Source organism: Symphalangus syndactylus, chromosome 8 (assembly GCF_028878055.3).
Source record: "Symphalangus syndactylus isolate Jambi chromosome 8, NHGRI_mSymSyn1-v2.1_pri, whole genome shotgun sequence".
Taxonomy (NCBI): domain Eukaryota; kingdom Metazoa; phylum Chordata; class Mammalia; order Primates; family Hylobatidae; genus Symphalangus; species Symphalangus syndactylus.
The window spans coordinates 20,439,109-20,561,004 of record NC_072430.2 but is presented as its reverse complement, the minus strand read 5'-3'; the positions used below and the strand labels follow the sequence as shown (position 1 = coordinate 20,561,004).

At 42.1% G+C, this 121,896-nt stretch overlaps 1 protein-coding gene across 7 annotated transcripts; it reads left to right on the top strand.

Moving 5' to 3' along the window:
- Nucleotides 1–1,004: 1,004 nt before the first annotated feature.
- Nucleotides 1,005–69,293, top strand: PAPOLA (poly(A) polymerase alpha). Of its 7 annotated transcripts, none has more exons than XM_055288240.2 (22): nucleotides 1,005–3,020; nucleotides 20,279–20,452; nucleotides 21,250–21,316; nucleotides 25,959–26,040; nucleotides 28,377–28,486; nucleotides 28,901–28,954; nucleotides 33,064–33,175; nucleotides 33,913–34,002; nucleotides 34,093–34,231; nucleotides 36,073–36,145; nucleotides 37,464–37,584; nucleotides 38,552–38,636; nucleotides 44,097–44,150; nucleotides 44,628–44,747; nucleotides 46,026–46,135; nucleotides 49,659–49,780; nucleotides 54,362–54,504; nucleotides 58,066–58,163; nucleotides 58,391–58,629; nucleotides 62,823–62,885; nucleotides 65,004–65,078; nucleotides 67,141–69,293. In XM_055288240.2, the coding sequence occupies exons 1-22, from the start codon at nucleotides 3,013–3,015 to the stop codon at nucleotides 67,234–67,236; spliced, it is 2,235 nt and encodes a 744-aa protein (XP_055144215.1). In that variant the 5' UTR covers nucleotides 1,005–3,012; the 3' UTR covers nucleotides 67,237–69,293. The 7 variants fall into 7 exon arrangements, with proteins under 7 accessions (XP_055144215.1, XP_055144214.1, XP_055144217.1 ...); XM_055288239.2 differs by having other exon boundaries at nucleotides 58,063–58,163; XM_055288242.2 differs by lacking the exon at nucleotides 62,823–62,885.
- The last annotated feature ends 52,603 nt before the right edge of the window (nucleotides 69,294–121,896 follow it).

Genomic DNA, 121,896 nt, shown 5'->3' with positions numbered 1-121,896 from the left:
GTATTTTTAGTAGAGATAGGGTTTCACCATGTTTGCCAGGCTGATCTCCAACTCCTGACCTCAAGTGATCTTCCCGCCTCAGCCTCCCAAAATGCTGGGATTACAGGCGTGAGCCACCACGCCCAGCCTCATTTTATTTTTAAAAATTGTTCTCCTTACCTGAGATGCCCTTCTACTCCTTCTGTCCACTTACCAAACCCTAACATATCAGGACGTGTCTGAAGTGACCTCTTACATGAAGTCTACCTTGACTCCATCCTCAGTCCTCAATATTGTTCCTTTTAAATGTCTTAGGCAAGTAGCGTGATATCTAGCACATTCTAGGTACTAAATATTCATCAGCTGTGCTATCTAGCTGCCTCATTCTATGGAAGGCTGAAACAAAAATAGTTTGAAGCAATTATAGACCAAAAGCATGGATGTTTAGTGTCCCTCTCTTCACTGCCTTCTGAGATGCCTGGCAGAGGACAACATAAGCTGAAAAAGTCCCCATTCTTTTATTCATAAAGTACATTGTTAGTGCATTTTTTTTTTCTTTGAACAAGGTCTTGCTCTGTTGCCAAGCTAGAGTGCAGTGGCATGATCAGGGCTCACTGCAGTGTCGACTTCCTTGCCTCAGGTGATCCTCCCAACCTCAGCCTCCCAAGTAGCCGGGACTACAGGTGTGTGCCACCAAGCCCAGCTAATTTTTTTGATTTTTTTTTTTAGTAGAGACAACGTCTTGCCATGTTGCCCAGGGTGGCCTAGAACTCCCGAGCTCAAGGAATCCTCTGCCTCCCAAAGTGCTAGGATTACAGGTGTGAGTCAGCCACTGTGCCAGGCCCCAGGGCGTATCTTTATAAGCTGCTTTGAAGTCCACAGCCTTAATACATTATTGAATTATCTGGATCTCAGATTTTCAGTCTTTTAGGGACAACTATGCTACTGGGTCTCCAGCCAAAGCCACCTTGATGACGAGGAAAAGAGACTAAGTGGAAGAAATGAGAATCAAATATAAGTCTGTTTCCAGATCAGCACTATTTAATGGAAATGAAGGCCACATATATAACTTAAAATTTTCTAGTGGTCACATTTAAAAAAACAGGTAAAATTAATTTTAATAGTATATATTTTTTTTGAGACAGGATCTCGTTCTGTCACGCAGGCTGGAGTGCAGTAGTGAGATGACGACTCACGGCAGCCTCCACCTCCCACTCCAGCGATCCTCCTACCTCAGTCTCCGGAGTAATTGGGACCACAGGCAGGAACTACCATGCCCAGCTAATTTTTTTTTTTTTTTTTAACTTTTTGTAGAGACAGGAGTTTCCCTATATTGCCCAGGCTGGTCTCTAACTCCTGCTCAAGCGATCCTCCCACCTCAGCCTCCTAAAGTGCTGGATCACAGGTGTGAGGCACCGTGTCCGGCTTACATTTTCTTTACTGCAATACATTCAAAATATTTCAATGTGCAACCAATATAAAAAGTGATCAGTGAGGTATTTCACATTCCTCGAACTGACACCCGTGCGTATTTTGCACTTCCAGTGCATCCTAAACGAACTAGCCTCATTTCAAGTGCTCAGTGGCCCTAAGTGGCCAAGGGGCTACACGAATGGACAGTTCAGGTTTAAGTCCTGTGCTTTTCCCATTTGGAGTCACCAGTCCTACTAGACATTCTGTGAAAAAAGGGAAAGCCTTTGTGAAACTTCCTGAGGACTCACAAATGCACATTATTACATTTAGAGTTTAGAACTTTGGATAAGGCAGCGTCCTGTATTTGATTCTTTCCGTCCTCCTCTCCACTAACCCCCTATGTGACACCGTAGAACTTATAATTCGTTCTAATTCGCAGATGGAGGGAATATGAGAGAGGAGGCTCTGCCTCAAACACTTTCTCAAACTTTTGCCGAAGGGTGGCGAGAAGGTAGACTTCCAGGTCCCACCCGAGATAGATTAAGGGCTGGAAACACAGTCAAGGGGAAATTATGACCAAGACAACCTTTGCTAAAATGCCAGCGGTGACTGCCATTGATGTTCCTATAAAAGGTCAGCTCTGTCAGGAAGTTCCAGTGCTTCATTTGTTCAAAAGTAAAATCAGCCCGTGTTCCAGAATTCGCAGACTGTCGTCACAGTCCTAACCCACACATTTATTCGTTCAACAAATATTTCAGCGCCTGGGTCAGGCATCAGGAATACACTGGTGGTTAAAACAGACGGAAAGCTCCATCTGGTGGGACGCAGTCTGGGAGGGAAAGGGAGTCCTGGGGACATGATTTCGTCGGCTCTGGGCTAAGCACCTCTCGCCGTATCCCACGGGGCCGGCACCGCTGCCTTTGCAGTCCAGTACGAAGTGGCGGAGTAACCGGTTCCAACCCAAGGCAGCGACTCATGCGAGTCGTTCTAAGCGCCGCGCTGTGGGGTACACACGGTGCACGCGTGGGTGCCTCAGCCCCCTGGCAGCGCCTCCAGGGACGCTGCTCCGGGAAAGAGCAGCCGCCGCGATCTCAGGCGGCGGAAAAGGTGAGACCTCACAATGCGCCGGAAGCGGCGCCTCGTGGCTTGGGATCTCTCCAGGTTCTTCCTTACGCCGTCCACGCCGCACTGCCCAAGAGAGCGTCCCCGCCCGAAGGACAACTCACCGCCCGGAGCCACCCTGACCGTTCCCTTCCACCATCTGACACCCATTGCTAAGTGTGAGAGGACCCGGGTGGTAATTGCCGGGCCGCAGGCGGCCTATGAACTCCGCTTCCCGTGAGGCTTCGCGGCGGACGGCGCTGGTGCGCAGGCGCACGCACGGCGTGCGTGGTGGCGTCAGCAGTTCTAGAACGTTGCTGTGGTAGCGCTCGGGCGCCATGTTAGGACGAAGGGGAAGGAGGAGAAGCGCTTAAAGCGGCGGGAGCGGTGCGGGAGAGGGGTTGGACCCAAGGCTGAGGCAGGCCGCCCCCTCCCTCCCGCCTCAGTGGATCATGCCCAGGGCGGCAGCGGCGGCGGTTGCGGGGGGGAAGTGACTGGGCGGTGCCGGCGCCGGAGACGATGCCGTTGTAAGTAATTTGTATTCTGTTTTCTTTCGCTCGCCGGCTGGGCCTTGGGGGGCGTCCGGGAAGGGGAAGAGGTAGGCGGAGAGGGTGGCACGCGAGCCCGACCCTCCCCGCTGGTAGGAAGCAGGCAGGACTGGGGACCTTCCAGTTTCCTCGCCCGCTCGCCGCCGCACTTCCCCCGTGTGCTGGGTTCCCGCGTCCCCCGACCCTTCCTGGCTGGGTCGGCTGCCGTCGGGCCGGGGGCCTTCCCCTTCTGGAAGAGCTGGTGGAACCTCTAACTAGCCCGGCCACTCCAGCTTCTCCGCCCCGTCCACAAAGAAAACCAAAACAACCCCAAAACAAAACATTGCCCCGCGGTGGGAAACCGAGACCCTGCTCCACGCGGGATCAGCACTTGGGGTTCGGGCTCGCTCTCGGCGCCCCTCGGGCCCATTCGATGTTGCTTTTCTGTTCCTGGTCTGCCTCAGCTTGCTCACTCTCTTCGTCCCATTTCCAGATGCCTGTCTTGTTTGCCCGAGTTAGCCCCTTTCCGCTGACCTTGTCTGAATGTAGGAGCACGAGTTAAAAGCCCAGCTTTGAGCGTTGAGTCCGCCTGCCTCCACCTCCGCCTCCCTAGCATTCACAGTCGGTCGGAGAAGGGGGCTCTTCCCAGGGTGCCCTCCTCCGAAACGACTTATGTATTGCTTTCCCTGTTTTGTTTTGATGGGGTAACCGGGTTTCATTCTGTTTCCTTCATTCTCTATCTCTGGTGATACTTTTTTTTTTCCTGGTTATAAGGCTTAAAGTTAGTCTCTTTATACTTTCTAATGCCACTGCGCCTTTTTCTTTTCTTAGAGGGTTTTTAAAAAGTTTTTTCTCCTCTCCCCCTTTCTGATAATGAGATATAATTTGGCAGCTCATTGCCAGTAGATTACGGATTTTTTTTTTTTCTGCGAATATACGGCATTGTAGAGGCCTAAATAGTGAGACTGCATTTCTTCCATTTTTGAATATTGAAGCCCAAGAGTGCCTCTTTGAGACCAGGGACCGAGTTTTCTTCATCTTAGCCTCAAAACGCAACATGTAATTGACACTCAAAGTTTTGGTTAAATTCAGGATAAAGATTTTTGTGGTTTCTAGACATCGAATGTAGTAACTCAGGTCTTTTTTTAAGTAAGGATAATTTCTTTAGCACATAATCACCGATTGTAGTTTTACAATTATGTATGCGTGCGAATGTGTTTCTTTACAGGTGAGACTCTAACTTTGGCACAGACCTTAATGACTTCTATCCCAATTTATGTATTTTAAAAGGATTTTCCATGGCTCCCACCCACCCCCTTATGTTATTAAGAAGTCTATCATATTACTTCTGTGATGAAAACGTTTGTTAGACTTGATTAACTGTACATGTCTAAAATCTTGGAATCTGCATGGATTCTGTTTATTGATTTTTCCCTTTCATAGAATGATGAGAGACCCTAGGAGAACTGAGTCTAAGCAGATTTTTGTGGTGTTTCTCAGTTCAGCAGGAGGTCAATGTTTGCAGTGATGTCATGTGATGACTGCGTTATTAACAGTTAACATTTTGCTGTCTTTGAAAAGGGACTTCTTTTTTTGATAATCATACGAGCATTAAAAATGATAGATGTACACCTTAAAAGGCTTCAATGAAGAAATAACATTAAGTAATTTGTGTCTTATTTCTAGGAATTAAAAGTACTTTTATACCTACTTTCCCCCAACATTCTTTGAAGAGGGAAGGTATGCATTTCTATGAAAGACCTTAGGTATTTCAAATTCTTTTCGCGAGTTAGTTCAAGTGTGTAAAATGGAAGACGGGGCCAGGCGTGGTGGTTCACGCCTGTAATCCCAGCACTTTGGGAGGCCCAGGCAGGTAAATCGCTTGAGGCCAGGAGTTTGAGATCAGCCTGGGCAACATGGCGAAACTTCATCTCTACAAAAAACACAAGTTAGCTGGGCGTGGTGGCTCATGCCTGTAATTCCAGCTACTTGGGAGATTGAGGTGGGAGGATTGCTTGAGCCCAGGAGGCCAAGGCTGCAGTGAGCCTTGATCATGCCACTGCATTCCAGCCTGGGCGACAGAGCGAGACTCAAAAACGAAGTATACCATAGTTACTATAGTAAACAGTAGAGAGACCAAAGAATGCCTAGTTAAAGAAAAATAGGGCTTCTTCCTCATTAAGTTGCTTTGTTTTTCATGTACTGCTGTCACACTGTCATAAATTTTGTTTTTTTGATGTGTTGGATTGTGATTTCCCAGCTATATTGTGTTTGACTTTCATTTTTGGTATACCTGTCCTAGTGTTAAATTTGGATGGGTGAGTGGCATTGGGGCATGGACCCTAGGCGAGTTGTCAGAATGAATTTAAATCAAAATTATCGAAATTTAGGATATTACAGAACATTTTGATCAAGTGTCCATATTTTGTCTAAATTTCATATGTAGCTACAAACATACTTTTGAAAAGATTATAGTCTGATTTAAGAGCCATGAAAGTTTTGATAGTCTTTGGATCCATTAAACAGAGTTTCTCACCTAGTCATTATTGACGTTTATGCCAGATTCATTCCTTGCAGGTGCCTGTCCTGTGTATTGTAGTTTAACAGCATCCTTAGCTTCCACCTACTGGATTCCAGGAGCTCCACCCCTCCATTTCCCCAGTAATGACAATCAAAAATGTCTCCAGATATTGCCAGATGTGCCCTGGGGTGCAAAATCTGGTTGAGAACCACGGCGTTAACAAAAAGTGTGATGCCCTTATGGAAACTAGATGTATTTCTGCCCTACTCTGTGTTGGTCAGATATTTTTGGCATCAGCTCAGTTCTGAGTATCACACGTATGATAAAAAGGTGTAAAGGAGAGTAACCAGTATCAGTAGCATTTATGCCACATGCATAGAAAGTTGTCGAAGTTACCCAAAAGAGTTACTGCAAGGCTTAAGCGAGATAATAGCAAAAATGTTTGTGGGGGCTGCACAAAAAAGAGGGAATTGTAGTAGTTTTACATCGCCGTAACAAGCAGAACTGGTACCTGCTGGTGGATGGTCTGTGCTTCCCAGAGCGTGATCTGTGGATGCCTGGGGAGGGGGACCACTGAGATCTTTCAGAGGGTACATAATTTTCAAACTATTTTCATGTTATTGAGATGTTTTGTCTTTCAACATTTGTACTTATAGTGCAAAAGCAGTGGTGGGAAATGCTGTATCCATCATAGGAACAATCAAGGCAGAGAACCGGTATTGTATATAGTCATTTCCTTCCTTCCTCCCTTGCTTGCTTCCTTCCTTGCTTCCTTCCATTCTTGACAGAATCTTGCTCTGTCGCCAGGCGGGAATGCAGTGGAGCGATCTCGGCTCACTGCAACCTCCGCCTCCCGGGTTCAAGCGATTCTCCTGCCTCAGCCTTCCAAGTACCTGGGACTACAGGTGTACGCCACCACGCTCAGCTAATTTTTGTATTTTTGGAAGAGACGAGGTTTCACTCGATTTCCTGACCTCGTGATCTGCCCACCACGGCCTCCCAAAGTGCTGGGATTACAGGCGTGAGCCACCGCGCCCGGCCGTCCTTTTATTTCTTAAAGACTGCACACTCAGTCTAAAAAGCTTTTGATGAAACAGTAAAAGGAGGTTAATTTTATTAAATCTTGACACTTTGTCTTTTTAATGTACTGTGACCGCGGAAAGTACTTGTGAAGCTGTATACTGGGGAGTAGAATGGTGGTTTTGAGGAGCACTTGTATGTTGATTTGTGAGCTAAACTAGTGTTTTCATGGAGCTCCATTTTTATCTGAAAGAACAAGTGATGAACTGTGGGTATTCATATTTGAGTATTTAGGAGACTTACATGAGAATAAAGCAAGTCTGTCACTTCAAGGTAAACAACTGACTATTCCTGGCCAGTGAAAAATTTGAGCTTTCTTTTTTTTTTGTCTTTTTTTTTTGAGACGGAGTCTCGCTCTGTCACGCCGGCTGGAGTGCAGTGGCGTGATCTCAGCTCACTGCAACTTCCACCTCCCAGGTTCAAGCAATTATCCTGCCTCAGCCTCCCAAGTAGCTGGGATTACAGGCGCCCACCACCACGCCCAGCTAATTTTGTTTATTTTTAGTAGAGACAGGGTTTTGCCATGTTGGCCAGGCTGGTCTTGAACTCCTGACGCCAGGTGATCCACCCGCCTCGGCCTCCCAAAGTGCTGGGATTACAGGTGTGAGCCACCGCCGCTGGCCAAAATTTGAGCTTTCAAGCAAAATATAGAATTTTAGAAAGCTTGCTTTTCCATCATGAGTTTGACAGTTTTTCCCAATACTTAAAAGATGTTTCTGCTGACATTGGTGGTAATATTAACGCATATAGTTTTAATGCTGTATAATGTGTGCTTAAAAAAAGAATGTTTTTTAATATTTGGTAGACCTGTATAATTCAGTGAACCCGTATTTTCCAAATGACCATTTGTGATGTAATAAAATCATATGTGCATTCAAGGGTACATTCAGAGTGCAAGGTAAACCAGATTTTAATGCAACAGAGTACTGAGGGTTTATTAATAGGGTTTTAACTTCATATTGTAACTAATCTTTGCAAAACTGCCTCTTGTGGAGTTCTGGTGTCGTAACAAAGAAGACTACTCATAATTAATTGAAAAGACTAAATACTCCTCTTTTCCAGTTACAATGTTGCTCCCAGCACTATGGGAGGCTGAGGTGGGAGGATTGTTTGAGCTTATAAGTTCGAGACCAGCCTGGGTGACATAGCCGTCTCCACAAAACAAAAAGAAACAGTTATAATGTTGGTTTGATGCCAGGTTTTCTTCATATGCTTCAACTAGAACAATTTATTGCAACAGATTGAATGCAGAAGCAGCTATGAGAATCCAGCCATCTTTGGTTTAGCCAGAATTAAAGAGATTTACAGAAATGCAAAAGCATGCCATTCTTACTAAATTTTTTGTTTTGGAAAATAGTTTTTTAAAGCTGTGTTAACATGTAATGAGTTTCTTGTTATTTAAATGAATAAATACTTTAAAAGTTCTTCAGTTATAATTTCCAATGCAGTGGATATTGGTAAGCATAATGCATGTCAGTAAGAGCTCTTTGGAGTGCTCAATACATTTTAAGAGTTGTAAAGGGGTCCTGAGACCAAAATGTTTGAAAACTTGAGAAATCCTGCCTGAGAACAGCTGCCCCAAGATGAAGTAGACTTTTCAGTGGTGATATGAGCTGCCCATGCAGCACCTCTGCTGTTTTTTTGTTTTTTGTTTTTGAGATGGAGTCTTGCTCTGTTGCCCAGGCTGGAGTGTAGTGGTGCTAGCTCGGCTCACTGCAACCCCCGCATCCCAGGTTCAAGTGATTCTCCTGCCTCAGCCTACCGAGTAGCTGGGATTACAGGCCCATGCCACCACATCCGGCTAATTTTTGTATTTTTAGTAGAGACAGTTTCCCCGTATTGACCAGGTTGGTCTCGAACTCCTGACTTCAGGTGATCTGCCTGCCTTGGCCTCCCAAAGTGCTGGGATTACAGGCCCACCACGCCTGGCCTCTGGTGGTTTTCTGAACACTGTCTGGTGGTTTTCTGAACACTGCACCCCACCCCACCCCAACTGTCTGTGATTTAAGTAAAATTTTTTTGTTGTTGTCAGTGAAAAACAATGTAGTAGATAACCTTTAGGAAAGATAACAGAACTATGAGAGATTTTGATTCTCAGATTTTAAAATTTGGAGTTTTTGTAGTGAATTGCTGCTTAGTAAACGTTGATTATGGTTTTGAGATGTGGTGTTTTACCTTAAACATGTTTTCAGTCCATATTTTTTGGTAGAGAAGTTGGAAGGCAAGGTATTGGAGTTGAGTAAATTTATGAGCCTACTCAGTTCCTATCCCTGATTGTTTTCCTCACCTTCTTAAGGCAGACGCCAGTTCTGGCTTGATAACAACTTTAAAAAGGTTTTGGCTCATCAGAACATTCTGTTCCTGGATAACTAAGTCAACTTTAGGTTAACATTACAATTAAATTTCATCTTCAGTTTTATCTAGGCAAGTTTATAAAGCTAGCTTCTTTCAAGTAAAGTGAGACTATTTGGCTTCTTAGCTAGTTCTCATTTTGGGAGAGTGTGTGTGTCTCTTTTATTCTGTATGTTCAGGGTTCTAATTACCTAGCAGCTTTTAAATAATTGGACATTGCCAGTTTATGATTTACAAAGCAGCAACATTATAGGAGGTAATTGGTTCCCCTAAAAGTTGGTTAAAGTTGAGGCTCAAAAGAATACCTGACTAAGGTCATAAAGGTACTAAATTGTAGATTGGGGCTTAAATCAGCTCTGGATTCCATGTTCCATTCTCATTCCAGTACACTGTACCGTCTCCTGTGGACACTGTAGGGAACCATGTGTGGTTAGCTCAGTTGGAGTCTTTATTTTTGAGACAGGGTCTCACTGTTGCCCAGGCTGGAATGCAGTGGTGCAATCATGGGTCACTGCAGGCTTGACCTCCCAGGCTCAAGGGATCCTCCCACCTCAGCCTCCCGAGTATCTAGGACTACAGGCACGCACCACCATACGTGGCTAATTTTTGTATTTTTTATTGTGACAGGGTATTGCCACGTTGCCCAGGCTGCTCTCAAACTCCTGGGCTCAAGCAATCCCGCCTTGGCCTCCCAAAATGCTGAGATTACAGGTGGCTCATGCCACCAGGCCTGGCCAGTTGGAATCTCTGTATAGTTTCAAGTAGAATTAATTTTCAGGCTCAATTTTTTTGTGTGTATAATATTTAAATCTCAAAGTATTTACATAAAAAATATATACAAAAGTATATAAACAAAAGTAACATATAGTGTATACTTGTAGTATACACAGAATGTAACATACTATCGAACCTGAGATCTTGTGCATTGCTTAATGATTGGATATATTCTGAAAAAATGTGTTAGGTGATTTTATTGTGGGAACAGTGTACTTAACACAAACCTAAATGGTATAGCCTGCTATGCACCTAGGCTGTATGATATGGCCTATTGCTCCTAGGCTATAAACCTGTGCAGCATGTTACTGTACTGAATACTGTAGGCAGTTGTAACACATTAGGAAGCATTTGTGTATCTAAATGTATGTAAACACAAAAGGAATAGTGAAAATACGGTATCACGCTGTTATGGGACCACTGTTGTATGTGTGGTCTGTCATTGACTGAAAAATGCTGTTATGTGGCACATGACTACTTTCAGTGGCTTTATTTGTGTATATATTCTTATTTAAAGCCATGCACAGATTTGCCACTTACAGACGCCGCTTTGTGGCCAGTACCTTTTGTGGAAGTTGCCTTTTTTTGTTTTTTTGTTTTTTAAATCTTTGGATTGTATGTAGGCCTGCTGAACTGTATAGCAATCTCATTTGTGGAAACTGAAGGATTTGGGAAACAAAAAAATAAAGGCATTCTGTTAGATTTCTTTCTTCCTCTTTTGTTACAGAATTATTTTTCGAATTTGTATTCCCTCTATATTTTGTCCAGAAATTGGCTTCTTGGATTTTACGGCAGTTTTTTGTAATTTTGAGGTTGATCAAGAATAGTGTTTCTGTCATTTTGATCATTAGAAACATTTAAATTGCATTTCCTGAAATTAGTGTCTGTAATACTATGACTTACTATAATTTTGACTATTTTCTGATACATTTTCACACTCTTTCGTACTTTTTCAGGTCCTGTTTCATACTTTATTAAATTTACATTTCTTTCATTTTCAAGTTGTACTTGGCAAGTTGATGTAGGAGTGCACAATTTGGCTTTTTTTTTTTTTTTTTAAGTTTCTCCTAGCCATATGAGAGAGAGGGACACATACACACACACACACACACAAATACATGCGCTTGTGCGCAAAGGGGCAGTTGGAAGTACCCTTAGGAAGTGAGGAAAAATAACTTGGCCATTGTAGTAACTGAATAGCAAGTACCCTTTCTCTGCATAAGCAACCCTGAATTTTCAGTTTGGCCTTGGGCTTTATCATACATGCTTTATTCCCCTTGAGCATAAACAAACTATTACATCATCTTTGAGCCTCTGCTACTGCTTTACTAAATATTGGCTGGATGGCCCACCTGCAGTACGTTTTTAAGAATATAGTGGGATCTAAATATTTTTAGTACCACTTACACAGAACACCTTACGGTAGGCCAGTTAACCGTTGTTTTAATTTCTTAGCAAATACGTTATTTTGGTGATATTCTTGCCTCTAAGCTACTATCATATGCTGTATGCCTTGTGAAAAAGGAGATTGTATTATTTTGGCTAAGAATTAATATTTAATGCACATTGAGATACTTTAGAGAGATCCCTTGTATCTTTTCTGTTCATGTCCTTTGAATGAGCACATTAAGGTTAAGACCTTTAAACAGCAAATTCTACTGTGGTGAATTGTTACTTTAAATAAGTTACTGTAGTTTATCTAATTGATTCCAAAGAAGAAGATTTAGCAAGTTTGGCTTTCAGTTTTAACTCTGTCATGCAGATAATAAAGCGTTTTCTGTTAAGTAGTAGCTATAAATTGGGGCAGTTGACACTGTTAATATCATGGGCCACAACTTGTTCCAAATGCCTAATATCACTAGGTGGGGATTAATCAGTAGTGCCTGATGAGTTTTGTATAAATTGAGACACAGGCGGGCTGTGGTGGCTCATGCCCGTAATCCCAGCACTTTGGGAGGTCAAGGTGGGAGGATTCCTTGAGCCCAGGAGTTCGACACCAGCCTGGGCAACGTAGTGAGACCCTGACTCTATTAAAAAAAATTAAATTAAGATGCAAAGTACTTAAACATTAACTATTTAAGGAAAACACCAATGGAAATATGATTTTCTGTCCTTTTGTGTGTTAGTAGTCATCTGCCTAGATTACGCCTCTCCCTTCTGATCATTTACTGTGTACACCTTAACCTTCTGGCATAATCATGATTTTATCTCTGTTTCTTTAATGGTTTTTTTCCCAAGCTTCTACTTTGCACTTGTTGTTTAAGGATCTGAATCCCAGACTAAATTTGAGATTGTCATTGAATACAGAGACTACCTTAAGCATCTTTATATTTCCGATTTTATTTAGCATTGTCTTTTATGCATATTTAGGAATTTGGTACATTTCAACCTAATAAATACTGTACTTTCTGACAAAAGGTAGATGAGAAAAAAGTGCTTTTAGGAAAATTGAGTTGATGTTTAATAACCTTGGCCGCCCTAGCAGCTTCCTGGAGCAATAAATAAAGCAGTATTTGCTTTGGATTTACTATTTCTAGCCAGAGTATTGCACTAAAAAGCTATTTAAAAAATCTTGGTTTATTTCACAAAATAGTGTTTTAATTAGCATAAACTGAGTTTTTAGCTAATAACCAAAAGCTAATTATTGTTTTAATTTGAGGATTTGTTTGGTGCCCCTTGCTGCCATTTTAGGGGGTGATTTTAGCCTCCTTGCTATAACTATTCTAATTTAATGGTGAACAGTAGAATTAGTTAACTTTCAACTTTTGCAAGATTATTAATATCTACTTCAGTTAATTTAACATATTGAAACAAGTTTATAAAATATAAGGTAAAATTTTACAGTCTCAATTCCACTTGGTCGTGTTTCTATGAATGTGTTAGAGACATACAAATAGTTAAAAAAAAAAAACTGGGTGTCATGGTGCATTCCTGTAATCTGAGCTGTGAGGGAGGATCGCCTGAGCTCAAGAGTTTAGATCAGCCTGAGCAACAGAACAAGACCCCATCTCTAAAATAAATAAAAAAAAACTTTATCTATATGACTACATATTGTAAATGAGGTACAGAGGTGCCTCAGTATAGAGATGATTATTATAGGCTATGAAATCAGCTATGTGGGTTCATATTCTGGTCCAGTAAACTTAGTCAAGCCTTCTTTCTTAGTTTAATAGTAAGAGTTGTTAGAAAAAAATTGGGAATAATGTAAAGTGCTTGACTTAATACGTGGGATATGTTGAAATTTCAGTGGATGGCAGCTATGATCATAATTCTATTCTGCCACTTTTTTTCCTCTTGAGACACATGCTGCTACACGTACTATCTCATTGCTTTATTTTGGCATAGTTTTAAGTTGTAAGCATGTACTGTAATTAACCAGTTCTTTTTTGATGGATATTTAGGTGGTTTCCAGTTTTACTTCATTGCATACTCTGCTCATTGAACAACCTTGAATACCTTTCTGTGTTAGTTCTATGAGAAAGGTTCAAATTCCAGAACCTATGAGATCAAGAGAGTTAATTTACAAGTGAATGAACTAAGTACCAAAGAAGCTCCCTTTTTAGAGGATAGCCGTGGGATAGACGCTGCTCATTTCAAGCTTATTTCTGTTGTGCCGGAATTCGGGTCCCTATTTTGGTCTGTCTTCCAGTCTTTGCACCCATACTCTAGCAGTGGCTGGAAATGTATATATTTTTTATTTGTTTTTTGCTTTTTTTGGGGATGGAGTCTTGCTTGTTGCTCAGGCTGGATTGCAGTGGTGTGATCACGGATCACTACAGCCTCAGCTTCCTGGGCTCAAGAGATCCTCTTGCCTCAGCCTTCTGAGTGGCTGGGACTACAGGTGCATGCCACTACAGCTGGCTAATTTTTAAACTTTTTGTACAGATGGGGTCTTTCTATGTTGCCCAGGCTGGTCTCAAACTCCTGGGCTCAAGGGATCCTCCTACCTCAGCCTCCCAAAGTGATGGGATTACAGGTCTGAGCCGCTGCACCAGGCCTGGGGATTTAGCTTTTTATGTAATATTTTATATTTTAAAAATGTGTGATTAAAGAGAATATGTCTTCCAACTTCAGGGCTTTCAGTTTGACCCTTCTATCCTAGTATTTCTGTAATAAATAGATCGCTGGAGATAAAGTTGCTAGACAAACTTTTAAAATTGGTATGTGCATTTTTAATTTTGATAAATGTCAGATTGCTTTTTAAAATGATGTAACAAGTTTGCTTTCATCGTGATGAAGAAGGGCTCTTTTTTTTTTTTACACCATTGCCAGCGTTGGAGGTTTTCTGTCTTTCATTCTTACCACATATATTAAGTTTTGTTTTTCATTAATCTGGTTGTCTTAATTTGCTTCCCTGATAAGCAGTGAAACTTAAAATTGATTGAAGAGTTCTTTATGTATTCAGACTGTTGCTGTTTTGGCATAAGTTGCATGTATTTTCTCCTTTTATCATTTGCTTTAACTTTCCTTATGTGCTATATTGTTATTATATAAAAGTTGGAATATTTTGATATAAGTAAACCTGTTCTTATGGCTTTTGCGTTCCGTGTCTTGTTTGACTAAGGCTCTGAAAATGTTTTTTTGTTTTCTTTTAGTGCCTTTATGCTTTTTAAATATTTTTGAAATAGCATCTGGGTTTTAGATTTTACTATGGACAGTCAAAGCCATTTGAGTATTTCATAATTGTCTTCACTGACTTAAAATGGTTATCAGTATATGTCCAAAGATGGTCATGCTTTGCCTGTTTGAATGTATGACCATTAAACTCCAGTTAACAAATCATAGGAACTTGCACTATTTGCATTAGATAGCTTTTTTTTTTTTTTTTTTTTTTGAGACTGAGTCCCGCTCTGTCGCCCAGGCTGGAGTGCAGGGATCTCGGCTCACTGCAAGCTCCACCTCCCGGGTTCATGCCATGCCATTCTCCTGCCTCAGCCTCACAAGTAGCTATGACTACAGGCGACTGCCACCACGCCCGGCTAATTTTTTTTTGGTATGTTTAGTAGAGACGGGGTTTCACTGTGTCAGCCAGGATGGTCTTGATCTCCTGACCTTGTGATCTGCCTGCCTTGGCCTCCCAAAGTGCTGGGATTACAGGCATGAGCCACCATGCCCAGCCTATTTGCATTTCATTTCTAACTACTGTACCAAGGTGGTTCCTGATAGTTGAGATTGTATATATTAGTTAAGTTGAATGTCTAACCTTTTGAACAAATATCCGGCCAAAATAAACAGCCAACAGTCAACAAAAATGTCACTATTCTTTCTAAGTTCCTAAATATTTATCCTAATTAGAGTCATCTTGACAGCCCTGCATGGGGAAAGGAAAGACTTGTTTCTCAGCTTTGGTCTAAAAACTTTTGTATTTGGAAACTGCTCTTTAGTGTTATGTGTTGTAGTTGTAAAATTCCTAGTTTGTTATCCAAAGTAATGAAGAGATACAATAAATTCTAAGGTAAATCCACAGAGATGCAACTTACCAAGAATAATATAACTAGTGGCAGAAATGAAACCAGAGTAACACGACGAGTAGCAGAAGTGAAATCAGGCCTGCTTTCTTCCTTTTTTATCAGATTGTTTTTGAGTTGAGACCAGACTTTGTAGTCTGCCTTGAATGCCGTTACCAGAAGTTACAGTTTTTTAGTATAGAGTTATATTTTAGGAAGACATACTTAGTAGTAGTATGCATGGTGGAACCATGTGACAAAGGAGTAGAAGGAAAGGAGTTGGGACCAAGATTGCCAAGAATCAGAACTAGAATAATTGAAAAGGAATTGTTATATAGAATGTTAAAATTAAAGTAATTAAAAGGCACGTGTTCTATGTGAACTTTCCTTGATGAGAATAATTTAAATATTATAAAGAAAACTCCTCGAATGGCGTGAACCCAGGAGGCTGAGCTTGCAGTGAGCTGAGATCGCGCCACTGCACTCCAACCTGGGGGACACAGCGAGACTCCGTCTCAAAAAAAAAAAAAAAAGAAAAAAAAAAAAAAAAGAAAACTCCTCATATTCTAAGGAGAGAAGAGTTCTGAAAATTCTTTATACATTGCCTTGAACCTGTAAGAAAAGGTGTGTTTGTAGGGGAGGAATGTTTGGCTGTCTTTTGTGGTTTTGAGAGGGGGCAGAATTCATATATGTACTATTATACGTAGGTATGTATTTATGTGTAACTCTGATCCAGAAAGGATGAAGACTTTTAAGAATGCTTTAGTCATAATATTAAAAACTGGCAAGATGTTTGCATTAGACGTGGATGAAAAGGAAGAATAAGGATAGATACACAATGGAGCAAAAAAATAGGTTACTAAAAATAGCTCTTAAGGAAATACAGTAATTTTTGTATTTTTATAGAGTAGAGAGCTTGCTAGATCTGGCTGCCAGTTGCACTTTAAGAATTCAGGCAATACCCTGAAGGTAAATATTAATTATGTTGGTGAGATGAAAATGGACCCTTGCTCAAGCAAAGCACAGTGTTCTTGATATTAAAAACCAGGAAGACATTTTAAGGAATCACAAATACTGCAGCTATATGTCTGGTTTGTATTTTTCCTTTCTGTGTTACGTAAATTGTAGGAGTTTATTTTTCAAAGTAGAATAGTGTCTGAAGAAAACTAAATACTGGTAAAAATGTTTCTAGAATGGGCAGATGTCTAGTGCGTTCAAGAATGGGAGGAGGAACTTTGCATTCTTGGGATTGGTAGCTGTCTGGTGTGTGGTTCCAGGAGTGTGTCAGTGCATATGTAAGGCAGAAGAATCCTTAATCTTTGGAGGTTTATGTTCCAGATTGCCCAATATTGGAGTATATAGTTTTGTTTTGCTAGAAAGAGAACAGCAACAAAAAGATTCCTTTAATTGTTTTATCACTCTACTTAATTTCTAATGTTAAATGGAAAATCTTCACTTCCATTTAAAGTGCTGCAATGTTTAATGTTTCTACTTTGGACGTTTTGGACGTTTGAAACATCTGGGAGCCAGGAATTCTTAGTCTAGCTCCTTAAGCTCATGCTGAGCCATTTTTATTGGAGACACAAGTATCTTGTAAATTTCAAGAGTATGCATTTGTTTCTTTTTATTTGGTAGGTCTATCTTAACATAGTTTTTCCTTTTCTTTTTTTCATTCCTTCCCTTTCCTTCCCCTCATTCTCTCCCTGTCTTCCTTCCTCCCTCCCTCCCTCCCTCCTGGGCTCCTATCTCAAACTCCTGGGCTCAAGCCATCCTCCTGCCTCAGCCTCCTGAGTAGCTAGGACTACGGGCATGTGCCACCAAGCCCAGCTAATTTTTATTTTTCGTAGAGATGGGTGTCTCGCTATGTTGCCCAGGCTGGTCTCAAATTCCTGACCTCAAGTGATTTTCCCCTGCTGTGCTTCCCTAAGCATTGGGATTATATGCATGAGCCATGGTGCCTGGCCCATATATGTTCTTTCTTGAATTAGATGGAACACATGTGGTTTTATCTTGACACGAAGTAATACTGAGGCGAGATGATGTGCCTACATTTGGAATAAAGTAAATAAAAATTTCCAGCTTGCATCTGATTTATTTCCCCATCAAAATGTTAGTGTAATCAGTATTTTTTCAAATTAGGCTGAACAAGTCTTGTGCACATTTAGAAATCAGGGCCTGTATTCTAATGTTCTAGTGAGAAAGTTAAAGTAGACAGGAGCTTTCCAAGCATTGTTTATTGTGACAAGGAAAGTCTAAAGATCTGAGTAAGAAAAAAATGGAAAGATTTAGGAATCTTACAGTGGATACTCTGTTTTTTTAATGATCCAAACTGAACTGGTAATGAATTTAATTCCTTGAGAATGGAAAAGAATGCAGAGAAACATACTACTTGCACAAAACAAAAATAGAGGTTTATTGCTTGAAGCTACAAAAGTATAATTTCAGCTTATACTTGACTTAAAAGCTCTCCTTGCTTGAACCAGATCTAGCCTAGACAAAATAAAGTTTTTACACTTTTTCTGGCTTTACTCATGTTAAAATCATTTATAAAAGCATTCATAATCCCAGGATAATTGTGAAGGACTGTAGTTTATTCAGAAAAACTCATGAAGCAATGAATAACACAAGATAATACAGTCACGTTAGGATATGTGGTAAGCATACTTTGTATTGTGCACTTGAAAATTTAAGAGTAGATCTCAAGTTGCGTGCTCTTATGGCAGAAAACCAGAGTGGTACACAGGGAAACTTTTGGAGGTAATGGATGTGTTTATTACCTTGATTATGCTAATGGAACTACAAGTGTATGCATATGTCCAAACTCACCAAATTATATACATTAATTACGTTCAGTATTTTTGGTATGTCAATGATATCTCAATAAAACTGGGGGAAAAAAAACCTGTGTGTAATGACCAAGATATTATGAATTCAGTTACATTTCATGTGTATATTTTAACCTTAGGAGATGCTACATACGATTGGAAAATAGAACATTTTTATTTTGTCTTCAGCGAATGCTTTTTTTTTTTTTTTTGAGATGGAGTTTTGCTCTGTTGCCCAGGCTGGAGTGCAGTGGCACGATCTTGGCTTACCGCAACCTCCACTTCCCAGGTTAGAGCGATGCTCCTGCCTCAGCCTCCCGGTAGCTGAGATTACAGCATGCCACCATGCCTGGCTAATTTTTGTATTTTTATTAGAAATGGGTTTTCACTTTATTGGCTTGGCTGGTCTTTGAACTCCTGGCCTCAAATCATCTGCCCTCCTCGGCCTCCCAAAATTTGCTGGGATTACAAGTGTGAGACACGATGCTTGGGCAAGTCTTCAGCAAATGCTTAATGCTGATGGGGATTAACATTATAGCTTCGAGTAGCTATGCAACTTAGATTAAAGGGGCAGGAGGAAACGATCTAATGTGAATTAATTTCTGCAAGAGATAAGTCTGATTCATATTTATTCAGTAGATGTTATTATAAAATCTGAATTAAAATTAAGACAGTATGTAACTAGACCAGGCAACAGTAAATAGATGACACACAGTCCAGCAGCTAATTAGTAACACGCAGTATGGGCTTCCTGGCATTCTTAGATCTTTGTTGATAACACAAGACAAATTACAGAACCGTCTAGCAGCCGCAGTATAGACCGGAACCCAGTGGATTTGTTCAGTAAATGTATCACAAGCCTTACTTGCATAGCATTCTTAGATTTAGCACTTTATTGCTTATGTAGATTATCACACTTTAACTTAAAGTAGAAATTGTATTTAGAACTTGGTAAAAAAGTAGCTGTGGTTGGGCGTGGTGGCCCGTGCCTGTTATCCCAGCACTTTGGGAGGCCAAAGGGAGCGGATCACTTGAGCTCAGGAGTTTGAGAGCAGGCTGGCCAACATGGTGAAACCCTGTCTCTAGTAAAAATATAAAAATTAGCCGGGCATGGTGGCATGCACCTGTAGTCCCAGCTACTCAGGAGGCTGAGGCAGGAGAATCGGTGGAACCTGGAAGGCAGAGGTTGCAGTGAGCTGAGATCACACCACTGTACTCCAGCCTGGGTGACAGAGCGAGACTCCATCTCAAAAAATAAAAAGTAGTTATGTGTGTGTGTAAAATATACTTGGTTTTTTTTTTTTGGTAGAGACAGGGTTTCAGCATGTTATCCAGGCTGGCCTCAACTCCTGGGCTCAAGCCATTCTCCCACTTCAGCCTCCTGAAGTGCTGGGATTACAGAGGCGAGCCACCACACTTGGCCTATAAACACTTAATTTCTTAAGGAATAGAATTTGGGAGAAATAACTGATCTAGATTTTGGGTCTTTCCTTATCGTGTACTTGGTTTTGTATGTTATTCAACTGTTAGTTTAAAATTATTGTGTTGACTTTTTAAAGTTAATTTAGTGAAAAAAAATTTAAGAAAAAAGATCGAGTCAGATTTATTTCCTAAGCATTTAAAGCATGCTATGCCTTTTTACAAATTTGGAACTTATCTTAAAATGGATAAAATAGCTCTGTGTGTGTGTGTGTGTGTGTGTGTGTGTGTGTAAAATAAACCTTTTAGACTAGCATCATTATCGAAGTGTAAATCTCTTAAAAAGATCATTAACAAGCTTAGGGTGAATATGGTTCTTTCCCTTCAAATTTTGTTTAAGTTTATGCTATTTACTTCATTATCTATGAACTTCATTCATGGTGAGCCAGATGCCAGGTTTCATTTGGGGAATGTCTTATATTGGTAAAGTAGCATTTTTGTAGCGTGTTTATGAATGTTTAAGAAACAGATTTTGGCTTCTTTTCAAGAGGTGAAATTTCTCAGAAGTTTACTATATTCTGGATAGTGTTTTCTCTAGCAATGTATTTGGTCTGGATTTTAACTTAGGTGTTTAGTGGCAGAGTTAAAATCCTTGGGGCGGGATTTTCTCTTTTTGGTCACTTGCTTTTGGTCACTTTTTGACATAAAAATTTTGGGGATATTGCAGGGAACCAATCATGTTTAGAAATGTGTGTTACTAAATTAGTTTTTCTGGTCATACTGATTTGTTTCAAATTGTAGAATTCTTTTGTCAGTAATTTTATCCAATTTTATTTACAGTCCAGTTACAACACAGGGATCACAACAAACACAACCGCCACAGAAGCACTATGGCATTACTTCTCCTATCAGCTTAGCAGCCCCCAAGGAGACTGACTGCGTACTTACACAGAAACTAATTGAGACATTGAAACCCTTTGGGGTTTTTGAAGAGGAAGAGGAACTGCAGCGCAGGTAAATAGATATTCTATATTTTTTTAACTCGGAAATTTTTATTAACGTTGACATAAACTAATTTTGAGGAATTCTCTACTTACTTAGAAGGCCAGGGTTATTTGCCCAGATCTATATATCTGTTTTGGAGAAGAGGGATACTTAAGAGAGAAACCTTTCTCTTTTTTTTGAGACGGAGTCTTCCTCTTGTTGCCCAGGCTGGAGTGCAATGGTGCGATCTTGGCTCACCACAGCCTCCGCCTCCTGGGTTCAAGCGATTCTCCTGCCTCAGCCTCTCGAGTAGCTGGGATTATAGGCACCCACCACCACGCCCGGCTAATTTTTTGTATTTTTAGTAGAGATGGGGTTTCACCATGTTGGCCAGGCTGGTCTCGAACTCCTGACCTCCAGTGATCTGCCTGCCTTTGGCCTCCCAAAGTGTTGGGATTACAGGCGTGAGCCACCGTACCTGGCTGAAAACTTTTATTTTCTACATAGAGTTCTCTTCCCTTAATTTTGATGTTATTTATTTTTTTCTGAAGAATTTTGATTTTTTAATGCTTTTGGTTGTTATAGTACTGAATTGTCTGGAGAAAGAAGAATGCCTTACTCAGTGTAACAGTGCCTATATATAGAGAGAGAGAGAAAGAGCGAGAGAGAGAGAGAGACAGCGAGAGCGAGCGAGCGCACACTAACTACAATATACTGTGCTTCTCATCACTTAAAAACTCATAATTTAGGAAGAACACCTATTTAAAACTAAGAAATTTAATCAGTAATGATCTGGAATACTTGATTGGTAATTGTTTTATCAACAGGATTTTAATTTTGGGAAAACTAAATAACCTGGTAAAAGAGTGGATACGAGAAATCAGTGAAAGTAAGGTAAGGCAACTTTTTTGTATATGAAATAATTCATCGTATATAGCCAACTGAACACAGCAAGTGTCTTATATAACCTGTTCTTATTTGAGTAGATTTAGAGTCTTTAATGTGGAGTCAATTTTAGACTATTGATAACAGATTTTACATTATTTTTCTAGTTAATTTGGAAGCAGGAAAAACTGAACTGAGTTAAGGGATTTTTAAAAATAAGTATAGTACTCTGTTTGGAACATTTGAAAACTGAAACTCAGTAATTGTAAACTACTTACACTCTTCACAGAAATAATGGATGTTTCTCCAAAAAGGTGCTTTAAACATATTTGAGAATCGTCTAACCTTTTAAGAAATTCTGCCACAGTTTTTTAAAAAGATTTTCAGGTATTATTCAAACTGAATATTTATTTAGTTTTTTGTTTTTTTTTTTTGAGACAGAGTCTCGCTCTGTTATTCAAGCGGAGTGCAGTGACGCCATTATAGTGCACTGTAACCTGAAATTCCTGAGTTCAAGCAATCCTCCTGGCCTCAGCCTCCCAAGTAGCTAGGACTATAGGCATGTCCCTTCACACCTGGCCAATGGTATATGTGGGGTCTTGCTGTGTTGCCCAGACTGATCTCAAACTCCTGGCCTCAAGCAGTCCTCTCACCTTGGCCTCCCAAAGTGCTAGCGTTCCAGGCATGAGCCACTGCCTGGCCTATTTAGTTTTCTATAATAACGTTCTTTGGGTTTCCTTTTTTCTTTATTGAGACAGAGTCTCACTCTATCACCCAGGGTAGAGTGCAGTGGTGCCACTGCAACCGCCACCTCCCGGGTTCAAGTGATTCTCATGCCTCAGCCTCCTGAGTAGCTGGAATTACAGGCGGGCGCCACCATGCCCAACTATTGTTTTTATTTTTAGTAGGGACGGGGTTTCTCCATGTTGGCCACGCTGGTCTTGAGCTCCTGACCTCAAGTGATCCACCTTCCTTGGCCTCCCGAAGTGCTTAAGATTACAGGCCTGAGCCAGTGCAGCATCTAGCCTCTTTCTTTCTTCCTTCCTTCCTTCCTTTCTTTCTTATCTTTCTTTCCTTTTTTTTTTTGGAGACAGTCTCGCTCAGTTGCCCAGGCTGAAGTGCAGTGGCACGATCTTGGCTCGCTGCAACCTGTGCCTCCTGCGGCCAACTGATTCTCCTGCCTCAGCCCCTCAAGTAGCTGGGATTACAGGTGTGCGCCACCATACCCAGCTAATTTTGTATTTTAGTGGAGATGGGCTTTTGCCATGTTGACCAGCTGGTCTCAAACTTTTGGCCTCAAGTGATCTGCCCACCTTGGCCTTTCAAAGTGCTGGGATTACAGGCGTGAGGTACTGTTCCTGTCCTCTTTTTTTTTTGAGACAGGGTCTCCCTCTTGCCCAGACTGGAGTACAGTGGCATGATCTTAGATAACTGTATCCTCCATCTCCTGGGCTCAGGTGATCCTCCCACCCCAGCCTCCTGAGTAGCTGGGACTATAGGTGCGCACCACCAAGCCTGGCTAATTTTTTGTAGAGATGGCTTTTCACCATGTTGCCTAGGCTAGTCTCGAACTCCTGGGCTTAAGATATGTGCCTGCCTTGGCTTCCCAAAGTGCCGGGATTACAGGGGTGAGCCACTGCCCCAGCACCTTTGAGTTTCTAACACTTCATTATGAATACTCATACATGCAACTCATAAATACATGGCTGGGCTTCTTCTGGTAGAGAACATGTATTTGTAGAGTTGTGTGTGGAGTTCATTTGACCCATTTAAAAAAAATAACATAAATAGTGGTAATTTTTCCAGGGTAGTACAAAATCCATGTTTAATCTATAATATAACTGAAAGGTTGAAAAGAGAACCAAGGGTAAAGGAAAAATTTCATAGAGCAGGGAGAGAGGGTATCAACTTAAAAGAAAAGTTGTAGTCTTTTGGTTTTAATCAAATTTATAGTACTGTTTACTTAAAGCAATGTATATGTATATTTCAAAATGCAAATTAAACTTAAGCAAATGTAGTATTCTAAATTGTGGACTTTACGTACCATATGTTTCTTATTGATTTTAGTTTCTGATAGAAAATAAGATTTTTTTTGGTTTGTTTGACATCTGATACTCTTGACTTAAAAATGAAAAAAAGATTTTGCAAGTGAAAATGTTTTTCCATGACCTGAATTAAGAAATCTTAATTTCTGGGTTACAATGATGATAATAGGTTTAAACATACTAATATCTAAAAATGTAGTTTATAATATACTAGTCACCAGCCAGGTATTTAAATAGAAATTAAAATTAATCAAAATTAAACATTCAGATTCTTGACTACACTAGCTACATTTCAAGTGCTCAACAGTGATGAGTGACAGTGACAGAATGTTTACATCCTTGCAGAAAGTACCATTGGAGTGTATTCTTCAAAAGATTGTTATTCTTAATAGAGAAGTCTGTGGACCAGTGTTTTAAGATAGTTTCTCCTTCACCTCCTTTGTAGGCTACTTCTGCACACATCTTGCTGGCTAATTTTAAATAACCAGGTCAGCGTTGCCATTGAGGTTTTAAAATATCTAAACATAGGAAGACAAAGGCTTTGCTTACTTTTAAGAAATACAACATTACAGCCGGGCGCAGTGGCTCACGCCTGTAATCCAACACTTTGGGAGGCCGAGGTGGGTTTATCACAAGGTCAGGAGTTTGAGACAAGCCTGACTAACATGGTGAAACCCTGTCTTTACTAAAAATGCAAAAATTAGCCGGGCGTGGTAGTGTGCACCTGTAATCGCAGCTACTCAGGAGGCTGAGGCAGGATAATGGCTTGAACCCAGGAGGCAGAGGTTGCAGTGAGCCGAGATTGCGCCATTGCACTCCAGCCTGGGTGACAGAGCGAGAGTCCGTCTCAGAAAAAAAAAAATTACACACATAACTTGTCTATTTTCTATAGCGATGGTTAAATATGCTCTTAAAAAACAAAAGTCTCTGACTCTTTAGAATTTGTCTTTAGGGTTTTTTTGGAGTATGAAATAACACTTCATTTTATGTCCTTTTTTTTTGAGAGGAGGGGGGTGGTCTTTTACATGTTTTGGTACTGAATAGATACTTTATTATACTGAGGAGTTAGGTAAAAGGAAATATTGACTAAACACTTAATAAAATTGTTTTTGTTTGGACAGACCTTGTCATTCTTATGAGCAGGGCCATTGAATACTAAACTGTAAAGCTTGGGACTTTACACTAGTGCCAGGGCCAGGAAGGCAGTTTTTGAATGCTTTCTCCCTCTTCCTAATGACTCTACTCTTTCTGAGTAAGAAAAGTAAATTTAGTTGTTTCTAAATTACTTCACTAAAGCCTTTTGGAAATCTAAAAAACTAAGCAATTATTTACCAATATTGGCTTTCTCTTCTCTGCTCTGCTGTCCCTTTCCCCTTCCCCTTCCCTTCTTCCCCTCTTCCCCTTCTCTTTTTTTGAGACAGGGTCTGACTGTCACCCAGGCTAGAGTGCAGTGGCGTGATCATGGCTCATGTAGCCTCGACCTGTAGGACTCAAGCAATCCTCCCACCTTAGCCACCTGATTAGCTGGGACTATATGCGCACGCCACCATGCCCAGCTAATTTTTAAAACATTTTTTGTAGAGACGGGGTTTCACATGTTGCCGAAGCTGGTCTCAATCTGGGCTCAAGCAATTGGCCCGTCTCAGCCTCCCAAAGTGTTGGGATTATAGGTGTGAGCCACCACGTGTGGCTATTATTGGCTTTCAAGTCACTTTTGATATGATCAAAAAAAAAAAAACTCTAATATGCTGTGGGATATTTGGTAAAAATCGTTGAATATAATCTTTTTCTTTAAAGCAATCAGAATATGTTTTTATTATAACTCTAAATTGATGGTTCATTTTATATACAGCATCTTTGTCATGAATAAAGTCCCTGATTCTAACGTGCTCCTGTGGGATTACGTGATCTTCTCTTTTTTTTTTTTTTTTTTTTTTTGAGACGGCGTCTCGCTCTGTTGCCCAGGCTGGAGTGCAGTGGCGTGATCTCGGCTCACTGCAAGCTCCGCCTCCCGGGTTCACGCCATTCTCCTGCCTCAGCCTCCCGAGTAGCTGGGACTACAGGCGCCCACCAACACGCCCGGGTAATTTTTTGTATTTTTTTTAGTAGAGACGGGGTTTCACCGTGTTAGCCAGGATGGTCTTGATCTCCTGACCTTGTGATCCGCCCGCCTCGGCCTCCCAAAGTGCTGGGATTACAGGCTTGAGCCACCGCGCCCGGCCATGATCTTCTCAATCACAGTCTTCTTTATAGCAGTTTTGAGAAATATGGCAAGATTCTAACAATAAAGAATAAACTTCTTTAAAAGTTGAAAATTGAATTTCACATATGATTGATCTGAGGGGCTGGTATTTTTTATTACCAAATGTTTGTGTTGTAATTCTTTACAGCAAGCCTAAAATTATAAACTCATTTACAGATTAGGAAATTGAGGCAAACAAAATAAACATGAAATAATCTGGCCACAATTTTATAGACTTTGAATACCCTTTATATAAATTTACACTGTAATCTTTCTTGGATCCACTCCCCCACCCCAGTATAGTATCATTTGAATAGTTTCCCTTGTGCTCCACTGGCAAAATAACCATTTTTTGTTTCCACAGAATCTTCCACAATCTGTAATTGAAAATGTTGGAGGAAAAATTTTTACATTTGGATCTTACAGATTAGGAGTGCATACAAAAGGTAAGTATTATTTCATTTTTCTTAGAAAGGGACCCTTTAGTTCTTAAAAATTATGACTTACCCATCTCAGTTACTTGTGTATCATATAGCTTAGGCTTGCATGGAAGAGAGAGTGCTTTGAGGAGTCTAAATTTTTCAGTAAGAAAGATGTAAAATAATGCTGACTTCTATGTCGCCACTGTCCAAAAGTATTATTAAGATTAAATAAATTTAGCTTAGTGTGGTGACTCATATCTGTAATCCTAGAACTTTGGAGGCCAAGGCAGGAGGATTGCTTGAGCCCAGGGAGGTCAAGGCTGTGATTGCATTGCTACACTTCAGCGTGGGTGACAGAACAAGACCCCGTCTCAAGAAAAAAAATTAAATTAAAAACTCAGAGTTTCAGTAGAGGTAGCCACATTTTATATGTTCAGTAGCCATATATGGCTAGTGGTTACTGCATTGGAAAGTACAGATACAGAGTAGTTTTTCCTTTGGAGAGCTCTTTTGTACAGTGCTGCTATCTACATATATATCATTTTCCCTCACCAGAAGACTATCACTCTGGAAATAAAAATGAATTCTAGCTTTTAAGAAAAGCTCAGCCGGGCGCGGTGGCTCACGCTTGCAATCCCAGCACTTTGGGAGGCCGAGGCGGGCGGATCACGAGGTCAGGAGATCGAGACCACGGTGAAACCCCATCTCTACTAAAAATACAAAAAAAAAAATTAGCCGGGCGTGGTGGTGGGCGCCTGTAGTCCCAGCTACTCGGAGAGGCTGAGGCAGGAGAATGGCGTGAACCCGGGAGGCGGAGCTTGCAGTGAGCCGAGATTGCACCACTGCACTCCAGCCTGGGCGACAGAGCGAGACTCCGTCTCAAAAAAAAAAAGAAAAGCTCGTGGATGGCCCCCGCTATTACCTTTATAGACAAATTATAAAATATAGCTAAGCAAAAGCAAACCCCAAAAATGTGTATTCATAGCCAATGATAATCAGTTAATAGTTTATACTTGTAGTTATTTCCTCTATGCAAATAAATACACAATAAAAATGTTACCATGGCAAAGAACATTTATTGAGCTGCTTTTCTTTCACTGAGTACTGAAATCTTCATTATCTTATTTAGTTCTTCCAGTACTGTTATTCTCACATAACAAACAGGAGCCTGAGTAGTGGGACTAAAAGAGGCAATAAAGCTTGAACAGTTTTTCTCAGCCTTCTACTGGCAGAGTAGGGTACAACTCAAGCATCCTGAGGCTGTACTGTCTTTGGGTCTTGCTGTGTTGCACAGGCTGGATGCAGTGGCACAGTCTTGGCTTACTGCACCTTCCACCTGCTGGGCTCAAGTGATTTTCAGGCCTCAGCCACCTGAGTAGCTGGGACTACAGGCACATGCCACCATGCCTGGCTAATTTTTTTGTTTTATTTTGGTAGAGACAGGGTTTTCCTGTGTTGCCCAGGCTGGTCTCGAACTCCTGGGCTCAAGCCATCCATTTGCCTCAGCCTCCCAGAGTGTTGGGATTACAGGCATGAGCCACCACGCCCAGCTGAGGCTGTATTCTTTAACCATGAACTGTATCTGCCAGGATAGTGTTGTCTGTTTTCTAGTATCCTTCCCTCTCTCCATCTCCCATCACTCTGTCCCATTAGTACTTTACTTTTGATATATCCTGTGTGCTGTACACCCTTCTTCCTGTTCTTGAATATTCTGTTATAATAAATAGCTTTCAGAGTCATACCTCAGCATCTTGTCTTTTAGGAAAATGACTGTTGACCTGATTCCACATTAATCTCTCCATTTTATGACCCCAATTGATTTTAATTCTCCTTTTTAAAATTCTGCCTATGTACTCAGTGCTGGCCTCTTATCAAGCACTGAATTAATGACAAGTATTTTACCGTTGTCTACTTTGGATACTTCTGCTTAAAGTTTATTTTGTAGGTCCCATTTAGGGGCCTGGTAGAGAGCCTGTAAGCACCAAACACGTAGTACATAGAGGAAAACTATTTTTTTGTGTAATCAGTGAGCATGGCTATGACTAATGACATCAAGATGTTGGGTGTATGTTTGAATAATTCCCTCTCTACCATGAAAGTACTTGCTGAGCCATCTTTCTTTGGGCTCCCAGTTTACTTGGGCCACTATAAATAGAGGATGCTGCAGGATCAAAATATACCCCATCAATTAAAATCATGTTTGTCCTCCATTGACTGGGAATTTTTGGTAAGGGGTGGAACATTTTTAGTAGCTCACCAGTATGTTAAACAGATTCTCAACATCAAATACTACCATGATAGGATGCAAAATAATTTTCTTGTAATATTAATTAGTGGTTGATGGGCTTAATTTTTTTTAGGTGCTGATATTGATGCGTTGTGTGTTGCACCAAGACATGTTGATCGAAGTGACTTTTTCACCTCATTCTATGATAAGTTGAAATTACAGGAAGAAGTAAAAGATTTAAGAGTGCGTAAATGTTTGGGGTGAAATGGGATGAGTTATGAACATTCATTTAGTCAGATGAGTGAATTTTACAATATAGCCATCATTTATTGAGTTCTTGCAATTTGCCAAACCCTTCTAAGCACTTGGCATATGTGTTTGTGTTTTAATTCTTTACAGCAAGCCTAAAATTATAAACTCATTTACAGATAAATTGAGGCAAACAAAATAAACATGAAATAATCTGGCCACAATCATACATCTGATGAGTGGGTGAAATCAAATATTTGAATCTTGATTTCTGATCTGATTTGTCTGATTAAACAGCCCAGTTTAAAGCTAGCTATTTTTGTGTGAGGTGTTTTGCTAAAGTACTAAAACTAGTAGAGGCTTAATATGTAGTTTCAGAGACCCTAAACTTGTTTACTTTCCTTATAGGCTGTTGAAGAGGCATTTGTACCAGTTATTAAACTCTGTTTTGATGGAATAGAGGTAAGGTATAGTTCAAATTGACAGTTCTTGCTATGATATGCTGTCACTAATTTTGATTGATATAGGTTAAAAACTTGGTTTATTTTAAAGTTTATAATTAGCGAGTTGGTTGTGATATTAATAACAATTAAGGCTTTTAAATGGAAGTGACTGCCTGTTCTTTGTAGAATATACCATTATAAGTTTTTAAAAAAATACCAAGTGAAATTTGGAGCTAAAACAGAAGTAATGGGCCGGGCGTGGTGGCTCACGCTTGTAATCCCAGCACTTTGGGAGGCCGAGGTGGGCGGATCACGAGGTCAGGAGATCGAGACCACGGTGAAACCCCGTCTCTATTAAAAATACAAAAAAATTAGCCGGGCGTGGTGGCAGGCGCCTGTAGTCCCAGCTACTCGGAGAGGCTGAGGCAGGAGAATGGCGTGAACCCGGGAGGTGGAGCTTGCAGTGAGCCGAGATTGCGCCACTGCACTCCAGCCTGGGTGACAGAGCGAGACTCCGTCTCAAAAAAAAAAAAAAAAAAAAAAACAGAAGTAATGAAACCTTAAGATTGAAATGCTATTACAAAAAAGTTTTTTTGTTAGCCTTTCCATATGCCAGTTTTGTGTGCTTTTAGTCTCATTAAGGCAGTAGCATAATGTGTTTTTGCAAGTAACGCTTTGCTTTGACTTCATTTAAAAATTGGGAGAAAAGTGTGAGTGCTGAAATATTTTCCGATAGGGGAGGATTTATGGACTCAAATTCTTGAGATGATGTTCATTTCTCCTTGCTGCTTTCAGTGTGTGTAATTAAAGTGATGAGAATAAAGTTGACAGTGAAGCAACTTTAGTAATTCATTACTTTTGCTGTACAGAATGGTACTGGAAAGTCACAGATAATAAAGTGAAGATTGTAACATTTTGGAAACTGTAAGAGAAATAATTTATTGAAGCTGGGTACAGTGATGTGCACCTATCAGGAAGCTGCTACAGGAGGATCTATTGAGCCCAGGAGCTTAAATTTAGCCTGGGCAACATAGCGAGACTTAATCTCTTTAAAAAATATAAAAGATAATTCACTGTTGTGCTATTTTGCAAAAAAAATGGCTGCATCTAAGGTTGCTGCATAAGACGCTCAACTCTGTATTTTATGACAAGTCAAGTGACTGACCTTAATAAGTAGACATAAAATGTTAAATTTGGTAAGGGATTATCAAGTTCATGTAGTTTTGATTTACTGTCAGTGTTTTAAGTAAATGTAAAAATTATCTGTAATATAAAGTATAAGTTGATGCCTCATTTTCCTAAAAAGAAAATTACTGACAAAGAGGACATTTTTTTGGAAGGAGACCTGACCTAACTTTGTAAACTTTACAGGATCAAGATGGAAAGTTAGATGGCTACTTAAAGCATTTAATGTGTTAGTTTTCTATTCCACATGCTATATTAAAAAATAATATTTTAGGAACATAATATTTTAGGAAATTTAGTAATCATTTTCACATTTCAATATTTTTTGAAGTAATTCCATCCTTTAAAAAATGTGTCAGTATTATTACTGAGTTGCTTTTTCAGTTACCTAGTTTTATGAGCGTATAATCTTTATTTCTGTCCAAACTGGGGGAGACTTTGAAATCCGTTCTTTTTCATTGAACAGTTTATCCTAGACCACAAGTACTTATTTGTGTAACGGTACAATTTTTTTTTCAGTAGGTGTGTTTAAGTGATATTTTAAAATGTGCTCCTAAAATACTGCTTTTTAAAAAGTAATCTAATAGCCAGGCACGGTGGCTCATGCCTGTAATCCCAGCACTTTGGGAGGCCGAGGTAGGTGGATCACAAGGTCAGGAGATCAAGACCGTCCTGGCCAACATGGTGAAACCCCATCTGTACTAAAAATAGAAAAAATTAGCCGGGCATGGTGGCGTGTGCCTGTAGTCCCAGCTACTTAGGAGGCTGAGGCAGGAGAATCACTTGAACCCGGGAAGTGGAGGTTGCAGTGAGCGAAGATCCTGCCACTGCACTCCAGCCTGGGCGACAGAGCAAGACTCTGTCTAAAAAAAAAAAAAAAGTGATCTTATAACAGACTTGTTTACAGCAACATCCACATTTTTGGAACCATGAAATCATACCCTCAGAGATAACTACCAAAGCTGCGCTGTTTCTTTGCACTCTCACCTTTCCTTTAGAAAAGAAACAATTTTGTGAGTGGAATTCTATGTCTTCAAAATTAGCCTTAACTCTGGTTGTTTTAGGCTGTACTTTCCCCAGTGTTTTTGTTTTACTTAAAACTCAATTGGAAAAATATACTGTAGTATGTTAGACATAAAAGTTCTCAGATATAATGAGATCTCTTTATTGAGAGTTATTTTTGCTAAATATAAGGATGTTTGCCTTATATTTGAGTACTTTTTTTTTTTTTTTTTTTTTTTTGAGACGGAGTCTTGCTCTGTCCCCCAGGCTGGAGTGCAGTGGCGCATCTCGGCTTACTGCAAGCTCCACCTCCCGGGTTCACGCCATTCTCCTGCCTCAGCCTCCCAAGTAGCTGGGACTACAGGCGCCCGCCAACACGCCCGGCTAATTTTTTTGTATTTTTAGTAGAGACAGGGTTTCACCGTGTTAGCCAGGATGGTCTCGATCTCCTGACCTCGTGATCCGCCCGCCTCGGCCTCCCAAAGTGCTGGGATTACAGGCTTGAGCCACCGCACCCAGCCATATTTGAGTACTTTTAAGTTCTCGTGTATAATGAGATCTCCCCTTATTGAGAGGTATTTTTGGCTGAATATAAGGCTATTTGCCTAAATTTGGGTACTTTTTAGTATGTAATCAATTTATAATTCATATAGATGAAGAGCTAAACAGTTAACTTTAATTCAGTATATGTATTTAGTAGACTTACTATATCCAGTAGATGCATTTAACAGACTTAATACATCAAACTTAATTGTGATTAAACTGACAACCAGGTATTTGTACATTTCCATTTCAGTTTTAAAAATAATGCCATGTTTTTGTTGTTTTTTTTTTTTTTTCTTTTTTTTTTTTTCTGAGACAGGGTCTTACTTTACCCAGGCTAGACGCAGTGCTGCAATCACAGTTCACTGTAGCCTTAACCTCCTGGCTCAAGGGATCCTCCTACCTCAGCCCCCCAAGTAGGTGGGACTACAGGCACTTGTCACCATGCCTGGCTAATTTTTAAATTTTTTTTGTAGAGATGGGGTCTCACTATGTTGTCCAGGCTGATCTCGAAGACAGCCTCAAGCAGTCTTCCTGCCTTGGCTCCCAAAGTGCTGGGACTACAGGCGGGAGCCACCACCTCCAGCCTATATTGCCATGTTTTAAAATTATCTAATTAAAATATCTATGATACGAAATAATATAGTTTGGACTTTTGGAGGGACATTGTCATGTTCATAGATAATGAAAAGATCCTGGCTTTAAGGAAAATTAGGTTTTTGTTTTGCTGTTTTGAGTCAGGGTTTTACTCCTGTCACCCAGGCTGGAGTGCAGTGGCACAGTTTTGACTTACTGCAACCTCCGCCTGCCAGGCTCAAATGATTTTTCTGCCTCAGCCTCCCACACGTGCATGGGAGGTCCATAGCTGGGACCACAGGTGCGTGCCACTATGCCTGGCTAATTTTTTTGTATTTTTGTATTTTTTTTTTTTTTCTTGAGACGGAGTCTCGCTCTGTCACCCAGACTGGAGTGCAGTGGTGCAATCTCGGCTCACTGCAGTTCCGCCTCCTGGGTTCACGCCATTCTCCTGCCTCAGCCTCCCCAGTAACTGGGACTACAGGTGCCCGCCACCATGCCCGGCTAATTTTTTTGTATTTTTAGTAGAGACGGGGTTCACCATGTTAGCCAGGATGGTCTCGATCTCCTGACCTTGTGATCTGCCTGCCCAGGCCTCCCAAAGTGTTGGAATGACAGGCATGAGCCACTGTGCCAGGCCTGTATTTTTTTTTTTATAGAGATGGGGTTTCGCCATGTTGCCCAGGCTGGTCTTGCTCAAGTGTTCCACCTGGCTCAGCCTCCCAGAGTGCTGGGATTTTTTTTTTTTTTTTTTTTTTTTCCCATAGAAATGCCTTAAAAGTAGTTTGACAGATATGGAATGTTGTTTTGTTTGTGTTTCAGATTGATATTTTGTTTGCAAGATTAGCACTGCAGACAATTCCAGAAGATTTGGATCTACGAGATGACAGTCTGCTTAAAAATTTAGATATAAGATGTATAAGAAGTCTTAACGGTATGAGAAAGCCTACTTCCTTTTGTGTACTTCAGTTTTTGTCAGATATTAGTTATTTTAATACAAGTTTTGTATTGAAGCTTTTTATAGCTATATTGTTAACACAGTAGTGAGTTAAATAAAATGAACTTTGCCTAATAAACTACAGAAGAGTATATAGTAGTTTATTTAACTCTACAGTATTTTATACTATATTTCTTCTGTCATTAATGGTATACTCAGGACACTTAAAAGACCATCTGACTTTTGTACTCTGTTGCTAGTGATTTAGGTTTCATGGCCTAACCCAAATTAATTTTGATCCTGTTATTCTTTAGTAATGCTTTCAGTATTGCTGAGATCAGGACTACTTTGGTACAATTTTATATTAGCATAGCTTGTTACTGTGCTGTTGAAGAGCAGTTCTTGGAAACTTCAGTGGATGAAATCTTCCTCAGTATGTGTGGGAAGTTTTAATTGTGAATCTGAAGTTCAAAATGAGGCAGGTTACAGTTTACTTTGGTTTCTTTGGTCAGTGCTTATGATAGGAGATAAATGCTTTAGATTCCGCCCCCCCACCCCCCCCCGGCTTTATTGAATTAGCTTTACTGGTTCTACCAAATAAAAATTTATGTTTACTTTTAACTTCAATCTCAGAACATTTGGAAGCATTACCGTTAAACTTTGATGATTTAATGTTCTGTTTTTTTTGTTTTGTTTTGTTTTGTATTTTTTTTTTTTTTACCCCTGTTAATTAGGTTGCAGGGTAACCGATGAAATTTTACATCTAGTACCAAACATTGACAACTTCAGGTTAACTCTGAGAGCTATCAAACTATGGGCCAAACGTGAGTTCAGAATTTGTTGGCTAGCTTATTAAAAATGTTCAAACTTTTGTTCAACACTAACTTATCTTTTTGCTTTTCCCTTATCAACAGGCCACAACATCTATTCCAATATATTAGGTTTCCTCGGTGGTGTTTCCTGGGCTATGCTAGTAGCAAGAACTTGCCAGCTTTATCCAAATGCAATAGCATCAACTCTTGTACATAAATTTTTCTTGGTATTTTCTAAATGGTATGTGTTTAGATTATATTAAAATAAAATTGATTGTAGACACTGAAGTTTAGTCTTATTTCTATGACATTTCTCAGCTTGGTTTCAGATTCAAATTTTAGTTCATGATGTAGTCATGTAGGCAGCCTTGGAGATCACATTGTATATAAAATGGCAAACTGAAACTCTATTTTTTTTCCCTAGTTTGGCCAGGATAGTAAGGCAGATTCTATTTGTACTTCCTTGCATAAACTTACCCTCCGAATAAACTCTGAATTTTAGCAGCTGAGATCCAGTTTATTGATAGGTTGGGAAATCAGTTACTATACTTTTGGATAAAACTTGTACACACCACCTCTTTCACTCTTTGAATTCTCTATCTATAGGCCATTAGTTTCTTGTGATTGTTTTTTTTTCTTTTTGCTTTCAGCATTTATTTGGCCTAATATTAAAGATACGAATTTTCATAAGAAGCTTTTAAAGAATAAATTAACATTAAGTGCTTCAGGACAAAAAAGGAATTTGAGATTAGTCATTAACCCAGATTTTTTTTTTTAAGTTTCTTCATTTCATTTCCACATATGTCAACTATGATTTAAGAAAAAGTAGAATAAAAGATTACTGCCATTTTATATTAATTGCCTTGGCCCAAAAGACGAGGGTTCTTGGTTTTTAATCAAATTAAGATAAATCGTCCATTCCTGTTCTTATGAACTCCTGCTCCTGCCTCTGCAAAAGAGATGTTCTTTTCTAGTAATTTTATAAAAATTAGAGCTATTTGAGACAATTTAGAACTGTTCAACTGAAGGAAAAATAAAAAAAATTTAGAACCATGCCACACTTTCAGCACACGTTCTGGCTGTTTTGGGATTTAGTAGCACTTATAATCAGGTGTGATAAGATAAAAGAATGTCAGAATTTCTTTTTTTTTTTTTTTTTTTTTTTTGAGATGGAGTCTCACTCTGTCGCCCAGGCTGGGATACAGTGGTGCGATCTCGGCTCACTGCAAGCTCCACCTCCTGGGTTCATGCTATTCTCCTGCCTCAGTCTCCCGAGTAGCTGGGACTACAAGCGCCTGCCACCACGCCCGGCTGATTTTTGTATTTTTAGTAGAGACAGGGTTTCACTGTGTTAGCCAGGATGGTCTTGATCTCCTGACCTCATGATCCACCCGCCTCGGCCTCCCAAGTGCTGGGATTACAGGCGTGAGCTACCGCGCCCGGCCGTCAGAATTTCTTTTAATGCTACATATATATAAGCAAATAATGTTTTTAAGAAGCTAACCTTGATGTTAAGAGTGGCAGGTGTTCTCCAATTTTTACCTCTTTCATATGGGACCAAAGTAGCTAGTTTATGGAACACATACGAAAATGTGTTAATGCCACCAAGTTTTACTACTACACTTGTCTTACGACATTTAAGTCATGAATCCTATAATTATTCATACCCTTTGCCTATGATCAGAAGTAACTTTTAAAATTATCAATTGACTTTGGATGGAACTAGTATAAAGGCAGGAATTTTGTCTTTCAGTGGAGATTTATTCTGTTCAAGGTTGAAGTGGACACATCATTATCTTGGGATAGTACTTCTTTATTTAAATAGTCCTTTAAAGTTCTCTGAGTGGCAGAGAACATTTTTGGTTTCAGTCTGAGAAGGCTACCAAATGGTTTAAGTTCATTTCATAGTTAGGAGAAAAAGATTTTGAGTAGTCTAATGTCGTCAGAAAGGAATAAAACGTTGAATGTACCAAGAAGGCAGAATGAAGAAGGATCACGTTCACAAATGCTGTATGTTTAACAAAATACGTTTAGATGGTAATATCCAATAGTCTTATCAAGTGCTACAATCTTTTTAAACAGGGAATGGCCAAATCCAGTGCTATTGAAACAGCCTGAAGAATGCAATCTTAATTTGCCTGTATGGGACCCAAGGGTTAGTGTATTATTTTTTCCCCTACCAATTCACACTGTGCAATAACAAGTAAAAATCATCTGCATAAACTCCAGGGAGACTTCCAGCCTTTTACTTACGAGTGGTCATGTCCGTATTACACTTTCTTTTAGATAACCTCGACTATAATTGTCCTCAACTATAATTGATGTGAGAAGCATAATTATGTACCCTGTAAACCACATTTAATTGTACATAGTTTTTAATACAGATTTTACTAACATTTTAATTTATTCTATATAGAACTACCTTGTAAGTCAAAGTTGTGTGGGCATTTGTGCTTTAAAAAAAATAAAAGGATACTAAAAATCCCTGTATTTTTTATTTTATCTAAGTATTTTGCTAAAGTTGGGTTGTTATAGGAAAGCTGTTACTTAATGTTTACACGTGGCATATAACTTCTAAGCAGTCTCACTTTAATTACCATGATGTAATTGTAAAAAAAAAATTGGTTTAGATATTTTAGAGATTATAAAAACATGGTTGGGCTAAAGAAGACCTTCCATTCAGTTTCTTGGGAAGTTACAACATTTACCACTTACTCATTTTAAATGTTAACAACATGTACTTTATAAACTGATAAAAGAAATTTAGGTTTGAATAAGATTTCCTAAGTTTATGAAATCCTATTTTTCTAAATTATTACAATATCAATAATTTTAAATTCTGTTGAATTACATCAAGCTATGCATTTTCAGGTTTTCCGAACCTCAAGGCATTTACTTTTAGAGGATGTGAATTTACAGCTTTGTGGAAATGTGCCACTTACTGATACACAGATTTAAAATTAACAGTATATCATTTCATTATCTCCTAACATAACAACATGGATAATGTAGTTTCACCGCGTGTTAATAAGCTTGAAGTCCTTAATAGTTTAAGGGTATATTAAGAACTTAAGTTTCTATCTTGTTGAAAATTAGCTTACAAAACTTATTGTAGCATGACATGTCTCTAAAGGTAATTGTATGTGCATCCCCATTTCTGTTGTTGAATAAAGAAAAACTAAACATCAATAGATTCCCAAGCAGAACTTTTTTGTTGTTGTTGTTCAGCAGGCACACTTTCTAGTAAGGTTGCCAAAATCCAAATTGAAGCAGATCGTTAGTTTAGACGAAATCTTTGATTCTATAAAAAATTCCTATAAAAACAATGTCTCTCTACATGGTTTTTCTTTCTCAACTCCAGCTATGAATGAAATAAAAAATATAATCATTGGTTCAGTTTAACAAGGGGTAAAAAGCCCAAGTATCTGTTGCATATGTACTTGAAGAAACTGATTGGCTGTTGTTGTATGTAGGTAAACCCCAGTGATAGGTACCATCTTATGCCTATAATTACACCAGCATACCCACAACAGAACTCCACGTACAATGTGTCCGTTTCAACACGGATGGTCATGGTTGAGGAGTTTAAACAAGGTAAGTGTTTATCCTTATGCTCTGATTTATACACGAAGGATTTACATACCATTGTAGACCCAGTAGTCAGCTGTGCAACTTAAATTGAAGAAGGATTCACTGAAGTGGATTTTGGTGTTCATTTATTTATTACAGTATATATTTGAGAACTGACTTCAAAAAATTAATTCCTTTTAGGCAATTCGTTTTTTATAACAAGTTGGAAGATTAACCAATAGTTAAAACTAGTAGGCTGGTTTAGTTCCATACTATTGCCTTGTAAAATTATAAATGATAACAGTTTGTCTACACTGGTTGAAATGAGAGATGTTTAGCAGGCTGTATACTCCTGGGAAAGAACTTTGAGCAGGAATGGGGCCAAACCACCCAATTACATTCCATCATTTTGGAGAAAGCTTTTAATTTTTGAACCTTAGTTGTTAATTTGAAGGTATGGCTACTACCAAATAATCTTTGAGAGAAATAACTGGAACAAGATTGGTTTGACTGAAAACAGTAAAGGAAATAGAATCAGCTGTCTGACTACTACTAACTTTAGACATTTAAAATTCCTGAATATTTTACGCTTTAGTTTCATCTTTAGTCTAAAGAGGCCCATCAAGGGAAGATGCCTCTATCCCTTTAGAAACAACAGGGAAACTTGTTTTTAGAAAGGCAAGAAAAAAAGTATATTGGAAAGTTTTCCTTCTCGGGTAACTGGAGTGTTTAAGAAAGAAGGTCATTCTATGAGCATGGCATTTTAGAATAATTGTACTTTACCAGAAACCTGGTTCTCAAAAAATCTTCCAGCTTTTTAAAAAAAATGTGTGTGTATATAAGAGTATGCTCTAAAATCATAAGCTAAAACTATATATGTTAAAATTCTGGTTTTAGGATTATAGTGAGTGCATGTAGTATGATTAAGATTATTTAAAATTCTAGATTATAGACTGAAGTATGCAAACATTTTAATATGTTTTTAATTTAGGTCTTGCTATCACAGATGAAATTTTGCTGAGTAAGGCAGAGTGGTCCAAACTTTTTGAAGCTCCAAACTTCTTTCAAAAGTACAAGTATGTATTTTAAGGCATGTCGGACATGTTGCTCTCTTAAGTGATGGTTTAATGGTAGCACATTATGACATTTCTTCTTGCTGGACTAATGTTTTGGAAGAATTTTCTTTCCTGTCACAAGGACATACTGTTTTTTAGTGAACTCTGTAGTTTTTTTTGGTTGAGGTAATGAATGTGAAGCCCCTTTGCTTTTTCTGCCCGATCTAACTGAACTCCTGCTACATTTGTAGCAACGTAAGTTCTGTAGGCATACATCAGTCATGACGAAAACAGTACATCTGTATACAGTGGCAAGTGGATGCACCCTGAAAATCTGTAGTTAATAATTCTCTACTAAGAAACAGTATTTTCATCTAATTCTGGAAACTCGTTAATCGCTAGGAATCTTTAAAACAAAGACAAAGCTAATAAAATGTCAATATATAGCCAATTAAATGTTTTCAATAGTTACAGCACATTATTGGCCTGCCATTTTCCCCCAAGGTTAATAAAGCCCCTTCAAATATTTCTACAGCTAGCTTTCATGAATCTTAAGTGGGTGTTAATCATTTTAATTAATGGTTTAAATACAATGGTTTAATACCTTAGTACAGGTTAAAAGCTTCATTAATTGTGTTAGTTTTGGTGCAAAATGTAAGTTATAATCTTAATTTAAAAAAACAGACAAACCACGGACTTGCACTTTTATTTGCCCTGGGCTGAAAATGTGCCAAAGTCCCACTTAAAATTTTTTTTTTTAATGCTTGAAACTTTTTTGACCATTTGATCTTGTGTTGGATTGTGTTTTGTAATAATCTAAGCAAGATTGCTTTATGCTCTTCCCCAATTAAAAACAAGAATGATGACCTTCATGATGTCTCTGTGTTTTGTTTCTGTATCTTGCATGAAAAAGCAATAACGGAGCCAGTAATTGTGTTCTCGAAGCACTATGTTGTCACTAAAAATTAAAATAGCATAATCATTAAATACTCTTATTTTACTACGAATCCCCCCATAAATTGTGATTTCTGTTTGACAGATAATTTTTCTTTGTTTTTATTTTAACCAATGTAGAGGAAGTACCTTGGAACATTTAAACTAATAAACATGTATATAGATACTTTTAAAACTATGATATAAAAGAGATATAGTTACATGTAAGGAGAATAATAAAGGAATTGGTTTTACAGGAAAGTATTAGTACCCCTTCCTGGAATCAATGATGAAACTAGATTCAAACTTTGTTCTATTCACTTTCTTGTAGGACTGTGACGGGGCTTCTTTCACTTTAAGAAAGATTAATGTTTACATTGAACAAACCTTAATAATGTCATTTTATTTGAACAAATTCACATTATTAGAACTTTGGTGCTTTTTCTAAAGCTTGCTTAATGTATCTTTCAAAAGATTTAAACTATGCTTCAGTCCTTGCTGGATAGTACCTGTAAGTTCTTTGACTGGGTAAAAGATATATTACTAATCTTCACTGAAGTTTTTGTGAAACAATAAAATTTTTTTAGGTTATAAAAAAAGCAACAAATAGAGAAAATTACATCAGGAAAATTTACATTTCAGCTGAGTGTCTTGTGAAAACTTTTAAAATATGACAGTGGGCTAGGTTTATCCATACCAAATTCTATTTATATTTTTAATTGTTCTCCAGAAATTTGCCTCTTTAAGATAAAGTGATGACTATCATTAGGCTTTTGGAGGTGTTCACAGATTTGAATTTTTAAAGACATCCTCATATAAAATACCCCAAAGATTGACTGTACAACCAAATGGAAATGTTTAGTCTTCCCATGAGTCAGAGTTGATTCAATCTTACTTGAGGCGTATCATGAAATACTGCCAGTTGATATGTGTAGGATTTTAAATCATGTGAAATATACCTGACATTCTTAGAAGGAGCCAGAACCATGGAGAAAAATCTCATTTGTTTTAAAATGCAAACTAATTATCTTCCAGAAAGACATATCAGTGTTCCTCAAGAAAAAGGGGTAACATTGTTTTGTGAAATTTTTGGAGTTCTAAGAAAACAGTTTTTTAAATGCCGCTTCTGAGATAATTCAAGTTAACACGTAACTAGCAGTAAATCACCAACATTAGGAAATGTGAATACTTACTTCAGGTGTTAGATTTCACTAGGAATAAAGGAAAAGTATTAGGAAAACGAATGTATTCTCTAAGGTGCAAGATGATTTTACAATTTCATGTGTGTATATAGTAACCTTAAATTTGTTAAAAAAGTTAAAAACAGGAAACTAAATCTTGATCTTGAATTACATAAACATAGAATTGCAAACATTTTTTACTAAGATATGCCAGCTTTTTATTGTATATCTGAGTTACGATCTTCCCAGGTGAGATGAAATGGTCTTCAAGAGATTCACTTAGAGAATTTGTTTTGCAAATGGCAGTTAGGTAATAAAGTAACTAGATTAAGTGTTTTTAGGGCACTTTGCATAAATTCTGATTATTTGGGGATACATTTTTATAGTTAAATTTATTTTTAACTATGTTTTTAACTATTTTTATTGGAAACTATATATTTTTAAATTTGGGGAAAAGGTAATGGCAATTGCATCAGATTTCAAAGTCTCGCATGGAGGCATTTGAGCATCATAAACATGACAGTTTTAAACATGGCACTTGTAAAATAGACCATGTTTTTTCGTACATCTACAAAATGTAGTCTAATTTAGATGTACACTAGGTTTCTGTGATCTGATTGGGACCTTAAGAATTGAGTACCAATCCTGGTTTTAAAAATTAAAAATAGAGATATTTAGAGAATGCAGCTGGAATTTTGTTTTGTAAATGAATTCCTAATGACTCAAAATATTTGCAGGTTATTTTTTATTAAACTTAACCATTGCATTTTATATCTCAACTCAAATTTGTTTAAATGTGGCTGAGTAATGGACATTTAACCTCAGCATAAATACTTGTATACTTAATATTTCTACCTATATGTGAATATGTGCGTTTGTGTGTAAGATCTATACAGAGTAGGTACTCTTTCCCTTTTGGATTTCAGTAAGAAGTTATGTTGAACTCTAGGATTCAAAACTTTGAATTGCCAACAAAACTGTCCAAATGGATTGTATATTTTCCCTTTATAAATAAAGAACATTGTATATCATTTAAGGTTTTGTTGAAGACCAAGGTGGTTATTAAGAATTTCCATTTTAATAATGTGTTGTAAGAGTAATTTAGAGACTGTGGGAGTTTTGTCCCTGCCCTTAGATGGACCCAGACAGCTTTGTGTTTTTGTGTACATGCCTGATTCCTATAGTTCATTGTCTCCTGTTACAAGTCACTGTACTTTTGTGAGAGAGCTTTCTGCATGTTCTTTGCCTTTTTTTTTTTTTAACCAGTTAGCCATTTTTAATGTTTTAGGGACCTAGAAATCAGGTTACTGAGCTTCTTAGGATTTTGTTTGATTTAAGAGCATTTGGAACTCCGAGTATGGGTTTTTCTATACATAAAATACATTATTTTTTTAATGCTTTTGTATGACTTTTGTTGACTTATTTGGGCTATCTGTGCTTGCTCATGTATTTGACATATTCCAAATAATGCTGAGTAAATTAAACTGGTAAAGGAAGTATTGGTTTGTAGGGGTTTGGACTGCATATTGACATATCTCTATATACCTTGTTTTTCATATATCTATCTCTGTTACCTTAACTTTATATAGACTTCAAGTTAACTCCATTGAACTTTACAATACCTCTGCCAGTAAAATGTGTACTATTATCCCATTTCACAGACGATGTACACAAGACTTAGAATTGCCTAGGATTACATAGCTGTGAAGAATTGAAACCATTTTTCTTTTTTTTTTTGAGACAGAGTCTTGCTCTGTTGCCCAGGCTGGAGTGCAGTTGCGCGATCTCGACTCACTGCAAGCTCTGCCTCCCGGGTTCATGCCATTCTCCTGCCTCAGCCTCCTGAATAGGCTGGGACTATAGGCGCCCGCCGCCATGCCCAGCTAATTTTTTCTATTTTTAGTAGAGACGGAGTTTCACTGTGTTAGCCAGATGGTCTAGATCTCCTGACCTCGTGATCCGCCCGCCTCGGCCTCGCAAAGTGCTGGGATTACAGGCGTGAGCCACCCCGCCCGGCTGAAACCATTTTTCAAATACATTTTTTTAAAAATAGATTTGGTAGTTTTTCTCTGGGTCTAGGTCAGATTTGTGCTGTTGGTTAGAAACTACACTTACAAAATGTGTTAGAAAGTATTAGGAAGGTTTTAGACTTTTTTTTTTTTTTTTTTTTTTGAGACAGAGTCTCGATCTGTCACCCAGGCTGGAGTGCAGTGGCATGATCTCGGCTCGCTGCAAGCTGCCTCCCGGGTTCACGCCATTCTCCTGCCTCAGCCTCCCGAGTAGCTGGGACTATAGGCCCCCTGCCACCAGGCCCGGCTAATTTTTTGTATTTTCAGTAGAGACGGGGTTTCACCGTGGTCTCGATCTCCTGACCTCGTGATCCGCTCGCCTCGGCCTCCCAAAGTTCTGGGATTACAGGCGTGAGCCACCACGCCTGGCCTAGACTTTTCAAAGAGTAAAGTAATTTTAAAATTTTGGTTATACTGCTACTTTTGAAACTAGTGTCAGTACTAGATGATGTCAGTTTGCTTTTTGGGGTAGAGATTCTGGTGTGAAATTTGGCTCCCAGCACTTCTAAAATGGGTACTGTAGAAGAGTATATTGGATTGAACTTTTTTAGTCTTAGGAAACTGAATGATAGTAGTTACATTTTAGTTGTAAATAGTTTGTTTTAAAAAGACTTCAATATTTATTTGATCATGATGCTATTTTCTGAAGTGAAAACTTGGCTTTTGTCTAATATGAATGGGATTGAGTTTTGGATAAAAATCAGATTTCTTTGTTGCTGTCATGTTAGTGATTTTTTTTTTCTTTTTTGATTATAGAAATTATACTGTTAATTGGGAAAAAAATCACAGGGCCTAACTGCAGTATTCAGTTTAATTTTTACTACTATTTAATTTGGATTTAAAAGCATGATGTGTTTGATACTGTTTTTGAAGTTACTGTTGTAGTATGTGTATTTAGTGATAAGTTTTTGTGTCTAAAGCAATGGTGTTTTGATTCCATTGAAACATTTTTGTTGTAAGTAGATTATATTTTAGTGAACAGCTCTTTAATTTTATAGGCAGAGCACTCAAATTGGTGTCATTGAGCAAAATTATTAATGCTTATTTATGCTTCTTGAATTAAGCTGCTTTTTGGTAATTATTCATAAAGTCACTGCCTTTTTCAGAAGAATTAAACTCACTAGTAGTTAGAAACGTGGAATTTAGTATATATGATTTTATGTGCATATTGAGATTGTAGTCCCCCTTGCTAAATTGATGTGGATCTATAACTGTAAGGAAGCTTATTACTTTATGGTTTAATATCCAGCACAAAGCATGTAAATAAAATAAATAGCATGTTGTCTTTATCTTCAAAGGCATTATATTGTACTTCTAGCAAGTGCACCAACAGAAAAACAACGCCTGGAATGGTGAGTATAAGAATAGACTTTACAGACAAAGCAAACTTCAAAATGAATCACATAGCCACTGAACACAGTAGGAGATGGGAGGAAGTCCTTAAAACTTCTAGTTTGGTTTGATTTGTTCACAAGTGGAGCTTTACTGTGTGTAGTGGAAGTATAGAAATCAGGGGATCCATATGCAACTTATTTTTTTGTTTGCTTTATAGAGATCCATGCATCATTTCTTAATTGTGTATTTAAAGTGCACTTACGGCTTGTTTTTCTTAAAATTTTTGTGCGGATAACTTTTGTAACGTTGCTGGTGGGAATGGAGTGTTTCTTGGCTCTTTTTTCCCCGTTGTTTGGCAATTTTGGGTAGAACTTAAGGCTTCTGGTTTTATCTGTGGGAGTTCAGCCAGTTGAAATGCCCTGGTATGTGCATTTTATTTATTTATTTTTAAGTTAACCAAAACTTTTTGTTAATACTAAGTGACATTTGTTCAGGGTAGGCTTGGTGGAATCAAAAATCCGAATCCTGGTTGGAAGCTTGGAGAAGAATGAATTTATTACACTGGCTCATGTGAATCCCCAGTCATTTCCAGCACCCAAAGAAAATCCCGACAAGTAAGCCCTTTTCCAATTTAATTTCTTCTTCCCATTTCCAATTTTCATTCACAGAAGCTTTTACAGGCATTTTTTATAACTAGTGTAACTATTCTGTTGACTACATATGGCTTACAGACAATTTAGAGTTTATAACTTAGTTTTTCCTGATCAGAAACATTGAAGAGAAAGACTGTTTTGTGAGAAAAATCAGCACACATTTTTTTTTTCTGATAATATTCTTCCAACGATGAGGTACCTCTTAGCTAGAGTTCACATTCTGCAGTTCTGCTTTAATACTGTCTTTACCATTCCTTCTTAATATTTTCTTCTCCTGTTTTGTACAATAGTTGTCAGAATAGCTGGTATACCATACATCAGTCTTTGCTTTTTATCTTAAATTTTTGTTAAAAGGGAACAAACATTTTGATATGAACTTACAAATATCTGATTTGTGCTTGATTCTGGACTGTTGAGAAGATAACGTAAGAAAAAGCAGAGTCAGTTTACCTTTTTAGGGGTCTTTTATTTGTATAAGTTAGTTGCTGATTTGATTGCTGTTAATATGAGACTAGACTCTATACTTTGTTGCACTGGAGAGTTGGAGAGTACTAGTAATGAGCTTATTTTAAAAAATAAAGCATCATTAAAACAAATAAGTGAAAGGATCATTAAATTTGTGTTATACAGTATTCTTATTGATTATATAGATATTTTTTATTTTGTAATTATATGAGTTTTTTACATTTTGTGATAATTCTAATCTTAATTATTACAAGACCGTTTGATGTTCCATTCAGTAGATACGCTGTTGAATGTTCAAAAGTAGGTAAATCACTAATTATTCCTGTTACTATGCTTCTGTTCATGTGGCCTTTTAAATTGAATTTTTGAAGTTTAAGAAATATCTATTAAGTTCTAGTTAAATTTCTGTATTTAGAAATATCCTTTTTTTCCCAGACTTTTCTAAAAAGATTATTCTTTTTCCTTCATTAGTTTAAAGATAATTTTTCTTTGATTTCAGTGGCTTTGGTTCTTTAGAATCATCATTAAGGACATTGACTGTCAATGTACAGTTAGTAAGAGTGTATTTCTCCTGGATCTCTGTTTATGCTGTAGTAGGAATGTAGAGGAAAGGTGTGGGTGAGGACTTTGCATTTTCATGGAGCTTGGGCTTAGAACTTTTAGTTTGCTCATACGTTTGTATTACAAGTTTTTCCATGTTTCTGATTGTCAACCACATTGATAGCTACATTTTCATGAAATCCAGATAAACTATAGTAATGCTCTTCTTTGCAGGGAAGAATTTCGCACGATGTGGGTGATTGGGTTAGTGTTTAAAAAAACAGAAAACTCTGAAAACCTCAGTGTTGATCTCACCTATGATATTCAGTCTTTCACAGATACAGGTATGTCTTTACTTGGATAATCAAAACACTTCAGTTCTTGCATATTTCAAATTGTCTTGATGCATACCATAGTAATATTTACAATAATTGCTGAAATTACTTGCGAATATTGAACTATCATCAGAATAATGGTTTTGTATTAGTCTAATACAGATTGAGTGTTCCTTATCCACAATGCTTGGGACCAGAAGTGTTCAGGATTTTTTCAGATTTTGGAATATTTACATTACACTTACCAGTTGAGCATCCCTAGTCTGAAAATATGAAATTTGAAATACTTCAGTGAGCATTTCCTTTAAGTGTCATGTTGACATTCACAAATTTTGCATTTTTTAGCAGTTTCAATTTCAGATTTTTGGATTAGGGATACTCAACCTGTATATACATGATTTTTCTCTATTTTGGCAACCTTTAAGTTAAGTAGAACCATTCCAAACTTGACTTGTGCATAATTTCTTAAGAAATGGGAAACAACTTGAATATATGGTTGTCTAGACTGAATCTGTGTCTAACTGCCTTCATCATCTTGAACCTGAGAAATTGATGAAGCAGAACTTGTGATGACCTGGAGAAATTTTCCGACTATGGGGATTCAAATGTTAATGCATAGGTGGGAAATAGGCTGATTATATGTAGATTTCAGATTGACCTGTACCCTAAGATGAAAGGTAGTTCATTTTAACCAAAGACCAAATGGTGGATGTAGTTGAGAGAATGAGTCTATATGTAGCTGCACAACTTTTAATGGGAATGGCGAATACTACGCATAGGGACAACTGCATTTCTTCTTTAAGGACTAATCCTTTTCTCTCGCAGACACTGTCCTTCTCTGCCCTATTTAAAACAAATGTAGTAAGTGGCATTTTTATTCCCTATGAGTTTTCCCTTGAGAACATACAGACTTAAAATTAAGAAATGTTTTACCTAATTACAGGAGAGAAAAAAAATTAGTGCCAGTTTGTTAAAAAGTCGGTGTCGTACACTAACTGTGATATAAAGGAGAAATAAAAGGAAAAGGATATGTATTTCAGTATGTCAGTGCTCAGATACAGTGACACTAGAAGATCACTTAAGAGTGAAGTGATTGCACTTTATGTAGAATCGCTAGCAGTGTGACATCTATTAATTCTGACTGATACAAGTGTTGTCTGTAGGGATTCAGCTATCACCAGCAGCGTTAGCATTGGTGACCTGGTAAAAGTGAAAGTTGCAAATAAAAAGTGATCTGATTTTGATATGCTTGGCGGTAGTTGTATTCCTGGAAATTTCAAATTAAAATACTCTATTTTTTGTTTGTTTTTTCTTTTTTTATTTTAAATACTCCATTTTTTAAATGTAAAATTGAAGTGAATCCTTGTTTAAATAATTGCTAAGTAGGTTTTTTGTCTTTAGGAATGTAGGAAGGACATGGTATAATTCTGTGTTGGGTAGAACTGTCCACATTGAAGGATATATAGTGTTTCTAGCCATAATACCTTTTAATCAATACAACAACAAAAATACCTCTACAGATTTTTAGAATGTCGTATGTAGGGTGATACTCCACCTGCTGAACACCACAGAAGTATTTTTTCCTGAAGTAAAAATTCTGATGTTAACTTATTTATGAACTAATAAGCCATGGATACCTACCTGGATTAGAAATTTGTTCTGTACATTGCATTCAAGTTAAGATGTTTATCAAAGATTACACGAATGAACCATCAGGATTTTCAAGGATGTTTTAGGTATTTTGGGAAGGAAATACTTAGTTGTCCTTTATGTTGAAACACTTTAATCCAATACTTTATGGGATTTTAAAAGAAAGTAGGTTTCACATATTCAGCACGCAAATGTTCACTCCCAACCCCTACCAGTTTCTTTTCAAGTTATTTTGGTTGTTCAACCTAGAGACCTTGGAATCAGTCTTTGACTCCTGTTTTTTCCATACTTGATGTTAATCCATTATAAAATCTTTTTGCCTCTTCTTTCAGAATACATTGAGGTTTCTGCTACTTAGTACTGTTCCCACTGCTTTCACCCTAAGTCCTAGCCACTATAGAGCTGTTGGATCACTGTCATTGTGAAAACTTTCTCTTTTGCCCTTGCCCCCTTCAGCTGTTCTTACCTAGTGTCCGGATGATATTTTTAAGCCAGATCCTATCTTGCCTGCTTAAAACCTTTGAGTATTTGTCTCACTCAGAATGAAAGTCCACGGCCTTACTGTGGTTTGCAAGCCTCTGCCTGATCTGCCCTTTTCATTATGTCTGTGACCTTACCTCCTATTATAAGTTCACAATCCTTTATCTATAAGTTTTGGAGCCAGAAAGGTAATAAAGTTAGTAAGTAATATACCCAGTGAGGCCTGGAGCAGCATTTGGTACTGAAAGACAGTATATTTCTGCAGGGAGCCAGGGAACATGGAGCAAAAGACAAAGACCAAATAGCCACAGCCACAAATAGTTCAGCACAGGGTTTGTTACTAGATGAATTTTGTTTCCTATCTTAGAAAAACTTGTGTGTTGAGAGTTTTTGGGATTTTAGAGTTGCACATAAGGGATTATGGATTTCTACTTTTCATCTTCTCCATTGGCATTTTTGTTGTTTCTCAAATGTTCCAGGCATTTTCTCCTGCTTAGGGCATTTTGTTCTTGATGTTTGCTCTCTCTGGAATGCTATTTCACCAGGTACTCTCAGCTTACATCCTTATGTTCATTTAAATCTTCAGTCAGCTGTCAACTCAGTTTCCAGGCTGAGCTTCCTACCCTACTCCCTACGTGGTTTTTCACAGTAATTCTTATCATCATCTGACATGGACCGTAGTTTATGTTTTATTTTTTTCTGTTTATTCTATTCTCTGTACTGTAATGTAGACCCTTTGAGGCTACGTTGGTCTTTGTTCACTACTTATCCCCAGTGTCTAGAACAATATGAATCAAGTATAGGTGTTTCATAAATATGTTTTGTATGACCGACTTTTTTACTTTTTGGGGCCCTCTGGATCTAAATAATTTGAATTTAATTGTAGCATTTTCTTTTTGTACCTGTGACATCTGTTATTTAAATTATTACTATATTAGAAAGTACATCATTACTTAGTTTTATCTTGCAAATTCTTGTAAAGATACCTTTAGGTATAGTTTAATAAGTTTGACTTATTTTACAGGATGTGTTACATACTTGGGTAAAGTTTTAAACAATAGTACTGGTAGCATAAAAGGGTATGGGTGTAAGAAACCCTTTTCCCCTCATTTCTGCCATTTCTTAAAGAGTTACTTTTTAAAGTTACTACTTTAAGAGCTATTTAAAGAGTTACTATAGTGGAAGAATTAATACATTTTGTGCTTTTATTCAGCTCATCTTGTGGTAAAAGGAGTTTGCTCAGGCAATGAATTATGTCAGATTAGGAATAGGTCTTGACCGATCTACAGATATGCAGTATTGATGGAAAAAGGATCCCTACTTAGAATAGTTTCTCTGGAGTGAGTTTAACTGCCTTTATTAAAATGTTTCTATTTCTTGTAACAATTTCCTAATTGTATAGTTTATAGGCAAGCAATAAACAGCAAGATGTTTGAGGTGGATATGAAAATTGCTGCAATGCATGTAAAAAGAAAGCAACTCCATCAACTACTACCTAATCATGTGCTTCAGAAAAAGAAAAAGGTAAATTTAGAAAGTACTTACAAAAGCATTACTAACATAATGTTTTATGCATCTGGACTATCATTATTTCAGAATTTAGGCTCAGTTAATAAGTCATATTTGAAATAGATGACAGCTTTTTAAAAATCTGTTTTATGGAGCAGTTTCATTATGTGAAATCTGACTCTAATCAGCTTTCTTGCACACAGTTGCTTTAGATTTTAGAAGGATTAGTGGTGATGCTTCATATCCTAACTTTGTATATACCCGTATTCTCTTTAAGGACTTTTTATTCTTATTCACTTAAAAATCCCACACCAGTATTTAATTTTCTTTCCTTTAAAAAGAAAACTAAATTAAATTGGTAAGGAAATATGTGGGTCAAGTAAATTATGTGAGACTTTTTAAAAATGAAAATCGCTTTTTTTGGTGAATGTAAGAAATATAACATTATTTAAAAACTAAAAGTTGCTGAGTGTAAAGGAGGTCATGAACAGAGGTCACTGAGTTAATATTTTGCATTACATTGTTCTAGTGTTAGTGCTTCCTTTTGAATAACTTAGAGCCATTTTTTCCTTATTTGGACTTTAGTGAGCATATTGGAATTTTAGTGGACAGATACAAATTACATTTTTTCTTTAAGTGATTTCAAAAATAGATGGTTTATTCCTATAGTGGAATACTTCACAGTATGCAGCAGTGAAAATAAGTGAACTACAACTGCATATACTAATATGTTGAATAAAAAAAGCACATGTATGTATCACTTGATCTTCCATATAAAGTTTACAAGTTTAAAAACTTAAAAAAAAATGTATTTAGGAGAGAATATGAATTAAAAGTATATGTTACAGAATGACAACCACTGCATTCAGGAAAATGGCTGGTTGTCTGGGATTGGGGTTGGGAGGAAAGGAATGAAATTAATACACAAAAGACTTCAATTTTATAATATTTTGTTTCTTAAAACAATATATTATGATACAAAAACATTGAAGTTAATTAAAGGCAAGGACTCTGGAGTGGACTGCCTTGTTCAAATTCAGGCTCTACTGTTTCCTACCTGTGAAATTTGAGCAAGTTACACGGCAAACATCTTATTCTTGATTTGTCTCATCTCTAAAATTGTGGCAGTATTTTTACCTATTTTATTAGGTATTTCATGAGGATTAAATGAGCCAATACATGTAAATGGTGGTTTAGACTAGCTTCGTGGCACATAATAAATGCTCATATTGGCTTTTGTTATCACCATCGTTATTCATAACTTGGAGATAGGTAGATAGATGGGGAGGGGTCTAAAATCAGTTTTTAAGGTTTAAACATGATGTTATTTTAATTTTTTTGTTTTTTTTTTTTTTGAGACGGAGTCTCACTCTGTTGCCCATGCTGGAGCACAGTGGAGCAATTTCGGCTCACTGCAAGCTACACTTCTGGGTTCACGCCATTCTCCTGCCTCAGCCTCCCAAGTAGCTGGGACTACAGGCGCCCGCCACCATGCCCAGCTAATTTTTTGTATTTTTAGTAGAGATGGGGTTTCACTGTGTTAGCCAGGATGGTCTGGATCTCCTGGCCTCGTGATCCGCCTGCCTCGGCCTCCCAAAATGCTGGGATTACAGGTGTGAGCCACAGCACCCGGCCAAAAATTTTATTCTTAACCTAATGGTTTACTAAAAATTTAGTTAACTAAATAAAAATTGACAAAAATGTACCATTCTCAATGTACTATTTATACACATACTGTTCAGTGCATGTTTCCACATGTTTATTGTAAAATTTTCCATCAAGCAGTTTTATTTTAAAATTAAAGTATCTCAGCTAGAGATTAGCCTCAGGAAAACAAAACTAAAATGTCAAGTTAAACACTTGCTTTCTAATTGTCCTTTAGTGTTGTATTATTAATGGGTTAAATCAATTGTACTTAAATGTAAATTTATCACATACAAAACATATAAACATTTTGGACCTGGGAATGGTGGCTCATGCTTGTAATCCCAGTGACTTGTGAGGCTGCGGTAGGAGGATCCTTTGAGGCTGGGAGTTCAAGACCATCCTGGGCAACACAGCAAGACTCCATCTCTAAAAAAAATTTTTTAATTAGCTGAGAATGGTGGCATGCGCCTTATAGTCCTAACTACTTGAGAGGCTGAGGTGGGAAGATCATGTGTGCCCAGTAGTTCAAGGCTGCAGTGAACTTACGATTGTGCCATTGCACTTCAGTCTGAGTGACAGAACGAGACCCTGTCTCTTACAAAATAATAATTTTTTTAAAAAAGTATATAAACATTTTATGTTTTCAGAAGTGAAAGTAGATTATGTTCTTTAGAACTTGGCTATTATGAATATTTAATTCATAATCAAATAGCTATTTAATAAACAGCTATTTATAACAGATAATTAGATTTCTCAGAATCATATATTCAGAATACCTTTTTAAACTCTTACTATTTCCATGACAATATTGATATTTGGAACCATCTTGTGTACATTTTAAGTAAATTTGAATATAAGATGTTTTATTATTTCTCAAGGTATTATTTCTTTAAATATAGTCATGTAGAATATAAAGAGAATCACTAATGATTGGAAATTTGTTTTTTAGTCCAAAAATTCTATCAGATGAAGTAACTATAATTTCACAGCAAACCTACTTTTAACATTTTAGTTTATTTATACACAGACTGTTCAGTGCATGTTACCACATACATATTTTTAAAAGGTTTTTGATGAAACTTGCTATTTTGTGACCTGCCTTTTTTGTGTTAACATATCGTGACCATCTATCCAAATTACATTTTTAGTGGCTGTTTAATATCTCTTTATATAGCTACAGTATGATTAAATCTACCCTGTGTTTGGGATCATTTAGATTATTTCTAAGTTTGCATTAGTAGAATAGCACTTTCTTGCTTAGTAAGTAACAAGTGTCTAGGAGTCAAGATCTATGAATGTTTTGTTTGGACTCTTATAAATAGCTTCCTTTTATTAACTGCTTTTTGCAAAGCACTATACCAGTCGTTTTTATATTTAATATTCCAGCAACCCATGGGTATTGTCTTTTAGTAGCAGAAACTGAGGGGTTGAGAACCTTGCCCTGGGTCATGTTGTATGAGCTGTGAATTGGACCTAGGTCTGACTGCAAAGTATGTGTGTGTGTTTCTTTCTGTAGTATGTTCTTTGTTTTATTTATCATTTGTTAAAAATTATGATAGAATATTTGTGACTTTTTGGCTTTGAGGTCTCTTGCTACCAAACTTGATCTGGATATAGAAGCAAACAAAGCAAAGTAGCTTAATGCTGTTTTGTGTTTAGACCAACCAGTTAAACTTTCACAATTTATCCCCAACAGTGGCCTGTTAACTCATAGCTGTTTGGCCACTTAGTGAGGCAGGTAGGCAGGTCACTGTAGAACTGAATATAATTTACTTACTGAATAAATCCTCATATCTAGTGGAGAGTAAGATTGGTAGCATTGTTGAGTAGAAGAGATACTCATTTATAATATTAGGTACTTTTATTTCACAACTGACTTCATAAGCAAATGGCATTACTCTCTTCTTCCTCTCCTTTCTACCAAATCTCATCTTCCCCATTTGATCAATTTTCATTCATGTACATAAGTGATATGTCTAGTGCTAAATCAAAGATAAGAATATTTTGTTATTTGGGGAACTAGAAAGCAGAGAATGCAGGCACATGTATAAGGAATGTATTTTTGTCAACAGTATAAATTATTTTCATTAAAATGTTTCTGTAGGTAAGTGAACACAGGCTAAACATTCTGGAAAAAAAAATGAAGCTGAATGTAATATTACAGTAGCACCAAATAGCAAAAATTTAAACTCCATTACTAGAAAGCAGCTTTAATTCCATGAAACCATCCATAGTTTTTGGTTTTTCTGCATTATTTGTTTTGGAGTGCTTTGATTTTTAAGGAGGACCAGCATTAGGATTTGTATATTTAGTTTTCAGAAAATTATTTCTGCTTTTCTTTTCACAGGATAATTTACAGTATTAAGCATGCCATTAAAAAAATTCTAAATTGCAATTGGAGCACTAAAGTCTCTTGCTTTTGAGAGAGGCTCTTTTTATTGACAAATAGTAAGGAGTGGCAATAAGTTACACTTTTTGAAATTAAAAAAATTTTATATTTTTTGTAGGATAATTAGAAATCTATATGTAAACGAAATCACTTCTAGTCCCACTTTCCAGAGTCATTGTAGTCCCATGTTTATTGTTGAGACATTTTTTTCTTGTGTGTGTATATTTTTAGAGTTCTCTGATTTGAGATTCTTGTGTTTTTATATTATAGTGTTTTTAATTTGTGTTGTATCTTACAGTCAGTATGTACATTTATATACAGCATTTCTTTCTCCTTTTTTCTCCCACATAAGAACTATATTTAATGTTGAGGCCTTCTTAGAAGAAAGTACTTGACTCCCAAATCGTTGCCTTTTAGAATCAGCATGGCACATCTAACTTTCGTAGATTTAGTGATTTGTGCTTTTCAGTAAAAATCATATATGTTAAGTAAAAGGTTTCCATGTTTCAACATCTGGATGAAATAAAGATATATTTGATAAAATGTTTCATTGTTTGCAGCATTCAACAGAAGGTGTCAAATTGACAGCTCTCAATGACAGCAGCCTCGACTTGTCTATGGACAGTGATAACAGCATGTCTGTGCCTTCACCTACTAGTGCTACGAAGACCAGTCCATTGAACAGTTCTGGCAGCTCTCAGGGGTAAGGAAAAAGAGGGAAACAGAAGTGGAGTGGCTGTTTGCTAAATCAATCAGATACATTCTTTTTTTTTTTTTTTTGAGAGGGAGTCTTGCTCTGTCGCCCAGGCTGGAGTGCAGTGGCGCGATCTCGGCTCACTGCAAGCTCCACCTCCCGGGTTCACGCCATTCTCCTGCCTCAGCCTCTCCGAGTAGCTGGGACTACAGGCGCCCGCCACCATGTCCGGCTAAATTTTTTTGTATTTTTAGTAGAGACGGGGTTTCACCGTGGTCTCGATCTCCTGACCTCGTGATCCGCCCATCTCAGCCTCCCAAAGTGCTGGGATTACAAGCGTGAGCCATCGTGCCCGGCCTGGATACATTCTCTTTTTGCTACTAAAGTCATCTATTTAGAATGTTATTTTTATTCCATCTACTAATTTTTTTTTAAATAGCAATTTAATTCCTAGGTTTGGGGATAGTACTTTTTGGTTTTGTCTTGTCATACTTAACATTTTATTTTTGAGACTGATAATGTCTTCAGTCAGATGTGAATGAATGTTAGCACATAACCCCTCCAAATTCATGTATTTAGATAGCTACTGCTACAGTGCACTGTATGGTGTACTGATGAGAACAGACAAAAGGAACAAAACCACCTTTCTGTCCTAGAGCTGCTTATACCTTTGTAACAAGGGAATGTATCTATGATAGTTAGGGAAACCTGTTTTAGAAGAGCTAGTTATCTGTCTAACATTTACAGCAGTTAAAATTTTAAAAATTTATTATTATTTTGAGAGATAGGGTCTGGCTGTGTTGTTTAGGCTGGCCTTGAGTTCCTGGATTTAAGCAATCCTCCTACTTCAACCTCCTGAGTAGCTGAGACTACAGGTGCGTGCCACTGCCCTGGCTATGAAGCAGTGAAGAATTTTCAGCCAGGTGCAGTGACTCACACCTGTAATCCCAACACTTTGGGAGGCTGAGGTGGTAGGATCACTTGAGGCCAGGAGTTCAAGACCAGCCTGGGCAACATAGTGAGACTCCCATCTCTAGAAAAAAGTAAAAAAATTAGTCAGGGTGTGGTGGTGTGCACCTGTAGTCCTGGCCACTCAGGAGGCTGAGGTGGGAGAATTGCTTGAACCTGCAAGGCTGAGACTACAGTGAGCGGTGATCCCACTGGTGCACCCCAGCCTGGTCAACCAGAGTGAGACCCTGTCTTAAAAAAAAAAAAAAAAAAAAAAAAAAAAATTAGAGTGTTGCTCTGTCACCCAGGCTGGAGTACAATGGCACGATCTCGGCTCACTGCAACCTCCGCCTCCCAGGTTCAAGCGATTCTCCTGCCTCAGCCTCCCGAGTAGCTGGGATTACTGTCACCTGCCATCATGCCCGGCTAATTATTGTATTTTTGTGGAGACGGGGTTTCACCATGTTGGCCAGGCTGGTCTTGAATTCCTGACCTCAGGTGATCTGCCCGCCCTGGCCTCCCAAAGTGCTGGGATTCCAGGCATGAGCCACCACGCCCGGCCTATGTTACAATTTAACCAATGGCAGAAGTTCAGGTTGGGGAGGATTCCCTGGATGAGTGTGAAATAGAAAATGCTGAGGTGTCGTGGATGTGTTTTTTTCTTTCTTTTGGACTTTGTGTGTATGATATGTTTTTAGGCAAATCATGCATAATCCAAAGACTTCAGGCCTGAATATGTCCTGTAAGTGTTATCGTTTAAAAATTTTTTTTTTTTTTTAAGTGAAGAAGCTGACATTTTAATAAGAATTTTGGGATTTGTAAAAGTCTTTGTGTCCTTTGAGTTCGTGCACGAATATAAAATGTGTACAACTGTACTAAATAATTTCACAAATTTAGTTTTGAAGTTTAGTTTCTTGAAGTAATACTAAGTAACTTATGTAAATAAAACTTCTGGGTTTTTAGAATACGGTTGTATATTTGCTCAACAAGCAGTGAGTGTTTATTATGTACTAGGCACCTTGCTAGCCATTTCAGGCTTTCTCCTGCATCTGTGGTTGTTCTCTGGCCAACTGTCCTTTTCTTTTTAATCATGTAATATTTGTGCCCTTGAGGGCTCTTTCATTATTCTTTTGTCTGTTTTTCCCATTTTGATATTGTCCCTGAGTGGTAACACCTGCTCTGTTGACTACATTTACATTCATGTACCAATGATATCCATAGCTTTAATAATTTGACTGCTCTGTGGTTCCATGTGGATGTCATGTAGGTACCAAAAATAACAAGTCTTCAAGTGTTGCCTACCTCCTCATGGTGTCATCATTCACCAGTTTCAGAGTGTGGGTGATAGCTCTGAGAGAGAGAGAGACAGACAGACACACACACACACACACACACACACACACACACACACACACGTACACACAGACACAGAGACAGAGAGAGAAACCAGAGGACTTTTCTGCTTCTGTTTTTCTTTTAGGAGATAATAAAAACGTGAGTTTATTTAAAGGCTAATGTGTAGGATTTACTTGAGACGGGAAAGTTGGATGAGAGAGTAAAGGAGTGTGATGATTTGAGTTTCTTGAGATGACACGAGTTAGTGAGATTTAGAACATAGATTAGGCTTTTTTATATAATAAGGAATAATTTCTTTATATAGGAAAGAATAGGGGTTAATTATAGAAATAGGTGTGTCTCTTTAATATTTATACTTAGAATTTGGGGTAATACTTGGCTAGTGGCTTTTGGTTGGTTAAGTAGGAAGGTCATTTGAGATTGGCATGAGAAAGAGAAAATGGGAGAGAAACTTCGGGGGAGTAAAGAGGGTTTAAAATAAGTTATTTTTAAAGTAAAATATTGAAATATCCCCTTGTCACTTAAAGGTCTTTAACTGGGCCGCTGGATGGGCTTTTAGGGTTTTATAAAACTCTTATACTTTGTATACAGAAGTTTATTTCTGTTTTCTGTTTCTCATAACAGTTTCTCATTCATAACTTTTTTTTTTTTTTAAATAATATAGTGTTTTTTTTTTCTCTTGTAGAGACGAGGGCTCACTGTGTTGTCCGGGCTAGTCTCAAACTTGAGTTCAAGCAATCCTTCTGCCTTGCCTTCCAGAGTGCTAGGATTACAGGCATGAGCCACCATGCCTGGCCTCTTATTAATAACTTTTTAAAGGATTTTTGTTCGAAAAAATCCTTCAGTTAAGTCTCTCAGCCAAAATCAGCTAAGAATAGATCTTTTAGAACCACTCTGGCGATATAGTAGCCAGCCGCCATATGTGACAATTTAAATTTAATTAAAATTAAATAGTTTCTCACTAGTCATATTTTAAGTGCAGAGTATCTATGTTTTATTAGTGGCTACCGTATCCAGTAGCACAGATATAGAACATTCTGTCATCTCAGGAAGTAACATTAGACAGTGCTGCTTTAGAAGGTTTGTGTACTATTTACTGTTGTTATACTTTATCCAATAAAGTCAGTTGCTAAAGTGTATGTATAGGAAGTAAAACCAAAGAATCATCTACTTTACAAAATAACTTCTGTACATGTTATAGATTATTGTATTTTATTTTTCTGCTTTTAAATTTTGAGACAATTTTTAATTTTTTTTTTTTAGCAGAAACAGTCCTGCTCCAGCTGTAACAGCAGCATCTGTGACCAACATACAGGCTACTGAAGTTTCTGTGCCACAAGTAAATTCCAGTGAAAGCTCAGGGGGTAAGGAGATTGGGTTTGTCAGGTTTGAGAATTCTTACATTATATTTGGTTTAGCCTTCATTTTGAAAAGTGGGTTTGTTAAGTAGTTGAAATTCAGTTTTTTAAATGCCAGTTTATTTTTTGCATGTACAGTTATTCATGAAATCAAATTCAGAGAAACAAAAACTTTCAGCTTGTTACTGATTTGGTTATTTTAATTTGTATACACTCATATATTTGCTGCTTAGGTACATCGAGTGAAAGCATTCCTCAAACTGCCACACAACCAGCCATTTCTCCACCACCAAAGCCTACGGTCTCCAGAGTTGTTTCTTCAACACGTCTGGTAAACCCACCACCTAGATCTTCAGGAAATGCAGCAACTTCAGGAAATGCAGCAACAAAAATACCTACTCCTATAGTAGGAGTCAAGAGGACATCCTCACCTCATAAAGAAGAGAGTCCCAAGAAAACCAAAACAGAAGAGGTACATATATAAAAAACATATTAGTTAGCCATGGCAACACCAACTGCCTATTTTTAAATCCAGTGGAAGAAAACTTTGTGAACCAAAATAGAGAAGGATCAAGGAACAAAGCTTTTAGAAAATTTTAGGTGTGTCTGTAGTGCTTTAGTGCTGTAGTTTCTCTTCACCTTTCCCATTCTTCTCAGTAACTACCTCTGCCATAAAGCTATGCCCTCTCATTTAAACTTCTTTAGTGTGTGTAGTTAGCAGGTATTGTCTACAACAGAATTTAACATGGAATTACATGTATTCTTAACTTGCTATTCTCTAATGACTACCTTTTATTTGTACTGATTTTTTGATGGTCCTTTGGACAGTTTTTTGCTTCTCTGATCCAAACGGAGTTTTGAAGTTTCTCTACTGTACTTGGTATTATAGGACCATCGAATACCAGAGGTTCTCAGGGACTTCTTACTGAATGATAAGTGCATGCAGCCAGATTAGTTTTTGAACCTTACATGGTTAGCTCTCTAACCCTTAAAGAAACTTTCTAGCATCATTTGCATTTTTGTTTTTTAACTCCTGGGCACAGGCGATCCTTCTGCCTCCCAGGTAGCTAGACGCACAAGTGCACACCACCATGCCCAGCTTAATTTTTTGTTTTTTGTTTTGAGACGGGCTGGCTCTTTTGCCCAGGTTGGAGTGCAGTGAGCAATCTCCGCTCGCTGCAACCTCTGCCTCCCGGGCTCAAGCAATCCTCCCACCTCAGCTTCCCAAGTAGCTGGGACTACAGGTGCGCACCACCATGCCTGCCTAATTTTAAAAAAGATTTTTTTGTAAAGACAGAGTCTTGCTATGTTATCCATGCTTGTCTCCAGCTCCTGGGCTCAAGTGATCCTCCTGTCTTGGTCTCCCAAAGTGTTGAGGTCACAGGAACCACTATGCTTTGCAAGCTGGTATTAACCTTTTATACTAGCTGGTTAACAATTGTTACAGTCTTAGTTTTGGGAAAACCATTAAAACTGTACATTGATTTGGTATGAGTCTTAAAATAGAGGTAGTCTTGTTACACAATTTTATTTCTCCCTCGAGTCACTTTCATGTTGTTTTCCAATCAATGAGGCATTCGCTATTGCCCCCAGAGATGACAGTCTAAAAGCACCAATTTCATTGTGATTTTTTTTTTTTTTTTTTTAGCTAAGAATGTAGTAAGTAGTAATTTACTTACTACAACAAAATTTCTTTAGAGTGGAAAAAAAAACCCTCTGGATTTCTCATGGATTGTATTATATTTTGATTAAGAATGGTGAAAAATTATTTTATTATTTTATTATTTAGCTTATTCTCTGAAGACTTGGTTTTTTTTTTTTTTGAAATACTGCTATTAACTAAAAGTAATCTGATGAATTTTGTCACTCTTAAGATGGTAAATGAGAATGAAAACGGGTATTGTATAGTACTTTAAATCCCCCAGATTACTTACGATGCCTAATACAATGTAAATGCTGTTTAAATTATTGTTATGATGTGTTTTTTAATTTGTGTCATTTTTATTGTTGTATTATTTTTTATTTTTCTAAGTATTTTTGATCCATGGTTGGTTGAATTCGCAGATGCGGATTCCACAGATATGGAGGGCCCACTGTAAGTCATCATAACTTAGAAGATGTGTTCTGAAAACTCATCTGTTTCTGTGTAATTATCTCTTAAGACAGTGATTTTCATCTTTGGTTGTACAACAGAATTAGTTTTTGGGGTTTTTTTTTTTTGTTGTTTTTCAATAAAGATTTTAGGGCTTTCTCCAAACTGAATCAGAGATCTTCTAGAAGTTAGGCCTGGAGATCCTATTAAGAGCCCTGCTGCCACATGATTGGATTGTGCAGCAGCTTAAGAATATACTCAATTTTTGTGTCAATTACACATTCAGACTACTGATACTGGTTTAAAGTTGTCAGGACATTTCAGAATTCAAATTTCTTTTGACATTAGTAAAGTGTATTGAAGCATAATTCTATGCATGTAACATTTGATTTTCTTTATGTTAAAAATGGCACCCTAAGAGCTCTAAATAAGTTTGTACCAGTGCAGTATTTTGCAATTTTGTTTGCACTTACCTTGGTAGAATAACACTTGTGTTTCTTGTCTGGTTTAGAAAAGCATAAGAATATAGAATTTTTAAACTTAAGTATGGAAAATTAAAAATACATATAAAAGTCATTTTATGTACCTGTGTACCCATCACACAGCTTCTGTTATAATTAACTCTCAGCCAGCCTTTGTAATCTTAATTCTTTCAGCCTTTTTCATTTTCTCTTGCCATTGAATTACTTAACAGCAAAATCCAAACATGTTTCATTAGAATCTTAAAAATCATATGTAAGAATGAAAGCATTAACAGTAAAATTAGCCCACTCACAAGAATTAACAGTTTATTAATATCATCAAACATCTAGTCAGTGCTCAAATGGCCCCTGATTGTTTCATTGATTTTTTTAAAAATAGGCTGTTTGTTTAAATCTGGAAGCAGAAAAAGATCCCTGTGTTGCAATTGTTTGATATCTCTAAGTGTCCTTTAAAATATAGATTCCCTCCTCCATTCCTCTCCCACTTTTCTCTGTAATTTTTTTTTGTTTTGTTTTTTGGTATATGTTTTCTCAGTCTGGATTTTGCTTATGGTATTTCTATGGAGTTGATTAATAGAAACATAGCATTTTAAGAAGATAAGGGGTATTAGGTTATTCCATGGGCTAATCTCATTTCCTGCCAGAAGAACTTGCTGTTTAGTGGCTTTTCCAGTTACAGTCTAGTTACAGTTAGAGGCAGGATTAGAACCCAGGCCTAAATCTCATGGTGCTTTAGTCAAAGAAATTTGCTGTAGTAGAAGTAATCCTGATTTTGAAGCCCTTCTTAATTGGGTCTTTTATTCTCTGCTAAAAGTACTTGGTATTAGAAATTTTAGCAAACCAGAAAGAAATACTGGCCTCACTCAATAATGCACTAACGTGTATATAGATACGAGAGTTTTAGATACTGTGGTAGTTTAGTTCTGCTTAATGGTCATCATATCCTAAGGTTTTTCAAATAAATATAAATGGTAATGTAAAATAAAAATCGAAAATGTTTGCTCTATTTCCTAGATTATAGCTAAATTAACCTCTCTCTCTATATATATATATGTGTGTGTGTGTGTGTGTGTGTGTGTGTGTGTGTATGTATATTTAAAACTTTTTGTATGGAAAATTTCAAACATGTCATAAGTATAATGAACTGTCATGTTTGCATCACCTGGCTTCAACAGTTAACAGCTCACAGCCAGCCTTGTTTTATCTACATACCCACATCACTTCCTTCCCCATTGTTTTGAAGCAAACCCCAGGCATAACAACCAAAAATATTTCTTTGTATATCTAAAAATAAGGACTTCTATAAAATATAAGTACAGTATATTTATCACATAAATATTAATAATCCATAGTTTTACATCAGTCAGTATTCAGATTTGACCAATTGTGACACATTACTATTTTTAAAGTTTGCATATTTGCAGGGCACAAATAAAGTCCTTATTGGAATTGATCGATACTGTATTAAATCTCTTCTAAGCTATAAGCCTGTGGTTTTTCTATGCCTGTTTTAAAAGTCACATTTAAAATTAAATTTTAATTCTGCTGAGAAAATAGTGTCAAAATAGTTCTTAAGACCCAAGCAAGGCATTTCTCGAGTCTTGAATTCTGTAGGATGTTAGTAGGTCGTACCAAGAACAAGGATTCTCTCGTTAAGCATGGGAAAATTAAAGTGGTGTTCTTTCTTGATAGAATTTATTAGAACCTTTTATGTGCCACTCTGTGTGAGTCTCCCATGGGGGTGATACTATGCCAAGCTCCTAAAGTTGTATGATCAGGAACTCTTTTTTTTTTTTTCTTTTCCTTACAAAATATATTTCTATGAACTCTTAGTGGTTTTGGAAATGTACTTTAGGTGGTGATCTGCAGTAACAGTTTTCCTAATGCTCATTTTAATTTTATTAGCTACTGAAGCCAAATTTAATCTGATAAAAACATTTTAAAAGAGGGACTAGTTATCTATTTTAAGGCTATAGTTGATCTTACAGGTTTAATTATTTTGTAGTTTTAAAGCTTATAAAGTAAAGCATTGATTGGCAAATAATCTAAATTTTTCATTTTAGAGAATAAAGCTTTTTTTTTTAAAAACAGGATGAAACAAGTGAAGATGCTAACTGTCTTGCTTTGAGTGGACATGATAAAACAGAAGCAAAGGTATACTAATTTAGCCTTTAGAATACATACACAATTAAGAGTACAGAAGATGTAATAGAAATGTCTCTAAAATATTGTATTTTGTGCTGTAGGTTTTAGATTTTTTTAGTATTGTTTATGGAGAAGTATTTGTTCATTTTTACTGTTAATTATGTAATGCTGAACACTGAAGGGAATATTGTGATGAGTGAAACACATTCTGTGCCTTTAAAGGAGCTTATAATTAAGTAGAGAAGATAAGTCATGAATGTAATTAATTACATTATCAAAGAAAATCAAAGTAATTGAGGGCTGTGGGGGCCACGGGGCAAGAAAAGTAAAATATTATTTCTGACTGCAGAAATAGCAGTAAATGTCTTCATTGAAGAAAGAAGTAGCATTTGAAGTGGTCCTCGAAGGATACATAGGATTTTTGACAGTCTGGGCTGAGATCATGATCTCTCTCTCTTTGGGTTGAGAATTTGTTTTGATTACAGAAGCAGTTTTTGGCATAAGGTTTTGGCTAGAACCTGGGGTACGTGGGACTTGAATGAGGTGTAGATGGGGTGGAAGAAATTTTTTTTCCCCCAAAATGTAAAAGACTCATTTTTTTCCCCTAGAAATTGAAATATATTAAAGGCTTTTAACTTTCTTTTGTTGTGGAAAAATTGGAAATTCTCCCCCTTCTCCCAAATTATCCATATTTCTGTGATGGATATTTTAACAAAATTCTCTTAGGTTTTGTGTGTGCCCTCATAATGCCCTTGCTTTATAATTTTGATTCACTTTGTAAACCAAGAAAAAAATGTTTGTGTCATTATGTAATCTACAAAATTATTAATGGCTTCATAGAATGCTGTCTTAAGGCTATGATTATTTTTATCCAACCAATTTCCTATCCATAGCAATTATTTCCATTTAAGAAAGAAAGTTGTGCTTTCCTGTTGTAATATTGGTTACGGCTAAATACCATATCTGCCATTCATTCATGTTTATTTACTTAGCATAAATTAATGGAAGAAAAATTATTGAGGAAAATAGTATGCTTAAAGTTTGGTATGCATCACCAAGTTGTCCTCCAGGAAGGCTGCATGTCTTCCATTCCTACTTCTTACACCTTATTTACCTTCTTTAATTTCATAGGAGAAAACAATATTTCATTTTTTTGGTATAGTTTCATTGAAATTGAAGTTTTCATATTTTTCTTTTCTGTTTTTTTCTGTTTTTGTTTTTTTTTTTGAGATAGAGTCTTGCTCTGTTGCCCAGGCTGGAGTGCAGTGGGACGATCTCGGCTTACTGCAACCTCTGCGTCCTGGGTTCAAGCAATTCTCCTGCCTCAGCCTCTCGAGTAGCTGGGATTACAGGCACCCGCCACCACGCCCAGCTAATTTGTATTTTTAGTAGAGATGGGGTTTCACCATGTTGGCCAGGCTGGTCTTGAACTCCTGACGTCATGATCTGCCCACCTCGGCCTCCCAAAGTGCTAGGATTACAGGTGTGAGCCACCACATCTGGCCTATATTTTTATTTTCATTTATTTGTGTAGATATTATTTTCTTTCGTGTACTGCTTTTAAAAAGTTTAGAGTGATGGTATGACATACTTTACCCTGTGTTTTCTGATGAGTAGAATCAGTGCACTGATTACTGGGGAGGGGTGAAGATACCATAAGGAGGGAGAAATCTTTTTTAGACATATTTTCTACTTTTAATTAAAGGTGTGGGGTTATTTTATTTAGTAGTATTGAATAAGTTTTTTTTTTTTCCTCCCACGAAGCTAAGAACTTTCCTTAGGTTTATGCTCTGTTATTGTCTGGGCAACATTTCATGATGTGCCTATGTGTGTTTTTAATTATCGTTTGCTTAAAATGTCCCAAGTTGGAGCTGGTTGGAAACTCATGAGCTAGTTTGACCCATGCCTTATAAGATGTAAGTAGGCAAATAGAAATTTATTAATATCTGAAATGGTGAAATAACCTACAACATCTACAAACTAGATGTTTTTGTAATGTAGTCACATCTTTCTCTTGATCCCTCCTGTCTTCCAGTTTGTCTTCTTTGTTAGCCACCAAACCCAGTTATGTTCTTTTATTCTTTTTTAAGTCTCTTTTCCCCCTTCCCCATCCTCTTTGTCTCACAGGAACAACTTGATACAGAGACAAGTACAACTCAATCAGAAACTATTCAGACAGCGGCTTCTCTGTTGGCCTCTCAGGTACTAAGTGCAAAAAGCAAGGAGAATTTTGTAAATGTCCTTAAGATTAGTGTGGTATATTGAATTAAAGTGAGAGTTCATAGAAGACTATTAAAATTAATCTTTCTGAAAGTAATTACTTGTTGGCCTTTAAACGTATTTATTGTAGTTTTAAGGCAGGGCCCTGGATTTGACAGAACCGTTCTCTGGGACTGTTTCGATTTTAACCCATCCCCTCATATTAATAAATTATTTGATACTGCAAATCATTTAAATTCTCACTAGTCATTTACACAGGGTTCATATGTAGGTTTTATTTGTAGGTCAAAGAGTGAAATTCAAACTAGGAATGAACTAAAAAACATTCTTTGTGGATTTCTTTTGCAAAGGCTAATATATTTTTATTTTAAAAATGTATTTTTGCCTTATTTTTCCACTACTGATTTCAGTTAGTTATTTAATATAGCCCATAGCTCTTCAGAATTACTTTTTCATTTGTCCTAGCAATTATACTTGTGACAGACCCTCACATACAGAATACAGTAGGCATCTGGAATCTGTTTTCATTGATTTGTGAACCTTCCTTTTGTTGAATAATTTTCTTCTTGAATCCTTTCACATGAATGAACCCTAACATCTAGCTCAAACTCTGACACAAAGTAGATACATTCTTTAATAGATGATAAAACTGGTTAATCTCTACAAAGGAACTGAGATAACAACTGCTGCTGTATTGATATGGTACTATGTACTGTGATGATATTTTGCTGCTCCTGTGCAGCTCAGAGTTATTTTAACGTGATCGTTTAAAAATGTGCTTTTGCTAGATGTTAACTTTTATAGACTCTAAAGATATATAAATATTATGTTTAGTTTCTGAATACCTTTTCCATAATCTAATAAAACTTTAGGGGGAGTAACTAACATCAGGAAGTATGCTTAATATTGATACGTGGACAAACTTGTTTATCAGTCGTAAACTGTCCTGTGATTGTGATTCCATGTTTTTTGGTTTGCCACATACTCTCGGGACTTATTTTCATAGTTTTGTCTTACTGAATTTATCCCTATAGTAATTAGTACCCATGGGTATTTGCCTTTTAGATATTTTTATGAGTGAGTAGAATTTTCTTTCTAATGAAAGGTTTCATAGAGCCATAGAGAGAAAAATCACCCAGTTATGTAAGAAGAATGATTATGTTGATTTAAAAAAAAATACATTCCTATGTTTGGTAATGTTAGGGACGTACTTATTTCTGGGGAAGTGATAATATTGTGGCTATACCTAACAAAGAGTTCTTATTTTGAGATAAATCTGGAAATATTTATAGATGAAATGATAGGATCTCTAGGATTTGCTTCAGAATAACACAAACTGAATTGAAAGTGGGAGGACAGTGGCTTTGATTTGATAATTGATGAAGCTGGGTAATGAATACATGGGGATCCATTATACAGTGCTCTCTACTTTTGTGTATGTTTGGAATTTTCCATAATAAAACTTTTAAAGATCCATCTCTGTATTTTTTAGTGTTAAAGAAATCTTGTGATTTAATCTAATTAATTTGAAAATAATCTACCTAAAATTTAGGATGATTAAATTATTGCTTAGCTGTATAGATTTAATTGTATAATTTACAGTGTCAGAAAATAATAAATTTACTGCTGCTTTTGTGTATAAAATGAGCTTTAAGTATTCTCCCACTTGGGGGTGCTCCAATACTAGTTAATATTGCAGCTATTAGTGTTGTAATAAGTGAATACAGTTTAGTAGTAACTTAAGCATTATATGATAGGTGATTCTTAGAGGAACAATTTAAAAAACTATTTGAAATTACTTAGGAGTTTTTAAAATATTGTTAAAATATACCTATTTGAAAATTCCTTTGTTGAACACATTATTTGTTGAACAAATAATGTGATAGTCATATTTACATTCCATTTTGACAACATTATAGAGTTTTTAAATTTGTAATACTTTTCTTCTTATAAGGTTTCTTAGGAAGTAAAGCAATGGAAAATACATCTCCTTGTTAAATTATGGTGCTTTGAACAATGTTGTGTTCTTTGCTTTCATTCTCAGAAAACATCCAGTACAGACCTTTCTGATATCCCTGCTCTCCCTGCAAATCCTATTCCTGTTATCAAGAATTCAATAAAACTGAGATTGAATCGGTAAAAACAACCTCAGGGGTCCATAAACAATATCTGCCAACTCAACCTGTTGTCTTCAAATGCTAAAAAAGGAGAATGGAGGGTACAAGACTAGACATGACTGAAATGGATTTGGGTTTTTGGTGACCTCCCTTACTGGGCTAATCAGCACTTGATCGGAAGTCCAGGTTAGTATGTGAAGCCAGGAGTACTATTATTATTGTGTTAGCAACAGTTGCATTAACTATTTCAAAAATTACTGCCTTTCAAAAAAACAACCTCAAGCTATATTTGTATTCATAATTGACATCTGGATTGGGTTTATGTTTGATGCATTGTTTGGAAAATTTGCAATACAAACTGGCATAAGAATTACTTATTCTGATGATGCACTTTTATGTATTTTTCATTAGAAAGTAGAACTAATTTTAGATTTTCAGCTTGATGGATTTTCAGTTTTTCCTGAAGAATTTTCTTTACCATTAGTCTTCAAATTGGATACCGTTGTAAGGTGGTGTACTGTTATACTTCAGAGAAAGGGTAAGAGTGCATCTAGTTCAGTTCCTATGAGGTAGCTGTAACCCTTAAAAATGGAAACATCAACTCTAGGGTACATTTGACATTGAAAGAATAGTTAGGATATAACTTGGTTTTGATAGGGTCATGATTAAGAAATGATATATTGGTTTTATTTATGGAATTGTTTTATAGTGCATACAAATCAGCGATCAGCCAGCAAATGTTTTTCTTTGAGCTTATGAAAGCTCTGTATTCTTTTGCCTTCAATCTGTTGTCTCCAAAACAAACAAACAAAAAAAGCTTCTTGCGCCTTCCCCTCCCCTCTTTTCTTCCTTTTTCTTTTTGCTTGTATGCACAAGGTAGGACTTACTTCGTAAGAAACAAAATGCCAGTATTTTCTTAAGCCATGATGTGAAACCAATGACCCTGTGACCACGTGGCACAGAACACTAAATTTTGGTCCCATGGCTGAAACTTGAGGGTGACTAAAAGTAATGCCTGTGAAACGTGATATCTATCTGGGATGGCCATTTGATCTCTAAGAGGAATTTTGTACACTCCACAGAACTCCTATCTATAGTAAAATTGATTTTCAGTTTTAAACGTGGGCAAAAAGGCATTTTCTCCAAGATTTTAAAACTAATTCTTACTTTTAAATGGTTTACCAAAATTTGTCAGTACATTTTACATGTAGAAGCATTTTAAAAATCATTTCTAGCAAGCACTTGACATCTAGTCAGCTCTCTATTCCTTTATTTTGTTTTATCAAAAGATTAAGAGCTCCTTTCTTTGAATAAAATAATTTCTCATAATTAAGCAGTAGAAGATCTATCTTTACAAAGAATGAGGGATGCCAGATGTTGATAAACTTTTTCTTAATCTGGACAAAGTCAACTTAACAGATTTTTCTGATGAGCATGTTTTATGAATCCTCCATTGTGCTCCATTCTATCACGTGCATTTTTCATGTTAAACTGCAATTACTTAATCTCTTCCCCTATCCTTCTAAATTGATTTTCTGAAGCTGGAGTGTAGTCTTTTCCCCCTTAGGCTATGCATTAATCGAAGCTTTCTTTTCACCATGACTTTATAATGTCTAGTAAACAATATTTCTACTTCCCACATCTTTGCTTTACACAGTCACCTTGCCCTTCCTTCCACCACCGAAGAAAAAAGATGGTCATACTAACAGGTGAAGTGTACAAGGTGTCTGTGTGTTTTGTGTAGCTTCAGAGTTAGATTGAAATTACCAGGCACAGATTTAGTCTTGTCATTTTGTTTACACATTGGGGAAAACAATTCAGTTTATTAAACGTTTCATGTAACTGCACCCAAGTTTTGCCAAGCTGGAAACTTGGACCTTTTCTGTGTAGTGACTTTTTAATTATAGTTTTCATAACCTGGAGATCAGACTGTTGCTTTCGCATGATGTATGTAGTGTCTCATGACTGGAGTTTGCTTTGTTTTATAGTATCTGTACTCCTTGTATTTTTCAAGAGCTATTTTGTAAACAGATGATGTATTTCTCCATTGAAAACACAATAAAAAAAAAAAACAGCACAATCTCACAGTTGTCTGATTTCTTTTGACTACTACTTTTTTCCAGTAATTTAATTGGTTCTGTCATAAGTTTATAGTATGATTCTAAGTGAGGATTTGCAAAAGAATTTGGTTACATTAGAAAAGATTTGTTTCTGGTTAACTTTAGCCATTGGCAGCAGCCTTGTATTTATAGCTCAGATAATAATTAGGTGTTTGTTTTTCATATAATTGATCTTTAGGGAGGGAAACATTAATATAGTTACTGTTAATTCAATTTTAGCTGTTCCATCCTCTAAAGTGTTCTGTGTCTGTAGACACCATACGTTATCTGTATATTTATTCTATGCCTGTAGACAGTGTACTGTCCTTTTCAAAGCATTTAGCACTTTAATGTCAGCAGGTGGCACTGTTGTTTTTCAGTGAATTTAGAATTACAGACCACAACCAACCAGGATTCTATGTTTCTTATTTTACTAAATGCAAATCAGATACTGCTTTTCTTAACCCCCCAGATGCTCAGCATTGAATACTTAACTCATGGTGCAGGAGTGAGCTGCTCTGTGTATTTTGTGATGGTCAGCTCTTGGGTATGGTTATCTTGTGTTTTGAGTGGAGGGATGGACCTCTTTGTGTCAAAGCCATTATTCTGAAGGACATGTAGTTGTTCATATATCATTTCTAAAATTCTATTTTAAAATTCTAATATAACCTTCCCTATATATAAAAACGGGAATGTGGCTGCATTGTGGAATAACTTTTTAGTAAAAGCAAAATCTAACTTCTGAGACTTTTCAGTAAAAGGGAAAATATTGTTAACACTAAAAGAATTGAACTGGCTGTACTTCCTCTACTTTGACAGTCATCTAGATGCAGTTTGTATATCACAGTTTCTGAGTTTTATCATCCATGTGGCCTCTTGGCATTTTTATGCATCTTGCTGAATTAGTAAAATTATAATGGAAAGTTGTGTTTTGTGGCTGTGGGTATATTCTAGAATAAAGTTTTTATTTTTCTAATTAACAGTTTGTTTGTTTTTTTCACCACACAGAAAAATGTTTTAGAGCTCTGCATAGTATTACTTCTGGCTGCATTCAAGGTGGCAATAAATGATCAGCAGCTCTAAGTCGTAATGGATATATGAACAGATAAATCATTAATATATACAAACTTGTAGATTCAGTCCTGGAAATACTGTTAGTGCACTTAAATGCACTTAAGTTATAAAACTGTTTACCTGAAGCAGCACTGAGCAATCCTTTGGGTATACTTTTACCTGTTTTTATTCTAATAAAAATGACTAGTACAAGGAAAATTAGTTGGTTTTTAGCCTGAATTGTATGTTTTGATTTGATTTTTATTTCTCCACATTATTTTGCTTGTTAGCTTTTCTTCAAACCAATATCACAAATGGATGCTGTCTTCACTCAGACCTGAATTTGGTAAATGAAATATTATGTTCTGTAATAAATATGACCTTCAGTCATATAGAAACAAGTGGTCTGTTTAATATCTATTTCTCATAGAATCAATTCATTCTTCTTTTTTCTTATCAATTTAAAAATTCTTGTTAGATTTTACATAGCTTTTATTGGCACCAAATAAGGAAGATGGCCTCCATGTTTTTGAGCCATGTATTTCAGAAGTGATTGTACTTCATTCTAGATATGATTTTGTATAGTTGGGAAATCATTTCAACTTCTTTTCTTCTTTGGAGACATGCTTTTGTCTCAATATTCTGGGAACATCATTACAGCTGATCAAACCACACAAGTATTCTGTTGAAAGGGATGGAATTTTAAGTACATTTTTTTGTTTCCTCATCCTTTCCCAATTCACAGGCCTTTCCTTAAAAGGGTAGAATTAAGACTAGGCTTAAGTTCACATTTCAGAAACTTTACATTTGTGAGAAAGGTTGTGATTTTAGTTATTGTGCTTTTTTCTGCAATTATCTTTTAATATTTTTTTCTATTTTAGTCCAGCTAAGAGTCACACCTACAAAGGGCACAGTTTTTGTTGAGTTTATAGAGTTTATCTGCTGTTTAAAATGTTAGCTTTCAAAGTATTCATACTTTAATGTAAATAAGAGTGCAGTCACTTTTTACTCTGGTTTGGGTATCTTTGAATTCCACCAGTAAGGTGGGAAATGTGTCTATTCAAGTAAAGAACCAGAAGAGTGAGCGAGCGAGAGAGACAGAGAGAGCGTGTGTGTGTGTGTGTGTGTATCAAAGGATGATATTTTTTGCTTTGATATTTCTAAGGTACAGAATAATGCTTTGTGCCACCAGCTTAGAGTTTTTGTTTGTTAGATGTTGTTTCAATTTTTTAATGGTGAGAATGGATTTATGCTCAGCCCTCCACACTCCCTTTTCACTGGGTTGCAGAATTGACTAGGGAAAGCCCAAGGGTGTGCTGGTTTTGTTTTTCATTTTGGAAAAAATAGAGTCTGGATGCTAGAGAGCTGATTCACCCTGGGCTTGAACTTGGCACTGCCCACTTGGTCTAAGCAGCAGCGTTCCCTTTTCACCTGAGCACAGGTGTCAGAGCATTAAGACATAGTACAGCAAAATGCAAAATTTTGCAACAGTATAAATTCAATTATGTATTATCAGTCTTAAAATTATAGAGTCTTCCTCAGTAGTCATCGAATAATACTCTTTGTCAGTTTGTTTTTCAAACAAGTCAACAGGTTTGTTATGGTAGGTTTTAGTCTTGGGCTGGTTTTAATGTTACTAGTAGTTAAATGATAAAGTCTTACCTCTTTTAATTACCACACATCACAGTATTTGAAACGATGTAGATGGTATCCTCATTTTTCACATAACCTGGATGGTTTTTATTAGTGATATGATTATGACCTGATTTTTTTAAAATTATCTTTAAGTCGCTTAAAGTCTCTTAAAAATAACTTCACAAGCCTTTTAGAAGTATTTTCTTTAATTAATTTGTAGGATGTTATTTTTTGATCCAACAGATTTCATGCTGAAAATACATATTTTGAATAATTCAAACATTTCAGTTTTATGGTTTTTCTTTTTTTTTTTTTTTTACAGCTCATTGGAGACATTTATCTCAGTCTTGTGTGTTTTCTAATAATGTCATGTAATCCTAAAATAGTTAAAACTTTTTTTTTTTGGTATAATACTGTTTTTGCCCAAAGACTTCTGGAAGTGCAAAATAACAAAGTTATTTCTGGGGAGTAAGGTGATCTCTGTCTCACTACCGTGCCCCTCTCAATCCCCATACATACACACGTATGTGAATATTGGGGTTCTTTTCAGTTTTAGGCATCAGAAATTAAGTGTGTGTATATATGTGTGTGTGTGTGTGTGTGTGTATGTAAAAACGTAAAATGTCCCAACTTTGTGCTCTTCCTTGTGGATGCTGTCTCTCTCTTGGCACAGCACCCTCCTTAGAAACTTTCACACTGTGTGATGCCTGGTGCTATGTGATTTCCAGAAATCTGGCATGAGAATTGGTCCTTGTTTGCGTTTTCTGACTGCAGTGGAGCTGTTAATAAAGAGATTGATGATAAAGTTGTCGAAAAGAGACAGTTGGGCAGAACTGCTCCCCATGAGTGACAGAGGGCATGATCTGCCTTCACAGCCAAGAAAGTCGCCCCCAGCAGAGAACCGACCGTGCCTGGACACTGTGCCAAGACTGTTAGGGGAGCTTTACTGCACTATTAGGCTACTACCTCTCTCTCTGTCAGTTTGGCTTACTTCACATTACCATTTTTATCCTTAAGTTCTTGAGATGCTCAGGACAAATTTCTTTGCGTATATGACACACACTTTCCAACTGTAAAATAATTATTTTTGAAAATTCTTTAAAGCACTCAGTTCATCCTAATTTGGCTTTTATAATAAAATAGTACAAGTTTTAAAAGTATTATTACAGTTTTCATTCAAAGCCTGCCTCAAGAATAAGCATTGGCTTTCAATAAGCATTGATTATGGGATATTAAACATTTTAGCCATACTTATTGTAACTGTATTTTTCATCTATCACTGTTAGTAAACTTAGGCTACTGGCATCCAATTTAGCTGTTCATGTTTTGTGTGGTCTCCTTGATAACCCATAAGATTTTTTTGGCTCTCTTTAATGCGACTTTAAAGGTACACATTTTTCCTGTAATTTTTAAGCTGTGTTAGGTTACATGTTTTTCACTTAGGTTTTCTTAAATATGAGACTATTTTAGTAGACTTCTGTCTTGAGGAAACCGATACCATTGTGGCCTTTGTCATGTTGAATGACCCAAACGTGAACACTTTGGTTTCTTAACAATGAAAATTCTCATAAAGCTAGTTTTCTAAGCATGGTCTTTGTCATCTGTCTAAATTGTTGAATAACTTTTATTTTTTCCTTGAGAATAACCAGTCTTCTTTAAAAATTTACATTTAAAATGTTTAAATTTTGAAATCTCAAAAAGTAGAAGGCGCCTAATGAGCCTTCTCGTTCATTTTGTCTGTGACGGCCTCTGCTCAACCATTTCCATTGAAAGAGGAGTCTGTATATCATGTTGCCATCTCCAGGCAGCAGTTGAAGTTTTAGCTTGGCTCAAGGTGATTTTCTGAATCCCCATAGTCTCCTTAGAAGCCAGTTATGACCCATCTCTACTTCATTTAACAGGGGACCTCAAAACATTTCTCAGGAGTCACTAGCTGGTTTTCTTATCCCAAGTCAAATGTAGGGATGTGTTTTATAGCTAGAGTATGTTAGCACATCACTCATTCCCTGTTATTTGAGTAGTGGTAGTCTAACACCACTCATTCTCCAGGAACCACACACCTGAAGAGGGGAATAAGATTAAGCTCGTGTCCTCGGATATATCGTAACCAGGATAAATCCCCCAAGTGAAGTAGTACTTGTGGGTGTAGTGCAGCAACTTGTACATTAGGGCGATACCAGGTTTTCTCAGTAGGCTTTTGCGAGGTTTATGGTGAGCATGAGCTATTGCTAAGCTAGAAATCCACTGATAAGAAGATAAAAGCAGTAATTTGCAATAGATGAAGAAACTATCAAGTGACATCAAAGATAATGTAATTTCTCTCTGCTTCTGACCATCTCGTAAAGTGTGTTCTTGCTATTCTGTATTATTTGTTCTACTGACTCACTTTTGATGTGGGAAGAGGTAAGATGGAATGTCTTACAGGACTCTGGTTTAGTGAACTGAACTATAGCATGTTGACAGCATGTTTTCTGAGGCTAGATTTGTTCTCAGAGACCTCCAAAGAAGGGTTTCCTCTGCCAGACTTACCAGGGTTGGCTTTTGAAAGGAGAGTTCTAGTCATGGACTCTAAAGCATAATCCCTAGAAAATAGACTTGGGATGGGTAGAAGAAAGATGAGCTGCAAGGACTCCTGGTATTTTCTTAGCTCCCCCTTGGCCTTGTAGCACATTTTCTTTTTTTTTTTTTTTTGAGACAGAGTCTTGCTGTGTCGCCCAGGCTGGAGTACAGTGGCACAATCTTGGCTCATTACAGCCTCTGCCTCCTGAGTTCAAGTGATTCTCGTGCTTCAGCCTCCCAAGTAGCAGGGATTACAGGTACGCACCACCACACCTGGCTAATTTTTGTGTTTTTAGTTGAGATGGGGTTTCTCCATGTTGGCCAGGCTGGTGTTGAACTCCTGGCCTCAAGCGATCTGTCTACTTCGGCCTCCCAAAGTGTTGGGATTACAGGTGTGAGCCACTGCACCTGGCCCCTTGCAGTACTTTTATGAAGCGCTTTGAATTTGGCTGTTAACCAAACAGGCTGTAGGAAAACACAAAAATCTTCATTTTCAGAAAGGTTTGAAGTAGAATTTTCACATGTTAGGAATAGAATTTTTAAAGAAGGGTAGTATAACTGGGATATGGGGAAACAAGTATTGAACAGTAAGGTGAGGCCAGAAGCCTAGAGAAGATAATTAGTAATATGGCTAGTAAGTGGCTAAACCACATAAATTAGCATGACTCCATTAATTCTGAATTCTTTGGAAATTCTTGTTTGTAATCTTATTTGGATCACCACTCAGGATCATAATATGCAAAGCATTGGAGCTTCCATGAAGGAAGGATTAGAAGTTGAAGCACCTTAGAGGCTCTGACTTGAGTGGTGTTTTACTTGAAACCTGCCATATTGGTTTAACAAGGGGGGAGAATACAGGGAGTTTGAGGCATGCCCGGATGTTGGGGCCAACTGGAAGATTGGGGCCTCGTGGAAAATAAGTGGTCTCTGTAGGCCTTTTGTTGAGTGGAAGGGAAATGGCATTGGCATTGTGATAAAGATGCATGGAAAATAAGAGGTCTCTGGGCATTTTGTTGAGTGGAAAGGGGATGGCATTAGCATTGTGGTATGGATACCTAATTTCTGGTTGTAAGAATTAAATTCCATAGGATACATCATTTGCTGGGTCTGGCACATGCTAGAAATATTCAGCAAAGTTGCCCATCAGGCAGTTCATCTTGACTGCCATTTTATCATATCAGCTGAATTAAAACATTTAGTACACAACTTTTCTGTGTGTAGCGGAAAGAATGCCTGTTTTCAAGGCAGAGCTGCATTCAGGTCTTAGCTTCAGCACTTACTAGCTATTGAGCTCATGCAGTTAGAGCATTTTTTTTTGAAGCTCATATTCCTTTTCAGTGGAGATGAGCAATGTCCTTTTAAGGTGATTGTGAGGATAAAAGGTAAGTGAAGAGCCTCATACTGCAGCTGTTATTACTGTGTGCTGATGCTCTCTGAGCATTCACCCTTCAGCGCTCGTTGGCTTAAATGTTCTAACTAACAATTCTTCCTTACTTGGGATAGCCAAGGTGATCTGTGGCTATTTGAACTTTGGTCCAGGTTAGAATTGAGGAAATCTAACACTGGAAAGAAGTTGAATGCTTGAGATTCCATTAAAGTTTGTGTCACGTCATCCTGGTTGTGGATTTTGTTTGTAAACAATGTATTTCAGCCTAACACTGTCACCAACTAGTTTTGATGTCAGACAAGATGAAGGCAGTAAAAGAGGAGGGAAAGATAAAGCAGTTTAGGGGATGCAACTGAATTGGAGAGAGAAATTCCATTGTTTTACATCCTGGCTGAATTATACAACCAATCTAGGACTTGCATATTGTTAAATAATTTTTTATGATGTACAAATGGAATATTGCCAAACCTTGGCCTTTCAGTTGAATTGTACTCCAAGTTGCATGAAGTCTTGAGCCTTATGCTTCTGAAGCCACCACCAGTGTGGTGCAATGTTTGATTAATGTCTGAAGGGAGCCTGGTCCAGTGGTTGGAAGAAAAAGCCCTGGCCTTCAGGAAGGACAAATCTGATCCTTCTCTCCTCCAGGGCCTGGTGACCCTGGGTAAGCTGTTTAACACCTTCCCCCAGTTTCTGAGGAAAATGTTAAGTTTTTCTTTAGATCTTTCTTATTGAAGCTTTATGTAGATTAGCAAGCAGATAGGACATGTTTAAGCAATCAGACTTTTTTTTTTTTCCAGTACTAGGTTAAACCTAGTTTGAATTAGTCAGAGGGCAGTCACAAAGGCAGACTGCAAAGGAACATCTGGCAAACCACCCCTGCTAATTCTCAAAGCTGTCTTCCTGCTATGAAATTTGGGCAGGACCAGAGTGGGGAGAAAAAAGTGGAGTCAAGCAAAGCCCTGTTTAAAAAAAAAAAAAAAATTAATGTGAGTTTGGGGCAGACCTTTTCATTAAAAAATATTCTCTCCCTTAGTGCCAAGACAAATGTAGTGCGCAGCTTCTGAGGAGACAGTGAGCATACCTGCCTGCTTCTGGCAAAGGTTCAAGTGCAGTGAGTGGGTCTGGGAAAAATTCCTGACAGTAGCTGCCTTTTATTGAGTATATCTACTAGGTGTTAAGCGGTAGGGCCAAGTGTTACAGCACCCTGTAAGATTTGACATATTCATTGATGTCACCATTTACAGATGAGGAAACGGGTTTATTTTGGCAGAGTATCTTGTCCAGGGTCACACAGTAAATTGGATTTGAGCCTGGTTCTGTTTGACTCTAAAACTTAATCCTGAAAGATGACCCTGTGTTTTCCCACTCAACGTTGCCTTAGTATCTCTTTGGATATTATCGTTGAGAAGGCAAGGGTAATTAGCTCTATTTTGCATATGCCTCTAGTTTCAGAACAGCTCAAATACATTTCGCTCTTTGGATGCCCTTAAAGCTGGCCTGCTGGAGGTGAGGGGGAGACATTTGCAAAGAGCGATAGTGAACAGCTGGGCTCTGATGAGACTGGTGTACTCTATTTACTAGTACTGGAAGGTTTGGGTTCTGACTAGTTTGGGGTGAACTGACCTGTTCACACTCAAGTCAGTTAATAGCTTTGACTAAAATTTGGATGTTTAAGTAATTTTACATATAGGTTGGGATGGTTTCTCCTTGAGAAGTTTTGCATCTTAGAATGTTTTTCTTTTTAAGCCAATTAAAACAGAAGACCTCCTAAAAGAAAAGCTAAAAATCCTTAAAAGTGCTGAAGACTAGAGTGAATGAAACCTCAACAGAGATGCCTTAGAGGTTGTTGAGGAGGTGCTTTACCTATCATATCTGAAGGCAATAATTACACTTGACAAAGTTTTATTAAAAACAAAAAAGGCAGAGGCACTTTTAGAGGAACTGGATGAAAACAATACTTACTGTTTTAAAAAAAGAAAAATTGGCATCTAAAAATGAATTTTTTTGTGGGGAGGGCCCCATTATGTTGTATATGAAATGTGAATGTGGTAAATGTCTAAAATGTGAATTGTGGGTGAATATGTCACTGAGCAAATTGATTATTAGGTGAATTGGTTTTAGGCAAATTTGATGTTATCTTGAATTTGTTAATGTTGATATTTTTCTAATTTTAGTCATAATACATATTCATTGTAATACTTAAAAAATACAGAAAAGCATAAAGAAGAAAATTCACCCGTAATCCTTTAAAAAAAAAAAAAAAAGCATACTTAAGGTCATACTAGGTAAGTAATTTTATATCAAGCATTTTCCGTGGAGATTGTCATGGCTGTTGAATAGGTAAAGCAAAGAGCCCAAGCATATCCTGTGTGTGTCTCCACAAGCTGAGGACCTACGCTCTGGATCAAGGCCTGAGGAGAAATGGGGAGCCTGGACCTAGGAGGGGTATGGAGAGGGAACCAGGCTTTATAGTGGGGAAAGATTCCCTGGTTTGCCAGGTGAGGGTTGAATCAGGGAGGCTCACAACGACTGGCTTTAGCTTTAGATGAATCCCCCTATCAGAAAGTTAGAAAAAAAACAAACTCTTGTAGTTTAATGGGCATGGTTTTGCCTCCTGTGAGGATTCGTTCATTCAACAGATGTTTGTTGATCCCCTACCATGTACCAGGTGCTGTTACAGTGAGAAGCAAGCAAGGAGAGGGAACTGGGGTTCACTGAGTGTCCATAGTGTTCTAGGCACTTTGGCACACTCTGAGTGGTGGGCGTCACACTTAGCTGCCATGACAGCTGCCTGGGGGTAGTTACAGAGCAGTGAGACCTGTAATAAGTTGAATTTGAATTTGTCTGGTTCTAAAGCCCAAGCTGTTTCCATTTTGAGGCACATTTAACAGTTAAGGAGAGGCCCTAGTTATACATGGGGAACAAAACTGATAATAGCCCCTGTCCTTATGAAAGCTTATAGTTCATAGGAGATACAGATGCCTGACAACACAAATGAACTGTAAGTTACTAGTGGGCTCTGAACGGAAATAAGAGTGCTTCTGGAAGGTTAGGAGCACCCTTTCAAACTGGACAAGCTTTGATCTGAAGAATAAGGTGGTGCCGAGTGAGGGAGCAGCATTTTTCTGAAGCAGGAAGGAGCTTGGCAACTGCAGAGAACAGGAAGGTGCTGGAGTTTTAGAGCTCAGTTGGGCTGAGAGAGATGTAAACGCCCAGATGTATCACAGTGATACAATAAGAGGTCCAGAAGTGCTGAGGGAGCATGCAGCTTCCTGGTGGCCTTGGGGAGGATGTGGGAGAGCAGGTCCCATTTGATGGGTAATTTGGTTGTGATCAAGAAACAGAGCAGAGGAGACAGCATGCTAAGCAGAGTGAAGGATTTGCTCCAGGGCACGGAGCAGGAGAGCATGTCAAGGTCAGAGAACAAAGCAGCCAGCAAAGCTAGTGTGTGACTGGGTGGGGCGGGTGGGGAGCAGTAGGTTAGATGTTACTGCCCTATTGAGAAAGATCTTGAGGCTCAAAGCAGCTCAGCATGATTAAGATGGGGTCCAGGTTCTTAGTGGTGGTAGAAGCTAAGTAAAGGAGAATAAGGAGCACACACAAAGACCCTGGGCTTCGGTCACTCGTGCTTGTACCTGGTCCCATATCCCCATATTGGAGACTTGTACCGTTGCATACTTGCTCTCGCACCTCCCTTCCTTCCAGATCCAGCTTCATGCTGGATAAAAGAAATGTTTACATCCCAAATAGGATGGAGTGGACAGTGCCAGATTTCACACTACCCAGAGGGCTGCACAATTTACAACTTACAAATTGTTTATTTCTGGCATTTTCCATTTACTATTTTCAGACTGGTTGGCTGCAGGTACTGAAACCACTTTCCCCACTATACAGCCTGGAAAGCGGAACCATGGATAAAGGGGATTACTGGACGACAAATTCCAACGTCCTCATAGAGAAGTCTCTTCCTTAGGGAGCTAGACTGCTTGCCTTAAAGTGCATTTGGCTTGCAAGGCGGGTGCGAGGGAACGATAAGTCACAAGCTAGCGGAAGCTGGGGTAGTGTGCCTTTTACGTTCTGACACGCGTGGGGGCCCACATCTCTGCAGAGTCCTCCCCTTGAAAGCCTTTTAGTCCCTGACATCCGTCATTGTGGGGGCTCAGCTTGGCTGAGCTGAATATTTATGAGTCGTTATTTAATTAAGCCTTTCATACCTTCATTGATAAATGCAGTCACCCCTTGCCCCATTAGTCCCCACCACCACCTTGCAGCCCACAGCCAACTTCCAGCCCAGGGCTGCTCCTCATTCTGTTCCTGGCATGCTGTTGACTGCCCTCCAGTGTCTACCACCCACTGGAGAGAAATCAAGGCTGGGATTCCTTTCAGTGCCCCCAATATGTGGAGGCAAAGAGAGACATTTGCACTGACCACTGGTAGATGCTATAGTTTGACCAAGGGGCCCCTATCCCTGGGTTTTTGGCAACTTATAGCCCAAGTGGAAGACAGGAGAAAACAACCCAACAGGCATCTGGGGAGGTGCCTGTTCTCCTGACGCTGCCTGTCTGTCTGGTGGTTCTGACAGCCTTCAAGAAGGATGACGAGGAGGGTACAACAGTGAACAACAAACAGTCAGGAGAGGAATTTCAAGATGGGGTGGGCCTGGGTGGGAAGAGGAGAAATGAGGACAAAGCTTTGGAAACTTTGCTAGGAAGATGTAATGGGAATGTGGCCCGAGGTGAGGCTCACAAACCTGGCCCCTGCATCATCAAGAAACACCGCACGGGAGGGGAGGGTGCTTCTTCCCCACCCCTGGACAACTTGCCTAGCACCTTGGTTTCTGAACTCAAGCCACTTGAGTGCACTTGCAGCAGCACTTGGGGCCCCAGCCTGACCCTCTCTGAGAATCTGGGAGTCTGGGCACCTGGGGGCATGGGCAGTCCTCCTGGGGTTGGGGTGCTTTCCCATGGCAGCCTGGCCTGGCATGTCCAGTGACGCACTGCTCCACACGCTGCCCTCTTCTTCCTGGCTGTGCTCTGGGTTAGGTGCCAGAGGGAGCGGGCATCTCTTCCCTGGAACCTGGAGCAGCAGGTAGGAAGGGAGGATGTGAACGGTGTACAGCAAGCTTGTTCATTCAGCAACACCTCCTGAGCCCCAAGTGCCTGGCATGAGTTCTGGGTGTGTCAATGAGTTAGCCGAAGCCTGTCCCCTCTCCCACTTGCCACGGCGTTCTCTTCCGTGTGCGTGGAAGTTCTTGCCCCAGCATCTCACTGCTCACCTCCTGTTGTACTCAGCTGGGTTTCACTCATCCCACAGGATATACCTTAGATACCATCTCTGAGAAGTCTTCTGATCCCTCAGGCTGGGTTAGATCTCCACTCCCAAAGCACTCTGTAGCTAAGTCTCTCAGCACTTACCATATTGTGGTATTGCCCTAGGTGGGATGAGCTCTTGCAAAGCTGAGGCTGTGTCTTGATGCATGTCTATAGCCACAGTGCATGATGTGTAACAGCTGCTTTTCAGTGTCTGTGGAAGCTCAGTGAATGAAGGACTTGACCAAGTTCTTCCCAAGGAGCTCCCAGTGTACCAGCGGAATATGAGCTCGTGTGTATTAAGACTTCATGGTCTAAAGATTGTGCTAAATGCCTTACGTGGACTGTCTCACTGAATCCTCCCAACAATCCTTTGAAGCACATATTACAGTTCCCATTTTCCAGATGTTGAAACTGAGGCACAGAGAAATACTTGTCCAAGGACCCATGGTGCCAATTGCAATGATGGGAATGTTTAAGGGTGATGGGACAGAGAAGAGGGGCACCTGATTGTGTGCTACTCACTGTTTGGTACTATACACACCTCTCATCTAGTACCCAAAACAGCCCTGCAGGCCTGCTTTTGTTACCTGGAACCTAAGAATTCAGAGAAAGTCAGTGACTTGTCCAAGGCCACCAGCTGGGAAGCAGTGGAGCCAAGATTCAAACCCTCTGACTGTTCTTAGGCAGACAGACCCAAAGAGAGGACTCTTGGGTATCATAGCTTGAACGCTAAGGGGGCCCCTCGAGGCAGGAGCTGTGTCTGCCTGTGCTGTCTCCCACTTTACTGGAAAGGGGCTCTGACATGAGAATTCTTTTTTATTTTTGAGACAGGGTCTTGCTGTGGCACCCAGGCTAGAGCATAGTGGCGCAATCATGGCTCACTGCGGCCCTGACCTCTCAGGCTCAATTGATCCTCCTACCTCAGCCTCCACAGTAGCTGGAACCACGGTGCATGGCACCACAGGCCTAGCTAATTTTAGATTTTTTTCTTTTGTAGAGACAGTCTCTCTTTGTTACCCAAGCTGGTTTCAAACTCCTGGGACCAAGGGATCCTTCTGCCTTGGCCTCCCAGTGTTGGGGTTATAGGTGTGAGCCACCACGCCTGGCCTGACATGACAATCCTTACTGTCGTTTGCTGAATAAACCATGATAGGGAGCTGAGCTAATGGGCATACACTAGTAACTGGACAGTCCTCTCAGATCTCAGGGGCCACTGTTAAAGCCCTTTTCCTGAATTAAAACTCATGGCTGGTTACCCTAAATCTTCCAGTCCACCACCTCTCTGGCTATGGCAGGTTTTGCAGAATAAAGTGACTGAGGCTTAACAAGTTTGTGAGTGTGGCCAAAGCCAGTGTAGCATAGGTCTGGACCAGTGCTGGTGAAGGAAATTAAGCTGTAACTTACGGGATTTCAAGAAACCAATCTTGGTCTGTAAGTCATTTTTATAAAAATGAATATGCGATCACTGCCCTAATTCTCATTTCTTTAAACGGATGCCAAGAGCATTCAAGGGAGAGCAATGCCAAATTTACATTCAGCTTTAACAGTTTGTCCTTCCGAGGAGCACAGGCTGACTTTAGAGTAATTCCTGTGATCATCACAAATGGAGTTGGCATTAAAAAGGGTGAAGGGAAGACTCAGGAAGGAGGACAGACACTCCGTGCTACACGCGAAAGCTTGTTTATCGGGAAGGCTGGCTTGCAGTTCCTGCATCTCTCTGGAACCCAGCCCTGAATCTCTGAACGGAGCAGTAAGTAGAAAAGGCTTCTAGGCTTTGGGAAGAAATGTCACACAGCCCATGCACCAAGGTCACGCCCTGTCCTCTAGGTGCACAGCAAAGGTCTTCATGGCTGTCTCCTGTGTCATTTGTGGTTAACACTCGACTTATGTGCCTGTTTTCACAGCTCACAGCATATTATCCTAGAGGCCTGTAACTTCAGCTAGCTTCAAGTATACCAGGTATGACATTAAATGTCATCACATACCTGATCGTTTTTACTCCTCACAGAAAACAGGCCTCATAAACTGTATTTCACAGATGAGAAAACTAGTTCCCTTAAGAGGTGTCTAGCTTGTAGGTTGCGTGTGTCTAGTATAGATAACTGCTGTGCTGACGCTTTGCTAATTGTTGTGGGGGGATGGGCACAGGAGAGCTTTTTGGCCTCAGTTGACGTTTTAAGAGATGCACACTTAGAACCACTGGAGCTGTGTCCAGCTAGAGAAACTGTATCCATCTCTACAGACTGGTGAGGTTTTGCACACTTCTCTCAGAAAACCCAAAGGAAGGGGCTTTGGAGAGAGGAGCCAGGAGTGGGCTCAGAGTGGAGCCGAAAGGGAAGCACAGGGTGGAGTGTGGCTCTGAGCTCCTCCACCCGCCCCGGGGACCTCTGAGATAATACCAACTGCACCCAATTCCCCAGCCCACACCTGGCAGGTAGCACGTTCACTTCATGACCTTCTTGAACACGTGGTGCCCCATTCTTTTGAGTTCTTATTACATGTCTAAGGCAAGGACCATGGCTTCTCTTTTTCTCCACATGGTGCTCACATGGTCTTGATAGGACTGACCTTCTAAGGATCTCCTTGATCTTTCTTTACCTATATAAACAAAAATTAAATTTAAATGCAGCTGTATTCGCATATGAACCAAATACTACCATTAGGTGTTTGTCTCTCAGCAAATTACTTCTCCTCTCTAGGCCTCAGTTTTTTCATCAATAAAATGAGACCATTAGACCGAGGAGGAACTTCTGGCTCCAAAACCCTTTGGGTTCTAAGTCTCCTCTTTGAGAATGTTCTCCACTCCCCAAAACTGATTTGACATAATTTGGTCTCTCCTCCCATTCCAATGGCCTGTTTCCCGCCTAGGCCTTGCCTACCAGCCACGCCCCCTCTGTCATGCCCCACCCACCTTTCTTTGTTTGCTGCTCTGGAAGGGAAGGATCCTGGCTTCTCAGAGCCCTGATGAATACAGACACTGCCTCGTTTGCATATTAACACTGGTGCCAGTCTGAGCCCAGCTGTGCGCAACGTAAGGTGAAATATAGATTCCCCCAACCTGGCCACGGTGTCTCCACGCGGCTAATGGAAAAGCCTTCAGAGTGGGCCCATGTTGCATATGCATAAGCTTTCCTTTGGCTGTGGTTGGGCATTGGGTGCTGTTACTCCCATTTCAACTGTGTCTCTGTGCTTCTTTGGGTTTCCTTCGAGATTAACAGGCCATCTGGGCTAAACAGCTATTTGAAGTGACTTGGCCGGGTCCTGGGCTGGCCTCTTGGGAACTCTGGGACTTGAGTGTTGAACCCGAGCCCCCCCACTCGTGCCCACCCACCCAGCATGGCAGCAGCAGCTTTTATGTATCAGCAGCGACCTAGAACTAGGCCAAGCATCCCCTTCACCTCCTGCAGGATGAAGGTCAGGCTCCTTACATGGTGTCGGAGGTCCTGCTTCACCTGCCCCTGGGCCCTCTGTTACACCCATCATCCCGTGTCCAGACTTACTGCAGCTCCTGAGCAGGCCTGGCGTTCTCCTGCCCGCCAAGCCTTCACAACTGCTGTTTCTTCTGCCCATTGGGCATTCCTGGGGGTGGGGAGTGCAGAGAGGAGGATCTAGGGCTCCCCTCTGTGTTCCTGCAGCCCAGTGTGTCTGCCTCTGGCACCCACCTGCACTTGGAACTCACATCTGTCCCCGCTGGACCCTGGGTCCTCCCTGGGACTCTGGCCTCACACATGCACACAGTGGATGCCACCAAGCGAGGAAGGCTCAGGACCAATGCGCTTTTAACCCCTTTACCGAGAACCTGAGTTCTAAGAACTTGCTGAATGTTGCTACATACAGATGTGACACCTTTAATGGAAATGGCTAAACAGAGAGAGGTTTTGCTGGTGAAGGTTTTTGTTGCTATTGCTGCTCCTGCCACTGAAGGCTTTCTCAGGAGGAAGCCCCTCAAACCACCCCCTCACCCTGGGAAATAGGAAGGTGGGTTGCCTGTCTGTGTGGCCAGCTCAGTCACTGGGGGGCGGTGAGCACAGTGGACGGATGCCACTGCAGCCTCCCCACCTTCTCCTCCCCGCCCTCCATCTGCCCCTGCCAGGTCTTCCAGGCACCCATTCTCTCCTTCCACTCCTTGATCAGGGTAGCTGGAAGAGCAGAGGGGCTAAATTGAGTTTATATAGCTTTCCCTGTATATATTTAGAGATAAGAAGTTCATTTAGGGATCAGGGGCTGCTTCTTGTCTATGCATCATTAAGCACACCACATCTGCTACTGAGCTAGCAATCAGCAGAATATTGAGAAAAGTTATAAAGAAATCTTTGCATCGGTTCATTTTCATTCTCAACTCCCTGTGTCCTGGCTCTCAGATTTCTGTGAGCGAGTGCAGGGGAGGAAATGGAGCTGCGGCTGTTGGGGCCATGCCTTGGGAGCTGGGGCTGGATTCAGATAATTCATCTTGGACCTGCTGTCTTTTCTCGGTGTGTGTGCCTGTATGCGTGTGTGTGTGTGCAAGCATGTGAGTGTGTGTTGGGGGAGGGTGGGTGGTGGTAGTGAGGAGATGGTCTATGGAAAGCTGTGCATGCATTGTCCCGTGGTGGCCATGCCAGGAAGGGCATGTCGCCTGATCAAGTCCTGAGCATGTCGCCATGGCAGACCTGAGCACTGTCCTGCAGGTAGGCTGAGGCTGGAGACCAGACTTAGGTGCCATCCCCCTAGATGACCTTGACCAAGCCACCTCCCCTTTGTGGTCCTCAGTCTTCCGGGCTGTAAAGTGAGGGCACTGGGCCAGGTGGTCGCGCCTTGCTGAGAGGAGCAGGGGGAAGGTGAGATAGTGCAGCACAGAGCTGGCTCTCAGTAAAACCTGTTTGGATGCTGCCACTGTGGTGACTAGTGTTCTCTGGTCCCTGCTGCCTCCCCACCCAGCAAGTTCCCATGGCCTTGGCTTTCTTAGGTTGGTGGCTGAGTGGGGAGAGCCACAGGCACAGGTGCCGGGTTCTGGAGTCTCAGGGCTAGAAACTGTTGCCTTGCGGCCTCCTCCCAGAACAGCAGGTGGGTCTGCCCTCTCTCTAGCTGCTACACCAGGCCCAGAGAACTCAGTCTCCTCAGGCTCTCCCTGGGGACCCCTGGCAAGGGCATTGGTGGCCGGGTGGCCCAAGGTCCCTCAGCCCCCTCCCAGGGCAGTTGTCCAGCAGAGTGACATGTGGTAGGTTAAACTGCAGGTGTCACTGTTAGCCCTGAAATGGGGGCTTGGTTGGGCCGGCCCCTGGGCAGCCGCAAAGGAATCTTCCTGGCTTAGCGGCTTGGCCGGCTGAGGGAGCCCCGGAGCGGGCGCAGCACTCCCTGCTCTTACGCTACGCCTCCCTGGCTGCGTGGACATTGCCCACACTTAGCTAAAGCAAAGACGAGACTAACTGACCACAGCCCGGCCCCAGGAAAGCACCGTTTTCACAAGGCACGCAAATGGCTCTCTGAACACCTGTAATTAGAAGGAATGCTCAAAACCTGTACATTTGTGAGATCAGCATTTAACCTTGGCCAACCCCTCAGGAAAGAGGGGACGCAGGAAGGCTGAGTGCAGCCACGTCCATGCAGTCAGTGTGGCCGGCCTGGGGGGACCTGTGAGGACTGAGGGAGGGTGGGGACCCCTGGGTAGAAGAGGCCAAGAGCTTTGTGCTTTATTGAGGAAGCTGCAGAGGAGGAGAGACCCAAATAAACATGGGGTGTTCATGCTCTGTTCCTTGTACCTCAAATGGTGGCACTCTTGCCCTCTAGACATTGCTAATGACTTAGAGGTTCAGGAGTCACAGACAAAAAAGGCCCCCTTTTTAAAGTGTTTTTAAAAATGACCGGTGGGGTGCTGTTTTTCCAGGAAATTTAACTGCATAAACCACAGCCACTGACCAGGAAATGCCTGCCACCGCCAAATTGCTCCCGGAAACTTGGGGCACAGTGTCCCAGCCCTGGGCCAGGCAGGTTCCTACAGCTGCCAAGTGGATTACACCATGGCTTCGCTTTAGTGGGCTTGTTGAGCCTCAACATACTCTCCCCATGTTGTTTTACTCTGCTTTTTAAAAATTCTGCATTTCATCCTGGACCAAGAAAGCCCTTGGACTTGAGAGAAAACTAGTATCTGCTCGAAGCAGGTTTGGAGGGGTCTCCATCTCTCTGGGAGCTGCAGTTCCCGCCCCAGGCCCAGCGGCTGCAGGAGAGGGGGCTGCTGGGCTTTCTGGGCTTCCGTATCTTAATTTCTGTTTAAAGAGAACGTAGAAAGAAGGGTGTGTTTATATATGTGTGTGTGTGTGTGTGTGTGTGTGTGTGTTGGTGGGGAGAGAGGGCATAGAATATTTTCAGGTCTTAAAAAGAAGAAAAAAAATAAACTTTTGAATAAGAATGGTCCATGTACTGTGACCGCAGGGCAAATGCAAATGTCTGTTTTCAAACACAGACTCGTGAATTCTTACTAGGAGTTCGTGACTGTGCCTCCAAGCAGGACATTACATATTCATCAGTGTGAACAACCAGGCTGCCCACTTCAGGTGTGGCCTTCGCAACACCCATGTCCCTTTAATCTTGGGGGAAGAAGGAGAAGAAGAAGAAAACCATGACCAGCCACATTTGGTCTGTTTTCTTCAGTTGCTAAAGTGTTAAGGGAATAGGAGATAAAAAGATGCATGCAGAAAAAGAAGCAGCCGCAGCGATACTCCACAAAGATCTTTTTAGTGTCAACTTAAATGTACACAAATAGCGGATGATGATCTCTTTTATTGGACTAACATTTATCCAGTAATATCCACACACTTTTAAAACCATTGAGGCCTCCTCTTCAGGTGTTCATTTGAATAGAAATAGCTGAATGAGTGTTTTTATAATTGATCCCCTGAGAACTGAATGTCTAGTGCTGCATAACCAACATTTTCCCATTGCTGGGTTTTTTTTTCCCCCAAATTGCCACTCTGCAAAATTAGGATTTTGTACAGTTTTGATAAGAGAATTAACCTCCCACGTGCCAAACTCCCTGAGTATGAGGGAGCCCCAAGGAATCGGACTGTGCGAGGTCAGCTTTGACACCAGATATTTTATGGGGGCTTTGCTGCTGCTCAGTCTGAGAGAGAGAACCGCAGAGATCTGGTGGGAGGTAGACTTGATGGAGGCAGAGGGAGAGGAGGAGGCTGTTGCACACCCTGAAAGGTTCCTGGACCCCAGAATCTTGTGCTTCTGACTTTTCCTTCTGCACTTGCCAGAAACACCCGGACGCTCACTCTGGCCCAATGTGGCATCTGTGGGTGCTTGGGGCCCTGGACCTTGATAGAAACGTAAAAGATTTTCCTTTCCTCTCCCTCGAAGTGTTTCCCCCAGGGCTGCCAAGTGTGTCCTCGGAGTTTTCACTCTAGTTCTCAGGTTACAATCATAATATATGCTTATTGTAGAAAACTTGAAAAATATGCAGAAGTATAAAGTTGACAATAAATATTACCCCAAATTCCACCACCCAAACACTGTGGTGTTTCCTTCCAGTCTTATTTTATGTGTGTGCATATTAAATATATATATATATATATATATATATATATATATATATGATCATACTGCATGCATGGAGTTTTGTGACCTGTGTTTTTTTCTCTCACTTAATAGTAATATACAAAGCGTCTCTCGTGTCTTTTTTTTTTTTTTTTTTTTGAGACGGAGTCTTGCTCTGTCACCCAGGCTGGAGTGCAGTGGCACGATCTCGGCTCACTGCAAGCTCCGCCTCCCGGGTTCACGCCATTCTCCTGCCTCAGCCTCTCCGAGTAGCTGGGACTACAGGCGCCCGCCACCACGCCCGGCTAATTTTTTTGTATTTTTAGTAGAGACGGGGTTTCACCGTGGTCTCGATCTCCTGACCTCGCGATCTGCCCGCCTCGGCCTCCCAAAGTGCTGGGATTACAAGCATGAGCCACCGCGCCCGGCCTCCCGTGTCTTTAAGCATCATCTGTCAGCATCAATTTAGCGGCTGCGCACACAGCTATCAAATGGCTGTAGCTGAATGAACTTAATTACCCTCTAATGATGGACAGTCGGGTGGGGAGCTTTCTTTTTTGACTGTGTAAAAAGGAAATGTCAGTCTCTGGCTATTTTGTGGGAGGCTCATTTAAACCAGGGTAAGAAAGTTATTTAGGAAACAGTTTTCCCTTCATGGCCTAGAAGTGAAGGAAAAAGCAGTTTTTTTGCAGCAGAAACTGACCAATGTGTCTTCAGTAAGACAAGCCACAGGGCTCAGGGCCAGTGGGAAGCTGGAGCAGCCGGTCTGGCTCCCCTGTCACTCGTAGTTCACGCCGATCCTAGCTCTGAGTCCTGGTGTCAAGAAGGCTGCTTTCAGCTTCAGACAACAGAAACGCTGCTTAACCCACTGCAAAAGCGAGTACGGGGACTGCATTACCTGATGGGCTTTCCTGAGGTGATGCCACCACCACGAGAGGCCCTGGCTCCTTGGCTCCCTGGCCCACCCTCAGCTCCTCCGCATGGCTGCAGCCTGGCTGCCCGCCCCAGTCCCGTGTGCCACCCAGACTCAAGGCAGTCCAAAGGTGGAAATTGGACTCTTTCTTCAAATGGGATTTTTTTAAATTTAAATTTTAATTTTTAATGAGCAAGCCAAATATTGTCCAGAAGCCCAGGCCTTTCCTTCCTCCAACTCCCTGCCCCTGTCGTGGACTAGTATGGGGACACACGCCCATGCCCACGCATAAGGCAGTCACTCCCTGGCAAGGAGAGTGAAATCCATGCCCTCCTGACACTACACTTTGGGTGCCTGCCCTTCTGAGCTTGGAATCCTGAAGCCCCAGCATCCCGCCTTCTCTAGGCTCTTCTTGGCAGTGGGCATTGATTGACCCCTCTAAGCTGCCGGCTCACCCAGACCCCGAGGCAGCCCACGTTAGGGACCAGAATGTTAACTGTCCCAGCCCTGTCAGCTGGTGGGGGGACCTGGGGCTGTGATCCAATGTGAGACTTGAGCCAGCCTCAGTGGTGGTCTTCCAGATCCCACTGAGTGTCCCCAGAGCTTTGGTGACAGCCCTGCTTGGCTGGGTCCTGATAGCAACCTCTGTCCTCTGCTCCCCTGCCATGTTACCTGCCCTCTCAGTTCTACCCCTGCTACCTCTGAAAATGGCATGTTAATTTTCCCATGGAGAACCCCTCCGTCTATAGGCAGCTCATTTGGATAGAGCCCCCACCTTGCCCCTAGTGCCATAGGTGGCCCAGAATGTTGCATGGCCAATCACAGCACCACATGCCTACACCAATCTGATTGGTTGCTGTGGGGTGGGCACGTGATCCAAAACTAGTCCAATAAGAGTTGCCCTCAGGATGTCTCCTGGGATTCATGGGATCTTAAGATGAGCTGGTGGGTGCCATCTTACCACCACAGGGGAGCATCTGCCTGAGAACCAAGCCAACACAGAGGAAAGCAGAGTTGGAAGACAGAGAGCCCAGGTCCTGAGGACGTCAGTTGAACTACTGGATCCAGCCATGCCTGAAGCAGTTTACCTCTGAAATGATCATTTACGGAAGCCAACAATTTTCCTTTGCACATGGACCAGTTTGAGTTGGGTTTTTGTTGCAACTGAAAAGAGACCTGACTGAAACACCTATTCAATAGGCTACTCTTCCAAAACCAGAATCCCTTGGTCATGCCTATAACCACCAACACTGTCCACATACTCCAGCCATTGTGCCCTTTATGCCAGGTTGGATCCACACCCCAGTGCTGTCCTTCTATTTCTGGTGTCAAGGCAGGCCAGGCCCCAGTGACCCTGACTTTGCCGCTTTCTTTGGGTGCCGAAGGCTGAACAGCTGGCCACCCCTCCTGGAGCGACTTCCTGCAGTCCACAGAGCTTCTATGCAGAGCTGTTTCCTGAATGCCCAGTGAATGGATCTGGTGACCTCTTTTGAGAAGTCAGGGAGAAACAGGAACGGTATCTTCCCCTCCATCTCTGCATCGACACCTCCGTTTTGCCCAGGCGTTCACAACTCCAGAGGTAGTTTCCTGATAATTCAGCTGAAAATTTCCCCGGCTCGGTTCTGTTTCCCTGAGTTGCCCCCCTGGGCTTCTCTGTAACAACTTGGCTCCTTGCTGAGGCCGTGGATGGAGCGCATCTCTGCCCACGTCACTGTTCAGCCAAGGTCGGCACATTTCCTATGTTCATTCTTCTTCATAAGTCACATCTCCAGCCTGCTAATCGCCGTGGACGCATTTCGAGGGATGCTTTGCAATTTTCACTGGCTCTGGTGTTGAGAGGTCCCCTGGCTGCTTCTAGGCAAGCCAAGGCTTTCCCTCTAAAAAGCTGTGTGTCCCACATCCAAGTGCATACGTGGGTTGAGGGGGAAGGAAGTGGATGAAGCAGGCCTGGAGGAAGATGCTGAGGGTCCAGGACCTGCCCCGGGGAGGCAGCTACTTCTCAGGCCAGCCAGCTGTCTCCATGTGGGAACCAGGCCCAGCATTTGCAGAGGTTATAATTTCTCAAGGGAAGCTGCAAATCTGTGCTTTTATGTGTAATTTCCCACTTAAAAAAAAATGCCAGCAACAAAATAAAAATTGAAAAGCCGTGGAGACTAAAATGGTCTCTCACGCCACCAGATTGTGACTTCTGTCCTGGTAGATTAATAAAGTGACAGGGTGTTAGGCCACTTAGAGCAGGGTAGCCTAGTGAACAAACACAAGGCTGGGAACCAGAACCCAGAGGCCTGGATCTGGTCCTAGCCTGGACACTGCGTGATCTTGGGCAAATAAAGTACTGAGTCTCTAAAAATTCCTGTTGTCCACAGTCAGCTTCTTAACCCTTACAAGAATCTCATAAGGTGGAACTCATTATTCCTATCTTGCAGAAGTGAAAACCCAGCTCAGAAGGCAGCTGCAAGAGGGCTGTTGGGTCCCACAGGCCGGCTTGCAGCTCTGTTTCTGGGGCGTTGGGGAGACCACTGTCTGGGCGAGGAAGAGCTGGGTCTGTCTTCAGCAGCGAGAGCTGGTTGCAGAGTCCAGCATTCTTCAGGGTCCCAGGTGGCTTCTCCTCCTCTGGATCTGAGATTTTCTCTCTGCCTTCCCTGCCCTCCGCTCTCTATGTTCAGCATGTTTTATTTCTGTAGCTCCATATTCTTGCCATGTCGCTGGTTCTGGGTGATGTTTCAAACACTATTGGCACTGGGTTAGAAATGTCATTATCTAACTCAGAAAAGCTCCAAGAGGAATGTCGTGTATACGCATCTTCTCCCCACGAGCTTGTCTCTGCCTTGTGATGAGAACTATGAGGGTGTAGTCTTTGTTGCTTTCCAATCTTCGATGCTCTTTCCTTCACCTAAGACGCTGCTTGCTGAAAAGAGAGAGATTCCAGAGCTCAGCCATTTAGATCCACGAGTTCTCGCACTGGTTCTTCTTCCATTTTTGTTTTGATAATAGTGCTTAGTAGTGATAACAGTGATACACTGGAGTGGCCCCTTGCTTGTCCAAGGCCACATGCTCTGAGGAGATCACCACAATTTGTAAGAAGCTTTGAGCTTTTATAATGTCGCATAAAACAGAAAAGCGCAAGCTGTTTGTATGCTCCCATTTTACAGATGGGAAAACAGAGGTCATGCCTGGTTAAATAACTTGCTCAGTAAACCCACCTAGCCAAGTAATAAGTAAAACTCATTTGGCCCAAATGTTTGATCTTCAGGTCTACAGTGATGGCCTCCCCCTCCCCCGCTTAACCTCGCCCCCACTTGCCTTCGTTGGGGCATATTCACTAATTTGGGTTCAGAAGCAGAACTGACATTCTCCTAGACACTGTCATCTGGTGCTTGCTCTTTGTTCTGTCTCTCCATGGTCTCTTCTTCGGGAGAGGTCCTCCAACTACTGAAATATGAAACCAGGAGTGGGCCAGGAGAGGGGAGATGCGTGTCTTGTGCTAGGGCTGGATCTGACTCTCTGTGAGACTTTGGGAGTTTTTCCTCACTCTGGGCTTTGGTTCTCTCTTCTCCAAAGGGTGTGGGGGAGAGGAGAAGGACTAGCTCAGGCTCCAGGACGCAAATTGGTCACATATAGGCAATTGGTTCACAGTTACATTTGAATTGGTTGCCAACCTTTAGAAACCAGGAAATGCCAGGTCAAGAGCTAGCTCACCGCCTTTCTTGAAGAAGAATATGTGGCCCCTTCACACCATTAGTCTGGAGGGAACATTTCCACTTGCCACCGTCCCTACCTGCCGCTCCTCTCAGTGACACTGCCTGCCTGGCCCTGCAGGCCCTGGGTGTGGGACCCCTGGCTCAGTGGCTTTCAAGGACCCAGCATCCAGTCCCAGGGGTCTCATTCCCTCTGAGGTGGTCATCCCTATGATCCTCATTTTCAGATGAGGAAACAGAGTCACTTGCAGTTTGAGTGACTTGCCCAAGGTCATGCAGCTGGTCAGCAGCAGAGACAAGACTCCCCCTAGGCTTGTGGACTGTGGGGTCGGTTCTCAGTTGCTGGAAAACAGATCTCGGGATTGAGTTCTTCCAGCAACATGGGTGTGCTTCAGCTTTAGAAGTTTTAAGAAAACTTGATTTATTTTTATTGTTATTATGGAAACTTTAAACATGTGCTAAGAGTAGACAGACTCATGTGATGAACTCATGTGCTCATCAGCCATTTCCAACCATTTTTATGGCCAGTTTTGCTTAATCTGTGCACCCCCACCCCATTATTTAAAAACAAATGGGCACCAGACATCGTATCCTTTCATTTGGGAAGATTGCAGTGTGTCTCTCTAAAGGGAGAGGGTTCTTTTTCAAAGTGTAACTGTAATATTACTGTATTGTCACACTCTCCCCAATAATAGAAAATCCTTAATTATGCAGGGCAATTTCAGTGTGAACTTAGATCTATCTAGAAAGGATGTCCATCATGCTTGCTTTCAGAACGAGGAGTAGCACCCCAGCTTTGGAATCTGAAGACTTGGATTTCAGTCTTGGCTTCCTTATTTTATTTTATTTTTTATTTTTTTATTTTTTTATTTTTTTATTTTATTTTTTGGAGACCGAGTCTCACTCTGTCTCCCAGGCTGGACTGCAGTGGCGCGATCCCAGCTCACTACAACCTCTGCTTCCCGGGTTCAAGCAATTCTTCTGCCTCAGCCTCCTAAGTAGCTGGGATTACAGGCACCCGCCACCACGCCCCGCTAATTTTGTATATTTAGTAGAGAGGAGGTTTCACTTTGTTGGCCAGGCTGATCTCGAACTCCCTACCTCTGCTGATCCACCCACCTTGGCCTCCCAAAGTGCTGGGATTACAGGCGTGAGCCACCGCGCCTGGCCGGCTTCCTTACTTTCTAGCTGTGGGACCTCAGGCTGGCCACTAAATCTCTGAGCTTCAGTTTCCTTATATGGAAAATGGGAAGAATCCTAAAATTTATCTATCTCAAAAGGCTCATGTGACAGTCAAGTGAGAAGGCGTATATGCAAAGTATCCTGTCAAATTACAAAACGTTAGTAGTGATTTTAGTGGAGGAAAAGCAAGATAAGCACTGGGTGGTGGGGAAATACTTTTGGGTCCCATCTTGCTGAGACTAGGTAGGAAATATAAAAAGAATAAGAATAGCCCTTCTTAGGCGCCCACAGGAATAAGTTATACCCGGAGCTACCACGACTTATGAGATGGGCGACTCTAGGACCCTCATTTTCTGGACGAGAAAACGGAGGCACCTGCAGGTTCAGTGACTTGCCCAAGGTCACGCACCTGGTCAGCGGCAGAGACAAGACTCCCCCCGCCCGGGCCCGCGGATTGCCGGGTCGGTTCTCAGTCACCGCACAGGTGCCCTGGAGCGTGCGGCCACCCCCTGCCCTCCGCCCCGCGCCCGCCCTCGGCTCAGTGCCCCGCCCCTCCTGGAGCACGGCCTGCGCATGCGCGCGCCCCAGGGCCCAGCCCTGCTCCTGCTCCAGCTCCTGCGGGGATGGATGCTTCACGCAGTAAGCGAGTAAGCGAGCCGTGGAGACCGGGGCCGTGGGTGTGCGGTCGGCTCAGTGCCCCGCGGTGAGATAGGTATGGTTATCAACCCACGCCAAGGCGACTGTGTACCTGGCATGTAAGACACTGCTGTTGAATGTTGTCCCCGTAGTCATTCGCCAGCGTCCACTGATGAGCGGTGCCGCCCCGGACACCCGGCCTTTCTCCGTCGAAGCTTTGGTCCATTAGGACCAAAGTCAGGCCCCAGCGGGCCTCCCTGCCATTCCTGAACGGCATCGTGTCCTCCCAGAGCCTGACCTTCTCTTGATCTCTGCAGCCTAAGTCGCGGAAGCTAGACACCCGGCTCATCCCGCGTGCTCTATCGGGCTCCCCTGGACACGAAGGGTGGAGCAGAAAGAGCAGAGGGGAGCCATGGGGAGTCCGCCTAGCTCCAGAGGTAAAGGCAAGAATGGCTTCATCATCCCCCTTCATCCTCCAGGCCAGCCTCGGACCCAGCAGCAGCCTGCCCAGGGTGCACACCCACCTCCCTGGATGCCAACCAGAGCTGCAGAATATTCACGACCCAGAGGAGGGCCTGGACGCCAGAGAAGGGACCCCCTTTCATAGTGCACTCTGTGTCTGTGTGGATCTGACTTCCTGTCTAGTGACCACTATTTTTAGCCTCCCAATTCCTAGGACACCTTGCCTGGATCCGCCTTTGTAGCCTCCTCCTGGCTCTGGGGGCTGTCCTGTGGGGTCAGAGCAGCTGAAAGACAGCCCCTCCCTGTGAGGAAGCCCCCAACTGGGAAAAACCCCCTCGTGGACTCATTCCTGTCCCTGCATGTGGCCTTCACCTGACTGTCTGCATTGAGGCGTCCTCTGCCAAGAGCAATTTCAAAGTGGCAGGTCTTGGGGGATGGGGCCCTGTATTTGGGAGTAGGGGCGGGGAAGGGTTGAGGTGCCCTGGGAAAACCGGAGGAAGACATTTTTAATGCTCTCGTGGGGCTGGGAGCAGAGGCCAAGAGGGGCAGAGCAGAGCAAGGGTGAGGAGAATGAGGCACTGGCCTGGGCACAGAATTGAAGGGGCACCAAAAATCGCAGTCATCAAGAGAAATCGTATTTTAATGCCATATTTTAAAACTCAGAATTAACAAAAGAAATCCATGATGAACACACTGTCAACATTTCAACATAAAGACAGGATCTGTTTCACGGATGTCTCCTTTTGCCTTTTTTGTTTGTTTGTTGTTGTTGTTTTTGGAGACAAGGAGACAAGGTCTCACTCTGTCACCCAGGCTGGAGTGCAGTGGTACCATCTTGGCTCACTGCAGCCTTGACATCCTGGGCCCAAGCGATCCTTCTACTTCAACCTCCTGAGTAGCTGGGAATACAGGCACTTGCCATCGTGCCTGACTAATTTTTGTATTTTTGTAGAGACAGGGTTTCACCATGTTGCCCAGGCTGGTCTTGAACTCCTGGACTCAAGTAATCCTCCTGCCTCAGCCTCCCAAAGTGCTGAAATTACAGATGTGAGCCACCACGCCTGGCCATTATTGTTGTATTTTTATTTTTTTTCAAACATTTTTGACTTGCGGTTGGTTGAATCTGTGCATGTGGGAACCACAGATACTGAGGACTGTAGTTTCACCAAAATGCTTCCAGTCACTGTGCCTTCCACCAGCTCCCGCACACATCTGAGTGCCTGATGTGTCCTGGGAAGAGTGTGGCCTCCAGGGCCCACCAACCTAAGCTTCAATTCCAACTCCACTCCTGCGGACCAGTTACTTCCTTGAGGTCCATTCTTCTCATTTGCAAAATGGGAGAACAACTTTTCCTCAGGTTGCTGGGAAGATTAAACAAGATCATGATTCAGAATGCTTAGCATGTATGCGCATGACGCACTTAAAGAATGCCGGCCACCCTTTCTGTTCCCCTTCCCACACTCACTCCCTCGCTACCTTCTCTGTGTGGGTCCTCCTTCCGAAAGTCAATATATTTCTGATTTAAGACTTGGCCTCTCTGAGTCCCACCTTGGTGACTCTTGATTTGAATGTAGATATCCCACATTTCAATGTAGATGAAAAGGTGGAGCTGAAAATTTATACCAGAGTCAGATCCAGGTTTTAGGGGTCCTGGAACCTATACAATTTGGGGCACCTTCTTACAGAACTATAAATTCTAAATTCAGCTCAGGGTCTTGGAAGGTACTTGGGCAAGTGAGGGGGCCTGGAGCTTAAGTTTCACTTGCTTCTCAGCAAATCCCCTTTGATCCGCCCACGTTAGAATTTCACATGTAGTAGGCTGGGCACGGTGGCTCCTCGTAATCCCAGCAGTTTGGGAGGCTGAGGTGGGCAGCTCACTTGAGGTCAGGAGTTTGAGACCAGCCTGGCCAACATAGTGAAACCCCGTCTCTACTAAAATTACAAAAATAAGCCTGGCATGGTGGTGGATGCCTGTAATCCCAGCTACTCAGGAGCCTGAGGCAGGAGAATGGCTTGAACCTGGGAGGCAGAGGTTGCAGTGAGCCAAGATCACGCCACTGCACTCCAGCCTGGGTGAAGGAGCAAGACTGTGTCTTAGAAAAAAAAAAAAAAAGAATTCCACACAAGTGAGCTGGGGCTTAGGGGCCTTTATGTTTGTGTGCCTCAGAGCCTAGACGCAATGCCTTCCTCCATGAAGACTTCCTTGGTGGCTTTCTGGAAGCCCCAAGAGCAGGGCCTGGGGAGAGGAGACCCATAGGGAGGGCAATGCCCTGACCCCCTCTCCCATGCCCAAGTGGGTCAGTCCAGGACGAGAGTGGGGAAAGCCCTGTACTTTGCCAAGGCTGCTCTTGAAACCTAGCCGACATCCCGTCAGAAGGCTCCCCTACATGTCCTCTGCTGTGGCACTGAGATGGCACCCTGACCCCTCCGCTGGAGCCAGAAGGCAATGGAGCAGGGGTCCGTGGAGCCTGCCAGGCCCACCCGAGCATGTTCAGCTCAGAGATGCAGCTCCCAGCTCCAGGCCTGGGCCCCAACCCATCTCTGCCTCCTTCTCTTTCTGGTCCTCCTCCCCTCTTCTTCTTCCTCCTCTCTTCCCCCTCCTCCATCTTCCCCCTCCTCCTCCCTCACCCCCCCTCCCTTTCTCCTGCCCCTCTAGGTTCCTTCCCCCTCCTCTTCCCCCTTCTCCCTCTTCCTCCTCCTCTCCTCTTCCCCCTCCTCTCCTCTCCCCCTTCTCTCCCTTTCTCTTGCCCCTCTAGGTTCCTTCCCCCTCCTATTCCCTCTTCTCCCTCCTGCTCCTCCCTCCTCCTCCCTATCTCTTCCTCCTCCTCCTCCCTCCTCCCTACCTCTTCCTCCTCCTCCTCCCTTCCTCCCCTCCTCTCCCCTTCTCCTGCCCCTCTAGGTTTCTTCCTCCTCCTCCCCTTCCCTCTCTCCAGCCTCCCCGGGGTAGATGGGCTCTGGAGACCTCTTCTCTCTCTAGAGGTGTCTGCTAGAGTCTACAGGACCCGCCACCCCCACCCCCTCATGCTAACACAGGCCCAGCTGAGGCATTCTGGTTATGACGGAGCTGTCCAGTTGCCTGGAAAGGGCTGACAGCAGACACAGCCCTGGTCGGGCAGAGCAAGTCCCCGGCCAGCTGGTGAGGGGATGGGCCCGAGCCAGGTAATTATTGCCTGGTGCAGAGGTCGAAAGCCGCAAAGCGGCTGATGTACTAATGAAACACAAATGGGACATCTGTGTTCAGGAGTTCAGCAAACCATGGAAAACCCAACTTTGCCAAGAGTTTATGTACTATTGAGATCGGGGCACTCCCTGCAGCTAAGGGAGCAGTGCCCACACCAGAAGCCGTTTCCCCTGCTGCTCCACTTGCCCCTGCTGCTCCACTTGCCCCTGCTGCTCCACTTGCCCCTGCTGCTCCACTTGCCCCTGCTGCTCTGCACATCCTTTATCTAGGGGCGTGGCAACTTTTTCTTCCCTGGGAAATTGTTGGAGCTGGAGGTGTGTTCACCTGTGGAGCGCCCTTTCCTGGCAGCTTGGAAAGCCCTGACGCCAGGCCCTTGGATGTGCTCCTGGGGAGGGATGGTGGCGAGGATGAGTTTGCCTCCCCACAGGTCTGGGTCCGCTTGGTCCAAGCTTACCACTTGGTCTGAGCAGATCAGGGCCTTTGCCTTCCCCAGCAGCACCAACACGGGGCATGTGGACTCCTCTGAAGCCAGAGACAAGAGGGCCCCAGGAAAGGGCCGAGTCCACACTTTACTAGGCAGATTGTCAGAAAGAGGAGTGAGGGGGTGCCTAGAAACTGGGGTTCTCTCAGACCTGCATGCATGGCCAGCGCAACCTCTGCAAGTCACATGCCTGCTGGGCCCCAGGTCACACCTGTAAAATGAGGGCGTGGCTGAGGGCCATGTGTTCATTAGGACTTAAGCAACAGAAACTGACTCTGTCTTATCTGACAAAAACAAAAAAAGAGTCTCCTGGCAGGAAGTGAGGGTGTTTTGTGGACTAGAGGAGGCACTGGCCCAGGAAGAACAGGCAGCCATGGGGACTGGGGCAGCAGGAGGCGGTGGCCGTTTTCTGGGGGCCCTGCCCTTACAGCACTCAACTTCGGTGCCCACTGCCCTGTGTCTTGGTACTGCCAGGTGTCAATTCCCAAATTCTGTTGGGCAGACTCTTTGGCCCATCCACTTGGGTGTCTTTCCAGTGCATGGGTGGGGGACACTCAGGTTCTGGACTGCACAGGGCACTACTTCTGGAAGAGGGGAAATCGCAGAGAGCCAGCCAGCCACGATGTGAATACTGCGGCATCGTGACGTGCAACTACAAATAGATGTGCCTATCTCATTGGGGTCCAAAGCCAGGACAGCCAAGGCCCTAGTCTGGCTCTGCACTCCTGAATCTGTGCCTCACTCGCAGCCCCCACTTACCCTGGTGCCATGCTTGAGCTGGGGACCAATACTTTGGGAAGCACACCGCAACTGCGGTCCACATTTGCCCTCGGGAGGCTGCTGCTTCTGTAACCACGATGGCTAACACATGTTGGGGGCCCAGCCCTAGCACCTTCCAGATTGTTTGCTAGGTGTCAATTACGGGACTGGGGTCTTAGCTGACAGTTGCTGTGGCTCATGGCAGTGGCATCAGGACCCACCTCCCCCTCCCCCCGCTCTGCTGGCTAATGGTGGCCAAGTAGGGATGGGGGTTGGCTTTCCTGAAGTTAAGGCTGAGGCTGAGTCTGAGCTGTGTGGCCCTCCCCAGGCAGCGAGGCGTGAGAGTCAAGCCATGCTGAAACTGCCCCATGAGCTGAGGCTGTACTTCCAGCAGGGCCTGTGCAAGTGCTGGTCTTAGAGGGGCCAGACTGTGGTCCGCAGCCAGGAACATGAGGCCAAAAGATGGATCTTGAGAGATCCAACGCTTTGTTGAGAGATGGACCAGAGCAGAAGGAGATCAGGAGTGAGGGGATGGGTTGGAAGGACAGGTGACTCACCCTCCTGGGGCCAGTGACCTCCCTCCTCCACTCCTTTCCCAGTTGGTTGTAATCCCTAGGCTGGGTAGGAGGATTCATGCGATCATCTTAGGCATTTTCCAAGAAAGGAATTTTGCCAGGCCATGCATTTGACTGGAGGCCTGGGGTCACGGGCAATGAGGCCACCAAAGTCTGCTTCCACCTGAGGGGTTGGAAACCAGTGGCTCTTGGGTGTGAAGCACCAAGGACAAGACTGCGGATTTTTCCTGATCAAGATTTTACCAGTGCTATTCCTATTTTCTCAGCATCATTAGGAAACGCTAAGTAAGAATGCTTTGCAAGTAGATGAGAAAACTCACCTGCAAAGCTATTTCGTAAGCAGGTGTGGCAGACACTCTTGTTGCTCACTCCAAATTCACTCCCCCACTTCCCTGCTGGCGGAGTTGATTTGCTCAGGCTCCACCCTCTTCCACCTGGCCAGGCTTCAGGTAAGTTGTGTTTGGTCTATGGTTCCCATTCCCCCAACATTGAAGCTGGTGTGAGGTTGGCCACCTCAGGGTCTTTTGTGTGTGAGATCATGAAAACTCTCAGTGTTTAAACTTCTTTTGTTTTTTTTTCCATAGGTTATTGGGGTATAGGTGGTGTTTGGTTACATGAGTAAGTTCTTTTTTTGTGTGTGTTTAACATTTTTTTTTTATTATACTTTAGGGTTTTAGGGTACATGTGCACAATGTGCAGGTTTGTTACATATGTATCCATGTGCCATGTTGATTTCCTGCACCCATTAACTTGTCATTTAGCATCAGTAAGTTCTTTAGTGGTGATTTGTGAGATTTTGGTGCACCCATCACCCGAGCAGTATACACTACACCCTATTTGCAGTCTTTTGTCTCTCACCGCTTCCATCTTTCCCCTCAAGTCCCCAAAGTCCATTGTATCATTCTTATGCCTTTGCATCCTTATAGCTTAGCTCTCACATATCAGTAAGAATATACAATGTTTGATTTTCCATTCCTGAGTGACTTCACTTAGAATAATAGTCTCCAATCTCACCCAGGTCACCGCGAATGCCGTTACTTCATTCCTTTTAATGGCTGAGTAGTATTCCATCATATATATATAATCACAGTTTCTTTATCCACTCATTGATTGATGGGCATTTGGGTTGGTTCCACGATTTTGCAATTGTGGATTGTGCTGCTATAAACATGCCTGTGCAAGTATCTTTTTCGCATAATGACTTCTTTTCCTCTGGGTAGATACCCAGTACTGGGATTGCTGGATCAAATGGTAGCTCTACTTTTAGTTCTTTAAGGAATCTCCGCACTGTTTTCCATAGTGGCTGTACTAGTTTACATTCTCACCAGCAGTGTAGAAGTGTTTCCTGCTCACTGCATCCATGCCAACATCTACTGTTTTTTGGATTTTATGATTATGGCCATTCTTGCAGGAGTAAGGTGATAACACATTGTGGTTTTGATTTGCATTTCCCTGATCATTAGTGATGTTAAGCATTTTTTCATGTTTCTTGGCCATTTGTATATCTTCTTTTGAGAATTGTCTATTCATGTCCTTAGCCCACTTTTTGTTGAGATGTTTAAACCTCTTTGAGTTGGTGTGTCTGTTACTTGCAGCCCAAAGCACTCCAGTTGACCCCACATATGAAGGGTAACTTTCTGGTTTTGTGGGAGATTCCTGCTGTCTGCATGGAACACTGCATGGGTTACAAACAGGTTCCATGGATGCTGTCACCTTTAACTCCATGGCAGCCCGTAAGGGAGGGAAGTGTGACATTGGCTCCCTGTCTCAGATGAGGGCAACTAAGGCTAAGGACAGAGAGCAACGTGGTGATAGGGCCAGAACTTCAACACAGGATGGGGGAATGGAGGGCCGCAGGGGCAGCTCCAGGTTTTCCTGTTACCTGATAGCTGAGAGTAAAAGTGAAGCCACCTGGAAGCTGGAGAAAACACACCAGGCTTTGTGCAGCACCAGCGTATGCAGCACGTCCCAGCACTGACGCAGGGAGGTAGAAATGGCTCTCTTTCATAATAACAACCACAGCATTTATTAACTGTGTGCTCTGGGCCAAACCCTGTGCATGTTCTCACTTAATTCCAGCAGAGTTCCTAGAAGGCTGTCCTTATATAGTTCACATTCTTCGATGAGGAAACTGCGGTCGAGAAAAGTAAGTGGAGGCTTCTGAGCTGGGACTCAGTTCGTCAGATGTTGCATCATGGTGCTAAATGGAAACTATGGCCTCTCCATCCAGGAGGCAAATGCATAAAGCTCATGCATGGCACGGAGCTCTTGCCCCATCCTGGGGTGAAGCGCAGCCAATGCATCTGTAGTTGAGCAGGCACTTGCTTTAGGTGGCGCCCTGGGCCCTGGGCAGTGAACAGCTCATGGGTGGGAACCTTGCTTCAAAGGCTGCAGCACCCCAAGACCTGGCATAGTGCCTGGGACTCAGGAGGTGCTCCCCTGGTATTTGTTGAATGAATGAACAAGTGTCTGTGTTTGTGGCTGAACTATACAGAGCAGTTGTTTAGAAAGTGAACATCCACCGTGGGCCCAACATCCACCGTGGGCCCTTGGGTAGGGGACTTTCATATGGCAGATGTAGAAACAGCCCAGGGAAGGTCTAAGATCATGCTTTGTGTTGGGGAAGGGTCAGGACTAGAGTTCAGGCCTCCTGACATGCAGTCCAGGCCAGGCCAGGGGACCTCCATGTTTTGTTTGTAGGAAAGACCACATGGTCAGGAGCTATGTGGGGAGGGGAAGGAGGAGGTGGGTATGCATGTCTGGGGAGGGGAGAGGGAAACGATGCAGAAGACTGAGTGAGGACTGCATCCGAGAGGGGCACCGCCAGGAGCTGCTGTCCCTTTCTGGGCAAGAGGTCCTTCGGCTACTGCGCTCTGCCTTGCCACTTCTCTGGGCCTACTTGACAGAGAGGCCATATTGGATGGGGAGTTGCTATCGGCGTCTGTCCTCTCTGGCCGGTGTACTGAGTATGTCAGGGAAGGGAACGTTTTTTGGACTTCTAATCCCAGGCTGCTGAGCCTTAGGGGTCCAGGGGTTGCATCTGGAGCAAAGAGATGTCCCAACAGCCTTGCCTTGAGGATGAGAGAGGGTGGGCTGGGATAGGGGTCCACGGGGTTTCCCTGCCCTAGGAGTCCCCCTGGCACCCATTCGAGCAGGCAGGACCAATGTGAGAGGCTCCGTGGGGCTTGACTTTGTACTGCCGGCAATGAACTTTGCTCAAAAGTGCTCTGTAGGCAGAAAGAGGAGTAGCAAAAAGGCTTTCATGTGCTATTTCAGGATTGCTGGCCCTGAACATTTATCACTTACTGATGCATATAATTTGCCTGATGACTCAGTTTCATATATTTTAGTTTCCAAAGATAAACAGTTTTGCATATTTCCTGCAAATGGGGGTTATATTTAATAATCTCTGGGTAGGAGGGTTGCATGCTGGGGACAGGGAGTCAGAGGAAGGCAGAGGACTTGGGTCGGGGCAGCTTGGGCACAGTGATCTGGAGGCTTGGCCCATGCTTAGAATCTGGGCAGGAGGTGGCTTCAGTCTGCAAGACTTATGGGAAGAGGTGCAGAAGGCTGGAACAAAGATGAGGTTGCCTTTTGAAGGGGATGAATTGAATGAACACAGGCTTTGGTGCCTGTTTTTGAGGTCCAACTAGACTGGGCATCAGGGTGGAGCATGGGGGTTTTCAGCCAAAGCCAGTCAGGCTCACCTTTAACCACACATTCCAGACCTGGCCCCAGGCAGCCTTCTTATCAATCCTGCTCACAAATAGGTCAGCCTGAGAGCAGAGCTGTGTTGCGTCCATCCTTCCTCCTGAAGACACCCGGAACCTTGCATAGCACACTAGGTGGTGGTGTGGAAGCCCTAGGGGATAATACTGTCCACATCACGGCCAAGGTGGGCCCCAGTCCCAGTTCTGTCACTGATTCGGGTGCGACATTGGACAGAGAGTTTAATCTTTTTGAATCTTGACAGTAACATTGACCTTACAGGGTTTCTCAAAGATTGGGATGATATAGTACATATAAAAACACGTAGTACAATGCCGGGCTCATAGTAGATGCTCAACATGTGCTTCTTTCCCAAAATGTGTGTTAAGATACTCAGGGTCATTAAAAATTGGTGCTATACGTTTCTATCCTGAAGTTGCGACTGTCTAGTTGAGAAGGCAGAACGCACCCTCAGGGAAGTCAGGCTGTGATAGCCAAAGAGTGGGTCTGATTCAATTGTGGTACTGAATCAGACTCTGAGTAGCAAGTGTCAGAAACCCAATGCAAATGGCTTGAGCAGATTCTTGTAATCAAATAGGCCAGGGGTAGCTGGCTTCCACCACATCTGGCTGTAGGACCCCAAGTGACATTCTTGGGGTCTGGTCTTGTGCTTGCTGTCTCTGGGAGGGCTCTGTCCCCTGTGGTGCCAAGACAGCTGCTGGAAGCTTCAGGCTCACAGCCACCTTCTCAGAAGCAACAGCAGAAATGAATGCTTCTCTTTCCCTTCAGCCCAGATGAAAGGCTTAGCAATGAATCTCACTGACTCAATCGGCCTGGCTTGGGTCACATGCCTGTTCTTGAACCAATAACTATGGCAAAGGGGTCACCAGGTGAGGCGGGTGTAGCTTGTATTCTTGCTCTCAACTCTTCAGTCTCCTTTTCTGTAAGAAGACCATACATCTCCTCCCATACCTCATGCCTTGCAGTGCCTCCCGTGGGAGGAGTCTACCTCCCTTCTCCCACCAACCTTGAACTTGGCATGTGACTTGCTCTGGCTCACGGCGTGTGAGCAGATGTGATATGCACCACGTCTGAGTGGAAGCTTTAATATTACAGATTTCCACCAGCTCTCTTCCTCTTTTCCTTCTCCCTCTAGAAGGGGCTGTCCGAAATAGAGACTGCTCCTTCAGGCTAGACCCAACTGCGAAGAAGCCACATGGAACAGAGCTGCAGCTAACCTGAAGTCTGTGTGAACTGACTGCAAGAGACAAATGTTTGCCACTGGAAGTCACTGAGATCTGGGGATCATTTGTTACTGCAGCCTCTAGCAGAAGCTGACTGATACACAGAGGGAATGGTGCTGGGTGGGTGGAAACAATATATATGCCCCAGAGAGGCCGACTCCAAAAGCTGTGTGAATTCAGAGAGAAACACCCTATGGCTTAAGGCTTGAAACAAGAGGCAGGAGGTTGGGGGATACTGGTTTTTGGTGAACTTACTTGGCTTGCTGAGGCAGAGCAACACCTGTTTCTCTAGGCCATTACTACACAGGTTAGATTGCGAGTCTTGTCCTAGATTCAGCCTTCTTTGAGAGTTTTCCTCAAGACACAGTTTGATCAGATTACTTTGTTGCTTAGAATCCCTCAGTAGGTCCCCACCGCCCCAGGATAAATTCTAGACCCCCAAGCATGTCCCGCATGGCCTTGCTGACATGTCTGAGTCTGGGCATTGTACTAGTGAGCCACAAAGTGTGCAGGTCCTGGTGCCCACCCCATCTCCACTGCTGCCCGGGGGGCAAATCCACATCACCCCTTAGCTGGACTAGGGCTAGTGCCTCCTAACTGGAAGGATTCCACTCAGCTCCCTTCTAATCCACCCTCCACCCAGCCACTTCTCAAATGTAAACCCAGTCTTGTGCCATCCTACCATCACGTATACAATAAAATCCAAACTCCTTTTGGAGTGGGTGGGGCAGCTTGTATTTTCCAAAACTGACCACATTTGTATTCTCTTCTTACAATGTGATGCTAGCACTCCTCCCATGGAGGGGGCTCCGTGTCCCCTCCCCTCACTGTGGGTGGGCTTGTGACTGTGGTGAAAAAGACACTCCTGAGGCGAGATCATGAGAGGTGACATGACTTCCTCCTGGCTCTCTTGGGACATGCACTCCTGGAACCCAGCCCCCTGCCAGGAGAAATCTTGAGCAGGTTGTGTGGAAAGGAAGGCAGGTCTCTGACCACAGCTGAAGCCAGTATGAAAGTGCGCTGCCTGGGAAGTGACCTCTCCAGTCCCTGACCAGCCACCCCAGCTGACTCTGCATGGAGCTGTTGGTGAAGGAGACTGATAGATAAAGGTGGCTTCAGGAAGGATAGAGAAGGGGAGGGAGAGGGCTGGGGGAGAGGAGCGCCATTGCCCATGCTCTTACTGTGTGCATGGCCACCTGAACATAGGATGCCTTCCTTATGAGAGAAACTGAGGCTTCAAGAAGCCAGCTCTTTTATTTGTGGCCACCCTGATGGCAAGTTGACACCTATGGGTGAAGTCCAGCTCCTCTAGGAGGCCCAAGGCCCACCCCCTCTTTCTGCTCATTTAGATCCTTCTCTTCCTCTGCAGGCCCCTGGACCCAGTGAACCTCTCAGCTGCCTTGTCAGTGAGGAAGTGTTTTGGCCAGCCCCTCTGCTCTAGTGACTTAGTAGACTCTTTCTTCTTGGGTGTTTATTCTAGAAGAATGGCGCCATGGGAGAGGGCACTGTGGTGGGCAGGGGTGTGTGGGGCTCCTAGTCAGGGTAGGGTCAGCGATTTCCCAATTCTGCCCTGCCATCAGATTCCCATGTGGATGTAGTCTCCTTGGGAATGGGTTCTGGTTCCCCAGCTGGAGCCAGTAGTGTAAGGTGAAGGAAGATCTTAAGGTCCAAGTGTTTCCATAGTGGTGAGACCAATATGGAGGACAGACAGTTCTGGGAATCCAGCAGGAAACAAGAACCGTCACTGCCTGTGTGGAGCTGGTCTTGTCCAGGAGACACACAGACACTATAGTGTGATTAGTAGATGCTCAGGGGCTGAGATCAGGGACCCTAACCCTCTGTGGGCATCCAGGAAGGCTTCTCAGAGGAGGAGACAACTGTGTGAATCAGACTCAATGGCCTTGGGCATGGTAGTCAAGATTAGTCCACCTCTCTGAGCCTCAGCAACATCTGAACTGGTTTCAAAGTCTGAGTAGAAGGCAGCTACATCGAAGGAGGTGAGAAAGAGGTTCTGGGCAGAGAAACTGCAGGAGCAAAGTCTGGAGGGGAAAGAGTGCAGCTGCTTGGGGGTATATGGGGGGGTCAGGTCCCAAGGGTATGTGGGCAGGAGATGGGGCTGGCACTGGGTCTGGCCCACCCAGGTTTGGACAAGGTGTGAGCATCATCCAGGGACTTGATGACTGCATCACTTGTATACATCTGCATACCCGAAAGATGAGGCACAGCTGGTCTGCAGTGATTGTCTATTAATTGTCATGGGACCCACTGGTCATTCTCATTCTAGCCCATGTCAAAAAAGAATGGGGACCTGATATGGTTTGGCTGTGTCCTCACCCAAATCTTATCTTGAATTGTAGTTCCCATAATCCCCACATGTCTTGGGAGGGACCTGGTGGGAGGTAATTGAATCATGGGGGTGGGTTTTTCCTGTGCTGGTCTCATAATAGTGAATGAGTCTTATGAGATCTGATGGTTTTGTAAAGGGCAGTTCCCCTGCACACGCTCTTGCCTGCAGCCATGTAAGACATGCCTTTGCTCTTCTGTCACCTTCCACCATGATTGTGAGGCCTCCCCAGCCATGTGGAACTGTGAGTCCATTAAAACTCTTTTTCTTTATAAATTATCCAGTCTTGGGTATTTCTTCATAGCAGTATGAAAATGGACTAATACAGGACTTATCAAGGGCACATTTGGATTCTGCTAGAAAGATGTGCACTTGTCCCTGTGGCTTCCTTTCCACCTGGCAGATCACCCAAGGCAGGTGGAAAGTTTTACATTCCTTAGTGGGGCCTGGCAGAAATCGAGTTGATAGCCCCAAATTGGGGCAGTGCTGTCTCTTCAATTCTTGCTTTGGTTGTCCTGGAGATGCTGGGGACTGACGGGTGGGCCCCAGGCTGACCTGCCAAGGCTGTGGTGTTCTGAGCCTGGGAATGGTGAGGTCTGGGTAGGACACTCGGCCACTGGGCAGTGGAGAGTTGGAATGAGTGGGTGTGTGTTCCTAGACTGACCCTGTCTTAGTCTGTGGCTGCAATAACAGAACATCACAGACTAGGGAGCTTATAATAAACTCAGACATTTATTTATCATGGTTCTGGAGGCTGGGAGGCCCAAGATCAAGGAGTCAGCAAATTCTGCTTTGGGTGAGGGCCCACTTGCTGATTCATAGAAGGCCCCTTCCTGCTGTGTCCTCATATGGTGAAATGAGGGCTGGAGACCTTTCTGGGACCTCTTTTATAAAGGCACTAATCCCATGGATAAGGGCCCCATCCTCATGACCTAATCACTTCCCAAAGTTGGGAGTCATACCGTCACCTTGGGGGTTAGGATTCGACACTGAATTTTGGTGTTGGGAGGTAGGCATACACATTCAGACCATTTCAGGCCTTTCCTGCCCCTCTGTGTCCATCAACTCGTGGGTAAATTGTCCTGTGGTCTAGCTCAGTGTGGCTGGGGGAAGCTTGGAGCCCAGAACGTGGAGTGGGGCTGGGCTGGTGCTGGAGCTGGGCTTTGCTGCTCAGTAGCTTGGTCTCCTGGGGGAGCCACCTCTACTTCTGAGCCTCAGTGTCCTCACTGTGGCCACGGAGGTGGGCACATGTGCCCTGCAGAGCTGCTGGGAGAGCTGAGGAGAGGATGACAGGCCCGCAGCGGTCCTAGCAAGCATGAGGGCCTCTCCTCACCATTGTCATCTTCTTCCTCATGAACTTATCATGACCATAATCACCACTGTTCTCTGCCTTTGTTCTCTTTTCAAAATCTTTTTCACCTCAAGAGAGCTGTCAGAAGAGCTGGGCCTCTCCTCTCCCTTCCTGAGTCCCCCACCACCCCTGAGGTGTGGAGTTTGGGGGGCTTAGAGCAGGTCTGGCCCATCCCTCTGCTTTGGAGCCTGGTGAGGCCTGATTCATTGCTGTACGTCCAGTGCTAGTGAGAGCCTGGCACAGAGAAGGTGTTTGCTTGAGCCTTGCTCGATGAAAGCCTGAACTGAAGTCTTCTTGAGAGGTGGGAGCTGTGACCATGCTCCTCAGCTGCATGAAAGACTCCCAGCAAGTCATCCTGCTTGGCAGCTCCCAGATATTCGTGTGGCACTCCTTCTGTTTGGTCCTCTGTGGACCTGGAGCAAAATGACCCATCTCATCTAAATCCAGACTCTTCCTCACTTTTCAGCCCCTGCCCAACACTGGCTATCCCGATCTCCAGCCTCCCATAGGCTCAGTCCCACTCAGGCCCTGAGCTTCTGAAAGTCTGCCCTGGGAGGACTCTGGAAACTCCCTCCCCTGCCAAGTGGGCCCCCAAAGCCCCTGCTGCCCATGAATTTGTGTCCCCTTGGGAAATGGGGGCCCTGCTGGCAGCCTCCCTCCCCAGCCCACCCCAGCCCTCGCTCCTGAGCCCCCAGCATGCTGCCCATTGTGCAGTCATGGGCTTTTGACAATGACATCTTTATATACTTTTTTCTTCTGACTATAAAATTAATATGGGTCCATGGTGGAAAATTTGGAAAACACACAAAATGACAAAGAAGAAAATTTTGTGGCTGAATTTTGGCGGCTGAATTTGTGCTGTGAATGTATCTCTTTGCCTTGCCTGGTTCTGTTTTGAGATTTCCTCAACTTTGCCTTCTTAACTGTCTATTGAGTTTAAATTTTTTTAGTCATACTTTTAACTTGTTAGTCCCTTTCTTACTCTCTCGTTCCTTTTGTTGTTGTTTCACTAACATCCATTTTTGTTTAACAAATACAGTACCTTCTATTATTTCTGTTGCTGTTTCCTTCCATGTTTTTTTCTTCAATCTTCTACTTTTCTGTGAAAGGCTTTTCTCCAATCTGGTGATCACATCGGGTGATCCTTGCTTGCCCTAAAGATATTTAAGAGTGAGGCACTAAAAAGCTGAGCAGAAATGCTGGGTCCGAGAGCTAGGCTTGTGGACTGATGTTTCTCATTATCAGATGGTTTGGTGGCAATCTGGTCATTCTCTTGTGGGGAGGGTCCCCCAAATGTCCATATCTGTAGATATTTTCTCTTGGACTAGTTCCTCAAAGGACTCTCTCCAAATCTGTAGAAGTGGGAGTGTGTGTGGAGGAGTTTGTGAGATATAAACCTGGCTGCCAAGATTCTGAACCAAGTGAGGAAAGGGACCTGAGGCTTCCCCCATGTTCACACTTCCAGCTCTCTCTTAACACCTCTATTTTCAGTAGGGTCTTCACTGGGCCTGGGGTTGTTGAATTTACAATCTAGTTCGTTTTCATCACAAAATAAGCTTTATTCCAGTCTTCTACTGGGGTGGAAGGGGCAATTTCGTAGGTGACCCGGGTTGGGGTCAGGGAGGAAACCTGGTGGTAAGATGATTAACTAATCCTGGTTTGCCTGGAGATGTCCTCTATTTAGTATCCAAAGTCCTGTATCCTCCCAATCCCCCCAAAGTCCCAGGCAAACTGAGACAGTTGGTCATGCTATTTGGTGATCCTGCTGCTTCTTTTGCCAACTTTCCACCAATCCTCCTGTCTTCAGCTCCACCCCACTCTCCAGCCTTCAGATGTCTTTGATTCTTCTAGCTCCTCAGCTTTTCTGGAGTGATATGGGGGGTGGGAGACAGGCTTGCTTCTCATTGCCCACCCTCCTCCCCACCCTTTGAAATCAATTAAGTTTTAGCTCTCTGGTCTGCTGAGTCAATTACCACTGATCTACCAACTGTCCATCTTCCAGAATTTTGTCGACATCTCCCATCTCCTGGTTCATCTTTCCCGTGTTCTTTGTCCTTGTGGGTTGATAGCTCTTTTGTTCTGTTACCATCCCTTCGGTGGGCTTCCTAAACCCAGAGTGAAGGCATATGTCTCATCTGTCCGGCTTAACTGCAGGTCTTTCTGTGTTTCCATTTGTGCCGCTATCAGCCAGACTTGCTGCTCCTTTCTCCAAGCCCCACTCCCCAGTGCTGAGTATTGTATAACACTAAGACTCTTCTAAAACCATCATTCCATGGCTGTTGAATTTTAGCTCTATATTTAAATGGACCAAATCCCTGCCACCTGTGCTTTCACCATACTTCTTTCTTTCATGGGTCTTTACAGGAACTGGATGAATTTGATGAGAGTCATTTTTTCATGGGTGCTATATTCCCGGGGTTTTTCATGTCTGAGAACATCTGTTATCATTATATTCCAATAACATCTTTTTGAGTTATAATCTCCTGGTCACACTTTGTCACTCTAGAACCCCGCAGCTATTACTCTGGAGCTGCCTGGCATTGAATATGGCTGCAGAGGTCTTTAGCAAGTTACCTTTTTCTCTTTGTGATTGATTTGCTTTTTCTGTCTTGACCTCCAAAGAACTCATTTTTATCCTTGATGTCCTATAGTTTAACCAGGCAGTGTTTCAGTATTCATGGCTCTCCATTAAGATTTTCTGGAACACTATATGCGTATATGTTTGATCTTTTGAAAAAGTTATACATTTAAGAGAAATAGTCTTGTATCATTTCTTTACATCTTCTGTTCAATTCGTTGGGTTCTTTACTTCAGGGACCCAAATTAATTAATTAATTAATTAATTTATTTATTTATTTTTTTTTTTTTTTGAGGCGGAGTCTCGCTCTGTCCCCCAGGCTGGAGTGCAGTGGCGCGATCTCGGCTCACTGCAAGCTCCGCCTCCTGGGTTCACGCCATTCTCCTGCCTCAGCCTCCCAAGTAGCTGGGACTATAACTGCCTGCCACCATGCCTGGCTAATTTTTTTTGTATTTTTAGTAGAGACAGAGTTTCACTGTGTTAGCCAGGATGGTCTCAATCTCCTGAACTTGTGATCTGCCCGCCTCAGCCTCCCAAAGTTCTGGGATTACAGGTGTGAGCCACCGCGCCCGGCCCCCAGATTTCTCACATTGTACCATCCTTACTCGTTCTCTATATGTCATTTTTTTTTTTTTTTTTTTTGGAGACGAGATCTTACTCTGTTGCCCAGGCTGGAGTGCAGTGGCACGATCTCGGTTCACTGCAAACTCCACCTACTGGGTTCAAGCAATTCTCCTGCCTCAGCCTACCAAGTGGCTGGGACTACAGTCATGCCACCACACCTGGCTAAGTTTTGCATTTTTAATAGAGATGGGATTTTGCCATGTTGGCCAGGCGCGAACCTCCCGACCTCAAGTGATCTGCCCACCTCAGCCTCCCAAAGTGCTGGGATTACAGGCGTGAGCCACTGCGCCTGGCCTCTCTGTGTTATCTTATCTCTACTTACTTTAATCTCTTTATTTCATCTGTATTCACCAGTTTTCTCAAGCTTTTCCACTATGTCAATAACTTTACTTTTAAGAATGTCACCTGTTCCTGGTTCGGAAGGTCACTGTTCCTCTCATAGCACTGTTTTGGTTTCCATCCGCACGCTTAGGTCTGAGCAATGTCCTTTTCCATCTTTTCCTGTTGCTTTCGTATCTTGTCTTTGTGCGTCTGTTTTGTTGAGTTACCATTCTCATTCGTTGTTCAATAAAGAGGAATTCTCTCTCTTCCTTGAGCTTTCTGTTAGGTCAGGATTATTTCTCCGTGTCTCCCTGTCTCTCTCCCCTTTCATTCCTGAGGACTGCCTGCATTCGTGGTTATTTTCAAGTTGCCCCATTGGAATGGACTTGGGTACAGGCCTGTGGGCATGTGGGTGGCCATGGCTTAGGGGAGATGGTTCAGTGCGGGAGGAGGGGGTCTTTGTCAGGCTCAGGGGCTCCCCTGCTTCATCTGAGAGAATGTTAAATGCCTTCTACCAGAGTTTGTGTCTTTGGTTCACAGTGGGCTTCAGATGGCTCCCCAGTCTGGTGCAGCCCTGAGATCTCCCTTCTGCCAGCATGTGGGCCTGCTGAGTTTCAGGTGGGCTCGGGGATCCAGGCAGGAGAGAGTGACATGTGGTCTTGGCGGATGAGGGTCTAAAGAGAGACTTGGCAGGGATGGGAAGAGGGGGCCCCAGGAGCAGGCAGTTGGATGCTGGGGCCCCAGGGTGATGTGCAGCTGACAGGAAGCAGTGACCATCATCCGATCTGATGTTAAATATTTTTAATATACACCAGGCACAGTGGCTCGTGCCTGTAATCCTAGCATTTTGGGAGGCCGAGTTGGGTGGATCACCTGAGGTCAGGAGTTCGAGACCAGCCTGGCCAATATGGTGAAACCTCATCCCTACTAAAAATACAAAAATAAGCCAGGTGTGGTGGCAGGTGCCTGTAATCCCAGCTACTCGGGAGGCTGAGGCAGGAGAATTGCTCAAACCCAGGAGGTGGAGGTTGCAGTGAGCCGAGATGGCACCATTGCACTCCAGCATGGGCAACAGAGCAAAAACTTCGTCTCATATATATATGAATTTAAAAAAAATATACTCCTGCTTGGGCCCTATCACTGAGAAGTCAAGGTGGCCATGGGTGGCCAGCAGCCTGGTATGTGCAGGATCTGAGAGGAGAGTTCTCACACAGGTCCAGGAGCTGTGGGGAAGCAGAGGACAGAGCACAGCCCATGGGCCCTGATGTGCTGGGCAGGCAGGCTGAGTTCCAAGACCAGCCCCCTGCAGGGTGCGTGGCTCCACCCCCTCCTGGTGCTCTCGGACCTCAGGCGCCACCATCCACCCTATGAGGACACTTCAGGCCTCTGCAAACCTGGGGAGGACCCCAGGGTCATTAGTGGGTTGGGGGGAAAGGACCAGTCTGGGGACAGAGGGGATGGTCACCCCAGGGATCCCCCTGCTGCAGATACCCGCTGCTCAGATTGAAGGGGCTTGGGGCAGACCTTGGACTTAGATGCTTTTCTCACTGGGAACCGATTCCAGATCCTCAAAGGGAACGGGATGCCTCCCATCAATGCTCCCCATGGTCCCGTTTTTATCTTGTAGCACTATTGCCCTGGGCTGGAACTGCCTCATCCATGAGCTTCCTGAATGCAGGCGCCAAACCTCATTCACCCAGTGCCTGGCACACAGTAGGTGCTCATTAAATGACTTCATTGGCAATAGGCAGGCCTTCTCATCTTCACTGGCACCTCTCCACATCCCCCACACACCGAAGCCCATATACACAGGGGCACACCTTTAGCGAGCAAGCAATTTTAAGGCTAAGGGGATTCATTCATAATTGCATAGTTAAGGAAAATTTATGTTTGGTGGAATTAGCTGGGCTCCCTGAGGGCGGCGTACACCAGAGAGAGACTCTCTGTTTCAAAGTCCCGTCTCCCTGTTTAAAATAGTTTGTCATTCTTTTGTGGCAATGGTTAAGAGCTCCTAGAGGCACGCGGATGCTTATTTACTGATCCACAGATGACGGATGGTATATCCCTGCTTTGTTTGGAAGGGAAAACTTGAACAGCTTGTCTGCACCTCTCCACTCGGACATTAAATCAACATGGCTCTATTAGTGGCCTTGGGATGCCAGCTGAGCTGTCTCTGAGCCTGTCACCGTGATGTCTTCATCTGTAACCAGAGCAGACGTGAGCTCCTGGCAGCTTCAGGAGCTGACAACAAATCCAATTAGCTCCTCTCCACGGCGCCGCAGTGCCACTGCGAAACGGCCTGATGGGGAGGGTGGCTGCAGAGCCCCGCACAGTGGGACACTCGCAGGAAGCAGAGAGAGAGAGGGAGGAAGGGGAGGGGAGACAAAGGGACCAAGCTTAATTGTTGGAGCAACTTTCAGCACGATTGGAGAGATACTCGTGCCAGACCGGCCTGAAATGGGCCAGACCCTTGGGCTCTCGGATGGCTGGCGAGGCCGCCAGGAGCCCAGCTGATAGTCCGTCCCTACCTTGAAACCTTGCTTGACTTTGATGGTGACTCTCTTGAGGAGGCAGTTAAATATCATTTTCTCTTCCTCTGCCACCTTCCAGCTTCTTTCCCTGTTTCTGAGCTCTGTGCACAGTCCAGAAACAAACTGGAACTCTGGGTGCTGGTGGGAGGGGAATGTTTGGTATTCCTCTTGGTCAAGGGCAGCGCCAAAGACCAGAGCAGACGTGAGCAGACAGACTTTGGCATGCGAGCTAAGAGTGTCTTAGAAGTGAGGTGGGGGTGAGGGTGGGAGTGTGGTGACAGCGGCGGGGTGGGTGGCATGGGGGGCACAGAAGGGCAGCAGACTAAAAGCTCATGGCTTCCAGCATCCAGTGGGAGTGGAGGAGGAGGAAGCTGCCTGGATGCTGAGGCACGGCTGTTTGCTCTGTGTTTAGATCCTGGGGATGTTGGCGGAGAAAGAGAACGTCTCCTGAAGAAAGCCCAAACTCAAACCAGCTCAAAGAGTCTGAGAGTTCACTGAACTTTCCAAGTTCCCAAGAGCAACACAGTATTAACGGTTTCTTGGGTCATTATTTCCTAAGAATGACTCCCTTGCCAGCCACGGGGCATTTCCAGCCATCCGCCAGTCCCGGATACCCTTCTGGAGTCAGGCGTTCTCTGTGCTCCAAGAATAGCCAAGGAATGGATGAGAAGAGGGAGGTGAGAACTGGGACAGTCCCCTTGAGATCTCTGGGACGAGGATGTGAGGGTTTGGAGGAGAGGGGCAAGAAAAGGGGGAAGGAGAGGAAGAAGTAACTGAGCCTCTGAATGCCGCCTCTGAATGCTGACATCTGGCCTGCAGGCTTCTACTCTACTGCCCCCTTGGTAAAGGGCTGGAATGATGGGGGCGGCGTTCTGGAAAGCGGGGGTGCGAGTCAGGAGGCTTTGACCCTGATCGTTGACTAGTAGGGGGCCATACTCATCCTCTCTGAGCCTCCAGTTCGCTCATTTTTAGAACAGGAAAAGGCACAGTCCTTGCAAGGCTTCTGGGAGGGTGACGCAGTGACAGCACCTGGCAGGTCCTCACATCCATTCCTTCCCTCCCTCTTTCCCTCCAAGGGGTTTCTGGACACTTTTTTGCCTTGCATCTTCCTGGTTCTTTGAGGAGCATTAAGGTGGGGAAACAGCTCCCTGCCTGAAGAAGCCAGGCCTCACCTCAAGAATGCCTCTGGAGTTTCACCGCATGAAACGGGCCAATGTCACTTTCCAGGGAAGGGCTCGGTGCACGGACTTTTCCCAGAGAGCAGGAATTTTCAAGCGTTGCCTGCTGGAGCCAGCAGGACTGTAGTCAATGGCTAATGGCTGGCAGTGCAGGGGTCTCTGCTGCCAGCTCGCCGGTGGGGCTGTCGCTTTCTGCCACAACCTGGTGCTGTCTACCTGTAGGGGCTGGCAGCAGCAGGGCCCTTGGGGTGAGCCACAGAGCGGGGAGAGGCAGGGAGGAGGGGAAGGAACCAGGACGTAGCTTTGTGATCCTTCTTTCAGTAGCAGGTTGTTGCAAAATGTACATTACCATAATCCAACTCATTTCAGATTAATTGGGCAGGATATAGAGGCATCTGGCTGCCACATAGAGCAAGCAAAGATTCGGCGTGCGCTGGATCACTGGACGGCTTTTGGAACCAGCCCCAGCGCTGCCAGGCACAATTATTTTCAGCAATGTCTTTCTGCCATTGAAACTTAGGACTGTGGACTTTGGCATGCGAGCTAAGCGCCGATTTTCAAGCTCACAAATTGACACAATTCTTGATGCAAGATGTTGTACCAGGGTACCAGAGCCGGAATGGCAGCTAGACCGACCCCCGCCCCAGGCCATGTGGTAGTGGGGCGTGCTGGGGGAGTGCTGTGTGTGAGTGTGTGTGTAAGGGGGTGGGGGGCGCGAGCAGAAAGAGGATGGGGTAGCCTCGGAACAGCTCACAAAGGGTCTTTCAGGCCAACTGGAGGTTTTGTTTGGACTTTAGCCTGTGACAATGAGGGGGACTTCACTCATCTCTGCCATTGATCCCTCCAAAAAGCCTTTCGTGGCCCCCTAAGACTGTCAAATGGCCCCACATGCTTCCTGTATGCCACTTGATGTCTACTATGATTTGTAATCTGCATGGCAACCCGTTCTTTATTTGCTGTTACTGTGTGACTTGGAGTTACTTGAGAGAAGAACCCTGTTTTGTCATCAATTCCCTCATACCCAGAACTGTGAAGGCACGTTAGACACTCAGCCATGTTCATGGAATTGGCCACCATAAATGGGAGAAATATGACCAGGGTGGGGAGAGGCTGAGGATGGGGAACTTGGATCAGCAAAACCTCCTGGGATCAAATGTCCACGGTCCAGGTAAGAGATGAGGAGTCTTGAGTTTTGAGTAGAAGATGTGGAAATGAGGTGCCAAAAGAAAAAGATAATAAGGAAGTTGAATTCGTAGGATTTGGTCACTCTTTCAATGTGAGGCAAAAGAAGGAAGGTGTCCAGGAAGATTCTGGGTTTCCATTTTGGGTGGTAGATGGTGGGAATACAGCCAGAGGAGGAGTGGGCATCCGGGAGCGAGGAGTTCAGGTCTGGGTGGACTGAGACCACTGGGGTGACTGTGGGACATCCTGGTGGAGAACTTCCACTGGATCCAGGGGTCAGGACCCCCAAAGAGGAGCGTGGGTTGAAGTTCTGTGGGTCATCAGCTGTGGATGAGCCCTGGATGAGCCCAGGGAGAGGCTGAGAGATGAGAACAGATGAGGGTGGAGGATGGAAGGCAGCATTTCAGGCGTGGGAGGAGGAGCCTGCAGGGAACCCCGGAAGTGAAACTGGAGAGCTGTGGGAAGGGCAGGTGCGTGCAGTAGGGGATCAGGGAGCAGGGAATGCAGTGACTGAAGAGCAGCCTTTGGGTGTGACCACAAGGGGGTCCCTGGTGGCCTGGGTGTGAGCCTGTGGGTGGAGTCAGGATGTGGTGCAGCCAGATGACAGTGGGCTGGAGACCATAGGGGACCTCTTGATTACCAACATGCTGCCACTTAGAACCACTGATCCGAATCATGTCTGGAGGTGTGACTGCAGCAGGAGGGCTCCAGGACCTACCTGGGAAGAGGAGAACAGGGCTGGGAGTAGCTTTTCCTGGGACCCCTGCTTCCCTCAGGGCTAGACAGAAGAGCTAGGACCCAATTCTAGCTCTTTTACTTGCTTCCTGGAGTCCTTGGTGGTGCCATGTAACCTTTCTGAGCCTCAATTTCCTTCAAGCTGGGAATTCAACAGCAATGAGTGAGATAATGTACACAAAGCGACAGTCAGTGCTGCATGGACGGGGTCTCTTACTGATCCTCAGAACTGCCAATGGGGGTGGGTGCTAGCATTCCTTCTACTTTCCAGATGGGAAAACTGAGGCTCAGAGAGGTTAAGTAACTGGTCCACAGTCGCACAGCCAGGAAGAAGCTGAATTGATTCTAGGCAGCCTGACTCTGGAGCTCAGCACTGAACTGTGTGAAAGAACCCATCCAGGGTCTTGGCCCTGCAGCTGTTAATAGATGAATATTAAATCAGCAAATGTGCAAGAAGGAAGATAATCAGATAATGTCACTCTAGGGAGAACTGTAGTGTTGCATGAACCACAGAGTTTAAACAGAAACCCTTGTCCCCCTGGGCTTTGGCAGGACCCTTTGGTCCTGCAATAGAATCACACGGTGCTCTGTGTTCTGTAGGTACCTTCTGATGTGACCATAGCTTCGGGGCTCCTACCTGTTTTCTGAGACATATGAGGGCCCAGCTAAAGCCACTGGGCATTTTGCAGGGAGTGGCCAATGTTCCCTCACCTTTCTGTCTCCCTTCAGTTCCCTTTCCCTTCTTCCAGCGCCTAAGTACTGCCCTCCTTCTTCCTCCTGTCTATATGGTGGCACTGGGGGACAACCCTAGAAGAGTGGCCTGGAGGGAGGGAGGGACCCACAAGCCCACCCGCCATCATGTGGTTGCATGCTGAGGGCCACAGGAGGTGGGTGTATGTGCCAGCTGCTGGAGGCACAGAAGAGGGTCTCAGCTCAGCCTGGGAAAGCTGATAGGTCATGGGAGGCTCTCCAGAGGAGGTGACACTTGGACTCGGTCTCATATGCCCAAGGTGGGGGCACATCCCCCAATTTGCTCAAGGTGAGTGAGGACATGGAGGGGCAGGTGAGTGGGGTCTGTTTAGAGTGGGGAGAGCAGTTAGAGCAGGAGGGGTCGACCCTAGGCCTCGCCTCTTTAGACCTCTATCTTGTTTGTCCAATTAAACCCCTACCTCTGCGGCCCAGAGCAAGGGTCACATTCATGACCCCTGGAAAGCCCTCTATGGACTGCTGTCTGTTCAGAGATTGCTAACAACATTTTCCCACTCCCCTCTGTGTCTGGTCCAATGGAGTTGCAGAAAGACAGTGGGGAAAGGAGGATCCAGAACCCCAGGCTTCCAGGCTGGGTGCAGGGGCTGATGCTTGTAATCCCAGCACTTTGGGAGGCAGAGGTGGTGGATCACTTGAGCTGAGGAGTTCCAGACCAGCCTGAGCAACATGGTGAAACTCTATCTCTACTAAAAATACAAGAAATTTAGCCGGGTGTGGTGGCGAGCACCTGTGGGCCCAGCTACTTGGAGAGCTGAGGTGGGAGAATCACTTGAGTCTGGGAGGCAGGGGTGGAGGTGGCAGTGAGCTGAGATTGTGCCATTGCACTCCAACCTGGGTGACCGAGGGAGCCCGGTCTCATAAAACAAAAAACAAAACAACACAAAGACAACAACAACAACAAAAAAATAGAAGAACTCTGGGCTTCAGATTAGGAGGCAGAGCCTGATCATTGTGGTGGCTCCTGGCAAGAAAGGCTCAGAGTCAAGAATCCAGAGAGGGTCAGCAGGAGACCACAAAGGAGGGGCTGGTGCAGGGCAGTGGGGGTTTGCTCTCTTCACACTTCTTTCAATCTGCTATGAGTGGGGACCCCAAGGCCTGTGGGTATTAACTCTGCCCAGGAAGGAAAGATAGAGGAAGCCATCAAACCTTTAGCAGATCAGATCATTCGACAGGGGAGTGGAAACTTAAAGAGGAATTTCTTGCTGGATGGGAGCACTCCATATGTAAGCTCCATGCTGGGGTCACTGGTGTATCCCCAAAACTAAGGCACCAGACACGTGAAAGGTACTCCATAAATATTCGTTGAAGGAGTAAATGGATGAATTTAGCCATAGCCACCTCTATAGGTAAAAGCAGCAGCTGCTTCACCCACAAAGTCAAAACCATGGCCAATACCAACTTTATCCAGATAATTAATTGGCAACTTCACGACCTTCTGACAAAAGGAATACATTGAAAGAATAAACAGAAATAACCAACAATTTTTTTTGAGACAGTCTCACTCTATTGCCCAGTCTGGAGTGCAGTGGCATGATTTTGGGTCAGTGCAACCTCCACCTCCCCAGTTCAAGTGATCTTCTTGCCTCAGCCTCCCAAGTAGCAGGGATTGCAGGCATGTACCACCATGTCTGGCTAATTTTTATTTTTATTTTTGTGTTTTTAGTAGAGACAGGGCTTCACCATGTTGGCCAGGCTGGTCTTGAACTCCTGGCCTCAAGTGATCCACCCTACCTTAGCGTCCCAAAGTGCTGGGATTACAGGCATGAGCCACTGTGCCCAGCCACAAGCAACACTTTTTTAAAAGCAAAGCACTGGGTATGAATTGTCTGTATGTGTTGGCTCTCTCACAGGAAGTTGTCTTCTACTGCAACATGTGTTGCTAATCCTCCTTCAACTATCTACAAATCTCCCTCGGCCAGTTATCCCTCTTTATCTTCTTCCTTCGTGGCTCCCTCTCAAGTTTATCTTCTTATTTTGAAATTGTTCTGTATGTGCAGATCTCAAGAGCACAAACTGGACAAATCTATTTACTCATCTTTCTCCTCCGTTAGAGATGACATGCCCTCATTAGTCCAGTCCGGCCTCCCTCCATGCCCATTGCACTTCTCCCCATTGTACAGAATCTCATCTCATTAATGCTGAACCCTTCAATTTCCTCCTAGCCTTTTACATGCATATGTATATGAAAAGAATATACAGTATTGTCTTTGTATTTGAAATATTTTCCTTAAAATTATATCATACTATACATTTAATTCTTCTTCTTCTTCTTCTTCTTCTTCTTCTTCTTCTTCTTCTTCTTCTTCTTCTTCTTCTTCTTCTTCTTCTTCTTCTTTCTTCTTCTTCTTCTTCTTCTTCTTCTTCTTCTTCTTCTTCTTCTTCTTCTTCTTCTTCTTCTTCTTCTTCTTCTTCTTCTTCTTCTTCTTCTTCTTCTTTCTTCTCCTTCTTCTTCTTCTACTTTTTGAGACAGAGTCTTCCTCTGTCACCCAGGCTGGAGTGCAGTGGTGTGATCTTGGCTCACTGCAACCTCTACCTGCTGGGTTCAAGTGATTCTCCTGTCTCAACCTCCCAAGTAGCTGGGATTACAGGAGTGCACCACCATGCCTGGCTAATTTTTCATACATTTCATTCTATAACTTGTTTTTCCCAATCAGCATAATCTTTGATTCATC

Bases quoted from the DNA above. Each gene is read 5' to 3' on its own strand.
- PAPOLA (XM_055288239.2), top strand. The intron at 26,041-28,376 runs GTAAGTATTATT...AATTTTTTTTAG, and splicing joins ATTAGGAGTGCATACAAAAG to GTGCTGATATTGATGCGTTG. The intron at 38,637-44,096 runs GTATGTATTTTA...TTATCTTCAAAG, and splicing joins AACTTCTTTCAAAAGTACAA to GCATTATATTGTACTTCTAG.